This window comes from Gasterosteus aculeatus, chromosome 9 (genome assembly GCF_964276395.1).
Source record: "Gasterosteus aculeatus chromosome 9, fGasAcu3.hap1.1, whole genome shotgun sequence".
In the NCBI taxonomy this organism is placed as follows: Eukaryota; Metazoa; Chordata; class Actinopteri; order Perciformes; family Gasterosteidae; genus Gasterosteus; species Gasterosteus aculeatus.
Window position 1 is genome coordinate 13,022,312 of NC_135696.1, and position 101,835 is coordinate 13,124,146.

General features: G+C 42.9%; 5 protein-coding genes across 11 annotated transcripts; 3 read left to right on the plus strand and 2 right to left on the minus strand.

Moving 5' to 3' along the window:
• Positions 1–3,465: 3,465 nt before the first annotated feature.
• LOC120825817 (perforin-1-like) lies at positions 3,466–6,282 on the minus strand. 2 transcript variants are annotated; one of them, XM_078108924.1, is made up of 3 exons: positions 6,147–6,282; positions 5,264–5,805; positions 3,466–4,857 (listed from the first exon to the last, which is right to left on the minus strand). In XM_078108924.1, the coding sequence occupies exons 1-3, from the start codon at positions 6,252–6,254 to the stop codon at positions 3,651–3,653; spliced, it is 1,857 nt and encodes a 618-aa protein (XP_077965050.1). In that variant the 5' UTR covers positions 6,255–6,282; the 3' UTR covers positions 3,466–3,650. The 2 variants fall into 2 exon arrangements, with proteins under 2 accessions (XP_077965050.1, XP_077965049.1); XM_078108923.1 differs by having other exon boundaries at positions 6,069–6,176.
• A 4,357-nt stretch (positions 6,283–10,639) lies between these two features.
• Positions 10,640–12,918, minus strand: LOC144411593 (perforin-1-like). Its single transcript, XM_078108925.1, has 3 exons — positions 12,830–12,918; positions 12,194–12,735; positions 10,640–12,028 (listed from the first exon to the last, which is right to left on the minus strand). The coding sequence occupies exons 2-3, from the start codon at positions 12,733–12,735 to the stop codon at positions 10,822–10,824; spliced, it is 1,749 nt and encodes a 582-aa protein (XP_077965051.1). The 5' UTR covers positions 12,830–12,918; the 3' UTR covers positions 10,640–10,821.
• Positions 12,919–24,963: 12,045 nt separating this feature from the next.
• LOC120824938 (testis-expressed protein 2) lies at positions 24,964–48,515 on the plus strand. Of its 4 annotated transcripts, none has more exons than XM_040186117.2 (13): positions 24,964–25,231; positions 25,744–25,835; positions 35,043–36,583; positions 37,148–37,348; positions 37,518–37,845; positions 38,012–38,241; positions 38,472–38,648; positions 39,189–39,288; positions 43,287–43,413; positions 44,313–44,426; positions 44,730–44,939; positions 45,978–46,098; positions 46,576–48,515. In XM_040186117.2, exons 3-13 carry the CDS (start codon positions 35,066–35,068, stop codon positions 46,705–46,707), a joined length of 3,258 nt encoding a protein of 1,085 aa, XP_040042051.2. In that variant the 5' UTR covers positions 24,964–25,231; positions 25,744–25,835; positions 35,043–35,065; the 3' UTR covers positions 46,708–48,515. The 4 variants fall into 4 exon arrangements, with proteins under 4 accessions (XP_040042051.2, XP_040042052.2, XP_040042054.2 ...); XM_040186118.2 differs by having other exon boundaries at positions 24,964–25,130; XM_040186120.2 differs by having other exon boundaries at positions 25,076–25,231; positions 44,319–44,426.
• Positions 48,516–49,140: 625 nt separating this feature from the next.
• ccdc40 (coiled-coil domain 40 molecular ruler complex subunit) lies at positions 49,141–58,026 on the plus strand. 2 transcript variants are annotated; one of them, XM_040186121.2, is made up of 19 exons: positions 49,141–49,213; positions 49,651–49,712; positions 49,822–49,933; positions 50,941–51,089; positions 51,195–51,278; positions 51,618–51,837; positions 52,299–52,456; positions 52,609–52,731; positions 53,636–53,757; positions 54,073–54,316; positions 54,640–54,822; positions 55,190–55,435; positions 55,546–55,759; positions 55,963–56,132; positions 56,216–56,307; positions 56,543–56,663; positions 56,892–57,080; positions 57,222–57,380; positions 57,590–58,026. In XM_040186121.2, the coding sequence occupies exons 1-19, from the start codon at positions 49,141–49,143 to the stop codon at positions 57,878–57,880; spliced, it is 3,012 nt and encodes a 1,003-aa protein (XP_040042055.2). In that variant the 3' UTR covers positions 57,881–58,026. The 2 variants fall into 2 exon arrangements, with proteins under 2 accessions (XP_040042055.2, XP_040042056.2); XM_040186122.2 differs by having other exon boundaries at positions 49,150–49,312.
• Positions 58,027–60,532: 2,506 nt separating this feature from the next.
• Positions 60,533–72,678, plus strand: card14 (caspase recruitment domain family, member 14). 2 transcript variants are annotated; one of them, XM_078108927.1, is made up of 21 exons: positions 60,533–60,668; positions 61,127–61,438; positions 62,506–62,643; positions 62,735–63,060; positions 63,333–63,482; positions 63,615–63,734; positions 64,027–64,152; positions 65,421–65,576; positions 65,663–65,800; positions 66,290–66,381; positions 66,979–67,034; positions 67,209–67,266; positions 68,042–68,294; positions 68,377–68,503; positions 69,572–69,812; positions 69,937–70,000; positions 70,086–70,209; positions 70,354–70,518; positions 70,896–71,014; positions 71,375–71,490; positions 71,889–72,678. In XM_078108927.1, exons 2-21 carry the CDS (start codon positions 61,222–61,224, stop codon positions 72,094–72,096), a joined length of 2,994 nt encoding a protein of 997 aa, XP_077965053.1. In that variant the 5' UTR covers positions 60,533–60,668; positions 61,127–61,221; the 3' UTR covers positions 72,097–72,678. The 2 variants fall into 2 exon arrangements, with proteins under 2 accessions (XP_077965053.1, XP_040042058.2); XM_040186124.2 differs by having other exon boundaries at positions 68,078–68,294.
• The last annotated feature ends 29,157 nt before the right edge of the window (positions 72,679–101,835 follow it).

The following is a 101,835-nucleotide window of genomic DNA, read 5'->3' on the forward strand; positions in this document are numbered from 1 at the left end:
ATTCTGTGACGGCCCTTTGGTTTTAAGCAGGGCCTTTGTTGATATTTGTTGATAATAAAGTACACATGCCATCTGCAACCATGTGTCTCTCCATTTCTGTCATGGCCCATGAGCCGGGTCGTGACAATTCTCATTTGTGGTGTTGGCCTTAAGTTAACGATAACCATCGACATGGTTATTGTGACTTCAATTGAGGGCTGTGTGGTCGATGTTTGTTTTAATAGTTTGTCTATTTCATTAAAACCATCTCAATCATTCATTCACATCGCTCAAGACGTCCACCTTAATTGTCCAGTTGCGAAAGCTCGCATTGCCTGAAAACGATCATTTGTGGGATTTCCGGTCTAATACCATAGATGGTAACGCTTAAACACTTGAACATGTTGTTAAAATACTGGGGACATCCCCAGACACGCACACAAACTTCACAAAACAACATGTTCTAATGCAGAGTTGGGGCTGCAAGCTTGAAGATGAATCCCACTTTAAAACACTATAAATAGACAAATCCTTAAATCTATATTTTGCCTAAAATGGTATATGCAATCATGAACCGTTACCGTTAAAAGCATCAAAAGATGATAAATTTGTTAGATAGAATTGTGTGTATCTTAATAATGGTCATTTAATGTTTCACCATCACAGAGGAAACGTGTATCATGTTTCAATAGAACTTCGAACCACAATGTCTCACCTTTGGTGTTAGTTCAGTTGTGTTCGTCAGACACATTTATCACAGTCTTTAGTGAGTGAATTAATCAAATGTGTAAGCTGCGGTAAAAGTAGCTTTGTCCTATATGGGGGATTTTATACCAATAAAAGTAGCACCATAGTGGCAGCTATTCAGAGAAGTCCAATAAATTAGTGTAAAGAATCATACTATCTTTGCAGGTTGAACTCGTAACTACAAACTATGTACACTTGAATATATTGTGTGTGGGGCATTGGACCTTCAATCTCTTGCTTATTTGGGACATCAAAAGAAAAGAGCACCATCAGTCATGATTGTGTGTGGAACATTAGTGCTATTTCACATTCATGGCGGCACACAGTCTGCAGAGAGTTACTGCTAATTTTTGTTCGGCTTTTGTTAGATTTCTTGTGATTTTAATAGTTGTTTGTGTTTTTTGGCTCTTTACATACTGATTTTATTTTAAAGCTCTTTGTAACTTGTTTTTAAAGGGTGCTATACATCTTAATCTATTCTCATTTTTTGTATAGGCGAGTGACATTTTAGATACAAAACAAAATCCAACTGTCTTTTTTAGAAAAACTAACTTTAAATTGTTAATGAATTTCAAAATGTGAAATGAATTACTTCATTGGTTTTAATCTGTTGACAGTTCTACTTTAGATATGTGGTGGTTGAATAAATGTAACTGAATAGTGCATTTAGCAAGGAGCGTAAAAATCGAAGTTGTAACTTTAAACAGTCACAGTCATCTCGAGAGAAGAATACAACACTTCCTGTGTCACTCAACGACTCCGTGCTCTCTGTCAGGGCTGCAAGTTTGCAGATGCATCACACCCGAAAACACATAAAGGAATCTCAAACTATACAATGGCTGATGTGTGAAATCATCACAAACTATTGTTTAACAAAGTTTGTGGACTGCTTTATGTAGGAATAATCAAAGACGTATAACCTTACTTAGAAGACAATTCCCACAGAACGCTAGCAGCCCTTCAATACCACAGGAACTAAAAGGTCAAACCTTGCCTGCCTCTCCCCCCTATTTGACACCTTTTCTCGTGGGGTTGCAGTAATGTAACTGCAATGAGGAAGCACAGTCGGTAAATGGAATTTTAGGTGGGTTCAAGTAGCACTCAACACCCACAACTGATTGTAAAAAACTTTTTATTACACCTCGAACATCTCAGCAATGACAACAAAACGACAGCAGCCTGAAAAAAAGAGAATTCCTGCATTTTTTTCTCTATAATGGATGCATTAATTTGTAAATATATTGGATTTTAGCTCTGACAAAGGTGGAGCTAAATGTCATTTGTTTTTGTACAGCTGACTTGTGATATTCTCCCCACTAATAATGTTATGTAACCTAACGACACATCATAATAAATGACTTGATTACAGATTGTATTAATAATCTTCATCTGTAACGTATACTTGATGATAGTGTAGAGGTTATAATATTCCCCTCTGCACTGTAGGGGAGTCGTGGTATGAGTAAATAGCATATACAGGAAATTAAGCACAAAAACAGTCCCTCAGAACAGTTCTTAGGCACTTGAGTTGATGTATTCACTGACTTTCCATCACTTTATATAACGTACAACTACACACTAAGTATCCATATGCACCTGCTTAATGATGAGGATTATTGTGAGGATTGGAGGGTTGTCACATTGTTTTCTGATAGAGGTCCAGTTAGTACAGACTTGGTTTCCTTGTTAAGATGAAGAAGTTCACCCTCTGCTGCTGCTCATCCAGCACTACAGGCAGCCTCCCATCTCCACTCTGATAATCTGAAATCTATATTGTTACCACAGAGGGGCACTAGTTCCATGAAGAAATGACTAGAAATGGGACAAGGCTGAACTTCAAAGCAAATCTTCAATCTTATAAAAAACAACGGAAACCTTCTGTGTTTCTCTTTGAAATAATTATACAATCTATGTTGGTAAATGAAAATAATGAAGCAGTAAGTAACATTATCATAAGGAATCTGTTTTATGGTGGATTATTTATATAAAATGAGTCTTGAGTCCATAAACTGATGAGGTGACATCAAAACATGTATAAGCCAGTGTTTATCAGTGATGGTCTCTCCTTGAGCAGTATGTCTTCTCCCTTCTGTCTAAACACACGTTTCTGAACTAGAGCTGAGTGACACGAGGGAATTGATGTATCCTCCGTCTATTTTTAACACAGAGCGCAGGTGTGCCGATACACACAGCAAAATGATTGGTTGTGATCTTCATAGGACTCTTTGTGCTTGTGTACACACACACACACACACACACACACACACACACACACACACACACACACAAAGAAGACGATACAGATGCAAACATGAAAACAAACACACATATATTGATCTATATGGATTTTCTTGCAGCGTAGTTGCACACTGCACATGCATATGTAGCCTATAGCCTAATAAATGAGTCCATGAAACAAGCAAAAATGGACGTGACTTGAGAAAAGCACTAATGAATTTTCATTTGATTTGATTTATTAAAAACCATATTTAATTAAAACAGTTGACATGACAAAAACATGGACATGTCCGTTCATCATTCACACTACAAAACTGTCATGAACGTTGGAGTAACATATATCAGTGATTACGGCAAAGTTTTATATGTATGTTTATTTATTTGTGAGAAGCGGAAACGTTTGGACTCCGTCGTAGCTTCTGTATTTATAAGTATGCATTTCAATGTTACATGTAAACCACAAAATCAACATTAAAGATGAGAATAAAATGGACACTGGGGTTTGTCTTTGTTGATGCTTTATTAATATAATTTGTCATTAAAAAGAAAGAAGCAGAAGAAATTGTGGATTGTAAAACACAATCTGCACATGCATTTTTTGATTAAATGTACGTTTTGCAAATGCAAACAAAGATAGAGCAACAGAGTGAAAGATACTACTAACTACTTTCAGGATCATAATCAAATCAGAGAGTGGCCCTCTCACCACTCTCAATGTCAGCTGCTGAACCTGATGGACCGACTGGCTTGGCGTACTTCCCCGTCCCGAGAAGGACCCCGTTTCTGGTGTGGAAGACCTTGGCCAGAGAGGAACTCATGGGGGACGGTATGTAGTCCTGACATTCGTCACCGCTGAGACTTGGTGCACACTCAACTTCGTACGAAAAGAAGAAGGTGCCGTAATCAAACATGCAAGAGTCCCTATGTTTCCCCTTATGCAAACCAAATGAGCACTTGCCTAAAAGATCACTATTCCAGTAGGAGTCCTCATCATAAACAGTGAACTGAAGTTTGTTTTTCATGTTGATGTGAATGCTTGCAAACTGAAAAGTCTCGGTCCATCTAGGATAGTCATTGTTACTAATGATGGCGGTGCGTTTAGTCTGATCTCCATATCTCACTTCCACTGAACCATCTGTCTGAGTCCACTTATCACCACACAGCCCATCTGCATAGAGCTTGAAGACCTTCAATGTTGCCAAACCTTTCCCAGCAGGACAGCAGTTATGCTTGATATTTGAATTACTGTCGCAAACACATGCACAAGGATCCCTTTTGCTGGATCTGTGACCAATCTGACAGGATCCTGAGCATTGTTTTAACACTGCGTTATCCACGATGTACTTCTCCACCTCCTGTTTCAGTCCAGCTCTGGCAGAATGATCAATTGGCAGTAAGGTGTGCAGGGGGTCTATGCTGTATTTCACCACATCAGGTAAGGTCTGCAGTGATTGTTGCCCTTCTCTATAGACAGAGGGGCTAGATAGACCATTAAAGAGAATGTCCCCCCTAATGTCTCCACCGATGACGTCTGCACTGCGCTCGTGAAATGTGCCGCTGAAACTTTGACCGAAGCCCAACTTCTTCTTCTTTGACTTACAGTGTTGGTACCTTGCATCGATGCTGGCTATGTTTCCAAAGCCAACAGAAGCCTCAACGAACAAACAGTTAGCGACCTCTGTGGACGACAGTCCTTGCATGCTTGCCTGACAGGTCTTGACAGAAGTGATTGCTTTTATTTGCCCACCTAGAGACACTTGTGTTATGAAATGTGTACCATATGTGTCAATCAGACTGCGATAGTTTGATATTGCGTTATGCGAATACGGTGGGAGGGAGTTCACAGCAGATTTGAAGTCTTGACTCAGTGGAGGACTTGTTGTCATTCTGTAGCTGTGGAGCACAGGAAGTAAATTAATCAGCAACAGTTCATCAAAGTCCCATTATACATAACATTACATTTAGCTGATGCTTTTATTCAAAGCGACCATCATTGCATTTAACCCATCCCACACAGTGAGAGCTGTGTGCTGCCCGGGGAGCAGTCAGGGGTTGGATGTCTTGGTCAGGGACACTTCGACATGGGACATGAAGCAGCCAGGGTTCGAATCGCCAACCCTGCGGTACCCGGCGCACCCTATCTACTCCATGCGCTAAGGTTGCACCATTTTATTAACTGATATTGTTGTTTGCAAAATTGTTGTCTATCCAGGACACTATGAAACAAACAATTTCTGTCAAATGACCAAATAAATGCATACTTGAGGCCAAAAAGACAAAAATCTGTCCATGTACTTACTTATACAAGGTACAGTCGACGGAATGGCGAACAAAGGTGTAGCGGTCTTCTTTTGACTTTTGCATGGCAAAGGTGGACTCTTTGGAGTGGGAACCTCCGAATCCGACGCCGAGAGTAACAGTAAGAGAAGGGTCTACAGGAAATTTGAGGCCGATCTTCCAATCGTTGGACACAGCTGAGGTGGAGTCATTGACTAGAGTTTCAGCCGAATTGTAGACCAGACTGGAGACCTTCAAACTGCACTTCGGGAGGACTCTCCAGTCCAGCACGGCGGCTGGGACCTTCTGACTCGCTCCGTTCATGAAGTTGTTGTTATACATTCTGCAAGTGCCGTTGCCGAGATTCCATGTTTCCGTGTCGATGACATAGGCGCCTTTCCGCTCCATTTTGACGATGTCGAAGCCTTCTCCTCCCAGGTTGTAACCCGGGACAAAGCGAGCCTTCTCACACTGCTGCGGAGTACCAATGAAGGGCACACTGACTGACAGACACAGAGGGCTCCACGCCCAGCTGAGGAGCATGACATGCCACAGCCTCGCCATCTGTGTGGAGGAAAAATCAGAATAACACAGAATAAGTTGATCAATGTTGATTTCAGTGTGCTAGATAACTCAAATCAAGTCCCGGCTGCCCCATGTCCCATGTTGAAGTGTCCCTGAGAAAAGACACCTAACCCCTAATTGCTCCCCAGGCAAAAATGTAAAATGCCATGGGTTAAAATGTAATGTAAGTCGCTTTGGATAAAAGCGTCAGCTAAATGACCTGTAATGTAATGTAATGTAAAATCTAAACTTAGGGGTCTCACCGGGACTGTTGACAGCAATGTAAAAGTGTACAAATGTAACCAGTGTAAAAATGTAAAATCTAAACTTAGGGGTCTCACCGGGACTGTTGACAGCAAGCTCTGTTCTATGACCCACAATATCTGAACCCATTTATACTGTCGACGTGGAGGCGGAGTGTTGATTACCTGCGCATGGGATTTACACATATCTTCTCTTTTTAACCATCTGCATGTGTTTGCGGTTGAGCAATGTTTTTTGGCCTGTGGGTGGTTGTGAAAGATTGGGTGACAACGCACCTTTTCAAGTGTTGTTTGTCCTACTTTGATACATTTGTGTCAAACATTTGACCACATCATAGTTTATTTTTATCTTACCTGCATGTGTTCTAACTCTACTCTCATTTCAGATCCTCCCACATCCCCCCAACAGCTCATTACCCTCCCCTGGTTCTTCTTGCCCTCCTCCACTTATCATTTAAGCATGTCACATTCTGTTGTTTTCTGATAGATTGTCTTGTGTGTTTTCCAGCATTTTCTCAGTTAGCCTGATATACTTCTGTTCTGACCTTGCCTGTCTTTCGACCACCAGTTCCCTGTGTGCTCCTCCTCGGATTTACAGTAATTGCCTGCCTTATTGCCATCCTGGTTTCGACTGCGTGTTCTCGTCTACGGATTCCCCGCCTGCACCTCTGGTTTTGTTCGCCTGCTGACCGATCTCACGGTTCTGACCTTGCCTGAACTAATCGTTGTCTGAGTCGTGCTTTTGGGTTCCATTGTGCACCAGTACCAGTAAGCGCTCTAATTTGTTGTTTGAATGAAAAACAATACTCATACAAATTAAGCCACAGAGACTGCTCATTGATATCAAATGATTCAACTAAAACACGACACCGTTTGAAGTAGTAGAGCAAACTGCTTTTTATTGGTGGAATGTGGGATACGGTATTACCAAATGTAACTCCACCCTTTCTTGTTAAAGTATAAGCTGCTGGATGAAAAAGATGCACTGTGTACGGTAGCAAAAAGTTGTGCAAAATATAATGCTCCTCCATTTACATTATTTTAAATGTGTTAAAAAAGCCACCAGCTAAATTCCAACAATTGGCAGACACTGTCAAAGTAACACTGCTTCTGTTTATTCTGTGACGGCCCTTTGGTTTTAAGCAGGGCCTTTGTTGATATTTGTTGATAATAAAGTACACATGCCATCTGCAACCATGTGTCTCTCCATTTCTGTCATGGCCCATGAGCCGGGTCGTGACAATTCTCATTTGTGGTGTTGGCCTTAAGTTAACGATAACCATCGACATGGTTATTGTGACTTCAATTGAGGGCTGTGTGGTCGATGTTTGTTTTAATAGTTTGTCTATTTCATTAAAACCATCTCAATCATTCATTCACATCGCTCAAGACGTCCACCTTAATTGTCCAGTTGCGAAAGCTCGCATTGCCTGAAAACGATCATTTGTGGGATTTCCGGTCTAATACCATAGATGGTAACGCTTAAACACTTGAACATGTTGTTAAAATACTGGGGACATCCCCAGACACGCACACAAACTTCACAAAACAACATGTTCTAATGCAGAGTTGGGGCTGCAAGCTTGAAGATGAATCCCACTTTAAAACACTATAAATAGACAAATCCTTAAATCTATATTTTGCCTAAAATGGTATATGCAATCATGAACCGTTACCGTTAAAAGCATCAAAAGATGATAAATTTGTTAGATAGAATTGTGTGTATCTTAATAATGGTCATTTAATGTTTCACCATCACAGAGGAAACGTGTATCATGTTTCAATAGAACTTCGAACCACAATGTCTCACCTTTGGTGTTAGTTCAGTTGTGTTCGTCAGACACATTTATCACAGTCTTTAGTGAGTGAATTAATCAAATGTGTAAGCTGCGGTAAAAGTAGCTTTGTCCTATATGGGGGATTTTATACCAATAAAAGTAGCACCATAGTGGCAGCTATTCAGAGAAGTCCAATAAATTAGTGTAAAGAATCATACTATTTTTGCAGGTTGAACTCGTAACTACAAACTATGTACACTTGAATATATTGTGTGTGGGGCATTGGACCTTCAATCTCTTGCTTATTTGGGACATCAAAAGAAAAGAGCACCATCAGTCATGATTGTGTGTGGAACATTAGTGCTATTTCACATTCATGGCGGCACACAGTCTGCAGAGAGTTACTGCTAATTTTTGTTCGGCTTTTGTTAGATTTCTTGTGATTTTAATAGTTGTTTGTGTTTTTTGGCTCTTTACATACTGATTTTATTTTAAAGCTCTTTGTAACTTGTTTTTAAAGGGTGCTATACATCTTAATCTATTCTCATTTTTTGTATAGGCGAGTGACATTTTAGATACAAAACAAAATCCAACTGTCTTTTTTAGAAAAACTAACTTTAAATTGTTAATGAATTTCAAAATGTGAAATGAATTACTTCATTGGTTTTAATCTGTTGACAGTTCTACTTTAGATATGTGGTGGTTGAATAAATGTAACTGAATAGTGCATTTAGCAAGGAGCGTAAAAATCGAAGTTGTAACTTTAAACAGTCACAGTCATCTCGAGAGAAGAATACAACACTTCCTGTGTCACTCAACGACTCCGTGCTCTCTGTCAGGGCTGCAAGTTTGCAGATGCATCACACCCGAAAACACATAAAGGAATCTCAAACTATACAATGGCTGATGTGTGAAATCATCACAAACTATTGTTTAACAAAGTTTGTGGACTGCTTTATGTAGGAATAATCAAAGACGTATAACCTTACTTAGAAGACAATTCCCACAGAACGCTAGCAGCCCTTCAATACCACAGGAACTAAAAGGTCAAACCTTGCCTGCCTCTCCCCCCTATTTGACACCTTTTCTCGTGGGGTTGCAGTAATGTAACTGCAATGAGGAAGCACAGTCGGTAAATGGAATTTTAGGTGGGTTCAAGTAGCACTCAACACCCACAACTGATTGTAAAAAACTTTTTATTACACCTCGAACATCTCAGCAATGACAACAAAACGACAGCAGCCTGAAAAAAAGAGAATTCCTGCATTTTTTTCTCTATAATGGATGCATTAATTTGTAAATATATTTGATTTTAGCTCTGACAAAGGTGGAGCTAAATGTCATTTGTTTTTGTACAGCTGACTTGTGATATTCTCCCCACTAATAATGTTATGTAACCTAACGACACATCATAATAAATGACTTGATTACAGATTGTATTAATAATCTTCATCTGTAACGTATACTTGATGATAGTGTAGAGGTTATAATATTCCCCTCTGCACTGTAGGGGAGTCGTGGTATGAGTAAATAGCATATACAGGAAATTAAGCACAAAAACAGTCCCTCAGAACAGTTCTTAGGCACTTGAGTTGATGTATTCACTGACTTTCCATCACTTTATATAACGTACAACTACACACTAAGTATCCATATGCACCTGCTTAATGATGAGGATTATTGTGAGGATTGGAGGGTTGTCACATTGTTTTCTGATAGAGGTCCAGTTAGTACAGACTTGGTTTCCTTGTTAAGATGAAGAAGTTCACCCTCTGCTGCTGCTCATCCAGCACTACAGGCAGCCTCCCATCTCCACTCTGATAATCTGAAATCTATATTGTTACCACAGAGGGGCACTAGTTCCATGAAGAAATGACTAGAAATGGGACAAGGCTGAACTTCAAAGCAAATCTTCAATCTTATAAAAAACAACGGAAACCTTCTGTGTTTCTCTTTGAAATAATTATACAATCTATGTTGGTAAATGAAAATAATGAAGCAGTAAGTAACATTATCATAAGGAATCTGTTTTATGGTGGATTATTTATATAAAATGAGTCTTGAGTCCATAAACTGATGAGGTGACATCAAAACATGTATAAGCCAGTGTTTATCAGTGATGGTCTCTCCTTGAGCAGTATGTCTTCTACCTTCTGTCTAAACACACGTTTCTGAACTAGAGCTGAGTGACACGAGGGAATTGATGTATCCTCCGTCTATTTTTAACACAGAGCGCAGGTGTGCCGATACACACAGCAAAATGATTGGTTGTGATCTTCATAGGACTCTTTGTGCTGTACACACACACACACACACACACACACACACACACACACACACACAAAGAAGACGATACAGATGCAAACATGAAAACAAACACACATATATTGATCTATATGGATTTTCTTGCAGCGTAGTTGCACACTGCACATGCATATGTAGCCTATAGCCTAATAAATGAGTCCATGAAACAAGCAAAAATGGACGTGACTTGAGAAAAGCACCAATGAATTTTCATTTGATTTGATTTATTAAAAACCATATTTAATTAAAACAGCTGACATGACAAAAACATGGACATGTCCGTTCATCATTCACACTACAAAACTGTCATGAACGTTGGAGTAACATATATCAGTGATTACGGCAAAGTTTTATATGTATGTTTATTTATTTGTGAGAAGCGGAAACGTTTGGACTCCGTCGTAGCTTCTGTATTTATAAGTATGCATTTCAACGTTGCAAACCACAAAATCAACATTAAAGATGAGAATAAAATGGACACTGGGGTTTGTCTTTGTTGATGCTTTATTAGTATAATTTGTCATTAAAAAGAAAGAAGCAGAAGAAATTGTGGATTGTAAAACACAATCTGCACATGCATTTTTTGATTAAATGTACGTTTTGCAAATGCAAACAAAGATAGAGCAACAGAGTGAAAGATACTATTAACTACTTTCAGGATCATAATCAAATCAGAGAGTGGCCCTCTCACCACTCTCAATGTCAGCTGCTGAACCTGATGGACCGACTGGCTTGGCGTACTTCCCCGTCCCGAGAAGGACCCCGTTTCTGGTGTGGAAGACCTTGGCCAGAGAGGAACTCATGGGGGACGGTATGTAGTCCTGACATTCGTCACCGCTGAGACTTGGTGCACACTCAACTTCGTACGAAAAGAAGAAGGTGCCGTAATCAAACATGCAAGAGTCCCTATGTTTCCCCTTGCGCAAACCAAATGAGCACTCGCCTAAAAGATCACTATTCCAGTAGGAGTCCTCATCATAAACAGTGAACTGAAGTTTGTTTTTCATGTTGATGTGAATGCTTGCAAACTGAAAAGTCTCGGTCCATCTAGGATAGTCATTGTTACTAATGATGGCGGTGCGTTTAGTCTGATCTCCATATCTCACTTCCACTGAACCATCTGTCTGAGTCCACTTATCACCATACAGCCCATCTGCATAGAGCTTGAAGACCTTCAATGTTGCCAAACCTTTCCCAGCAGGACAGCAGTTATGCTGGATATTTGAATTACTGTCGCAAACACATGCACAAGGATCCCTTTTGCTGGATCTGTGACCAATCTGACAGGATCCTGAGCATTGTTTTAACACTGCGTTATCCACGATGTACTTCTCCACCTCCTGTTTCAGTCCAGCTCTGGCAGAATGATCAATTGGCAGTAAGGTGTGCAGGGGGTCTATGCTGTATTTCACCACATCAGGTAAGGTCTGCAGTGATTGTTGCCATTCTCTATAGACAGAGGGGCTAAATAGACCATTAAAGAGAATGTCCCCCCTAATGTCTCCACCGATGACGTCTGCACTGCGCTCGTGAAATGTGCCGCTGAAACTTTGACCGAAGCCCAACTTCTGCTTCTTTGACTTACAGTGTTGGTACCTTGCATCGATGCTGGCTATGTTTCCAAAGCCAACAGAAGCCTCAACGAACAAACAGTTAGCGACCTCTGTGGACGACAGTCCCTGCATGCTTGCCTGACAGGTCTTGACAGAAGTGATTGCTTTTATTTGCCCACCTAGAGACACTTGTGTTATGAAATGTGTACCATATGTGTCAATCAGACTGCGATAGTTTGATATTGCGTTATGCGAATACGGTGGGAGGGAGTTCACAGCAGATTTGAAGTCTTGACTCAGTGGAGGACTTGATGTCATTCTGTAGCTGTGGAGCACAGGAAGTAAAATAATCAGCAACTGATAACGTTGTTCGCAAAATTACTGTCTATCCAGGACACTATGAAACAAACAATTTCTGTCAATTGGCATTGGCATTGTCAATACATGCATACTTGAGGCCAAAAAGACAAAAATCTGTTCATGTACTTACTTATACAAGGTACAGTCGACGGAATGGCGAACAAAGGTGTAGCGGTCTTCTTTTGACTTTTGCATGGCAAAGGTGGACTCTTTGGAGTGGGAACCTCCGAATCCGACGCCGAGAGTAACAGTAAGAGAAGGGTCTACAGGAAATTTGAGGCCGATCTTCCAATCGTTGGACACAGCTGAGGTGGAGTCATTGACTAGAGTTTCAGCCGAATTGTAGACCAGACTGGAGACCTTCAAACTGCACTTCGGGAGGACTCTCCAGTCCAGCACGGCGGCTGGGACCTTCTGACTCGCTCCGTTCATGAAGTTGTTGTTATACATTCTGCAAGTGCCGTTGCCGAGATTCCATGTTTCCGTGTCGATGACATAGGCGCCTTTCCACTCCATTTTGACGATGTCGAAGCCTTCTCCTCCCAGGTTGTAACCCGGGACAAAGCGAGCCTTCTCACACTGCTGCGGAGTACCAATGAAGGGCACACTGACTGACAGACACAGAGGGCTCCACGCCCAGCTGAGGAGCATGACATGCCACAGCCTCGCCATCTGTGTGGAGGAAAAATCAGAATAACACAGAATAAGTTGATCAATGTTGATTTCAGTGTGCTAGATAACTCAAATCAAAATTCTGGGGTCTCACCGGGACTGTTGACAGCAAGCTCTGTTCTATGACCTACGATATCTGACCCCAGTTATAGTGTCGATGTGGAGGTGGAGCGTCGATTACCTGCGCATGTGATTGACACATATCGTCTTCTTTTTTAACCATCTGCATGTGTTTCCATATGTGTTTTTTTTGGACTGTGGGAGGTTGCAAGTGTTGTTTGTTCTGCTTTTGATACATTTGCTTCTCATCTGATCTTTAATGCACTTTAGGGCTCCTTCTATTGACCTGTAATGAAAAACAGTATACACATACAAATCTAAGTTCAAGACACATAGACTGCTCATTGATATAGAATGATTAAACTAAGAAAAAAACACAATTTGAACCATTTGAAGTAGTACAGCAAAATGTACTTTTTTATTGAAGGACTGTGGTACAACATGGAAAATTCCACCAGTTGGCAGACACCTGGTCAAAGTAACTGCGTGTTCTCATTTGTGGTGTTGGCCTTTATTTAACGTTAGCCATCGTCATGTTCATTGTGACTTCAATTGAGGGCTGTATGCTCCATGTTTGTTTTAATAGTTTATCTATTTGCTTAAAACCAGAAAGAGGAAAAAAACGTTCTTTTAAATTTATCCTCCGTGCCATTAGAGTAGATTTCTGCAGGAGAGCATGCAGCAGCTCTTTTCTGTAGCTACTGTAGATACATTGGTATTTGCGTACCGTGCACTGAACAGATCAGGTCCAGTCTACATCCAAAACCCAGTTAAACCCTACGCCCCTGCACGCTCGCCTTGTTCTGTTTCTTGCCCTAGTGTTCTGGAGTCCCGACCCCCCGCCTGCTTGCTCTCTGATGTCATTACCCCCCACCAGACTCAACCCTGTCCTGTGCACCTTTTTGCGTGAATATATCATTTACCCTCAACCGTGACTCCTGTGTGCTGCGCTTTGGTCCACGTTCATTCACCTGGTCATAACAATTTTATCCCAATAGATATATACCCGATATTAGATGAAAATGGTTAACCTCTTGAACATGCCGTTAAAATACTGGAGACATCCCCAGACACGCATACAAGCAAGCTTGAAGATGAATCACACTTTAAAACACTAAGAAACTACACAAATACAAAAATCTATATTTTGAATGAATCGGCACAATCATCAACCGCGGTTAGAAAAAGCATCAAAAGATGATACATTTGGTAGCTAAACACAATTCTATCTTCTTTAATGTTTTATCATCACAGAGGAAATGTGTGTCCTGTTCCCCTACAACTTACAAACCACAATGTCACACATTTGGTGTTAGTTCAGTTTTGTTTATCTGACACATTTATCATTGTCAATAAAATGTGGAAGCTGTGGGGAAAAGTATCTTGAAATCTGAATAAAGTGGAACCTAGTGGCAGCTATTCAGAGAAGTCCACCAAGTTAGTGTAAAGAATGATACTATCTTTGCAGGTTTAACTCGTAACTACAAACTATGTACACTTAAACATATTTTGTGTGGGGTATTAGATATTAGACATTTGACCTCTTGCTTAGTTGGGACATCAAAAGAACATAACATGTGGAACATAAGAATCAATAATTCATTGATTTATGTTCATTATTATTTTTTATAAGTATTACTTATTTGGATAAATTAAATGAGATTAGCTTTTCTTTGGGGAGTCTCTTTCTGTTAATAGTAATTATATCCACTGATTGTGAGTGTAGAACAATTAAACTTGCAACTGGGAGCATATTTATTTCTTCATCCTGGCTTTTAACATGAAGGTTGTAAAAGTGCTAAAAGGTGCAACAAATAGCAACAGTGCTGTCGGATGGAGAGCACTAGATAAAGCCTGCCAAGTTTTCAGCGGTATGTTAACTCCCCCACACATAACAATAAAACTCTGGACTCTTTTCAACAGGTCTCAGCCTTCATGTGTGTCCTCCACCCACCTCATTTCCCAAGCACCTCTAATGCCTTGAGTCCCCCCCATCTGTCCTCCCCGGTGAGCTTCATGGGCACACAGATAGATAGATAGATAGATAGATACTTTATTGATCTCTCAAGGGGGAAATTTTGGTATCACAACAGCATGTATAGGGAAGAAAATATAATAAAAAGATACACATTATATACAATATAATAAGATAGAAATATTAAATTAAATTAAATAAACTAAAACTGAAACAAAAGAATAACCTTCTAAAAGAGAAAATAATAATAATTTGTAAAAGGAGAAGAGGAAGAGGAAAGAGCAGCAACATCACAGCAGTACAGGGTTGTTATTGTCATTATTTAGCCAGGGATGATTTATTCTAGAGTGTTATTGCACTGGGCAGGAATGATCTCCTGTATCGGCCCTTGAAGCTGAAGGAGCTCCTTGAGCTGAAGGAGTCTGTTGGAGAACGTGCTCCGCTGTCCCTGTAGCAGGTGGTGGAGGGGTTGGTCAGGATTATCCAATATGGATAACAGTTTCTTCAGTGACCTCCCCTCCAACACCTTTTCCAAGCTGTCCTGTTTGCAGCCAATGATGGAGCCGGCCTTCTTAACAAGTCTGTTGGTGTCACCGGCTCCAATGCTGCTTCCCCAGCAGACCACGGCGAAGTACAAAGCACTGGCCACAACAGACTGATAGAACATCTCCAACATCTTGCTGCACACATGGAAGGATCGAAGCTTCCTCAGGAAAAAGAGTCGACTCATCCCCTTCCTGTAGACGGCGTTGATGTTGGTCTTCCAGTTCAGTTTGTTGTCGATGGAGACACCCAGGTACTTGTAGTCCTCGACCATGGCCACCTCCTCTCCCAGAACCCTCAGCGGTAGCGGAGTCGTCGTCTTCCTCCCGAAGTCGACCACCATCTCTCTGGTATTGGCCATGTTCAGGAGCAGGTGATTTCTGCCCGCCCACACACCAGTCCTCCACTACTGCCCTGTACTCCTCCTCCCGTCCATCCCTTATACACCCTACCACTGCAGAGTCATCAGAGAATTTCTGCAGATGGCAGGCCTCTGAGTTATACTGGAAGTCAGTGGTATATAAGGTGAACAGGAAGGGAGACAGAACAGTTCCCTGTGGAGCTCCAGTACCACTGACCACCGTATCAGACAGCACGCTGCCCAGTCGGACAGACTGTGGCCTGCCTGTCAGGTAGTCAGTGATCCAGGAGACAGTGGACGAGTCCACCCCCACCACCCGCAACATCTCACTCAGCAGCAGTGGTTGGATGGTGTTGAAGGCACTGGAGAAATCAAAGAAAGTTATTCTCACAGAGCCACCCTTTCCATCCAGGTGCGACTGGGCTCGTTGCAGCAGGTAGATGATGGCATCATCCACTCCCACACGAGGCTGGTATGCAAACTGCAGCGGGTCAAGTGAAGATTTCACCTGCGGCCAGAGGCGGGCCAAGACCAGCCTCTCCAGCACCTTCATCACATGGGATGTGAGGGCAACCGGTCGATAGTCATTAAGGCCAGATGGAGTCGTCTTCTCGGGAACCGGAACCAGGCACGACGTCTTCCACAGCACCGGGACCTTCTGCTGCTTCAGGCTCAGGTTGAAGAGGGGTTGAAGGACCTCAGCCAGCTGGAAAGCACAGGTCTTCAGGACCCTGGGGCTGATGCCATCAGGTCCTGCAGCCTTGCGTTGGTGGAGTCTCCTCAACTGTCTCCGAACCTGGTCAGTCGTTACTGAGAGGGGGGTGGGGGGTCACGGCGTCAGTTGGTGAAGGGCCCTTTGAAGTGGCCTCACAGTCCATGCCGCTCACCAGGGGAGATAGAGGGGGTAGGTAGGAAGGCAGCAGAGGTGTGGGGGGGTGGAAGTTGGGGGCTCTGTGTCCATGCAGCTCACCAGAGGGGACCGGGGGGAGGGGGGAAGTCAGCTGAGGTGTTTGGGAGATGAGGTGTGAGGGGGAGCCTTCAACTTTGAAGGGCTCTTCCATCAGACGCCATGATCACCCTTTCCCAGCATCTCTGTGACAACTGGCCAAGTGAGGAGACGGCTGGAGGGATTCCACTAGTCCGAAGATTGCAGGACTTGGCGGAATCAGCCCCAGAGTCCTGAAGTCCTGCGCCATCCAGCCGTGTGAAGACCTGCAACACATCTTCACTTCCTGCAGGAAGTCGCGGTGCTGTGGAAGACGGCGTGCTTGGTTTCTCTTTCAGAGAAGTCGACTACATCAGGTCTCAATGACTATCGTCCTGTTAACCGCACATCTCCTGTGATGAAGGTGCGGAAGGCATCGTACTCTCCCACATATCTGCTCCGTTGCACCTGGACGGATACGGTGGCTCTTTGAGCTCTCCACTGCATTCCACGCCATCCAGCCACTGATGCACAGGGAGGAGCAGCAGGGGGTGGGGGGTTGGACACATCCACAGTCTCCTGGATCACTGATACCAGACATGTCAGCCGTATGGACCCTCCTTAAATGTGGAATGCCCAGGACACAAGAGATGTACAAAACACTTTTATTTTTTATTAAAACATTAAAGATAATTTAGATTTTAAATAAGTGAAATGTCCACCAGGGCGGCACGGTGGCATGGTGGTTAGCACTGTTGCCTCACAGCAAGAAGGTCCTGGGTTCGACTCCGCCCAGTGGCCTTTCTGTGTGTGCATGTTCTCCAGGTGTCTGTGTGGGTTCTCTCCAGGTTCTCCGGCTTCCTCCCACAGTCCAAAGACATGCTCTGGGGACTCAGGTTAATTGGGGACTTTATATTGCCCGTAGGTGTGTAAATGTGAGTGTGAATGGTTGTGTGTCTCTGTGCGATTGGCGATCAATCTAGGATGTACCCTGTCTCTCGCCCGAAGTTGGCTGGGATAGACTCCAGCCCCCCCCGCGACCCTGTGTGCAGGATAAGCAGTTTGACGATGGATGGATGGATGGAAATGTCCACCAGGAAAGTCAGTCACGGCCTCCCGGGAACAGTCCGCCACAACTCAGTCAGTCTAATGTACAAAGCGATAGGATTTGGGTAGATAATTCACTTTCGTTCATGCTGCATATTGTGAGTGTAATAATCCCTGTTGGCTTCTCGTGGTACCGATGGATGTCAGTGTACGTTCCAATCCGGAAATGGTAATGGTAATCAGCAACCGTCACTTAACTCAGATTATCCAAAAACTGCAGCTCTCTGTGACAATGGCTTCCATCTGTCGCCGGCCCGTTTGGTTCGCCTGCCACCAGTCTCATTGTCCCTGCCATGTTCCCCGAAGTCAGCAGCTTCCTCTTTTTTATACTCCTCCTCTTTGCCCCTCGATCCCGTGGATAGGTTGATTAATAATTGTCCATGTAATTAGTCCAGGTGAAAGCGATAGAGTGATTTGCTAGCCCAATGGGAAGCCTGTGTGGGATGTAGTAGTCCTTGCAACTCACACGGTGCACACTACGGTATAAGATCACGCAATGCACAGTGAACATACAAGATCACAGCAATCAATAAATGTCACAGCACACTAGTCACCGACAGTTTGGTTTAAGTAGATGTTATTTCCTGAACTCTAGTGGATTTTGGGGTGGTATGCTAAATATGTGCAATACCTGAACTCATTCTGATTTATGTTCATCTGATCATGACTTGTAGGGCCTTGAGCTGAACATTCAACCAGAAAACTACTGTTGTGCCTCAATGACTGCATATGTCTATGTACCACAATATAGCCTAATTAATAGACCTGTGTTTGAGATTTGACCAAGATACGTTGATTACTTGATTACTTGGTTTGATTACTATGGCATTCAACCAATTGTTAACTGAAACCTAACCTACATTGTTAATAATTGTATTCTCAAGAGCACTTAACTGATTTATGTTCAGCAAAAACACAAGATTAGTTAGGGAGTAATATTTTTCATTATTTCAAATCCTCCCACCACACGTTCCATCAAACAAAGAAGTGCAACAAATAAAGTGCTTATAGTGCTTAAACAGTAGCATTTTTAAGCAATACAACGTATCAACACATGACAAACACAACTAAAAATGAGGTATCAGATGCAGATTAGAAGCTGGTTGGGAGCAAGGTGCTCTCTTGCTGCTCGTTATGACAGCTGAGTTTACATTCACCACACAAAATCAAGTTCACACGCACAAACACAAACGAATAATTGCCTTCAGGATTTAAAGTTAACGAGAGTGAGTTCTTAATTGGACCATATTTTATGATCTCTGCTCAGATCGGAGATGGGGATTTTCTTCAGCGATAGATTATCTTCCCGAGTTTCTCGGTTGTCTGTCTTTGTAAACCTCTTTCGGCCACGTCTCCGCCCAAAATCAGATTTTTTTTTTTGCGTGAGAAATTGGATGTGTGGTGTGAAACCATAAAAAAACGTTGAAAAAACTGTCACACGACAAAACTGTGAGAGTTGGCAGCTATGCAATCAACCACAGACTGAACTGGAAGATAACATCAATGCTGTGTTCAAGAAAGGGATGAATAAACTCTTTTTCTTGAAACGTAGATCCTTCAGTGTCTGCAGCAACATTTAGGAGATTTTCTACCAGTCTGTCGTTGCCAGTTCACTTTAGTTCTCTCTAGTCTGCTGATGTAGCAGCATTAGAACAACTGACTTAATAAACTGCTTAAAAAGGCCGTCATTATTGGTGAAATTTACAATTGCAAGTGCAGTTCAGTTTTACAATTAGGGCTGTCAAAGTTAACGTGTTTATCTATGTGATTATTGTGGCCGAGACTAACGTCATCAAATTTCGTAACCCACTCAACGCAACTATGTTTTCTTCCAGTGTGCGTTGACCCCTGACCCCTGAAACCGCCACGTGCTGCAGTCTGTTGGATCGGAGAGACCGAGACGCTTGGCGACAGAGAAAGCTTTTTGCATTCGTGGTAAAAGTAACAGAGGCGCGATATACAGCGGAGGACTGTGCAGAGGGATTCCTCGACGTGCCAAACAGAATGGGGACCACTTTACGCACCGCTAGACACAAAGAGTTCTACGGTGGAATTCTGCCTTCGAAATGTGTGTAGTTTTGTGTTTAAAAGCAAATACAATTAAATTTCAGTGCCTGAAATGCCGTCTTTCTAAAGTTGGTGCTTGGAGATTTAGTCTTTTGAAAAAAAATAACTTTTAATCGCAATTAATGAATTTCAAAATGTAAAAGAGAATTACTTCATTTGTTTTAATCTGTTAACAGCTCTACTTTATATATGTGGCAGTTGAATAAATGTAACTGAATAGTGCATTTAGCGATGAGAGTACAAATCGAAGTTGTACCTTTAAACAGTCACCTCGAGAGAAGAATACAACACTTCCTGTGTCACTCAACGACTCCGTGCTCTCTGTCAGGGCTGCAAGTTTGCAGATGCATCACACCCGAAAACACATAAAAGAATCTCAAACTATACAATGGCTGATGTGTGAAATCATCACAAACTATTGTTTAACAACATTTGTGGACTGGACGTGTAACCTTACTTAGAAGACAATTCCCACAGAACGCTAGCAGCCCTTCTATACCACATAAACCAAAATGTCAAAGCTTGCCTGCTTCTCCCCCCTATTTGATACCTTTTCTCGTGGGGTTGCAGTAATGTAACTGCAATGAGGAAGTACAGTCTGTAAGTGGAATTTTAGGTGGGTTTAAGTCGCACCCAAGCCACAACTGATGATGATAAACTTGATTATTATTAGACCATGAACATCTCAGCAATGACGACGAAATGACAGCAGCCTGAAAAAAAGGGAAATACTGCATTTTTTTTGCTGTTTTTGTTAGATTTCTCTAACTTCTTCTTTGGCTTTGTGCATCTACTGATTTTATTTTGTGACTTGTTTTTAAAGGGCGCTATACAACTAAATCACATCTAATTTTTAGTAGGAATGTGACATTTTAAAAACAAAAACGAAATCAAACAGACATTATTTTGCAATTAACAAATATATTTGTTAAGTACAGTAATTGAATGTGGTTCTGTGGACCAATATTTAAAGCACATATAATGTAGCCCTTTTAATACACTTTTATTTTTGGGAGGATTGCACCTCCAGCTGCTGTTTATTATTTATTATAATAATTACAAAAACGTCTGACAGATTAATCAAAGATACAATGGCAACATTATGGTTGGGCTTATTTTGAATCCAAAAACTGCTTTTTGTCATGTAAGGTCTTGATACTGCAAGCCTTTAAAATCAACACTAGTGCCTGGGGGACTAATATTTTTGTCTAGTTTTAGTTGTTCCAATATATATATAAGGATGTGATTGTCAAGTCAGCAACAATATCTACAACCAGTTGTTGAATCAGTACTCACATAATTAATATAAGGAAATGAACTGAAGCATATAAGTACTCCAAATGTTTTACTTAAAGTACGAACATCAAAATATACTTGAAGCACAAAAATGAAAAGTACTCATTATGCAGAAAGCTTCTTTCTTAATATTTTTGTATCATCATAAGCGATGCATTGATGGTTTAATATATTTGCTTTTACCTCTGATAAATGTGAAGCTAAATTTAACTAGTTTCTGTACAGCTGACTTGTGATATTCTCCCCACTAATAATGTTATGTAACCTAACGACACATCATAATAAATGACTTGATTACAGATTGTATTAATAATCTTCATCTGTAACGTATACTTGATGATAGTGTAGAGGTTATAATATTCCCCTCTGCACTGTAGGGGAGTCGTGGTATGAGTAAATAGCATATACAGGAAATTAAGCACAAAAACAGTCCCTCAGAACAGTTCTTAGGCACTTGAGTTCAGGAATCAGGAATCAGGAAACATTTGATGTATTCACTGACTTTCCATCGCTTTATATAACGTATTGTCACAATTGTCACATTGTTTTCTGATAGAGGTCCAGTTAGTACAGACTTGGTTTCCTTGTTAAGATGAAGAAGTTCACCCTCTGCTGCTGCTCATCCAGCACTACAGGCAGGCTCCCATCTCCACTCTGATAATCTGAAATCTATATTGTTACCACAGAGGGGCACTAGTTTCATGAAGAAATGACTAGAAATGGGACAAGGCTGAACTTCAAAGCAAATCTTCAATCTTATAAAAAATAACAGAAACCTTCTGTGTTTCTCTTTGAAATAATTATACAATCTATGTTGGTAAATGAAAATAATGAAGCAGTAAAGTAACATTATCATAAGGAATCTGTTTTATGGTGGATTATTCATATAAAATGAGTCTTAACCGTCAACTGATGAGGTGACATCAAAACATTGATAAAGCATCAAAACATTTATGAAGCATTCAACAAATCAATATGAATACACACACCCAGGATTCTGTGGTTAGAAGTGTTTATCAGTGATGGTCTCTCCTTGAGCAGTATGTCTTCTACCTTCTGTCTAAACACACGTTTCTGAACTAGAGCTGAGTGACACGAGGGAATTGATGTATCCTCCGTCTATTTTTAACACAGAGCGCAGGTGTGCCGATACACACAGCAAAGTGATTGGTTGTGATCTTCATGGGACTTCATGTGTACACACACACACACACACACACACACACACACACACACACACACACACACACACCCACCCATGCCCTTATGTTGCCTATTTAAGAGAAAGGCGTTCCCATGCATGCATATGTTTAGATACTAAAAGATTTACATCTTCCTGCTGCCACACCTCACAGACATCTAAACACTAATTTCCAGCCAGGCAACTAAAACATGTTTCCATGTGTTGTGAAATGAAAAGGTGCTCTTCACAATAAAACTTCACAATGCTTCTTTTCTCTGGGGGATGAAGCAGATCCAAAACCAGAACAAAATCCAACATTCACTCAAATGAACCACAGCACCCAACATTTCAATTCCCTTTAACTTAATACAAATGCTCTTACAGACACAATGCAAACAATTATTATGCACCTCTGACCAGATTTTATGCCTCCAACAGTTATGCCAAAGTGTTGGCAGATTAATGCCTATCAAGCCAGGAGAACTGGGTATTTTCGAAAAAGGGGAACTACATTTTATGAGAATCGAGAGTGGGAGGAAGATAACCTTGTTTGCGTATGTTTTTTTTATTGTGGTCATTTGCACCTACCTGCAGTAAGACTGAAAGCGCTACAGAAACCTCAAAAAGGAAGTAGGCTAGGCGTGTTTTCACAGATGCAGTACTGCAATATATGTTCCAAGACATTATTTTGAAGTTTCAGTTGCTTTGTAAAAGGATGAGGCACAGATGAACAGAACACAAAGAAGTCATAGGTCAAATTTTTTCTCTGGCACCTTACGGCTCAAGTGAAGATTTTTTGGAAGGGACTGTTTCAACGGAATATATTGAACTATTCTTCAGTTGTTTTGGGAATTCAATTAGCTTGTTGACGAAGCTTTTGCATTAGACGATTTTTCTTTTAAGCTCAATCTTGGGGAACTGAAACTAAGGTATCATTTGACACGCTCCTTGGAAATCTTGTCACTTGGATACAAGATTACTCATTCAACATTTTTGCAATGCCTGTGATTGTACTGGAGACGAGAGACTTTACCAGTTCCCTTTTCTTAGTGCGAACATGGGAAGTCTTATCCGGCGGCACCACCTTCAGCCTTGTGGCCTCGCTGGAACCTGCAGAGACAAATTCGTCCAACCACCAACACTTCCACACATTGAGGATTTTCTGCATGTTTTCCTGGTGCTTCTTCTTCACACTTACACTCCTTATCCACCTTCTCAGCGTCATCCAGTTTCATAGCCTTATCCCAATATCCTGGAAAAACCTGACTGTGACCGTGGCAGTTTTAGGGGCACTGATGTGTCTTAGTGCCTCCGTGGTGTTCCCTTGGTTCGTCATGGATCATCAACCTATAACGCCGCACCTGGTGGTGGCTGTTGTGGCCTCCTGTATCACCTTCTTTGGCTACACCTTAGAGTCCTACGTTCTTCGCACCCAATCCCAAGAACAAAGAGGCTACATGGCCAGCATGGCCGGCCTTCTCAAGATACTCCAAGTCTGGGGAGGCTGTCATGTCATACCCCTATTTGTGGAGGCTTTCCGTGGGGTCCCTAATTTTGCATCAGGGTGGCAGCTATGGGTCTCCGGCTTGTCATACAGTGTGTGTGTTCTCATGTCTCTAGTCACACTCGTGATAATTCTAGGAGACTTTGCTGGGCGCTGCTTTCTCCCTCTTGACAAATTATTGTTCGGCTTCAGTCTGATTGGGATGTTGCTCTACATGGTGGCCACAGTTATTTGTTTTATCAAGATACTGCAGCTGAAAGACCATGGACAAATAATGCCCAAGAAAAGTGAAGAACTGGTTATAATGGAAACAGTGGTTGCTACTGTTACACTGTTGGCTTATACAGTGGACTTTGCCTTTTCCGTCAAACTGTTGTGTGGCCGGAATCACACATGAATTAACACATTAAATGTATTAAATGTGAAGTTGATCATATATAGTCTTGAAATATTAAGGAGGAACTTGTGTCTTTGGTAATTGTGTGTAAAAAAAGTGTTTTAGTTTTAATCATCACGGTGTACCCAAATTATCCTAAGTCAATGTTATATGTTATTTACGGTGTAGTTCACAATGCCACCTATTCTACACCCACTAAGCCGGGGGTTACGTAACAGGTGCACTAATTCAGAACAACAAACTTTATTGATGGCTTGTGAACATCTGTCTGCATTGATAAAGATTAAAATAAAAGTTGATGCCTGTGAAAACTTTTTTTTTGTTCTTTAAAACTAAAAAATGTTACCGGAGGGCGCAAATGGGAGAGATTAGAGACATGTTAAATCCAGCTTTACATTCGCCTCAATTGAATGAGAGCAGTTTTAAATAACTAACACTGGGTGGCAACATTCTATTAGCATGTAGGCCAATTTAAATCTCAGGGCTGGATTTAGAGAATAGTATGTTGCACGTTTTTCTACGGTGCAAATGCATTGGTCTCAACAATGTTTTCATTGTGAGGGTTTTTAATCAGCGATGCATTGATTTGACAATACGCATTAAAAAAATCTTAATTTAAACCTATTAATCTCGTTTAATTATTACATTCTTGGAATATTTAAAATTGCAATTAAAAACTGTCGTAAGGTTCTTGTTTCCTGCATAGATACGACAAAAAAACAAGCAACATTGCAATCATTTGTTTACATTTCACCCAATTTACCTTCACATATCTGCCTCATCCGCTCTAGGCCTGGGTAGACACTCCGTCGACCAATCGATCGGCCACCGAGCCGCACATCAAGCCAGACATCCACTCCCACTGCTCCGGCTCGATTACTCTGGCCTCCATGAACTGCTGCGTGTTTCCTTTAAGGAACTGAGTGCAGTCAGTTGTCAACAGGCTGAGCGAGAAAACGAGCCGTTGATACAACTCGGTAGGTGGAGTTGAGACGTTAACGTGACCGTGTTGAGAAGAGCGTTCGTTTGGTCCGGTGTTGCCAGATAAAAAAATAAAACATGAAGTCCCGTCGACGCGGTAAGCTGTCTGACTTCGGTTTTTAAGGGCGAGTTATGTGAGAGGACCTCGGGCAAAAGGGACTTTTAAACTATTCCTGCATACATTTAATATAAAGCTAGCTTTACATAAGCTCAATATGAAGTCACATTAAAGCTAATATAAGCAGGGTAAGTGTTTAAATTGTCGTTAGCGTGTTATCTTAGACCGCTTTATTAGTCGTCGTCATGTTTGCTATTAAAGCTCGACGCGTTTCCAATTGGACCACGTTCGCGTGCGTATACGCCGAATTAACGTCTTCCAGCAACACCCATGTGCCACTTGGAGTGATATTTATTGTCTGCCACTGCCACATGATTATTTCCCAAGTATACAAACATACACAAGGCTACGTACACAAAAGGCTAGAAATGTAACTTCTCCCTCACGAAGAAGCATCAGGACGCACTGTGTCTTGCCGGTCGTCATGTTCGTGTTTCTGACCCGCGTCTTTAATGATAATTCATTCCTCTTGGTGATGATGTGTTTTTCAGAAGCCCCCTGAGAACCAGCCACATGTGAAACTCGACTCCGCATTAGGCAGATGCGAGTCCCAGTCTGGATTGAATGGCACCGAGGAGACAAGGTAAGCACTTTGCCAGTAAATTTGAACTCCTTATCGATCGTTTTTCTTGCGCTACAAACGACCTCAGTGAGGGCAAAGTCTAGATAGACAGACAGAGGGGGAGAACAAACGTAGGACACGATTAGAAGTGCACTCAAATCTGTGAAATGTATGTTACGTCCAGGGGTCGAAGTAGAGATTCACTGAAACTTGATGTTGTGCCAATAACTGAAATAGCTGGATTGGGTGTTTGTGACAATGGGGACAATGGTATTGGATACTTCCAATAACAGTTTGTTTTTTTACATTTTCTTACACATGGCTATCTTGACTTTGTGTAAGTTAAGCTTGATGGTGCCTTTACACGAGTTACAGCCTGTTCCTTAAACACCGGTATTGGATCAGCGCAGAGTATCAGCTAACACCGCCCAGGTTATAATATATAATGGAGTGATGCATTAAGCCATCCCTAATATCAAAGTTAACTTTTGGGAAATACAATGTCCTTATCAAGTGAACTTACTAACCCGAAGCGACACCGAGATGGTGAAGTTAGTAAAATATTGTGTTCGTTGTTTGAATAATAACTCCAAAGATCAGGTCTGTCATCTTTAGGTTGCCATCTATACTAAAATATATATATATATATATATATATATATATATATATGTGTATGTATGTATGTGTATGTTCAGGACCTACCACTCAAGGCCCTGAAAATATGGAACGTTAAGTCAATAGCAGCATGGTCTCTTACAGGTTTCTTTGCCCTCTAGTTATACTAAAAATGTTAAGTAACTTGCTATTCAAGGTTTCTATCCATAACAACCGCCTCGCATTTAGCCAGTTTACCAACTGAAGGTGACCTCTCTAGTTCCGTTTTAGCTCTCTCAGCTTTGGCATGTGGGTGCTGCTCCTCCATAGAAAAACAACAAAAAAAGTGGTATGCTGGTTGGAGTCCAGTGTCTCCTGAGGGAATTCCAACATGTCACATCAGTGTTACAGGTGACAAGACGAAAAACTGCTGCCCCTCGAATGATCATATTGAGCTTTTGTTTGTTTGGACGCGTGTTAAGGATTGCTAATTTATTCCTCACCAAGTCTGGTGAAGAGCTCTTTCTGCAAACATGCCTCCAGGCCACGGCCCAGCCCTACACAAGACCATGCTTTTCGGATGCCATTTCATCTGTCGCCAGTGTATTGCCAAACTTGTCTGATACTGACCCTTGTACACTTTTAAAAAATCTTTTTTTTTTAGTGTCTTTCAATTTCCCCTAAATTCTTGTTTAGGGATGTTTTTTTCTAACAGGATTGTAAAGTCTCTCTTTGTTCACCGTCCCTCCATACTCTTGTCTAACTATTTTACTGGGATTGTGGGTGGATCAATATCAAAGAGAAGAGACAATAGATAGTAGAGCACTTAATTTGTTGTATTGCTATTTCAAACATTTATGTCTGAAAAGGTTTGCTCTGCGAATGCCTTTGTCCATGAACACTGGCCCGGTTTCACTCGGTTAACCATCTTAACCCTACAATTGTTTTAAACGAGCGAAGCTAAGCTATTAATATCTATAAATTAACAAAATTATTTCTGTTCAGCACAGGGACAAAATAAATAAAAAAATAAACAATCAATATGCTAACACTTGAAGATATTAAGACTTACTTAAAACTCCAACATAGCATTACATATAGCATTATTATAATTTGTACATGTTTGCCCAACTTTATTGCATAATCGTTCTTTAAATATCTTATGAAATAATTGATTGTTTGTACGGTTTTAATTAAATGCTAAAAAATTTGATTAATTCTTAGATTTATAAAATATAACATCTGAATCTTTAAAATTGACATATTTGTGTATGTGACAGTGAAAAACTGTTGTCAGCATACATAGTAAGACCTGAATACAGCAGGAAGGTATGGTTGACTGCATTGGGTCATTTTAAATCCTTGTTAACTTTATTATATAATGTTTTACCCAAACCAAGAAATGCCATTTTTAAAAGATAAAAACCCAAGAATTAGCCGATCTACAAACTAATACGGCTCTATGGCTTTACAATCCACACCAAATACCTGCATGAGTGCATTTTATTCCCCTTTTTTTCAAATCTTTGTTCATTGTACTGCTGCAGTACAAAACAAAGTCGAACTCGCATCATTAAAATGCTGTGATACATCATTGTGTGTTAACTGGTTTGGTAGGGTTTTTTGTTGTATTTTTTTTTTAACCACAAGTTACTTACTTGCTACTTTTGGACCTGTCTTTTTTGCTGTAAAGAGGGTAACCCCATTAATCAGTGAGAGTTGGACATCAGCTCATTGTTTTTTTATAATGGTGTTTGCACAAAAATATATTTCTATGGCAGGGAAGAATGAACTGCGTTGGACATATGTTGATAAATAAATAATAACAATAAAAACCAAGTAATGCCAACGTTCTGTTTCCTGACATCTGTCACAGACCAGCACGCCGTGTGTGCGCTTAGCTGCCACGTTAGAGAGAAAGGCGCCGGTCCGAGAAAGGGACAAACAACGGCCGTGTTCTTACACCTGTGAGAAACCGGAGGAGCCCCCCCCCCCACCCCCTCAATGGAGTGTGCCATATTCATCTTCCACACTGAGCCGTGGAACATGTGCTGCTTATCATTGACTGCGTACAGGAACTGGGCCACACCCCTGTTGACTGTGCACCTGCTCATAGCTTTGACTCGTGTCGTGTCCTTCCAGGTCTCACCTATTCTTGACCTGAACTTGTTCTTGTTCTGGTCCGGCCTCAGTCAAAGCATTACCTGCTCAATATATATATATATATTAGTATTAAGCTAAAGCAAATTGATACAAGCTCTTAGGATCATGACCATTGGACTACTGTGTCCTTTTTTTAGGGTATGTTCACATCTTTGGTAAAAATGTATCTCCTCCCTTCATAATGTAATAGTGCTTAGCATGAAGTTTATTGGCACACTATGGTTTAAATTCACTACGTGAGCCCATCTGTTACGTGGACACAAGAAGACTTGTAAATATGGCTCAGGTCTTAGAGGTTATGTGTCTAGACTCTGCTTCCTTCATGCAGGTGCTTCTCTGTAACCTTTCTAACAAGTGAATTAATGACCATCGCTGAGACATCAGGGGAATGTGTCAGCCAGCAACGATCCAGGTGCTGCCTCCAATGTACGCTGACAGTACCATTCATCACGCTGCCGTCATTATAATCACTTTTTACCAGAGGAAAGAGGCGACATGGGGAGATGTATAAATATAGCCTGTCTATAAATACTGCTTCACCAAGCTGCAGTACTTTCACAGGATTTTTTTTTTCATTTTGGTGTTCAAGCAAAAGGATCAGAAAGAAATCGATGTCTGAGCATCGGTGAATTCATTTTCTGGTTTAGGTTGCAGCGCTGAGGAATAATGCAGCTGTCTTTTTAATAAGATTAAGAGCCACTCCTATTAGAATTTTAAGCAATTAATCACTATAATCTACAGATTAATCAGTAACACGTTGACATCGCACAGACCTTTTCAGGCTGTATGAGCTGCGCTCGGTGACAATGTTGTCTATTGTCATTACAGTTGGGCTGACAAAGGTTCCCTATTTTACTTTTATTAACGATTGCTTTTTTTTTTCTTCTTCTAACATTTAGAAGAAGTTATGATTCATGGGGGGGGGGGGGGTGTGTCTGGCCATTTGCTTTCATTCTGTATTTTGGAGATGATTGACTCTAGTGTGTGACAGAGCATGAACCGGGAGCTGTTCAGGGAATCCGAATAATCTTTGTGGTTACAAGGCAGGAAGTAGGTCCAGTCCTTTTACCCAGCTGGCTACTTCCTGTGGAAGACTGCTGCCCCAGAGGCCTGGATGCAGACTGCGGCTCGGCTTACGGCACCCTTCCCATGTCTGCTGGAAGACTCTATTGCTGTGACTTTTGGATGAATATTGGTCGGTAACAATAAACCCGTTAGGCTGACAGACACTTAAAAAATGTTTTTAAACATTCTCAACTTGTGCTCTAGCTACGTGCATAACTAAATGTTTTATGCCATAATTACTGTTTTCTCAGAAATATAAACCATGACTAAACCGTAGTCTGAGGCGTCAGAGCACTGCTTTGTCTTGATAGCATGTCTGCAAAACAGGATTACACGGTTTCACTGATTTTTGACTCTGAAGTCCTTTAATTAACTAGTGTCTTGGTTTTAATGAGCGACTCGACACATGTGACTGGCTGACTGTTATGGAATTGCAGTTGATGTGAAAGACTAACAGGCTTACAGTTTAAAAACGCCGGAACGTTCTTATTAACTGAACCACATGAGCCAAAATGTCTCCTTTTTGAAAACGAGTGCTGTTCTAAAAGAATCAATACATTTAGTTTCAAAATGAAAAGGGTTCCCTCTCATGGGTGCACACCTTCATGGCCCACTGAGGCAGTATCGGTAACCGGAGGCACGGATTTGGATGTGCTTTAACTGTGGCACTGTTTTGTCACCACTGCAGCCAAAGAGTTCATTATAAAGTAATGAGGGCTTGTTGACGAGGTTAAGCAGTTAAGTGGGGATTGAATTATTTAACGCGAACAGCACCTGGGTCAGTGAACAGACATGGTTGGAATCTGAGTATTAAATGCATATTAGTATCTGTAAAAGAAAGTAATGCTGTGTAGTCTCGGTAGGTCACTTATGAAAGTCTCGTCTTATGGTCTCCTAATTCTCTCACTTTATTTCCTAATATAAAGATCATATCTTGACTTGCGTCTGGACACTACAGCGTGTCCTTATTGTTATGATCCAATAGCTTGAGCGTCGTTGGCAGCAATTGAGCAAGACCGCTGTCCTGATGGCCATTTCAGAACATGTGATAAGCAGTTTCCTAATCTGCCATAGCAACCATTTCATGTTTGAACATCTCCAAGAAGAGGACACAACTTGAATCCAACAAGTACCTTTTTTGTTCGCCCAACTAATACTTTTTTTTTTTTTTTTTTTTCAACAATTATAGGCTAACTGCACTTTCGTCTGTCCCAGAATATTGACTTTAAATGTTGGACTCGTCATCTAATTATAACAAAGCGGGTGGGCTAAAAGTTTAGTAAGTCATAGAAAGGCTTACAAAAATAATTTCTCAGGAATTTAGGAATGTGTTTTTTTTTTTTTTTTAAGAAATTCATGGACATAGGAACTTTTGCAACCATTCACTGCATCTATTCATTAGTTTGGGGGTCAACTCTGTCTGAGCAGGACAGAAGTGGTACATTGACTTTCCAAAAGCAGACATCGTCATGTTTTATCTTGTGTATCTACACTGTTATTGTTTTTTGACCCTGTGTTTCAATGAAAAAAATGAATGTGCTTTAGTTGGCAGAGGTAGGCGGAGAGACGAAGCGTTCTCACTGCCCAACATTTCATTTCAGTGCCTTCCTGTCTCACCAGTTTGTCTGCATTCTTAAGAATAGTTTCAGTTCTGTTGAGCTGCTTTTGTTTATTTGTCTCCAGAATGTGAAATGTATTAACCACTTTACCTCTGCCTCTTAGTCACTTGGCTACGCAAACATACCAGGGAACACACCTTTTGTCTGAACTGGCATAGTTAGCCACATTAAGCGCTAACAATCTGCTCTGCTTACTCATTGGTCCACACTTTTTATATTTCTATAGTTTCAGAAACAGACTTTCATCAACACAACTGATGATGGTTATTGCCCCCTCTGTTCAGAATCCAGTTCAACCTCATTAGAAACCATGTCCACATATTGAGTCTTGCGTAATGTTAAGCTTTCTTCCACCTCAACTTTTGCTTTTGAATGGAAAAACAAACAATGGCTTCTATAATCCATCCAGCTATCTGTGAATTGCCTACAGGGAAGCTAGCTGTTAGCCACTGGAGCTGCAATGTTGGCAATAGCATTAATAGGAGCACTGGGCTGTGAGGCACTATGCAAGTCATTAGATAAACTGACCGTGTAAGCACAGGGGAAAACATTACTACTGCAAATAAACAGCAGGATTAGAAGTGGGACTTCTTCTAATCCCCTCCTAGGCAACCTGGATAAAGCAGTGATCTGGGATTTCATTAAGTCTTTTATGGGGAAATGTGTGTGCATGTTTTCAACTCTCTTCACGGTCTTTTTTTCCCCCTCTTGTAGATTTAGTCTCTGTTCCTGATGCAGTGGTGTATGACATTTGAGATTCAAAGGGAGCCGGCATGTGTTGGTGTATCGGCCGAAAGCAACGGGCAGGAAGACGTGCAAAAATACCCCTTGCAGTGCGTTTACTGAGCTTCACACTGGAAACAGTCAGTTTATATTCTGCCGATATTTTAGTCCCACGTGCATTTAGGAGATGGGGACATTAATTCAGGGAGGTTCAAGAGCAAAATGTCCAGTCAGGAGACACTGTTGTAAATTCCTGTTTCTTCTTTTGGTGGTCTCACTTTTCCTCATCTGACTACTTTTAGCCATTTTCACTGCAGATGGCAACTTCCTCAATTTCCTATTACTACATTATGAAAATAACAGTGGTGCTGCTTACCGAGGCAACACATCTTGTGACTATTTTATAATATAGCACTGACTACATTGGTTATTTTATAATGTGGCATTGTCAAGAAATGTTTTTCTCATTATTGAACTTTTTCTCAAGCTATAAACAAATTAAAGCATGTAAGGTAATTTATCAAGTCTTTCAGTTTTATCCCACAACAAATTGCTGACCCTTTTTTTTTGTAATGTATTAGACAATATGAGATGAGAACTGTTTGTCACATCATTATTGAGAATGTTGATGAAACCTCTTTTTGCATTTCTTCAGCTATTTACTTTGGGCAAGAATGTAGGTTACCTGTAGTTTGTCCTTACACTGAGTGGTCCTATCTCTTAACCTTAGTAATTATCTAAAGGATACTGAGAGAACCAGAGGTCAGCAGATCAAGCCTGTCTGTGTGCACTCGCGGCAACTCCTTAGTTGCAACATGACAGTTGGAAAACCCATCTGGACTATTGGTTCAGATCCTGCCCTTGAGTTATAAAGACTCCAACCCGTAATCTGAATCTGATACCCTTTTATTTATTTTTTTTATTGACACGTTTACTAATAATGTTCCTTTCAAATACAAACGCTATCTTTTCACCTGACCAGCATTCAATTTTCTTGTGTGTGTGTGTGTGTGTGTGTGTGTGTGTGTGTGTGTGTGTGATATATTACTCTAATAACACAAGGGTTAGAGAGGCTGTCCTCAATCTGTAAATGGCTTCATCAATAACAACATGTGGCCCTTCACTGTCCTCTCATTGGTTCAGGGAAAGGCACCAGGACCACAAGAGACATTCAGTCTTCTTTGTTAATGTGTACATGCAGACGTAGTCTACACGCCCAATCTTTCGCTCTGTTGGTGTTTCCCATAGTGTTAAATTGGGAGATAGAACCCGCTGCGAGAGCACGCACATACATACATTAACCAACTTAATGACTAATCCAAATATGCTGCCCGGCCCTTTTGAGTCCTGCATGTTGAAATGAAATCCATGTCCGACTGGGGATCCATTAGAATGGCCTCATTGTTTTGCTGCTAACTAGGGACAGAGGTGGCTGGCAGACTGCCTGGCTGAGTAACGAGCTCACTCGTGACCAATGTAACAACGAGTGACTAAGTTCAGTCTGTTCATGAGTGAGGCAGCATGATCTCAGGCCACCTTTTTTGTTGTCTGGACAGACACGAGAAAGCTATTGCCAAATAGCAATAAAATCATAATTCTGTTTTCACTATAAAAGCATGTAATAAACATGCAAATGAAAGCAGTAGTTTGATGTTGTTCTAGATATCCTGGCTTGATTCTCCGAATACTAAAAAGTCACTTTGCCTTTTGTCTAAATGTCATGCCAAACTTACACACATACACCCACAATAGTTTTTGTTTGTTTGTTTAATAATGTCCTCACCATCTGGTTGTATGCCAACTCTTGAGTATGATGTATTTTAGGCAATGAAAAGAACCGTTTATGGATGAATTCATCTCCTTGCTCTGCATCACACCGGGAAGCTAGGAAGCACACTATAGCTAAATGTATCTAAGTTTGGAGATCTTTAAGGTGTGAATCATTCGCAAACCACTTCTGTATGACAATGCTAGAATACAATTACTGCTCTTACATTCTTCTGTATGAAATGGCCTTTTTTCTTGTCATCTTGTACAGTATTGACCTTGGTAAAGTCCGAAATACTCCACAAAAGCCTGCCATCCACTGAGATGATTTTGTTTCTTAAAGAGCATCATATAAAGCTATTTCAAGATGTTTCCAGTGGTTGGCTGGTAAACTGGCTCAGTATGATGAAGCTGTAACCACAGTGAAGCAATTAGCTTGTAGGATAAACTGAGTATTGGAACCTTTTTTCTATTCTGTTTTGCAAACTCCAGTTGGATCAACTAATGCACTTCAGGCATCGTGTTGTGGCATCAAACAGAACAGCGTGTTTGTGATGATTTAAGATTCCTGATTGTTACCAAACAGACTTTTTACTACCCACATAGAAAAATGCACATTTTTGTCAGGAAATTCACATACTTAATTGGCGTCTGAATTGGTAATGTCTTATCAAAGGTTATCTTTCAAGAATGATGCTTTATCTGTTTTTTTAATTTTTTTTTATTTGAATCCTTTCAATAATTGTTCTTGTAGTACTTTTTTCTCGCAGTAATTTACTTATACTACATGTTGTTGCCAGCAACGTTGTATTTGGGCCTTTTATGCCTTTAGTAAAATATTATGGAAATTGAAGGCTGGAATTTGCTCTTGGCCTCGCTACTGAGGGAATTTGAGTCAGTCTGGACTGCATCCAAACCCCTCCGCTATCGGGTCATCTTGGTGCCCACATTTTAAGGTTTAGAAATTACAAATTAAACCAACATTTAAGCCTAAATCGAGCAACAGATTTCCTATATAATTTTAGAATGAGAAACCATTTGAAGGGATTTCACTTTCTTCTGAACAGTCAAAACATTTTGCTTGGATAGTTGATCATGCAGCCTGCTGTTGGTCCCAATCAACGGAAGGCACTTTTGTACTGATGAGAGAATTTTGGGTTAATGCTCTGATTGTAAGATCCAAATAATTCCTCTATTCACAACTTCAAACGCTTAACTAGATATTTGAATAACAAAATAGTTAGTTTTTACATTTACTACAATCAATTAATGAATATTCTGTCTTTCCTTCTTGCAGACTGACTCATTGGGAGTACTGCAATGACTAGCCATGCAGATAACGCTCAATCGACGGAAAAAACTACACCCGCCTCGTCCCCCAAGCTCCATGTCCAGCGATCGTCATCCAAGGTCACCATCCACTTCTCAGCTCTTGGGAAGGAGGAAGAGGAGGAGGAGGGGGAGGAAGAAGATCTGTACAGGGCTAGTGGCCCCACTACCTCAGCGGATCAGGATGACTCTAACATTGTGACAGCCCTGGAAGCCAGTGAGGAGATGTTTGACGACGGGTCCTTGACATCTTTGCTATCTGACAAGGTTGCAGTTGTGACGGAATCGTCCAGACCTTCTGTGGATTCTACGCATCCCTCCAACAGTTCTCCCACACGGACTTTGTCATCTCATAACGCTGAGCAAAAAGGCTCAACCTCTAACTCGTCTCCCACTAAATCTATGAGCTTTCCCATCAGTGATAAACCCTTCCTCAGCTTGCTGAAGTCTTTCTCCTCTGACATTGAGCCACGTGACGGGATCCCTCCTGTTGCTGCTCCAACAGTAAAGCACAGGCACCTGATGAAGAGTCTTGTCAAATCGCGATCTTCGGATACGTCCCATGACTCGTCCGCATCCTACCGGCTTCCAGAATCCCGCCTTAACCTGCAACTCTTCAAGCAATTCACACAGTCCAAGATGCCGTCCGCTGCCACGTCGTCGACCGGTAATTCCAAAACTGCCCCTTCCTCTCCATTGACCTCGCAGGATACCCGCAGCTTCTTCAAAGTTGCAGAAGTTGAGGCAAGGATCGAAGACACTAAGCGGCGCTTCTCTGAGGCCATCTCTGAGCCGCTCCAACTGCTGAGTAAGATGATCGATGAAAAGAGTGCCAGCAGTATCTACCGGCCCAAGGCCCTCTCTGCAAGTGCCTCGGAACTATCCAACATTTCTTCTATCAATGGTCACCAGGAGAGCAACAACAATTACTGCATCAAGGAGGAAGAGGGAGCTGACCTGGAGTCTGAGAGCCCCGGCAGCAGGGCTTCTGGTTCAGCTGAATCACCCTCTGTCCCCACTGTTGACACTAAGAGTCCCAGCAAATCTTTACTTTCCATGACAATGGACAAGTGCTCCATGTCTGCTCTCGCCAAACTGGAGTATGAAGACTTTTGCATCCTGAGCAGCGATGACTTTGAGACTTCTGCCGACACCGACGGGGATGGTGGCAATAGAACGGACGATACTGGGAGTCAAAGTAAAGTGCCACTAAGTGGGACCACTGAACCATTCAGTGACGATGAATCTGAAAGCACACAGCCAGCACCCAGCGTTCCACACTATACTCTAATCATCCTCACTGTGCTGGTCTACGGGTATTTTGTATTACCTTTACCGAGTTATGTAGGAGGATTGCTGCTTGGGGTTGGACTGGGATTTCTTTTAGCCATTGGTGTTGTGTGGCTGACGGGACCAAAACCTTCTGGCAGCACTTTTAGACAGTCCAGACAACACGGGAAGCTGTGGAATCCGACCAGGTTGGACATTAAGGAACCGGATATCTATAAGGTGGGTGAACCTTTCAAACTTTTGAATTTGTTTTGTGATGTTGCAATGAAATTGGAACACATTTGCCATCAACTGACTTTGGTTTTTATTAGCCAAGAAATTGTGAACTGGCTTCTTGGCCAAAAGGGTTAAATATACTTTTATATGTTTTTTAATTGGTGCAATTTTAAGATCGTTTTTTGCATTAAAGTGTAAATTAAAAAATATGGACCCTGGGCTGGATTTAGCCAGATGAACTTTAAAGTCCAACACAGAAAGCCGATGACAACAAACTGTTCATGACAGCGATTACAAGCAACTTTCATCAGTGTGATGTTCATAGAGCCATGGGTGCAGATATTTACAGCGTCCCCGTTTTCCAGGCACATTTTTGATCATTTTAAGTCAGCAGAAAAGCATTCACATCATGTACGAATAACATTCTTGAAGACAAACTCGTCTTTATAGGACAACCTTTCTTTCTTTTATTTTTTTTTATCCCAGATTGAAACGGTTTTCCAGTGCGACTGTTTTGGAAGTCAAATGAGCAGAATGTAATCCGCATGTATATTTTCTTCCCTCCAGGGCTGGATGAATGAGATATTGAACTACGACCCGGAGACGTACCACGCTACACTGACACACTCAGTGTTTGTTCGGTTGGAGGGCTCCATCATTCGTTTGAGTAAACCCAACCATAATGTTGCTCGCCGTGCAACACATAACGAATCAAAACCCGAGGTCACCTACATCAGTCAGAAGATCTATGACCTCACCAACAGCAAAGTATGTTCAACTTTAGTTACCTGTTCTAGCCTTCTGTACAGGATGCTATAAGGGTTAGGACAAATGGTACATGAAAATTGTCTTTTATTTTTTAAAACTGACCGTTTACTAGAGGTGTTGAAACCTAACCTTGTTTGACTCCGGTCTGTCTTCTGTAACCCTCCCCCAGGTATACTTAGCGCCTCGCAGCTTGGCCAGGAAACGTGTATGGAATAAAAAGTACCCCATATGCCTCGAACTTGGCCAACAGGACGACTTCATGTCAAAGGCCGAGGAGGACCAGGGCGAGGCCAGCGAGAGCTTTAACACCAAGGACAGAGGAGAGGTGGCAGGAGGAGGACCGGAACAAGGGGGGTCGTCGTCGTCTAGTAGAGACCTGACCCTCTATCTGTTTGGAAGGACTGGCAGGGAGAAGGAGGAATGGTTCCAGCGCTTTCTATCAGCTTCCAAGCCAAAGACTGACTTGAAAGTTTCAAGTTTTGCTTGGACTAAGAGTGGTGAGCAGACTTGTCTTTTTTTTTTTTGGGGGGGATGTATATATTTATGCACTACACAGATGCCTTTTTTCATCTTGAATTTGACTTGTTTGAAGACAAACAAACCAAAAAAAAGTCCTAAATTCTAACCCTAACCCGATTTTCTCATATTTGTCGTGGCCCACAGCTCCGAGGTCCCACAGTCGCAGCAGCAGCCGTGGCAGTCTGGATGAGGCACTGACGTCTCAGCCCAGGTCAAAGGACGCCTCAGTGCCAGCAGGCGGTGCCAGAACCAAACCCCTATTGGACTACAACGTATACATGGCCTCCTTACTGCCAAAAGAGGCGGTCGTCAGCCCCGCTGCTCCCAGTCCTGCTCTTCAGAGTCCTCAGAGCAGCCCTGGGGCTGATAAGAAGGTAGCACACACATTTATCTTCCAATTATACTATTGACACCTTTCCTAGGGGACAAACGTACGATGCTAATTACAATTTAACCGTAACGTTTTACAAGATTGGTCATTACAATCTCACATTATGGCTTACTCTCGTAGGAGGAGTGGATAGTAGAAGGTTCCAGGTTTTAAAGTCTGATACAGTGATTAATGTTTCTCTTTCTGTTGTTAACTCGCTTGATGTGTTTTTAGCTACAGAGCACAACTTCAGCTCCGGTACAACCCGGGGATGAGGAGGAAGAGAAGGAGGCTGATGCTGTTGCCTGGGTTAATGCCACTCTTGGCCGGGTCTTCTGGGACTTCTTGGGCGAGCCCTACTGGGCTGAACTGGTCTCACAGAAGATTCAGATGAAGCTCAGCAAGATACGGGTGAGCGGAGCAAGGCCAGCACTGATGAGCTAAAACCTTAAAATTCAAACCGAGTTGACGTAAGAAAAAAAATCATGGTAAAATAGTGAGTCATGCTAGAAGTCTTGATGATAACAACATGACACCTACACAGCCTAGACGTATACAACTAGTTATCTAATAGTGTGGTTTCAGTGTTGAAAAAGGACTGAGCATAGTTCAGTCCACAAGGGGCTGGATCTGTTGCGTGATTGGCCACCGCAGCGCGATGTTGCATTGCGTTTTTTTTTTTTTAATTTGCCACACGCCGCTGCCTTTTATTTTCAGCACCCATGCGTCCTCACAGAATCATCACCACACTACATGTAAATGAGTGCGAGGACTAGGATTTTTTGCAACCAAAGTTTGTCTGCCTGAGTGTGTTCATTTATCCTTATTTCCTTTTTTAGCTGATATCCTATAAACATTATATATGCTTATAAACTACTGTTTTCACAATCGGCAAATGAGTTGTTCATGTACAGTGTGCTCAGCTCAGTTGCATGCTTTTATCTTTTTCAGTTGCCTTACTTCATGAATGAGCTAACCCTGACCGAACTGGACATGGGCTCGGCCACTCCCAGAATCCTTGGGGCATCCAAACCTTCCATTGACTACAGAGGCAAGAGAGAAATCCATGTCAAGCACTCACCTTCAGTTGTTTCTTTTAGGAGGCACACTGAGCTCTAAAGGCTGTACTCCATGATGCTTCATGCGTTGTAGAGACTAGTGTTGAGTGGGCAACTGTTTAGTCTTATAAGGACTAATTAACTAATAAATATATATGGATGTTTGGCAATGTAATCAATTATATTTAACATTTTACACAATATAATATTATTAATCTTTTTTTCTTACCACCAAGCTCTGTTGTTGTCACTGTTCAATTTTGGGACTAGAGATCCTAGAGATTTCATTCTAGGTTTGTTTGATGACATTGTGATAACAGCTAATGTAATTGAACTATAGCGGTGCTAGAATGTTTCCACCAGACAAAACAAACCATTTAATTATGGGAGTCAGGCCTTTTTCTATCATCCGGTGTCATCCATAAACTTATTTTATGCTACACACGTCATGAAAGTTATGACACTCTGTAATGTCTGCAGCTCTTCATTTAAGCTCTTCATTGCAATCTGCACTGCAATCTTTTAAAGTGATCCGCTTTAAAAAAAACAAAGAAGGAAACCATCCAAAGATTTTGAGAAGGTACAAAAAGTGGGGACTAACGGCAGCTTGACTTGAGCTTCCATTGAATGAAACATTACACGGTACTAGTGGAGCTATCAAGCCCCCAAGAAGAGGGATGCAAACTTTTCCAGAGTGGCAAAAGAGTTACAATTTTGGTTCCATCCCGCAACAATATGAGACCCAAAAATACTTTGTACCATTGACTAACGTTGGGACAGAGTTGTCTGTAACTCAGCAGATAACATTGTTTTTTTTATGCAAATCTGCTTCCAATTACGCAAACCACCGTACAAACAACCCGTACTCCCAACGGTAAAAATATATGCACTGAAAAAACACTGGATTTGTTTATATCGCTCAGTTCATGTGACTGAGCCAGTACCCCTCGCTGGGCCGGGGGCTGGGAGGAGAGCTTAAAGGAAACGCTAGTATGCCTGCTCCTGTGGATTTGGAAGATCGCCAAATGATTTGGGAATGTTGATCTCAATTTCACAGAAATCAAACTGTGCCGCAGATCACAGTAAAACGAACGTGTACGCTGTATCTATTCCTCGTCAGACATCCATGCTAGCAATCCCCAGTTATGAAAGCCTATCAATTGAAGTTTATTGCAGCTTGTATCCTAACCAGCGAGCGCTGAAACGACCGTAACCTGTGGTAAGCGGAATGCATCATGTCCTGTGCCGTGTTGCTGTTTTCCAGCACAAGTAGCTTGTACTTGCTTCAGAGCGGGCGGTGCGCAGGGCGGGTAGAGTACAAACCTTTCCTCTGCTTTACAGCTGCTGCCAGATGGTCTGACCTGCGGGAACACTGCTCAGAGTTCAATAGGATATTGTTGTTTACTGGAAAAATGTGTTACAAAAAGGCATGTGTACTCGAATAACGTTAAGAAATCTGGTGTTATGTGTTGTAGATCCTGGGAAAGGCTTTAGGAGTAGAATTGCATTGGTTTGTGACGTCTACAGCAGATTGAGGCCCGAAGCACCTTAGCCGGACTGGTACGATCATCCGAGGATCATATAAATGGGGCCTTGATTCTGCGAGGCCTTAACTCTATGAGGGACCTACAGTGCTGGCATGTTGGTTAAAGAGGCCCTGCAGTTGTGGATGACTTCTTGTTTTCTAGCTTGGATCAGTGGAGCTGTGAGGTTTTTTTTCCAGACAGCTTGAGTTTTCGATGACTTTGTCCCACAGTGCCTCTCATCTTCTTTTACATTCAGTGACTACACGTTCTCTTTGGCTGTTTCACATGTTCAAACTCCAAATATTTCTCTTCCTCTTGTATTCCACTTCATTTCTCTTTTTGGCCTTATTCACACCTACGTATCACTTTCTCTCCTCCCTGTCGTTAGTCACTGCCTCATTTTTATCCCTGCAGTGCATTAAAACTGCATCTTAAACATAAAAGCACTGTTTATAGTGAATTAAAGGAAAGGTATTTGATTCTGAGCCTTGTGCATGTCAAATCTCAACAGAAAGGCAACGTTTTATTGCTCTTTTCCGCTGTGTTTGCATGATCGATAACCTTTTACGTATCTTTCGCTTCCCTTCTGAGATGTCCACGGAGGTTGCAGTGGCTGTATCCCCTTTTTTTCTCTCGTCTGACCCGGCTCCTTCCACGCTTAGTGCATCAGGGTCAATGAACCTTTCCACCTGTGTACGTGCACATATCGCCACAAGAGTTTGTCTCTGCATGCCTGTGCGGTTATGTTTATGTTCAATGCGGATTACTGTTGCCGCTCACTCTGCTTTGAAGGCCATTTGTGGCATTATGTGTAAGACGCACTCTTGGCTCTTCGCCTTATGGCTTTACTTTTAAGGAAGCACTCCCTGGTGTCAAGCAGCTTGCACTGTGGCTCTCCTCCCCTATCGCCAAACTAACAAACCACACTGCCCTGCATGAACCCAGAACCAGCCAGACGTGGTCTGATTATCCATCACACCGCCAAAGACGGGCGGGTGAGGCCTACTGGATTCAGCCGACTCAGCCGGTTCACCCTGAATGCCTGACTGTTTTTTCCTCCCAGAGTGCTTCATCAAACCTTCTTCGACCGTCTTTCAGGTCCTTTTTTCTGCTTTGATTCCCACCCTTTGTTTCTGAGTGACTCACTCACTCTGAATGTTTTTATTTCTGGAACAACCGGCTCATTGCGTTATCACATAATTTGGCTCAACTAGCTGGTGTTTGGACTTGAGCACTGAGGAAATGACACCCACCCTCCCAGTATTGTATTTCTTGATCCAAATCTGATCAAAGGAACTGAAAGTCATGCACAAAATGTTGCACCATGTATTTGTGTTTTTGTTTAGAATGGCTGTCATTCCTCACCCCAATGTTCATGCTTTGCTGCCTCCCACTGGTGCAAAGAGAAACCACACCAAAGTCCATGATAAGATGTGGCTTTTAGTACACAGGAACATGTGATCATTTGTTAGGGAGCGAGAGAGCGAGAGACTTTCAGTGTCTTTCTCATTAAGGCATAGGGATCAAGAAAATAATCTATTGAAGTCTTCATGCGTGGGGGGAGGAGTGGTGCCACTGATCGGTCTTGGAGGATGGGGAGTAAAGGCTGGCGCATGCTTCTGCGTCGACGCACTCGTTTCAATTCATGGTTCTAAAGTCTTGCGTGTGTTGCAGAGCAATTCACCGCCAGAACAACAGGTGGAGTAACGTGTTTTTGTGAAAGACGACCTAGAGAGTCACGTCTTTGTGTGTGGAAGTTGTTGGTTTGTTTATTTATTTATCAAACTTTATTGCCCTGCTGCTTTTCATCGCGGACACATTTGTCCCGTATTTTCCTCCACAACTTTGTGCACCTCTCGACCGGCGATCTCCCTCCATGAATCCGACCCGCTTATACAACCCGCCAATGACAGCTTGTATAAGCGGTCATATTTACGCATTTCTTCCGACAAAAGCTCTTCAATCTGATCCGTTCTCTAGTAAATATTCTTTGTTTTAATAATGGCGGTATTGTGCTATGAAAGCGGAAATGTGAGACTGCGTAAAGGATGTAGTTAGCAGACCAGTCGCAGCCTTGTGCGCTGCGGGAGGAAAAGGGTGTGAAAAGGCACGCAAGGGACACGGAAGGGGGTCTTGCGTCTGCGTCGCTCTGAAAACGCAGAAGCATAAACTAGGCTTAAAGGAAAGATGGAGAAATTGAATAGGCCGGGAGAAGGACTGTGATCTGTGTTGCGCCAACTGGGTTTAAAACCAACCTTGATTTTAAAGTATTGCTCAGGCTTTGAGAACACACCATAGAACATGAGATCAAAAAAGATAATTGTTAACAGATACTTCTTTGCTAATGTATCATGACAATGATTGTGCAAATCTATAGTAACGTGACTGTAATCTATTTTACTGTTATCCAATATTCAGCTTTAGAGTTTCACTTCAAATTTCTAATTACCCTTTTGTTCTTTTAGGTCTGTGGTTTGACCTGGAGATCTCTTACAGTGGCTCCTTTCTAATGACCCTGGAAACCAAGATGAACCTCATTCGTCTAGGCAAGGAGGAAGAAAGTGTTCGCTTCGGGGAATTTGGCAAAGAAGGGTGAGACCGATAAATACAGATTTAAGAAAAGGTTCAAGAAACTTGACAGTAGGTCCCTGTCCGGTGTCCGCCACATTCTGTATCTGTATTCTCTCACTCGGTATCCAATCACTTTTTACTGTTTTTTTATATCTAATTTCTTTTTTTTCTGCTGCTCTCTCTACCTTCTGGATCCCACCTTTTGTGCTGCTATTAATCGAATGGGTTTCTGGTCTTGGTGAGTGCTGCTTGACTGTCAACAATTGCTTCTGTTCAACTCATTTTCTACTTTAGTTTTCATCTTCTTAGTGTGTTCTGTGCCTTCATCTGTCTTTCTGACTATGTACAACCCCCCCCCATCCCCAAATCCCTTCTAAGGAACAAACTAAATGTCAGGGTTAATTTACAAGATGCAGCATTCAAACTTTTCAACCTGCTATGAATATCTATCTAGCCCATTGGTGCATACATAAAATTCACTTTGCATGCATGTGGAATATTTTCATCTCTAGAGGTTCGACTGATTGCCAGTAAATGAGAACTGAGCTCATTTTTTTCACACTATCCACACACGTGTTAAGTTTCAGTTTCACATGAAATGGCACTGGAAAGTTACAAAACCAAACCGTGGAAATACTGCAGAATATGAAATCTTCTGCAGAAGCCCTAGTGGAAAGGACATGCACTAAATATACTTTATCTGTGAAGGTTGACCTACACAATTATTTCTCAAACTGTTTTGTTTTTCCTGAGATTTCGGCTTGTGCACACAAGCAGTCATGTACTCTAATGTCACCTTGTATGTTCATTGTCTACAATCACAGTGAGACACAGCAAATGCATGTTTTGCCGCACACATGCAGATGTGTGTGCTTGTCTTCTCATTCTAATCCACTTTCGATGGTTTTATGTGTTTCCAGATACAGGCCACGGACTTACTGCCTGGCTGATAGTGATGAAGAGTCTTCCAGCGCAGGCTCATCCGATGAGGAAGATTCCTCAGATCTCACAAATGACTCTGCTGGAGCAGAGGGGTAAGGATGCGATTATATACGCTCACTTAATCCAATTCCATAATAATCACAAGATTTTATAACTAGTACGTAATACTCTTGTAAGGAGAACGTGGAGAGATTTCTTGTTATGAACTTGAGGGAGGTAACAGTGAAAAATTGTGACTAAGAATTACTTTAACTGGGACAAAATACTATCCTCCAACAATGTTGCTTGGCATGTCTAGTAATTTAAAAGATCAGTTGGTGATGAGAAATGTATCATTGACGCCAAGCCATACTAAATGATCTATTCATTTGACCGTAACCTTTTATTGAATGCAGTTTGGTTGGAGGCCACAAACCCAGCAAGATCATGCGCTTTGTGGACAAGATCACCAAGTCCAAATACTTCCAGAAGGCCACGGAAACAGAGTTCATTAAAAAGAAGATGGAGGAAGTGTCCAACACACCTCTCCTGCTTACAGTGGAACTGCAGGAACTCAAAGGAATGCTTGCTGTCAACATACCGCCTCCACCCACTGACAGGATATGGTACGTGGAGGAAGGGAGGTTTTTCTACAAAGTTACTTGTGGAATCAATTTCCATGTTTGTCAAATAATCACATCTTCTGCAAAGATGGTACATCCCAGCAGAAGGAAGCCATTTCCCTCCTTTATGTCAACCATTGCATACCTATATTTGTAAATAATAGCAATCCATGTAGCACTTTGTTTGAAACATCAACGCCCTCTGCTGGTGCAAGCAAACAATTGCATCAATCGACTTTTTCAAAGGAGTCATTTTGACTAGTCATGACCGGCCACGGTGAAACAAATGTCATGAATAATGACCCATCTCCATCCAGTATCCCAGTAAGTAAATTGGGGCTGTCAACATAAACTCATTAATCTATGCGTTTCTAATCTAAACCGGAAGTTTAGCGCGGAAACAAAACGGTCGCTAGCTGCAGTCAGTTACATAAAGTTAAAGCCGTTAAATTATGGAGAGTTGAGAGCGAAGTGCACGAGGACCGCAGGAAGAGTCGCTAGTTCAGCATGTTCCACCCGGTGGAATTCTGTCTCAAAGATGATCAAATGTGTAGAGTTTTGAGTTTAAAATAACATTAAGAATTAAACCACAGTCTAAAATACATGCTTTCTAAAGTAATTACTCATTACTTCTAAGATTAGTCTTTAGAAGAAAAACAACATTGTAACAACAACAACATTAATTAATTGGCATTATACTCTAAACACAAGCTAGCGATTGAGACCATAAACCTGTGTTTATGATGTTTACCCAAGGAACAAATTGACAAAGTGAGAAGGGAGTTTCTTATATACGTCGAATGACTCACCCTCCCTGCTAGTCATAAGGAGGAGATCAGCTTCAACGCACTTTCACATTGGCTTCACTTTTTCAGCCCCTGACCAGGAAACCTGGATCGAGCTCACCTGATGGAATGCAGTGATTTGAAATGTTATCAATTACACATGTGCCTTTCCTGCAAGCCAAAATGTGTGCTGTGAAAACTTTCTATTTGTCAAATGTTATGAGCATTTCTAAGTTAATGCTTCATTTTGTTGCAGGTATGGCTTCAGGAAACCGCCTCACCTGGCACTGAAGGCGCGACCCAAACTGGGGGAAAGAGAAGTGACTCTGGCTCACGTTACTGACTGGATAGAGAAAAAACTGGACCAAGAATTCCAGGTATTGATAACAACTACATTTGAATACATGTGCATGGTAAGATAAATGTGAAAGTTTATCTTGGTTGAAAACGCCACGTGATGCACTGCAGCCATTCCATTGAAATGCTGTTACCTTGCAGTCATATTTAATTAATTATATTCAACTCTTAAATCATTTACCCAAAGATCTCCGCCATACAACTACAACAGCTTTACTGTATGAGATAACTGATCCTGGAATGATCCTTTTAAGTAACTTAAACAGTGTTTGTATCATTTGGGAAATCTTTTATCAGAAATGGGATGTGATATTTAGAGTTTAGTGTAACATCGCCACTTAATGCTGCCAAATTCTACACACTGTCCCTTTTTCTAAAGCCGTTTAAACAAAAAGTTGCAGATGACGTATTAATTATGTGCTAACTAATATTGGTTAAAATGAATTTGTATCACCAATAGTGAAAATGCTTTCCATTATGATGTTCTCTTGTTTTAGAAAATCTTTGTAATGCCAAACATGGACGACGTATGGTTGACCATCATGCATTCTGCCATGGACCCACGCACAGCTGGCACGGCTGGCACAGCGGACCCAGAGCCGGCCCCGTCCGACAAGGACAGCACATAGCCAACCATGAGGCTTGTTTACAGTATTTCCTAGTGATTGTGAAGTCTGGGACTCGAGCCATATTCAAAAGATCAGACACTAACGCAAATCCATTCCCGTAGTGGAGGCGTAATTGATTGAAGAGGAACAGGGTATACTCGACCCAGGAAACACTAAAGACAAACTGTTGCTTGCTGCCAGAAGAAGAGCTGATTTGACTTTGAAGGATTCATCAGCCGTAGGTGACTCTGTTGAATAGGGACTGATATGTGAAGAGAGGCACGTTTGGCTCAGAATTTGGGTTGGTAAGTTAATAAGGGGAATATAGAGGGATACATAAGTATACAAATGTAATATGAATATTTTGATGTGAACGCAATTACCGTGTAACTAATAGCTTGCAGATGAGACGTTTTTGCTAAGGTTTTTGGGTGAGATGGAGCTTGGGAGCTCTTTTTTTATTATAGAAATGCACAAGGAGTTCTACAATATGACCATATATTTAAATTAGAGGAGTTTCATTTTGAACCATCGGTGTGTGAGATGGAGTTTTCATTTCCGTTGATGATATTGACCAGTTTATTGGAAAGGCTTAAATTCTGGATGTAAGCTCTGTTTACCATATAAACATTAAAATTATAAGTGGCTTTATGGCAGCAGTTTTTCACCAGGTGTTGACAGTTAATAGTATTAATTTGTGCTGTGAACACACCCCGAACACCTCCCTTAATTTGCCAAGATGCCATTTTATTTTTATTTTTTATATGCCAATGATGCCGTTATCCATGTCTACATGGAAATAATGCTGAAGAGCAGCACGTGTACATTTAGGAGAAGTGTCAAACTTAAATTCCATACTACAAATACACAATAAGTGCAATGATAAAATTGCTAACTTGTAGAGTGTAACTGTTATATAAAAGCATTGTCTGAAGTTCGAGACCTCTAACATGCCTATTGAATGTATATGTGGCTACTTTTGGTTCCTATTGTTATTGTATGACAATAGTTTTTACCCAGTCACGTTTGGCTGTGGTTTGCAAATTATTGCACAAAATCTTTTTGTCTTATGATAAACACTATATTATCTTTTCCAGATGGGTCGTTCAATCCTATAAAGTACCAAGTGGTGTATTTATTTATACATCATTTCTCCTTAATTGTGTTTATGTGAATGACTATAATGTTGTTCGAAGTTCATTTAAATGACCAATTTTGATATGTAACCGTGCTTTAAAAAGCCTCTACTAGCTATACTGTATGTACAATTTTATGAAGTTATGGTACGTACTGTATAGTAGAGCATCTATTGCCAAGAATGTAGCCTTATCTGCAGGTTCCCTTTCTGAAAAAACCCTTTTTAACAGTGTCATATTTGTAACTAAACCAAAGTCCTTGGATTAGGCCTCAAGTGCCAGATTTATGTCTGCTCAAAGGTACAAATTCTGTATTGATAAAATATTGAGGTAATATTTACAAATGTGCTACAATACCTGCATTGGCATTGTTTACAGAAAGTCTTACCATATGTTGCTCTCAAAGGATACAAAAGCACTGTAACACAAGATGGATTTTCTTTCTGTATGATTGTCTTTTCCTCTTTTGCTTAAGTATTTGTTTTTGAATGACTACAGGGTTATGGTGGCATATTTGGTCTATATATTTGGAATAAACAGACTTAATTTTTGAGGATATATGAAGCTAATACCAGGATTTGTATCTGAATAATTGACAACTTTTTAAGATAAGTTTTTATGGCCAAAATCAGTGATTAGCCACAGTGTATCTGCCTTATTTATAGAGTAAAAATAAAAACAAAAGTTGATAAACCTTTTTGTTTTTTTTATCTGAAATGTATTGAGATGAGAATCTTACTTTCTATACTACAGAGTCAAAGGCCTTTGCTAGTGTGTAAAAAGGAAAACAAGTTTGACAGCAGAATGATTCCCGTCAAATGACACCAGAGAGTTACAAAACCACCGTGGAAATACTGCAGAATGCAAAATCTTCTGCAGAAGGTGGAGGAGGCATGTATACACGTATACATACATACATACATACCTTATTTGTTTAAGGTCACGCTGTGATGCAATATGTATTTTGATCTCTTATGCAATGAAACTGTTCACTGGCTTATAAATGAAAACTTCAGTTAACAACACATCAAATACAGCAAACTCATGATATGTTTTCCTCCAGATTTAGATTTACAATTTATAATAATCCTTCGTACCATTTTCTAAATAACACATGGTTACATCTAGTGTAGCTAGACACTATGTCAAATAGTGTGCTATTTGCATGTACTTAATGGAGTAAAATATATAAAACTCTTGCCTTCCAGTTTTGTTCTAAATGCTTTTGGAGTAAAGCGAATCCCCAAATTACTAAAAAAAAATATATATTGACATCAAAGACACCCAGCGAACCAAGCTGCTTCTACTCCTCCTGCGGATGTTTACCGTTGCCAAGCAACGGTTGTACAACGGTTGTTCAGCGCGCCGGTTCGTCCAGGACGTATACGGTGGTAGGCATTGTCAAAATTATAATACAGATTTAATTCAGAGACACGCTGTATTTCCTTCATTTTTTTGAAGGAGCAAAGCTTTACTGTCGACTACCTATTGTAAGTTATCGTTAATGTTTTCCTCCATGTCTAATTAACCGACGTCAGTGACCTTGGTTCAAGGTTTAGCTAACGTCACAAGTTACCGTTAAGCTTTATCTTTAGTTAGTTCATCTAATCCGTGTTGTTTGCTTTGATGCCTTTGTTTGGTATTTTCCGTACAACAAAAGCGGAAAACAAACACCAGCACTCGTCAATCGACCTTAAGTCGCGTTACGTTTTCAGAGATGAATAAACTGCTAAATTAACCCGATTAGTACAAACGTCTAACGTTAGCGATACACGTTTAAACCGTGTGCTAACGAAGCCGTGTTCAGACCTCCACTTCATCTTCGCAGGTCCAATGCAGAGCGCTGGAGCGGAGGATGGAGGGGACCGAGCGGCGGAGGGCCGCGAGGAGGTATGCTCTTCATTATTTAACAGACTTCACGTGTAAACATTGCTGTGTTGGTTTGGTCTTTTGTCGGTGTGACGATGTTGCACTGGTGTTCTTTGATTCTGTGTTCCAGTGTGGCTCACTGAATGAGCCAGGAACGGATCCGGATGAGTCCCCCCAGCTTCACCCTGACCGCGGTGCTGCAGATGACTCCTCACCTGCGTCCACCAGTACAAGGGAACTAGGTGTGACACTGCAGAGTACAGAATACAATATAGTGTGTCGTCCTGAGGGTGATTCATCTGTCAAGTTAAGCAAATGAATATGAAACATTTTCGTACAGTAAGTAACACCGCTGGATTCGGCTAGATTTAGTGTAAGATACAGCGCCTTCATTAACTTCATTATTCCTAAAGATATTTGGAGATAAAATAATAAGTGCATGGGTGAGTACTACAAAAATAGTATTTAGAAGAATATGTTTTCATATTTTATTTTTCAAATGGTTAAAGCAGTGATCTTAACGATTTTCATTAAAATAAGTGTCTGTTAAGTCTATTCGCAGGATAAGGTAAACCGATAGGTTTGATTTAATGGCCTAGTGATGGATGTACATTTGCAGTACAGCTTTACAAACTGGATGTCTGTTCCCATGAAAAATCACAGGACATCGAAAATCATGAATTGAGAATTCTGGGGTCGGTAGTCCTGACTTCCAATCTAAATGTGTCCCTGTTCATCTGATTGAGAAAACGTGGATTGCCAAAGCAAACAGTACCCTCGTTGAATCAACAACTACCGAACCCGATTGCAAAATATTCCTGAAAATGCTATTTAAAACACTTCAAGGATCCACAGAAATCATCTTAAAGGAGTATGCTAATAAAAAGAAGCTCAAATCTACTAAATGGGACATAATGGTTGCTGCAAACTTTTTAGAATTTACATTTCATTGCACTTTTCGGTGTCAGAGGTATTTTGTTTTGTACCAGGCTACAAACATGTGTATTACATCTGCTGGTAGGTTGTGCATGTTGCCATGGAGACTGACTTGCTTTTGGAGCCATCCTCCAGTGGCCAATAGAAGAACTGCAGTTTTTGGTGCCTCCGCTAGATTTTATTTGTCAGCACCAGCTGTTGCCACCACCATCTCTCTAGTGAAAGGCAGAAGCAAATCATTTTACAGGCCAAGGACAACGAATCAAAAGATATTTGAGATTGAACTTTAAACAATGCATTGTTTGTGTTTTAGTGCAGGAAAACGCAGCTCAAGCTCCGTTAACGCTTCACCTCTCAAACCTGAACATGTCAGACGACATGGTGGATCAGCGGACGCTGCCAGAGGGGGAAGAGGAGGAAGAGCAGGACGACAACGAGTTAATTGTTCTCGACCCTGAACATGTCTGTTGGTTCTCCTTCAATATTTATTCAAAGACTATTTATTGAGTATATAATATGCGGAGCCCACTGTCGTGTCATTGATGCCATCTTGGATCTTCTTGGCAGCCCCTGGTCAGAAGGCAACAAGCTGCTCTGAGCAGCCTGCTCAGCAAGCAGCTGGAAAGGATCAACCTGAGACTCGAGGAGAAGGTTGGCTATACTTTTCTGTCAATACTTCCTAACCCCCATTACCGCCGGCCCAGGGGTCAGACCACACCCATCTTCAAGCTCAGCCTTCATTTGGATCCCAATTACATCCGTGTAAAAGTTATGACTGCATCTTGCACCGCTGTGATGCTATCTTATTTAATATTCATCATAACAATGATGAAGATAAAATCATCAAATATCAATGACTGTAGTAAAATATCTTTAACCGGGAGTGTGTGCATGACTAAAGGAATCCGAGTGAAATAGAAACCATCTGAAGGTCTGATCGTATGATAGAATTGATGATTCCTGCCCGCGCTCTCTCTCCCACTGCTCCAGCTGGCCATAGAGAAGGAAGATGCCAACCACTTACAGGAGATAGATGTTGAGATGTTCAGGGTTCAGAAGCAACTGGCCAGACTCCAGACCAGACTGCATGACCATCATCACACCAAGGCACAGGCTAAAGCCAAACATCAACAGGCACAAGATCAGCTGAAGACAATGAAGGGCCGGTGTGCCAGGACAACCAGCCAAAACGCCAAAGCCAAAGCCAATGGTGAGAAAGCAATACACATTTGTCTGTGCAGCATTGTTCAGGCAAAGAAGTATAAACACTCAATCTTTGAAAAGTGATTCAGCTGCAGAAATTGATTCGTCTCTGTAGAAGCCTTTTGGCCTAAAACAAATGGGTCTGGATTTTTATCCATAATAAGACTTTCACTCACTTCAAATTGCAGTATTGACCTTTCTTAAATGGTTAAACCATAAACCTTATAGTATTTTATTAGTATAACATTTCTTTTGCGACAGATTCAGCAGTTAAACCTAATGTTATTAGTATTTAGGCTTCATCCTTGTTTAACAAAATTCTTAAAGATACATCCGCTATTTGAAAGTGTTAGAGGTAGTAGTTTGGTCCATTTGATGTACGTCGTTATTTCACTAAGAGCAAGACAGCCTCACTCTCGGCCCATGTTTCCAATGTGTGTGGTTGACTCCTGTGTATCTTCACCGTAGTGTCCCAGTTACAGGCGGAGATGGAGGACCAGATGCTGCATCTCACCTTCACACAAAGAGTCAGCGAAGATCTGCGCTCAAATGTCAAAGTCTTGAAGAATGCCAGAAGCAAAGCAAGAGCTGAGAAGAACCAGGCCGAAGATCAGAAATTTAAGCAGGTAACAAACGTATACAGAACAAAAAACACTGCATGCAATTTGCAAAGGCCTCACCTTGCAGGTCAGCTCCAGCTGATCTTTCAAAATCTTGAATCCGCCAGTAACATTGATGCATTCACTGTTGGTGATTTAAAACACTCCTGTGTCACCAGGATTTGTATGTGGAGCGTCTGACGAAGGACTTGGAGGGGCTGACCCAGCAGATAGGCATGTACGAGGTGCAGACCGTTGCCCAAGCTGAGGAGACAAAGGCAGCCCGAGAGGCTCACTCTGAGGTAACTCATATCATGGCATAAGGTCAAACTAAATCACAGCACTGTAATGCAACACACCCATGCCGCTGTTAATATTGACGTTGGTTTCCAATAAATATTTGGTTTGTCAAAAAGCCATCCGCTGTTTTACATCTTGCAGGGCCAATCTTTGAGATATTGTCAACTGTTTTGGCCCAATCTACGTCATGAAATACAGGAATGCTAATGCCTTCTTATCAACCCTCCCTACTCGCCTTTAACACACAGTGTCTATTGTTTTCCTTCGTACACCAATAATTGCTACTCTGCATACCCCGTGCAGGAGAACTCTTATGAGGTTCACAGGTGGCCTCGTCCGGATTACAAACAACAAGAACTCCCGCCCAGAGGAAATCAGAGAACAACACACCGCTCAGCGTCAGTAAAACAAAGAGACGGATTGTTGATTTTAGATAACAGGTAGTGGGAGCAAGTTAGCAGCTTTGACTTCCTGGCAATCAACGCCTCAAACAAACCCGGTCGTCATACATTTACATGCTGGTGAAAACAAACTCATAAACAGGCTTATTTGTTGAAGAAAAGGAAGGCAATATTGTGCCTAGAGTACACAAACCTGGACCCCATTGCGGGAGAGGAGACATTTGCTTCATTAGAACTCCTTCCGAATTGAAGGTTCCCTCTTACACTTGTTAACTCGCCATACAACTCACTTCATTCAAACCGACAAAGAGAAATGAAGTCATCGTGTCACGGTTAGTCTCGTTAAAATGAATCCTTTATTCGCAGAGTGTAATGTGAAAATATGACGCCTCTACACGCTTTACCCCTCCACCCGCCTCGTATCTCTCTGTTAATGCTAACCACTAGCTTTGTTTGCTGTTTGATGCTGGGAACATGTGCACTCAAAGTTTGTGTTTGCGTGCAGGCTGAGATGGAAATGGAGTCCCTGGTTATGGCCCGTAAACAGCTGTTGCAGCAGTGGAGCAGCAGCCTGGTGGGCATGAGGAGACAAGATGAGGCCTTCAGCGCGATGCAAGAGGCCGTGCGGTGAGAATGAGGGCCAAGAAAGCCTGAGTGTGAATAGGTCACTGATATAATTCAAATGTCCTATAAAAAATATATGCAACTCTTACTTGTCTTTGTAAGTTTGCTATTTTAAAGTGTTCTATTACCTAAGAGAAGAGCGCAAGATTAGAAAACATTGATGGATTCTAGAAATCAATGGAATACGAACCAAGAAAGAACAAATCGTGGATCCGAATAAAAATGAGAGGTTATGTATTCTCACATCACTTCCTGCATGAGGCTGAATATCTGCAGGACTCCCAGAATTAACCTGAGTTGTTTCCTTGTTTCCGTCAGCACCGTGGAGCCCCAGGTGATTTTGCTGGACAGAGAGATTGAAGGTTACAAGAGATCCATCGCCGAAGAGCAGGAGCAGAATGCGACACTAACTGTGCAGCTAAACCGGTCCCAGATGGACGGGGCCACGTCCAAAAAGCTGATCAGTCAGATGCAGGCCAAGCAAGAGGCTCTCCAGGCCCACTACAGTACCTGCGTCCGCACTCTGAGGGAGACAGAGAGCAACCTCGCCAGGCTCTCCGAGGTACACACCTGCAAACAAGTCGCTTGGTGATGACGTAATCCTTGCAATGAAACATCTTTGATGTGACGTGTCGAGTCTTGGCCAATCAGTTTTGAGATGTCTACAGCTTTAATTTGTCAACCTTTCACTCCAAATTGAAGTTACCGCCAAAACTGGATTATTACTATTATTAATTAGTGATCTGATTAATCAGATCAATTTCTCAAAGTCTTCTATTTTGACAGCTATGCACCGGATTTGTCCAGAAAGAGGTGTCTCTTCACAGCGTCTTCCTACCTTCTGTTTCCCTCTAAAAACATGGGCATTTATTTCCCTGCGTCAAGGACCTCAGCGGCCACCATGTTGAAGTAAATGATCAGAGGAAGCAGTTGGAGAAAGAGAGTGATTTGCGTCTGGAGTTGGAGGACAGCATCATGACCTACATCCAGCAGAAGCCCACCCACAACATGGCAGCCAAGTACTCCAAGCAGCTCACCGCCAGTATAGCCACCCTCAGGAGACAGAAGGTGAAGATGAATTTGCACATTTGAACTGAAAATGGCACATTATATCAAAAAGGTTGCAGACCCGTGGGAGGCCTATTTAGAAGGTTGACGATCATTCAGTCCAAGGGTGCAGGTTCTTAACACACTGACTGTGAAGATCTTTCCAACAACGGAAAAAGAGAAACTCTATTAAAGTCTCTATTAAACAGGGCCTGTCTTTGTTAAAGGACGCGCCCAGCGTTTAATTGATGCATTTCTATACAGTTAGTACAGCGTGAAGAAGAGGCTAAAAAATCCCCCAAAGTATAACGTGCTGAAGATACAGTTTCATTAAATATGCTAAGAATAAAACGTATAACATATTTGATGTGCTTTCCCTACCTTCTAGCTCTCTCAGTTGCGGCAGTTGGAGAATAAGGTTGCGGCGGTGGGACTCGAGAGCAGTGAGGTCAGCCAACATCTGGATAGCCTGACCCTCATCCAGAGCGCCCTCGACGAGGAGGTCGCAAAGCACAACAAGTTACTGACATCCTACCAGACTAAGTCGTCTTCCTCTGGTAAACTCATCGATCAGAAGCACGCTGTCATCTTCGAGTGTGAGGAAAAGATTAAAGAAATTGCAGCCAGAACCGGGGTGAGAGGGAACCACTAATACCTGACTTGCCTTTTGTTTACGCGAAATATAAGACAATCACAAATGAAAATAACTTGGTGCCTTTGTGATCTGTGTGTCCCCTCTCCCAGAGTGAAGACATGAGTCCCTTAGAAATCAAGATTGAAGATTTAAGGGCTCAGATCCAGGAGCTGGCAACGAATATCAAGGGTGACCAGCAGCTCTGGATGAAACGGCAGAGGACTCTAGTGGGACTGAGCCAGGAGATAGACGCCAACAGCAAGAACATGCTCAAACTGCAGATCGAGTTCACTTCCAAGCAGGAGTTGAAAATATGCTTGGAAAGTATGTAATATAGTTAGAAATAAGCACATAAATAGTGACACTAAGTAGAATTCACTTGTTAGAAATAATGTAAATATGTGTACATTTTCCTCTGCATAACAACGTTAGTCCTTTTTATATAAAAACAATCCACAGTGTTTGTTTCAACCTTCATTGTGCACCAGTAGTCGAGCCAATACTAAACAAAGTCCAACGCCCACCAGGTAAGATTAAAGTGGAGCACCGTGAGGAGATGGAGCTGGATAAGAATGTGAAGATACTGAAACGAGACCTGCTGAAGCTCAACGCCCTGCTGAGCAAGAACGGAGAGCTCAGCCAGGAGCTGGAGCAGAAGCACGCGTCGATGGAGTCTGACTTCCTCCACAGACTAAAGGCACGGCACTGATTGTTGATGTGGTCTTTTTTTTTAAATGTTGTATTAGTAAATTATAATCAAGCAGGATACCATGTGTTTAGGAGGCAGAGCGAGAGGCCATCAACCTGCATGTGAAACACGAGAACACCCAGGAGGATAAAGAGAGACTCCTCAAAAGTCTTGTGGAGGCTGAGTCAGTCACGTATTCATTTTGTGTTTGTTAAAGATGAGCTTACATTTTTTACATTTGGCAGGAAGATAAATATCTGCTGCATCAATCGATAAAAAAACCCACTAACCTCCAGGGTATTTCAGTATATTCCTAAATATCAAGACAATTGTTTTCTAATAATAAGTGTGTGTGTGTGTGTGTGTGTGTGTGTGTGTGTGTGTGTGTGTGTGTGTGTGTGTGTGTGGGGGGGGGGCAGGCGGCAGATCGTGCTGTGGGAGAAGAAGACCCAGGATATGAAGGAGATTCGTTCAGTCGTGGACTCTAAGGTGGTCCAGGGAGACATTCAGATGATGAAGGCTGAGATACACCGTATGGAGGTGAACACATTGCACACAATATGATTATTCAAAGAGAACAGAAGGTAAACGAAAACATTGAGCTGTCATCTGCTGATTGCTATTGTGTGTACGTTAGTGCAGTACAATTGGACGGCTAACCTTTTCACTGGTACTATAAATGCTGCCATTTATGCTTTCACAGCTGGTTAATACCCAGGGACTCAATCAGTTATCTGTGTGTGTGTGTGTGTGTGTGTGTCCGCGCAGGTGCGACTCAACCAGCTGATGAAGCAGCAGAATCGACTGGTGAGAGAGAGTGTAGCAACCGTAGAGCGCAGGGAGACCATCGTCCGGCGCAAAGAGTCCCTCGAGCACAGCTCCCACAGACAAACTACCAAGGACAAGTCAACCCTCATCACACAGCGCCAGCAGCGCAAGATCCAGGCCACACACAAGGTTGGGAGTGAATCTTTTTCCAAATCTGCATGCGTGTAGGCCTCAAGCCTGTTGCCCTGTTCTCTTAAATTCAATTGAACTTATTTTGTACAGCCCGAAACCACAAATCTGAGGTCTTGATAATAGTTTGCATTTCTTTAGCAAGTTGTAAAGTGTGAGGAGGAGTTCAGGAAGCTGCAGAAGGACCAGGAGAGTCTGAGCAACATGCTCACACAGCAGAAGCAGCTGCTGTCAGAGCTCTGTGGTACCAGTTACAGCCTGGATTCTGACATTGGAAATCTCCAGGACACTAAAGACAGGGTAAGCAGCACATACTGGACGGAATACTGCCTGACAACACATGAAGACATTCTCCAGTGAATGCACTATGGGAAACCACAAACAAAGCATGCAATAAGTGCACGTGGGTTTTCCCACATTCTGTTCTCAGAGTTGTAAATCTTTCCATATGAGAAAAAAAGTACAAAAAACAAATCCACAAAACCAATTGTATCCTTCCTTCCCTCCAGAACTTTGCCCACCTAGTGGCTCTACAGAGCCGCAACAAGAAGCTTCAGGGCGTGTGCGCGGGCAGCTACAGAGCCGCGTCTACCAGGGAATCGGTTGGCGGCGCTCTGCAGGGCCAGATGGAGCGCGTGCACGCTGTCAGCACCATCTTGTACAAAGTGTGCGAGGAGTTCCCCCAGCACCACGAGGCGCTGCACAGGTTGTCGTTAACGCTGGAGGCGCGCGCACACCCCATGCCAGGAGACGCCCCGAAGGGAGGAGGTGGGGGGGAAAGGGTATGTAAAGGTATTTAAGATAAGAGAGAAAGGTTTGATAAGTTGACGACTACAGCTTGTTTTGTTTTAATGGTTGCATTCGTTTGTTCTTTGAATGTCATACAATAATAATCAACTGTAAAACAATGATATAAAATAAAGACTTAAGTAACAGTAAAATAAAAGTTGCTTTGTTTGATTTGGGTTGGGTCATGGGGGCAAAAGCGCCAGCAGGGGAACCCAAACTTCCCTTTCCCGGGCTTCATCTATGGTTACCAGCTCTGACTGGGGGATCCCAAGGCCATCACTTTCCTGCTGGGAACCATAGGCTCATATTTTAAGGTGTTGATCCTCCCGACCGCTCAAGTGAGAGTTGGAGGTCAAAGACCGAAGACGCCATCAGGGCCACATTAACTGCCAAAAGCAGCAATGATATCCGCAGCCGCCAAACTGTAAACCCTCCTCACCAGTAGAGAGCTGCTTCGTTGTTCCACGCCCAGGAAGAAGTCTTCATTGTTCCTTTGCATTCTGCAGTCTGACTATCAGGTTTTCTGGATTGCTTTGTTGTTAAAATAGACTTGCTTTGCCAACCAGAGACAACAAGTCGCCTCAGCTGGCTCCCCGTCTTAGTCATGGCTTCTTTTGTTATTTGACTTTTTCTTTTGAAAAATGTTTTATTTTGAAAATTGACTGGATTTTCACGTGCGCTCTTGAAATATTTCCAAAGCGTCACCAAGCGATTTGGTTGTTTCTTCATATTTACAACTGTCCACTCCTCGCTGCGCACGGCAGTCCCGCCCACCAGTGGACAGAGAGCGTCATTGTATCGTGTTTACTGGCAATATTACCGCCAAATATTGTCTTACATGAAAACGATCCGTAAGGCAAAAAAACGTTGGGATGCCACTGATTCCAGGCATGCAACTTGAGCAGGAAGGGCAATATGATTCATTTTGCAGAAATAACTAAGTAATCTGTCATGTTTTATTTCGTCATACCGTGGGGTTGTTTATTGACACAGCACCTGCCCATTTTTCCAACGTTTTTTTTCTCTGCTATTGAAATAAACCAACCACACCCGTCCTAGTTGACAATGGCAGCTAGGTCTGTTCCCAATAGACCAGCAGTGTGTGACCAGCATGTCACACCTTTCTGTTTGAGCTCACTCTTCCAGTGAGCTGCAGGCCGTCCTTAAAATAAGTTCTATGAGACTACGCCGAGTAAAGTCAGCGCTTACAAATGTGACCGCGAAAGTTCCTGGTAGGCCTCATCTGTGCAATGCTGTGGATCCAGTTCCTCGATCGCATGCTCTCTGTGAGCATGTCTGGAAGGAATTTCAACAGTACTTGCACCATAGCAACCTGTTGGTAGAGGCATCGTGGGCGAGCAAGCTTAAACTACAATCTACTGTCTTCTAAAACTGGCCTGAAAATCTTTTTATTCCAGAAGGAAATTTTTACTCCATCTTAATTTTTTTTCTTCCCTTATGTTTTTACTATCTTCTACTTTATTTTTTTGCCATGTTTAAAAAAAATCTCAGTTACCCCAGTACAATATGAGATGACTCTTGAATGCAGAACTTATGTATTTATGTAACATATGTATTTATCACTTTAAAGGAGTTTTTGCATGTCATGTCGCACATTTTGCGACTAGTTTAAAACTTCACTCTCAGTGTATTTTATGCTTTTTGCATGTAGTTTAATTCCATTCTCATTCCCAACACGTCACACGCAGATCCACAGTCATGGCTTTTAACGAATTGTGAGTTTAAACCGTGTTTAGTCAACATCACGGTTTGGCTGCCAACATTTGTTGCAGAAAGGAATTTACCAAAAAGGAAGCGAAGCAGTCAATTGTAAAGCGATCAAAGGTCACGAATAGCTGTCTTCTCAGGGAAAGTCATGCGTTGGACTGACCCCTCCTCCTGTCCACTTCCCTCCTGGCCTTTGATATTATGTCACGAGTTCTTGCTTTAAGTGTCCTTATGCATGAAATTACAAGTGAGTACAAAATGAGTGAGTTTTAATCAGTTTGTGGGTCTGATGAAAGGAAGTTCTATGCCGTTTATATGCGTCAATGAAAGCAGTTTATATCAATCTAGTTCAGTTTAGTGCACGTGGATGTTTTTGAGAGTTGCAGTCGAGGGAACCTTTTATCTTCATGGCCAAAAGGAAGGCAAGTAGACCCACAGTTGCATCTGATTTGACCTTTTGGGATCTGTACTCCTCTACCAACGCCTTTGCATCCAAGTGCGTTTATATAATTCTCCCCCCACATGCTGCCTCTGTTAGTTGATTTGCCGCGTGTGGGTGTGTGTCACCGTCACGGTGGAGATGACTATCTCGTGCCTTTCCGTCTCGTCTCCCTTTCTGCTAAAGTATCATGGGGAAAAGGATTATGTTCTTTTAATCTTCTTTGTTGTCGGTAACAATTTGGGTGGGACCTGCACTTGTACTTGAGAGCTGAGCTGTTTGTTGACTTTATGAATTGATAATCTGTTCACGTTTCAGTTCAGCTCAAGTATTGTTCATTCAGCATTATATGAGTTACACATTTCCCTAAAGCAGTTTACCAACACTTGCACCTTAATCACACATCGTCGGCTGGTAATACCCTACAGGAACATCTCTGTGACAACGAAAGTATTTTTGTGTCCATAGATTCTTCAAGCTCCAAACCACTTTTTAACTGTATACTCTAGCTAATAGCATTAGAAAACCTCCTACCTTGCACGGACAACCCATGCCAGTCACGCCCCGACCTTATTTCCTTCTATAACGGAGGACTTTGCACTTCACAGTCCACTGTTCTTTTCATCGGCAAGGTATGTGTGTTTACTTTACTGTGATTACAAATGATTACTCTCATGCCATCTAATGGATGTGAGTTGGCGAGAGGCTTTGCTCTTTGACGTTGCAGGCCGGGGCTCAGCTGTCTTCAGCAGACAAATCTGTCTTTGTTTATAGAGTAAATGAGGCGGAGGTTTATTAGCTGTTAAAAGCAAACAAACCTGAGAAAAGCCCCAGTAGAGTGAATGGAATAGACAGCTCACGGCTCACTACTGTTTGTTTGTGTCTGAAACGTGAACGTGCGTTTGAATATTTTTTTATTTTCAACGCTCAGTCAGTCCCTTGACGCATTGCATCACAGAGGTCTCGTCTTACAGGTTTTCCCACACGCACACACAAATTATTTGACATAACAAATGGGCGTGGAGAGTCTGTCCCTATTTATGATGCTCAAGCGCACTTCCAGTCACACTGCCGCTCCGTGTGCTTCCAGGGGATGAGTCAGTGGCGAGTGTCTGTCGCTCGCTGTGCTTCAGCCGCGTGACCGTCTCCCCTTCAGACGAGGGAGGAAGGAACAACGCACTCAGGATGGCAGGCGTGGAGTGTGTTCCCGAGAGTCACGACCTCGGACAGATGGGCGACGAGGAATTGTGGGAGCTGATAAACGACAACCGCCACCGGATCTCCTTGGGGGTGCGGCCATGCATCCTGATCCCCTACCTGAGGCAGGCCAGGGTGCTCACCGAGATGGACGAGGACGAGATCCTCTCCTGCCACAACCTCACCAACCGCAGCATGAGAACCAGTGAGATCTCTGACATGACTTCTTTCTTCTAGAATGTTGCTTGGTGTTGTGGAGGATTTGGTCTGCCTCCTCTTTTACTGCAACGGATTTATTTACGCTGATGTTTGAGTGTATCAGCAAGAGGCAGAGGAAGTTCCAGCGGTACTAAAAACTAATATTCTTTAGTAAAACCAAGATATTATGCTACCTAAAATAGTTTTAACGTGTACTTCTATATGTGTATATATATATATATATATATGTATATGTATATATGTATATGTGTGTATATATATATATATATATATATATATATATATATATATATAACCACTTTTATATACACATATAGAAGTACACGTCTAACTATTAACATTTATCATTTCTTAACTATTTATCAGCATTCTAAGATTTTTTCTTCATGAATTCTTTGAATGATTCTACATAGGGCTGCACGCTACACCGGTATTCAAACAGTATGCCCGAGTTACTCACGTACCGTTCATACCGGCGTTATGCCATAATTACTGACTTTGCTCTTTGACAGGCAGCAGAATTTATTTGCACAAGTCATTGAGGAGCGCTTAGCGATCTGAGTTATTTCTCTTATGTGTGCGATTATGTCATGGTTATAACTTTATAAAAACAATGAGTAACCCTCAAAAATCTCTATTTAACAGGGTAAATCACCAGCTTGTGACATATAAACAATTTCTAACACTAATAATTGTACAATTATTAAAATGACCCCGCAGTAACTCTGTTGCTGCATGAAAACACGGAAAAGAGCGATACAGGAGGAACAACGAGAGACCAGAGATGCACCAACGCAACTTCTGCCCAAGAGAGCAGCCGTGTCTGTTTGGAGGGTTTATGGTTTTGGAAAATCCGACACAAGTAACGTTAGATCAGAAAACGGTTCATTGCAACGTCTGTCGAGCCTCTGGTGGCGACACTAGCAGCCACAACGCGCTAACGGGTCACATACCGGGATACCGTCAGAATCTTTCTAAATACCGTGATATAGATTTTTTGCCCCAATTCGACGGTTCACGACAGCACGACATTGAATCCTCCTCCATTTACAGGCCACATGCTGGATCTGCTGAGGACCCAGGGGAAGAATGGGGCCGTGGCCCTGGTGGAGAGCCTGATGATCCACTACCCGGCCCTGTACACCCAGGTCACGGGGCGCAAACCCAGCACCGAGCCGTCCAGATTCAGTGGTCAGTGGCTTCAACGGCGCGTTTTTTTAAGCGCACAGCTGCCTGTTTGCATCTCGCTTTTCACGTTGTACTGGCGTCGCTCTCTCTGCAGGCCTGATAAAGTACTCGGAGCTGACGGAGTATCTGGTCAGAGCAGTAACGGGGATGCAGAAAGAGCTCCAGGCGGCGCGTGACGAAGCCAGCAAAAAGAGCGCCCGCTGCGCCTCTCTGCAGTCCGAGATTCAGCAGATGAAGGAGCTGTCGGAGAGGTCCAGATGTCTTCAGTCTGAAAATCAACACATGCGGAGACTCTTGGGTTCTTTGCAACATGACATCACGAGGCTGAAGGATGAAAAGTGTGACCTGTACATGCGCTACACAGGAGCCGTCGAGGAGAAATCCTCTGTGAACCTGCGGCTCCATGACCTCAACCTGCAGGTCAGTGGAATGAAAAAGAAAAAGAAATACACAGAATAAGTGAATAATTGCCTCTCAGATTTAAGACGGAATCGCATCTATGAACAAGTCAGATTTAGTCATCAAGCATGTTGTAATTATATTACCTTAGAGGATTAAGGGATTGTTGGTGAGGCAATCCACTTTATTATCTTTGGTTTCGTTCACAATTTGTTTTGACTGTACTTTTATGCTGATTCATTCATAAAAGAAGAAGTTCACATATCAACGTCGTTGTTCTTGTGCGGTGGCAGCTGTACCAGCTGCAGACCGAGCTGCAGAAGGCTCAGGCGGACAGCGAGTTCCAGAAGCGGCAATCTCTCAGGTGCGCTGAGACGCCGCAACTGCAAGACAAGGCCAGGAAACTGCAATTCCAGCTGGTGAAGGAGGAAAAACTGGACCCGGTAAGAATAATCGCTTAATCATTCAGCGGCCTTGGCTAACAGCCTTAACACATAATCGCACGTAAATGTTGAAAGACTTCATTCTCAGTTGTGTCTTCCTCTAATCTACTGTGGCTGCTTCGTCTCCGTCAGGCTCGACGGGACATCTTGGCACAGGACCTGGCCGAGGCCATTGACAGCCAGGTGGAGCTTGCAGAGCAGCTCAGGTGTTACAGAGAGGAGAACGAACAGCTGGTGGGAGAGAAGCGAGTGGTATGTCCGTTTGTTTGCGTGTGTATTTGTTTTATCCATGGATCACGGAATGTCATGCAAATACAGGGAACATCTACAGGATAATGAAAAAGTGACAGTTTAACCCGCTGCTACAAATAACTCACGACAAGCTCTAGTTAAGTAACACAAATGTGTCAGTCAAATAAACAGTTATACATGAGAAATACAATACATCACCTAATGTATTTCTACATAATACACATATTTCAATGTACATTCTATTCTGTGTCCCTAAATCATTTGAAACCTCATTTGTGTATTTTACATTCAGCTCTTGGAGCAAAAAGAGTGCCTGAGCCTCCAGGTGCAGCAGCTGACCCTGGACTGTAACATGCACCAGAAGAAGATCACTGTGATCCAGAACCAGATGAAAGAGCTGCAGGCAGAGAGAGACCAAGTAAGGAACATGTAGCCCGTCAAAGCTTCCTTTATTCCCTAAATCATGCATTCGGTTTACCAATACATTATATTTCTATGGCTTGTTTGCAACTTATCTTATTATCTTCGGTCATGCGTCTTTTTATTTCCTGTTGAAATTCAACCAGCTCTTATTGTCTGTCACTCCCGTGTGTAGGTGTGTCATTATTTTTCATCCATCATGGGACAATGGGTGCGCTGTCTTCTACTCAAATTGGATTAAACAACTTTTACACTGACATCGACCTATTGGTTTTTCTACATTTCCCCTCTCGATGATACCATGCAGCAATGATTCATCCTAAAGTTTAAAGGCTTTCCCTCTGAGAGGAGCGGGATTAGCGACCCTCCCACAGCCTAAACAACCGTCGGCCCGTCACACAGCTGCCAGCCGCTCCGCCACAGTAACCAACAACAAGGCGTTTCTTCACCTCTATGAGACGTGACAGTATTCTTGGGGACAGAAGCTTTTTACATTTATTCACTCGTCCCTTTATTCCTGATCCTTTCTTCTGAATTATAGAGTTTATTGAGTTACATTTTTATTTAACGATAGATCAAATCACTTTTTACCAGTAGGCTACTGTCCTCCTCGGGGGAGCTGGGCTCTATCAGCTCCCACGGGTCGCCTCCACATCAAAAAGAGAGAATCTTCATGATTGAAGGAGATGAAAGAGACAATAAAACCTTACATTAGTTCCTGGAGTCACTGTGCTGTTCCTGTTGCTGCCTGATCCTGAACGTCGGTTTATCCCAAAACACTACGTGTCAGTTCAAACGGTCACAAACTGTGTCAACCAAAGGAAAACATTATTTGAGTTTGAGAACAGCAGCGCAGGTTTGGGTACAAACCCTTTTTCCCCCTGATTGGAGTTTTTTTTCATTAGACTAAAGGCTTTTTTCGGGCTGCCTGTTTGCAATTGTATTTAAGCTTTTGTAGCAACCATCTGGAAATGTATTAAGAACTAAAATTCCCTTTTACCAAACGATGACGTTGTGGTTTCAGGTTTGTAAGATTTATTTGGCTCCATTGGCAGAAATGAGATATAATAGTCAAAACTCATCATTTAGTTAGTCGTTAGTGTATAATCACCTGAAAGACTCTTAGGGAGCTTTTCCTCTCTGCCCCGTCTGCCGCGTTGCGCCTCCATGTTCCTACATCCGCCAACAGACAAACCAAAACACTCGCTCCTTGATGGCACACAAAACATGTACGTATGTAACCCAGAACAATCTCCGCGCTTCTAGGCGTACCTGTCCAGAGACGAGGCCCAGACCATGATTGCCCGTATCCTGGCTGAGAAGGACACCCTGCGCTCTCAGCTGGTCGAGCTCCAGGAGCAGGTCTGCAGCATGCAGGCCCAACGCTGCCCCAGCAAACATCTACGGAGGAGGTCAGATTCGGTGAGAGACGCACAAGCGACATATCAGCGCACACGTGAACACAACAGGTACAGAAATAATGATGCTGTTTTGTGTTTTTGCCAAAGACTACGGAGTGGGACTGGGAGAGCCTGAGATCCAGCTTTGAAAATGGCCCAACGTCTCCACCCAGGATCTCCAACCGACGAAGACTTTGTCGCATGGATGCAGTCAATCCCCATTCCATCAGTTCCTTCACTTCAGAGGTGTGTGTGTGTGTGTGTGTAGGTCTGCACAATTGAGATCAGTTTATTCATTAGAGCTGCACAACAAGTGCTTTTGTTTTTATTCCTGTTGAAGATCAATTGCAACCACGATCAGGTCTTTTACCAAATGTAATTAATCAAGATCAAAATTAACCGTAGGTGCCAATGAGCAACAAGCAGAGTGTAGAGGTTCCTCACTATAGAGCGGCCATTTGGTCTTTTGTGAGTTTGGTGAGGATAAGGACAATAGGGAATAAATCCTCCCTAATCCTTTAAAGCAAGTAACATATTACAAAAGTTGAACATATTTAGAAAGAGGAAAAATAAATAAGTATGGCATTGAAACTTTTGGTGCATATATGTACTTTTTGGTTCATATATTGTTGCCTTTATTAAACATTTTTATCAGCTTTTGACAATTAGCACCTTAATTTGACTTGGTTCAGAATAAATGTCACCTCTTCCATGTGTATCAATCTGTATGTGCAGTGTGAAGATGCAGGTAGTGTCCGATCCCGAAACGTGGAGCCCCCCTGTCCAGAGTCTCTCCGCAGAAGGGAGGAGGCTTTGTATGCAGACAGGTGTGTGTGCTCATCATATGTTTGTCTTACTCTGGTTGGGTTTTTAAATCAATGGTTTCAGGAAGAAAAACATTCAACGTGTCATTGACTCCTAAATTCCTCCATGTTAATGTGAAGTTAACCAGCTTCGAGTGGATTATCTATTAACAGGAATGGAAGAGGCTTAACTAGCTACCAAGAAATACTGTATACATGTGATCAAAAGTAAATGATCACAACTAAATATGGAGGCAGAGGGTGTTGGGAGAAAAGTCAGAGCACAATGTGAATAGAATTTATTGTTTTTGTTACATCATTATTTTATCATTATTATTAATCGTCATTATTATTTTTCTGCTGAAGATAACTTTGTTTTTACAAAGTGCTGCCAAAACATTCAGACCTGTGATCACCAGACTTTGATTATTTCGAATTATTCTTATTAATCAATCTACATGCACCGTCTCTGGGTCGCAGCATGGCACAACATTAGCATTTTAGGGAGCTCAAAATGCAGCACAGAATTCAGCATTATCAGTGTGCACATGGCTGCGTGAGAAAGACAGAAATCTGAGAGTGGGGTTCATGTATCCTTTGTCTTGTTTTCTTCTCTTGCAGCCCGGAAGCAGTGCAGAGTGAATTTCTATTGGAAGACTTTGTGTTTATCCCCACAGGTGCGAATACAAACTAAACAAGGTGTCTGTGCGTTTGCTGTAGTTTGGCTGGATATTTGTGTTAGCAATTGTTGAGCGTTGAACCAATGCCTGGGCTGTAAGGTGATATATTAACTCAGACACCAACACAATTCTGATGCCAAATCATTAAACAGCTTTTCTTCTGTTGGGCAGAAATTGAAGACGGGAACAAGTCCAGATTTTCCTCTTGTAAGGCCTCCTGCAGTGATGGGTGAGGAAACCTCCAATACTTAACCTTTTGTGTAGAACGGATCTACCTGATTATAATTCAGATTCGGTCAATTGAACCCCTTTAACCGGGATGCTGTCAGAGCTATAGTGCATATGCTGTATTTACTTTTTTTGTATGCTGTCTAATTCAGCACACTAGATTTAAAAACTACTGTATTAAATAAGTGAATGTAATCACCAGGATATTACCTATTGGTGTGTCAATAACAATGTAGCCCGGCCTAAAGCACACTGAGGTAATGCATCAAGTGAGGAGTAGAGGTACTTGCTCATTAACTTCATTAACTCATTAAGTTCAAGGGCAAATTCCCCAAAGAGTTACACATTACATTTACAAGCAGCATTGGTAAAAACTCCTAAAACTCCCTATAAAATCCTAAAAATAAGTGCCTAAAGCTCCACTGCATGTGATAATAAATCACACGTATTCCACATAATGCAACACTTATTATAGACACACTTCTCATTTCCTCTTGCTGGGATTTCAAATGTCTAAAAGAAGTATGAGAACATAACAATTATGTTCCTAATTTATGATGGAATGAATTGAGAAATTAGATGAACCTAAGCCTGACACCTGCCTTTCTGCTGTACACAGATTGATTACTCAATCTGTGTCAATCTGTGTCAATCATTTCCAAACAAATGTTTCCAAAGAGACACAAAAACAAAAAACCTCCACTCATCTGCAATAGTGTCGGTTGCCGGATCGCAACTGTTGCTGACGTGAGGAATCCGCTATCTGTGCCAACCAGAGGAATCTTTCCTTCCTTTCCTCATTCCTCTCGCAGCCTGTGCAGAACCTCGGTGCCTCCCTTCCTGATGCGCTCGCGTCAGAAAGCGATCCGGGTCAACGGCCGCGTCCTGAGCATCTCGCTCCAGGGGGAGGCGCTGCTCCAACAGCTGGCAGTGGTGGGAGGCAACAAGACAGGAGTGTTTGTGCACCAGGTGACCGAAGGCACCGCTGCCCACACCGTCGGCATTGGCCCCGGGGCGCAAATAGTGGAGGTGGGCTGAAGTGTTCCTCTACACTCATTCTGATCCTTCTGCCGACTGTGAGGGCTTCTCTCATGACGCCGTTGGTATGCAGGTGAAGTACGAGCAGAACCAGAAGGCTCTGAGAATGGTGCTGGAGGATTCCACTTTGGAGGAGGCCATGTGGGCTCTTGGCCAGGTCACGGGCCTCTGTCACCTCTCCCTCCGGCCGCGGCAAGATGGTAGGTACCACAGCGGGCACATACAACGCGTTCAGCCCCTGGTCGTCATGAGTGACTGCCGGAGTGGTACTTTGTTTAGACTACATTTCCCAAAGCTTCCCAGTACCCAAGACAAATCCATGTTATTCTCAATAATCAGAATCGGCATTATGCCAGGATGATAAAAAAAATGTAACAATGGAAAAGTAAAACAGCAACTACAGAATGAAGTTCTTCACTTTCAACTTTTCATTTTTCGATTTGATAATGAGCTTTTGCACACGCACGATCGTACATAAACAAGCACTGAGACGAAAGGGCTGTTTTATAACAAATCTCATAAGTGCATCTTGGGATCAACTGGAAGCAAAAATGTATCACTTCAGCTGTTATGAGGTTTTCAGGAAGTAGATTGTGTCTTTTATCAAAGAGCTGGCCAGCCGCCATATCAAGCAGCTCATGTATCGCTGACTTGTTGAAATTCTACATTGTTGAAAGTACACAAAATGTGTTACTGATAACAAATTAAATTAAATTAAAGTACAAATTGTTTTTTGTTATTATTATTATGTTATTATTCATTTTTTTCTCTGATTTGCCCTCTGGGTTAAAGACAAGGTTTGCTACCAAGGAACGTATAAAGTAAGGACGTCTCACTGAGTGTTGTATTCTTCATCAATCTGATTGTGTAGTTAGAATTATAATTAAATCTTTGCTATCAAAAACTAACCAACTATCAATTTGTCACCGATGTTTAATATTACTCAGCTCTCTCAATAATGTGTCCTCTTGTTGGTCGGGAGATGCCGATGAATACATAATGATCCGGGCCCTTGGTTTCCACTGTACGGTTACTGCTGCCATATTATGGAGCACTGAAGTGTCCTGTATGATGCATCAAAATCAATATTGACATTTACACGGCCTAGATTCTGAAAAAAACACACCCCTCGTTTTTAGTATACAGAAAAATAATTAATATCACTACATTTAAAGTGATAGTTACCATCCAGTGAAGTCTTCATATTACATAACAGGTCAATGCTGTATACAATATGCAGCGGCTTTAGTCGTGTTGCTTCCTCTCAGACTACGAGGCGCTGCTGCAGCAGCTGCGGAGCAACGAGACGTCCTCTGGAGACTCCTTCTACGTACGGGTCAACTTGTCTCTCCCTGCTGGGCCCAACTGGACCCTGGCTGTGTCCTGCAACGACATCCTTCATGTGACCAACACGCGACCCGCTGGCACCAAGGACTCCTGGTACGCCAGCCAGGTTCACCCCTGTCAGCTACTGGACCTCCAGAGCGGCAGCTTACCCAACTATTACAGGTCGGTACGCTGATGTGCAATACAGCACTGAGGGGTTTGAGTTACCGGGTTAGATCCCTTTCTCGTCTGTCAACATTTAGAGAATTCAGAATACTTAAATTGTAATGATCTTCTGTCGGCACAGGGCACAGCGACTTCTGATTAGAGCCATTGAAGACATGACTTTTCAAACAAAGAGCTCTCAAAAGGTAAGGAAAAGGTTAAACACTGAAAGCCAGCCTTGTGCAAAAAGTCCTCATGCTTACCTTTGGGAATATTCCTCTCACTCACCAGGCTGCGCGTTTCGGGGCGGGGAATAAGCAGAAGGTTGTGAGGATTGTCGGCACCGGGCGCCAGGGCAGGAAGCCACTTTGGGTCAGTGTGGAGGGAGAAAACAGCGTGCAGAGTCCAGAATCAGGTACAGGAGCCTCCAGGAGCTGCCAACACACGATAACACAAGATCTTGCTGAATTGCTTCTTGAATATTCTGTCTGCTGTGCAATTGTTTTAATGTTTTAAATTGAGAAATGCAATATTTTCCTTTATATCCTTTCATATCAAGGTGATACTTCTGCACCCAGGAGTTGTCTGACCCTCATGCCCTACAGCCTGGTCACGCCACACTTCCCACCCGTCTGCAGGCCGGTCCTGCTGCTGCCCACCATCCTGGGACACATCCTGAGCAAGAAGATGGCAGACTGGCAGGGCTTCCGGCTCTGTGAGCCTGGTAAGAGATCCGGTGTTGTCATGTTGTTGTACATATGCAGAAACCTGCATGTTCATGCTACACTCTTGTTGTTGGAGATTGAAGGTACAGAGGAGCGAGGCTCCTCCCGGAGCCGACAGATGGCACGTTCTGTCTGTCTCCAATAACCAGGAAGGAATTAAACGGTGCGAATAAATTGTAATAAGAATGACAGAGGCTATGGAGACAGTAAACGTTTGCCACTGTTCCCTGCAATGAAGAGGTGATCATTGTGGGAAGGTTTGAATCATTACAAGACACCATTCAGATATTTTACAGTATGAATTAAAGGTAATGTCTCTAATAAAGGTAAAGATGTCATGTCACTTCATGCCTTACCTTTTGTCTCTGCTTTACAGAGGTGCTGAGCTCCAGCGAGCATGCAGCCCGGCTGCAGAGGTCCGAGATCCTGGAGGACTGCGATGAGGGACGAAGCTGCTGCTACACCCTGCAGAGTGTCGAGAAAGTCATGAAGACGGTCAGAACATTCAACACACAAAAGAGATGTTGTACTTGGGATGGTTTCATGGGACTCTGCTCCCTGAAAAGTGGAGAATAGGGTTTGACGAGGAGTTCAGTCTTCGTCGCCGGTTTAGTCCAGGCTTTAATCCATCGACAAAAACGAAAAAGGGGCGAATCCCGTTAGCATTTAGTGGACAGAGCGCAGACCACGTTGTCCACTGAGTCCATGTGAGTGAAAAAGTAAAGACCAGGATTTTCGTCTCCACGTGTTATGCATTCAAACATATTCCACATAACAACACTACCGTTGAATCATGCTCATTTGAAAATGCTCTTTTGTCAACACCCTGTTGCATGTGCTCCCCCCCCCCTGCAGGGGACTCACTGTGTGCTGCCGTTGGGGCTGGACTGTGTGCGTCGGCTGCACCGCGCCAATATCTTCCCCATCATCATCTTCATCGGCCAGTCGGCACGTAGTGCAAAGAAACTGAAGTAAACCACCCTTGGTTCTTTTCTTCTTATTATTCCTGGTCAAATGCTGAGAAAGCTCACCTCATATCACATTCAGATAATGACTAGAAGCACGTGTCCTTTGTTGAAGTAATGGGCTCGGGCTCCTGGAAATACTGGTATTTCTTCTCTTCTATTTGGAATTCTCATTCTTGGAAACTATGTTGAAAAAACGAAAACCGGTTCCATCTGATTCACAGCGAGTGACATCATGAACCTAAACGATAAATGTTGTTGTTTTGGAGAAGAATTTAACAAAATTCCAGCTGGAAAGACAAATATTGACATGTCACATTGGCCACATACTGGCTACCAAACGATAAATGGACGTCCCATCTTTATGTGTTTATCATGTGATATCTCATCTCTATGACGGTCAGGTCCAAGCTGCAGCGTCACAGCCAGTCGGAGGAGCAGCTGTTGGCGTGTTCGAGGAGCGAGGAGCCGCTGCTGGACAAGCTGCCCTGCCTGTATCACAGCGTGGCGCAGGACTCCTGGTGTGACCAGAACTCGCTGCTGACCCACCTGCGCACCATCATTTGGGAGGAGCAGAAGAAGATCGTCTGGGCGGAGCCTGACCTGTGGTAAAACAGAGGAGAGATTAAAATAAATGGAAAGTGCTGAAAGACCTTTTTCATAACATGACCTTGAGAATAGATTCAGCTTACAATTCATATTTTTGTAAACATGCGTTTATGCGTGTATGTGTATGCGTTTATGCGTGTATGTATCTATGATACTTATAAGGAACTGGGTGACGGGAGTCTCAGAAAGTGCTATGTATTGTACTTTCAAAGTGTATGGCGCTGTGGCACTATTTACTTTAACCTAACATGAAAACATGTTCTTCTCTTTGTTGCCTCACTTTTTGAGGCCTTTGTTTAAGGCGAACGCCAGCTTGAGGTGTCCCCTAAAAACACAAGCATATATGGGTTCAAACCACAATTTATTGTAGATCATTTCCCAATATGAGGGAGCTCCGGATCTGTCATCTCGAGTGCTTAATCGGAATGTTTTGGTTTTGTTTTGTTTGTCAGTTAAGGGATTAGATATTTTTTGCGTGCATGGGGTTAATGAAAGAGTTTGTGCTCATAATGTCCTTCATTGTGCCGCCAAATATTCGGTCTGTCTTTATTGTCGACTTTTAATAAACTGTGCTAACCCTCTGAATTTCTGTAGATGATTTGTTAGCAGATTATGTAACAATTGTGTGTCTCATTGTATTGGATTTATCTTCATTCAAGTGGGACATCCACTTGATATTTCTAGTTCTTATTTTAAGGTGAACTTAATGGAGTAAAGTCTTTGGGGTTTATAATAAAAACAGTACAAACTACAATGAAGATGTAGTTACTATCAAATGTAGCCAAAGGTGACCGGTCCCATCACTGTGTATAAGGCCATTTCTATTCTGTCTATACCGGGGTTTGGTTTGTCCTTTCACAACATTATTATGTTATCACGCAAAAACACGGTGACGCTCTCGGGGGGGTTTCTCCCGCCCACAGCAGCACCTGGAGCTTCGTGGCCCAAGAAATAGCGACGGATAAAAGGTACGTCAGTGGCTGCGGCTGCTAGCCTACGTCGTGTGTTTGTTTTGTAAACCGGCTGGACGTGTTTCAAGTGGCTTTGTAATAAAAGAAACAAATGAACAGTGTAAGATGACAATAACCGGGTGCACGTGAAACCTCCGTTCAGCCCACAGCTCTACGGGTGATTGACATTTCATCCTCAGGCCTCAGCAAACACATCTGCAATGCAATGCGATGCAATTCTTGTGCACACAAACTAGATTCCTAAAAGTCTGCCAGTGATAAATAGCAACAGCGAGTCTTTACTAAACAAATAGACCCTGTGACTCGTGGAGTACATCATTGGTCTTTGTAGATTTGTTATGGTTCAGTTTACTGGTTGGGAATCATTTAACGGCTGTTGGAGCTGCTGTGGCCCTCAGTGACCACAGGGGCGAGCCAGAGAGAAACGAATGAGCTTTGGTTGGGAGGAAAACATGGTTCCCACTAGGAGAGTGAAGAGCAGGGTGGGAGGAGAGGGGACTCTTAAACATAAAGCACCACTGTCTTTAATCACACCGTCGTGCTGGTTTTTAGGGGGGCTTTTTTTTACCAGCTTTTTATTTAAATGCCTGTGTGTACTGGCCAGCAGAGTGAAAGGATAATCAATGCTACCCCCCAACCTCCCACACGCTGTCTTCCCCTTTTTATCTGGTGGTAATTATTGACTGGATTCGAAGGATTTTCTTCTTTTGTCTTTTTTTTTAAGCATCCACTGAATCCATTTCCTCTCCTGGAAGACTTTCGGGTTCCAAAACCGCAAATCCTCCCTCCTGTTGCTGGGAAACCAGTGATGGGTGTGTTGTCAGAGCACATTACAGACGCTGACTGAGAGGGAGAAACCGCGGCGAGAGAGCGGAGGAATGAAGGGGTGATGGTTAAAGAATAAAAATTACAACATGCACATCAACTGTGGTTCTCTTTTGTTTCCTTGTACTGTCTCACTCAAACAGTTGCACGCAGACACACACACACACACACACACACACACACACGAATGCAGACAGCCCTCTGGGGCTCGATTAACATGCTTTGATTCCCCTGTCTCTCGTTCTCTCTCCCTCCTTGCTGGCATTTTGACTGGGTTGAGTTTCAGATTTTTTGGGATGAAAGGAATGAAGAATGTGTTCTGGAGAATATTTGATGTTTAATTGATGGAGGTTGGATGTCTGAGTAGAAGAGTGTTATTTGCAATTACCCTAAATCTGTGTGTGTGTGTGTGTGTGTGTGTGTGTGTGTGTGTGTGTGTGTGTGTGTGTGTGTGTTTTTCTTCGTTGGAAGTGTGAATAATTTCTTTCTACGGTCAGAAGCGCATTTTGTTGCCAAGTTCCTCCCTGATGTGAGAGTAAAACTGTCACATTAATTAAAAACAACAGAGCTCTACAGTGTAGTACTTGGGGGATATTGAAAATGTAAATGTACATTTTGTAATGTGAATACAGTTTTCTTCTAGAATTGTACATTTACAGTATTATAAATAAAAGATGCTTCTTCCCTAAGTAACTATCCGTGCTGGGTGATGCTAATCCATTTGTACCAATGACGGCTGAATATTAGAAACACCTCTAAAAATAACAGAACCCAGTTCCACACCAGTTACACTCCTTACAACCTTTTCATCAGAAATGGAACATGTTACCCGTAATAAGCCTGCAATAGAGTTAATGTGCTGCGATTATACGGTGGAAGTAATTGGAATTAAAAACACACCAGAAAGTCAAGCTACGCAGGTGTTTTCACTTATTGAGCCTAATTCGGTGCAGACTAAGCGGGAGAGACATGTCCCGGGCTTTGCTCCTGTCCCTCCATATTTCTCCCTCATTCCCACAACAAACAGTGTCTATGACTTAATAAGTTAATAATCACAAGGTACAAGGTCATATATCGTCACGTTCTGATCCCCATCTAGGGTAAGAAACATTTTATTTTTATTATGCTCTGTTTTGGTCAAATATCTGTCTCTTTACTTTCCCCTTTACTTTGTCCATTTATCGTTGTAAGTTACAGAGTTTTCTATGAGATGTGTCATTGAAAGCACTGTTGATGACTGAGGGGTCATAAGCTGATTCAAAACAGTTGTATTATTTTACGTTTTTTTGTCCACTAACAGACACACTTCAACACAAAATAACTTCCTATTCATTCAAAGTCAATTCAAAGTATGAATCAGTGCAGTTTTGTTGAAAAAAGGCCAATGGCAGCTGATATTTAATGTTGATTTTATATCTTCTAACTTGGTGGTCACCAACATAAATTGTATCAAACTCAAATTTTGCAGTTGATGTTGTTGAGGACGATTGAAACATAAATGTATTTTTCTCTCTCGTTGACCCTCTGATGACCCAACAGAACACACCGCAGAGCAGAAGCTGCAAACCCACGTGTGAGTCTGTCCAGTCATGTGTCTCCCACACACTCAGAGTCTCTACCTTGAGGGCAGTGCTTTCTCTGTGTGTACCAGCATGGATTCAAGTTCTCACGGGAACTTGTCTAAGTCAACAGCTTGACGGGTCCTTCGGCTCGCCTGCAGAATCTACAGCCATCGACCCATGCGGGCCCAGCCTGTCCTCTCTCCGCATATATGAGAATAATATGATACATGATCGCAAAGTGAAATGGGATAAATCAAGAATAAATAACTGACTTCAAAACGTGATTTGAATCCAGTGTAAATCGTCCCAAGCCTCACGATTCGATTATAATTTACCGGTCAAAGATTTGAATGTCCATTGAATGTCTATTCTTTGGGCATCTCAGTACAATGTATTATATCTTCCATCTTTAACATAAAGTTAATCAAACAGTCTCACATAATATACAGTTCCATCTGACATACCAGTGTGTGTCTGTGTGACTCACCTCAGCACATTAACATCACAAAATGAAAACATCAACCCTTCTGCAGGGCGTTACATGTAATCTACAGAAATGAGGTTTTCCTGAGTCGCATCTCGAGTGCCTGTGTTATTTTACACCAAATGCATTAGCCAAGAAGCTAGCAGACTCCCAACTCATATTCTCACTTCATCACTCGACAGAACCAATACCGCGGTACAAATTCAGCCCACATGCACATTCTTTCAGCCAGCGTTGATGAAACCGAGCAGCTAATACTGGAACGAGAGAAGCAAGTAATTGGAGTGCAGATCCTGTGAACAACGAACACTGTAGCCAGTGTGTTAGGAACACAGTCTCATGCATGTTTAACAGGAATACGTCTCAATGACTGTGGTGGCGTCAAAACAAGTCGAGTGAAAAGCATAAACATGCTGCATACGTCAGGGCCTTTGGGATATAAAGTGATTATTGTATCATTTCTGTAGCAGAATAAAATCAAAGCAAGGGTTGCAGATTTAAAAAAAACAAAATATGAAACAGACACAATTTGCCTTGAAAATGTGAAGAAATTACTGTGAAAAATATATATTTAATAGCATTAAAATGAGTTGTGAAAGTTCAGCATGAGGTTGTCAAGGTTTACAGCGGAGGCTGGAACAGCCGACGTTCAGCATCTTTTGAACATTACGGTAAATATGATGGAAATTATACACAAGAACTTCTACCTCTGACCCTTGTTGACCTTTTCATAAATGTCCACATAAACGCCCGGGTACACGCCCTCAGTCCTTCCTCCCATCCTGTGGCTGACAGTGAGCGCTGAGGCCGGCCGGGAGGCAGTGAGTGGAGCCATTGTTCCCAGAGGTCAGAGAGAGTCGGAGAAACTCAATGCCAAGGGTCAGCGTCACTGCGGTGATAATGGCCAGCGCTCTACGACAAACACAGTTTAGAGAGAGGAGGTGCAGAAAGGATTTGTGAAAAGGGTTTAAAATAATGTGTGTAGGAGTGAAATATTATAATGGAGAAGAAATGCGTCATCTGCTTCTGCAGCACACATGCGGGATGTAAAAATGTCTGTGTTTGACTGCGAAATGTTGTTTTTGATTGGATTAAATCCAAACAGATGTATTGGCCGCATGGTTTGTGTGTGGTTTGTACAATGTGTCAGCGCGTGGATGAGTGTGTCTTTGTTGGCGAGCACACGCAAGCTGTGGTAGTTCCACAAACACCTGGATTGAATTGAGCTCTGTGATGCAGACAAAGCTGTTGCGAGTTCTTCAGGAAAAGGGATTTTTCATAAACAGGGGACACAGTGTCCCGTTCAATAAACACGTCTTATAGGTTACTGCACCTCCGCCGAAGCGCTGATGTGTTGGTCTTGAGCTGCGTCCATAAACGTGACCTCGGCTGGAAAAACCGCCATCTATCAGCTGACCTGCTGTCTTCCAGCCAGCGCACAATCAATACCCTCTGATCATGATGTCATTTACTCACAGTAAACCTCATATGATGACGAGACTTCTCCTCCTGCTATCATTACCTCATTACCTCATTTCACGGGTTTGTCTCAAAGCAGGAATCAACTGCTACACAAAGCCTCTCATGAACTGGAGGAACCTTTCTGACAAAGACACGCGTGTGTGTGGCAGATCGAATCCCTTTATTGATCAGTGTTGATGAATTCATTGATGTAATATCAGTCAAATATCTCTGGCGATGGGGATTACTCGATTATTCTATTTAATGTTTGTAAACTATATACATTATATGCTGGGATTTATTCTTAATAATGATGTATGTCCTTTTTCACATCAACACTAGCAATTCACAAATAAATAAATCAAATTTTTTGAAAGAATAAAAGAAACAAATTGAGGGGGATGTGGTGACTTTGAACACGTACATTCGAGAGGTACGTTTTACACACAAAAAAACACTATCGTTGGCATCATTCAAACGGTGAATTGTAAAAGTGATTCATTTGCAATTATCTATTGTAAAGTTAGTAAAGCAACATTAAAGACAAGCCTGATGTTTGTTGCAACGACATGGGAGTGGTTTCAAAAGAATTAGCACAGTATATAGTGGGATTATTATCAGTCCATCACTTCCCACACATATATCGATTTAATGCAAATTTAATGCAAAATGAGGCTGCCAGTTCTGTGTGAAATTTGAAAAAAAGAAAAGAAAATAATTCTATATATATTAAAGTGAGTGGTAAATTAAGAACAAAACTCCAATCTTCCAATCATATTCCTTCTTTTTCACTTCTGATTTTTGGGGAAATTTGACTCAGCGTTCATGATATCTAAATACATAATAACCTCATTACGATTCTATTGAAAGATTATAGAATCAATGAGCTCTATTGCAGCTCCACATGTAACAATATTTAACATCCGCTCTTCCCTTTGCTGCTGTAAGAGACGGATGCCGTCGGTCTGACTTTGAGTGCTTGTTCACACACCCAGTGAACGTCTGCCGGAATACGTGTCCGTGTGCAGGTGTGTGTGTGTGTTGTAAATTCATGCCGAGGTGAGGTCTGAGCTTCGGGCTGATACACGGTCGATTTGACAAGAAGCACAGGCAGCCGGAATCTGCCCCCAGCCAACTGCCCCCCCCCAAACACACACACACACTTTCTCTTTTATACGCACACGTTCACCTCTGCTCCCTGGTTGACGATACATCCTCAGCCTCCTCCGCCTGCCCCCTCCATCCGCCCCCTCCCCTTCCCCTGCCTCCAGGATTGGGGGTAAAAGCAGTCACGCTGAAGTGCTGAAGTGGATGTCGGGGGGAATTAGACGCTGGCAGACAATTTGATTTCTTCGTCTTCGAGGCTTCCTACTCAGCCACAGACACAGGAAGCAAAGAGGGTTTGATGCTCCCCGATTGCAGACCAGCAATTGTAAGAGGAGAAGCAGACACGGACAGAAACAGACAGTGAGGGAAACGGATGAAGGTAGAGAGTGATAAAGACCATGGAATTGGTGGTGCCAGACAGAGGAGGAATTAAAGAGCCCGGTTTGATGCACATGAGAAATAAAGGGGCAGGTAATTAAGATTGACGCAAAAAAAGAAGTAACAATGAAAAGAAGAAACCAGAAAGGAAAGAAAGCTGAGCGGGGTAGAGGTTGAGCGTGTCAGTGGGAGAGAAAAAGGAGGGAGACAATAAGAGAGCCACTTAATAGTCCTCCCACTCGCTGCTGTCCAAATGGGCCGATCGACGCCTGTTAGCTGCTTTAAGAGCTCCTATAATGGACCCCAGTTTAGGTGATCGGTTCTGCTCTCCTGTTTCAGCCTCTTTCAGCACATCAGGGGCGGAGAACAGATCCTGTGCTGTGATCACGTACACAGACAGACACAGCGGCCCACAGAGGACTGTGGCAAGGTGAACTACGGCGAGAGGGGCCGACCTTGGCGCGACATCACGTCAGGTTGCGTTTTGTGTCTGTGGATGTTTTGGATCATGATGACCACGTACTGGAGATGCGTCTTTTGACTGTTTGTGCGTGTGTTCATGTGGCTTTGTTTATGTCTGCCTTTGTGAAGGTCCATGTGTGTTTGTGTGCAGTGTGCACGTAATGCTGTGGGTCCATTTGTATGTGTGTGTGTGCTTTGATACAGCGGAATAGATAAATGCATGTTAATCTGTGATTGTTTTATCTCTCCCCGTTCACTGTGATGAATACAATACAGCGCCACCATCATCGGCGTGATGTAGCTGCCGATGAAGAGTTTTCCTACGAGCTGGAGGCAGGATGAAGTTTGAATATTTATGAAAATAATATTTCATGTAATATTTGGGAATCTTATTAAGTCTACTCTGCCACCAGTCTAATTTATGTAATTAAATGCACACACTGAAACCTTGAACTCCTACAAACATGTGTACTGCAGCCAAACATCATTCAAACCCGCAAAGAATTAGGAAAAATAGGGACATATTCAAGCACAAACCATTTCCATTAGAAGATGGATGGTTTGTTTTTTGTATGGTGGAAAGTGCCTCCCAAAAGAAAATCACTGGCTAATCAATCCGTTATTATACTCCTTTGGTTAAAGTCTGTTTGATTTCCCGCTTTCAAACATCCTGGTTGTTGTGAGCATCGACTGACTGATAGGAGCTGGGAGCCACCTTCCAAGGTCTCCCGGCACCCGGCTTTGTACTACAGCTTCTCTCTGTCACCCTGACCCGGTTGTCTGTGTGATGCCTTTCTCCGTGGCGCCGTGTTGGTGAGGAATGATAACAGCGAGCAAACCTGAGCGCAGAGCTCATGTCACCCAGCTTGTGATACTGTGACTGCGGAGGCTTTCATCAGTGGGCCAAGGCTCATTCCCCATTCCGTCGCATCATTCGCCGATAAACAGCGACTTATCGAGGGCTGCGATGAAGTACACCCGACATTCAGAACGTGGACACTGGGATTTAAAATCAATTCATCAATTCAATAAGGGAAAATGGAAACCTGAATATGACTTCCTTAACATTACAGTTATTAAGAAAGATTTTTAAAATTTAAGTGAGGTGCATCCTCAATGATATGTGTTACCCTGGAAAGAATATAGATTTAAAAATAAACTTTTATTGAAAGTGTAGTGAAACGGTGTACAAAATCATGAAGGGAAAAACATTAATCAGTGATCAAAAATATGCAATTGTCAAGAAAATGGATGTTGCAAATGTAATGCAGTCAATAAAGTGCTGGAGCTGTTTTTATGGGCCTAGTCTGGAATTTAGCATCGCACTGGTAAGCTAATGGATAATTTTCCATTGGATTTTGGATAATTGCAGGAAAGATATTTGGTGAGCAACTTTTTATGACAAAGAGAGAACTTCTCATATGAATACCTCTTTTGGGATTTTTGAAGCCTAAATGTATAAACTAACCACAGTATACCGTGATCATGCGAGAAACCAGGCTGTGAATCCCAACAATGCCATTCAAATTTATCCAATATCAGCCATTTGGTATCAATCATTGTTTTCATACTCTCCATCAGTCATAACATTTCGTTATTGTCGTCAGTGTACGATATTACCGACAAGAAAGCGTTTGAACATTTGAAACGGTGAAACACACAATATACACACAACCCCCCTCTCCTGTGCACGTCCTGCACAGAGCCTGAACACACAACCACAACGCGGCGGACTGCCTCCTCCCTGCAGCAGCAATCCATGTTGTGTTCATCTGAACCATTTTCTTTCCATCTCGGGGTTTGCAGAGTTCCCTCCTCGGCTGCAGGCGGTGCTGTTCCCTCAGCTGAACCGTCACCGGGACCGCAGCGAAACTCTGCTCCAGTTGTGACTCTGAACACCCCCAGAGCGAGTCAGAGAGCCCCTCCAGCCCAGCAGCTCGTTAACCCCACCTTCCCAACCCCCCCCCCTCCCCTCCCTGGGCGTAGGTTGCCAGGGCCTCGGTCCCCATCGGATGCAGGTTGCCAGCTCGCAGTGAGCCCACGCGGTGCGGAGGGGCTCTGGGATTCTGACTGTGGCCCGGTGCCACACTGGGCCTGGTTATTATCTCCAGATGACATCAGCATGAGCAGCAGATGCCTTTTTGGCCAGAGGGGCTGAAAAGAGAGAGAGAGAGTGTGTGTGTGTGTGTGTGTGGGGGGGGGGGGCCTGCATGGTGTTCCTCGGCAGGATTGAGCTATTTATTACCTCCCCACTTATCAGGCCATGTTCCCCGATCGACTGGGAAGGAGTGTCTGTTTCATTCCAAAACGACCTTTCCTCCTCGTGATGATAATGTAATCAGGCAAAGAAACTTGCATACACACACACATACACACACACACACACACACACACACACACATAGGGACATGAACCGTCTAATAATAGTAATCGTTATCTATTTACTGCGGCAGTGATGCTTACGTACAAAAAGTGACTGAATGAATGAATACGGTGATACTAATAATGATGATGCTAATTGATTTTAATCTTCACACTAATGGCAATGATGTCACACTGGAAAGGAGGACAATCGTCTCGTCGACAGTGTGAACAATCTTTTTAATTACAGCGAAGCAAAAAACGAGACAATGCAGAAGTTAATGATGGTGATCAGGATTGTTATGTAGGTCACCTGGTATGTGTGTGTGTGTGTGTGGCCAACTGCGTGTATGTGTGTGTCTTCTCGCTGAAAGCTGCTGGTTTATTTATGCCTGTGTTTTCTTTGAGGGACAGGCTGAAGAGGCAAGAGATTAAACTCATGGAAGCAAATCAAAGCAGAGGCAGACGATTTTAGATTAAAGCGCCTGCACCTCGCCAGGTTTAGCAAGTGCGTAGCGTAGATGTGTGTGTGTGTGTGTGTGTGTGTGTGTTTGCCAGCCCGTGTGAGGCAGCATGCACTGCAGCAGTCCTCCGTCCATCACCTCAGTTATTTTACAGTCCTCTTTCCCTGCAGCTTATTATATACACTCGTTCCCTGCTCTGCTCCGACCAATTTAATAGAGAGAAAAAGACGGGCGTCAGGAAATGATATTTCTAATCAGACAACAGCAGAGGGCCCCTTTTTATTAAAGTGGGGGTGCTCTTTCTTTCTGCCTCAGCCTGTGTGGGGAGCAGTCTAGAAGGCTGATAATGGCCCCGGTCGGTCTGGTGTCATTATATTAGAGCCTAGAATGATCCCACGCACTCATTCCCTCTCCGACCAATTCCCTCATATTCTTTCTGCTTTGCTCTTTTCTAGTGAAAATGGACACTTTTGTTGTCCTTTCTCTTATTGCTCGATACCGCCGTGTATTATGCCTTTGGAAAAATATTGAATTCCCCAGAGTTCTCAAGGCCAAGCCATCGCACATCATAAGAGCAGCTGTGGATTTGTAAAGCGGTAATGTGTTGGTGATGTCGTGCACTGTGGCAGGTGGATGATGTGGCCGAGCAAACAGTGGGTACGCCTGCGCACTATGCCGATTGAAACGGAATTGAATTGACTTTTTTTGTATGGTATTTCTTTTTACTGTTTTATTTTTTGAGGAAAAAGTAGTCAGACCTTTTCGATAAATAGTCATAATAATTGAGGTTGTGGGTTTTATTTGTGTGATCGTTTTTTGTCCCGATGCATGGTGCTATGACAAAGGCAAAATGTTTAAATCCATATCTTTTACATTTAATATGACCAAATGCTTTGTTTTCAGAAAAAAAACCTTTCCATCCTTTTGTTGTTAAATAAACAACGTTCCTCTGATCTCTAGAAGCTGTTTCTGATAACAAAGAGCTGTGGATACTTTTGGCACTCGGTCTCTGTGGACTCTACACAGTAAATCATATCTGAAAGTGATTAAAATACCAACCTTTGAAGGTCAGGAGTCTTCATAGAAAAGGGGGATTTGTTAGATGAGAAACATTTTGTCTCAGGCCACGGAAGTGTCTGGCTTTTAGCAAAACCTCCTTAAACTGCTTAAGCTGTTGCTGCTTTGGGGGAAAGGATTTAATCCAACAAGAACTTTGTAATTATTTTGAACTTCAAATGTGTGTTTAATATTTATGCTAACCTTTAAATGCACTAATTACTGGCTCTAACTCTGTATTGCAGAAATCCTCTTTGCTACAAATGAATAGACAATTATTCTTCAGGACAATCAAACAAAATTCAGCTTACGCCCACAGGGCAGTTTAATGGCCGCTGTCCGAAATGTGGCATTGTTTATCCAAGTATGTGGAAATGCCTTGTTTGTTTGGAAGCTTGTAATACAACTGGGATGTCCAGAAATATATTTTATAATATAATATAATATATTTTACCCATGCTTGCCTCTTTTCTTTTCCTTTGTGGTGGTTGTCAATGAAAAAGCGTGGCTTGAAATTGGACTCACGTAATTACTTCACTTATTAAAAACAATCAGTGAGATCAGCTAACGTTGAGTTGTTGTGATTTCAATGAGCATTTACAATTGTTATTTGTAGGTTGCCAAAGACGCGCCATCGTATGCTTCTTTAAAACCAGAAAAGGGCTTTGGTGTGTATGTGTGCACACACGTCAGAGATGCAGATGTTGTCTGAATTGTGAAAGACTAAACAGTTGCTTTGAGTTGCATCAGTTGTGTTTCTGAAACTCCGCACCACGATATCACGGTGGAGCTTAATGAAACTTAAGTCCTAATTAGAGGCCACAGAAGGCTACGAGGGCGTTGTTCTTCACTTGAGACCCGGGAATCTAGTTTAACCGGAGGAGAGAGACTTCACGGACGGTACGTTAATGTCATACATTCAACTAACGTTGAGTCCTCGGTGTAGTCGGTGTTAAAGTACGTGTGCTTAAGCGCGAGGCGGTCCCTTTACCGGGCTAGCTAGCTCGCGTGCTAGATGCTAGCAAACAGCGTCACGGGAATCGCTACGTTTCGCCCAGTATGTGCTAAAACATCATCAGTGTTAAAGTTGGCTTGCATTGGAAATATCAGTACTCAAACTGAATAATACATATTATGATAATAATTTGTTTGTTAATTTGCATGTTCATTCTTGCAATAATCAATATTGACAACTGTTTTTTGACTTCATAAAAAATAGAATGATAAAGTATTCGGTTTGTAATAATTAAATTGAATTTTTGAATTAATTTTAGTTTGAATAGCCCAAATTTGCCTCAGGGGGCTTTACACTCTGTACACTGACGACATCCGCTGTCCCGAAACCCTCACGTCAGCACAGGAAAAACTCTCCAATGAAATAAAAAAGGTTTGATGGGGGAAAAAGGGGAGAAACCTGAGGGAGAACGTCGGAGGAAGGAGCCCTCTCCTGGGATGTGTACACAATGAACAACGTAAAAGATGTACAATACGTTCATTTGACAGAAATGGTTCCAATAGTTGCCAAATAAAGGAGCTGAAATTTTAAAGACGCTATTTTGTGTTGCGTAAACCTTAAGTTAAGACAATTGTAAATAAACTTGACTTACGATTTCTTGAATAAAAATCAGATTTGTGAGTGTTTGAATTGTTTTTTGTTTTTTTAAACTCCGCAAGCAAATGGCACAAATTGTTTTCAGAAGGCTTAAAAGATTGTTTGCATAACAAGTTTACTTACTAGTAAAAACTGTTAACCTAAGTATTTCTGAGTGCAAATTGTTATCTCACCGATTGATTTGTTCAGTGCAGGTAACAAAGCTTATCTTGTTGGATGTTGTTGACCTTTCCTCGTGTTTCGTTCCGTTGGTATTTGTCTTTGTTGCAATAAAGAGTTCCTGTTTTACAGGATCTACTAATGACGTCTGTCTCTCTCCCGTCGGTGTGTTTGACTCGTGACTACAGGTGATGCCACATCTCTGAGAAACCACCCGATGTTCACCTCCAGACTTGAGCCCAAGGTAAACACAAGTGTCTCCAGAACACACGCACAAAGCACACTCGCACCCGCATGCATGTACAAGTATTTGGCACAACGTCCTACCCAGTGGGTCTGCCAAATGAAGCTCAAGTCATTTGACAAAGAACTTCAAATGCACAAATACATGTATAAAGCCACAAAGTAATGTTTGTTAACACACACCCACGCACACCCACAACAGTTCATAGTCACTGCCGAATACTTTGTCACTCTATCTCAATCCCGCTGGTGTTTCCAGCATGTGACGTCACAGTGCGTTCAGGCAGGATTCAAAGGCCTGGTTCTTCTTTTTCTCATAAGCTTGCAATCTCCTCCTTGCTTACGATTGCAATACTGATTTGCGCGTGTGTGAGGTTGTCGTTGTTAGTCCACCGGTTTTCGCTACATGAATGTCAACACGACTGTGTCAACCTCACGAAAATGAAAACGCCAACGGAAAGATTGAGGGCCACAAGGATGATGCTTGGATGGACTCTTATGTAAAACGTGGAGGAGTATGTTGCATCTCGTAAACCTGCAAAACATAAAATATTGTTTTTATTCTCAGTCTGTGTCTCCGAGGATTAGAATAATTCTGTCTGAATGAATGGAGATTAATGCAAGTTTAGGACCTGAGCAGGTACCGCTGCACCTTCATCTATTCTCTGCTCTCTTTCTTTCGTCACAACATCAAGCTGATTCCAATGAGTCAAAGCGCTCGAGCAGCCACAGCTGAGGCGGCCATTTTAATAGGTATTGACTGCAGGCTTCATCCGTGTTCTCCCACCTCGCTTAAAAGCCCATGTTCTACTGATTAGCCAATTAAAACCTAGAGGGAGGGCTATTGATCCACAGGAGGGGCGGCGGGGAGGCATCTGTCCCTCAGCTGGACGTGGCCCTGGCACCACCCTCCGCAACACGCAAGCAGACACACACGCCCTCCGCCAGGGCCTAAAAGCGCTGCCAAGGCCGTCTACACTTCATAAGATCTCTATATATCGGCTTTGAGTGGACGTTATCACTTCTGTTTTCAGAATGTTTTCTAGTGTTTTAGAGGGTGATGTTTTTGTGCGTGTAGATAGTGTGTGCGCGTGTGCGTGTGTGTAGGAAGGGCTCCAGCCTGTTCGATCGCTCTCAGTAATGGCGGGTATTTACACGTAGAGCAATTGGACACCTGATTACAGGCTCGATGGGGGGAACGGCAGCTACGGAGGTGACTCTTACAGAGTCAAGACTCCTTCCTCATCACGGCGGTTTAGCCAACGCCATGATATCACCGGCGGGGTGCGAGGGTAAGAGACGAAATGAAATCGATACAGTGCGACGCGTTAAAGGTATGCTAAGACGGATGGAAAATAACAAACAGTTGCTGTCACACTCTGGGAAAGATTCTACCACAGAATAGAGGACGGTTAGTGAATAACAGCAAACTCCGGTACGGAAGAAATAACACAAATGTAAGAAAAATTTAAAAAACAATAGATCTGTTTTGATCCTTTGGTCTTGTATTCTTAAGTGAATCCAATAGGACCATGTTGTATCTATTCAACGGAAAAAAGAACAGCTTTTTTTACATCATCATGATGCAATGAGGTTGGGTGCAGGATTTATGCAATTTACGTCATTAGACACTTTTGATAAATATTTTGTAATCGAAGCAGGACAAACCAAATAGAGTGTAATGGTGGACAGTGTGTGTTTAAGCTCCTGCCTGTGTAACAGCACGAGGTCAGCGGGGGTTTGGGGTTAGTGAATGTTTCATTAGCACAGTTATGCAACACACACACACACACACACACACACCTGTGTGGTAAGTAGGCCATGTTAGTTCCATAATCACACTCTTTCATGATTAGACTTATCTAACAGCTGATTCTGTCTTTGTGTGTGTGTGTGTGTGTGTGTGTGTGTGCTCATGGAAGCGTTTTCCCTCACATCTCATTGAATATTCATACTGCCAACAGTTGAGCGGAACCAAATACTGGGAGAGGGAGAGTGTATGCGTTGATGCGTCCATCCACACAGTGTGTGTGTGTGTGTGTAAAGACTGCGTGTGTTTGATGGCACGGAGCGAGCGGTGCCTCGCAGACTCACATTTCCTCCTCTGTATTCATTAGCCTACAGCGCGTCTCTCCTGGGATGGAGGATTAGCCCGAGAAGGGAAATGAACGCTTTCTGGGGTAGACGGCGTTCTCTCCGCCTGCAGCAGGAGGTCCATTGTCTGGTTTGATATCCGCGCAGGACACGGGACATCTGATCTGGCAGGCCCGGCACACATGACTCAGATGTTGGAACGGGGAGGGCGGAGAGGAAGCCGCGCCGCGTTGACAAGGGCCGCTTCGGTTCCGGGACTCCTGTTTGATCGGAGGAGTAAAATGCGCTCGTGTTTAACCTTACCTGCTGTAAAATCGGGGGACTGTAATGAATGAGCTAATTGGCTAAATATTGGACAAGTGGGGACGCGTCACCAGGGAGTTGATTCAAGCCGGTCAGGAATTAATCAGACTGTGTAGAAGGAGGAGAGTCCTTACTTAAGCCTTCATTGGGGAGCCGGTCGGAGGGCGAAGAACAGGAAATGGAGCTTTCCTCCTAAACGTGCTGGAGGAGAATGATCCTGAAGGGGGATTGACATTTTGATGCAATCAATGGCAAAGAGGTTTTCATAATGCATTTGCAGCTTCTTGTATCAATTAGCTTGATTTACCTAATGGTGCTACATTAGAAGTTCCTCCCCGAATGGGAGCATAAAGAGGAGAGAGCGCGTCTCTCACCGCGCTGCCCCCTTCCTCCCTTTCCTCTGTCCACAAAACCCATCAAGGGAATTTAAGTAGCTGTTAATTACTTTCCCGTCCCTGTTGAAAAGAGAGAGCGGGAGAGAAATAAGGCGAGAGGGGAAAAAAACAGACTTTAAAAAGAGCGTTGAAGCCGCGGTTCAAATCCCCTCTCTGCCAAAACCAAACCAAATCAATCTCCACCCCGTCAGCCCATCACAGACCGCTCCCCTCTCACACATGCACGTGCACAGGAAGATGATCCTGTAAATCTGTGCTCTCCAGGGGCAGTTTGAGTGCTACTTCAGGGTTTTTTTGGGAGGGTGGAGGACCATAGGGGGTTGGCGGATTGAAGGCAAGGCGTAAATATCCCCAAATTGCAGCTAAAATGTAACATTAGGATTGGTAAGCCCCACTCTCGCCCTGTAATCTTCCCCAGCACTAAACCAATGCACTAAATGACCTCCATTACAGGGCCTGAACCCATTAAGTCAATACAGGAGAGATTACCTGTGAAATAGAAGCAACTAGCTGGCCCGCTATCACGGACCGAGACACCCCCCCCCCAAAAAAATACGCCCGGGGCAAAATTCGATTTGGGACGTCGCGTGGCTTGTGCCTGTCGGCTAGAATAAGAGGGAGAAGCGTCGACATCCGCTCGCTTGTTAGGAAGGAATGTGCACGGGGGCTCGAGGGTTGATCACAGTGCAAATGGGCCGTGGGATTGAAAATCCTGAAAGCTGAAGTACAACCGCACAGTGGTCAGGACGTCCTGCATACAAGACAAACGTGTAACATGCTGGAGTCCGTGTTGTGCTTCACCCCGTTGAAGAGCGTTTGTTGTAGGTTATTCATTATTGTTATAAAGTTCTAACCATGACTCAATCTCAGCACACGTAACGCAAGTAGCTCAGACCGACCAGCTGAAACGGTTTACCACCTAGCCCTGATGTATATATTTGATGAATATATATATATATACATATATATCTATATATACATATAGATATATATTATTCAGCGATGTGTGTGAGGACTTCAAGTGAAGGGTTTGTGTGTGTGAGGAGTTTGTTGCCATAGCAGACGTCCCACAGGGAGCGGATAGTGGTGAAGATGGAGGGAGGACGTTTTTTTTAAGCACTTCAAAGTGGCCTCATTCCACACAGCTGAGCTCAGAGGTGTGCTTGTGTCTTTGTGTGTGTGTGTGTGTGTGTGTGTGTGTGTGTGTGTGTGTGTGTGTGTGTGTGTGTGTGTTTCTTCTCGGTCAACCTCATGTGTTTATCCGTCAGTATATCTGTTTGATGTAAATTAATATATGTAAATGCAGTGTACTGTGTGTGTGTGTGTGTGTGTGTGTGTGTGTGTGTGTGTGTGTGTGTGTGTGTGCTTAAGATGGACTGATGTACCTGGCTTTGTTTATGTTCTCTTCCAATCGCAGCTCCTCCTGGGATTGACCTGCAGAAAGCACTGCAGAGCTTTGGGCCTCTTTTTGAGGTGTGTGTGTGCGTGTGTGTGTGTGTGTGTGCGTGCGTGTGTGTGTCCCTGTATGTGTTGGAAGCCGCTTCAAGTGTGTATTGAAGCGCCGTGTCTCAGGAAGAGCGAGGGGGGAAATGGGGACCGGGAAAAGACAGAAGGCGTCACAGCGACTGATTTGTATTTTCGGGTTCAGCCTTGGAGTGAAATCCACTGGCTGTTGCTTTGTCTCTTCTTTTCCCGCAAGAGAAAATGGAAATAGCCGCCATCGAACCGGCACAGTCGATACCGTTCTCCGGAAAAAGGGGGCTGAGAGGGATACTCACCGCCGCAGAGCTGATGGCCTGATGAGGAGGGAGGAGTGGGCGAGTGTGTCGGGTCTCATCTGTCCCGAGTGACACGCGGCGCGCTGACAGCTCTGCTGCACTCGATCTCGTCTCAAAACCATCTATCCTGTGCTCACACACACACGCACACACGCACACGCGTGTAGTCTTTCCCCCCGTTGTCCCCTTTCTATTCTCATGAACACACTCTTTGGCCTCTCTTGTCTTTCCCTGGCTTTCCAGTTCTCACTCTTATCTTTATCTCTCGCCCCTTCCGGGCTGCCATTTTGCAGCATGTGTTGTCTCCCACACAAGTGATCACACACTCTCTGCTCGTACAGACTCGCACGCTGCTCCCTTCTACTGTTTATTTGCTCCGTGTGTCTGTATTAAAATAGCGCCGAGCCAAGTCATCTGCATTTAAATGAGGTTGTTGTGGAAAAGTGACAATATGGAGAGCAGGGGGGGGATTTTCATGTCTGTCTTCTGACGATTGCACTGACCTTTTGATTGGCTGACAGGTCCGTCAGTCAGGCATCCATCAGCTGTCAGTCCCGTCTTCTTCATTAGGCTTGTCTACGTTCGCTGCCCATTTTTTACTCAGTGTGGCATTCGGCTTGTGGCATTGCAATTTAATTAAACCATTGAATCCAGAAAACATCTGGAGCTGACATGTGTGAATACAGAATTTCATGAGGTATAGTAGGTTCTGTAATTGTTGGACAAACTTTATTTATACATTGTATGATAAATACCGGTATAACAGTATGAATACACTTAAATACGTATGAACTGTATTAAACAAGTGCAGCAATTACAGTAGGCAGTATATAAAAAAGTCAAGTACAAGAAAAAGACTAAGAAATTGTACAGAATCAACAGCTGGAGGTGTGATGAGAATACAGTGCGCCTTACAAGCTGCTCGGCCACGTTTTATACAGCCGTTCACACCAGACACCTAGAAAATGCAAAGGCCCTGCATTATAATAATGCAATTATGGCCTCATAATCTGGGCTATTGCAGTGCACCTTTGTCCCTTTGCAATATTTTTAAGAAAGTCATCAGCAGGGAAAGTGATGGGATATTAAAGGTACCGTTTGTATTAAATAAGAATTCATCTTATTTCTAATATTGCATTGTTTTTATCACACTGTGTATTTGTCAGGTGTCTATTCGCTTCTTACTTTGATGATGAATATGATGTGATTTGTCGAAACATTACATTTTACTGCACCTGCATCTAAAAGCCATTTACCAATAATCTATTTTTCTCTGTGTTGTGGCCACAAGAAGAAAATGTCCCTGCTGACTGATGTGTCAAGATAGGATTATTTGTTCTTCACAAAAATATCCACAATAGAGAACACAATCAAAAACATAAGGGCTGCACGGTGATATGTGTGATATGGATCTGCACTAAAGATCCATATTGAGGAAGACAGTATCCCGGTATATGTGGCGGTATTGCTTTTTCAAGTAAACCCATTCGTTTGAACCGGTACACCGTGCAGCCCTGCATGAAATGTGTTTTATTTAGCAGACGTGCACTGCAGAGGATGTCACCTGTTTTCTACCACACACACACACACACACACTCTACCGAATCATTAATTCTCTCTCTAATCAGTGGAAGCTGTGCCTCGTTCTTTCTTTCAGTAATTACATCCCACGTACCGCATCAGACGGCAGATTGAATCCTCATAACTCGCTAAACGAGTTTCAAGAGGAGAGATGGAGAGCGAGACATTGAGGGAGAGACCTCATCCTCTCTAATGAATTCTGTCTGTCTCTCATTTCTTCTTCTCTGTCACTGTGTGTGTGTGTGTGTGTGTGTGTGTGGTGTGTGTGTGTGTGTGTGTGTGTGTGTGTGTGTGTGTGACAGAATGGGGTTCCTATATGACGGCTTGATCAAACAAACACACACAAACACTCACACCCAGACAGCCAATATTCAGTGTTTTTGATCGCCGCGTTGCCGCTCGTGTGTTCTCATTACCTTTGACGCAAATCCAGCTTCAATGTTTTGTTGTGTCCAGAATGAAAGCGAGCAGCGCTTTGATTGGTAGGAGGTATTTGTAGGCTCATGAAATATGCTGACTAACGACATGTTAATTAGCTGCTCGCAGGCACTGCCAGGGGAGGAGAATAGTCCCCATTCATAATCAATAGAGCGGAGGCCTCGCATTGATCTGCCTGCACTGCTAATTTAACATTGTTGCTTTGTTGTTGTTGTTTTTTCTCCTACGGTTCTGCTCCTCTGCGCGCTCCTTCTTGCTCCTCCTCCTCTTGTGTTTGTGTGATCATGGGTTTGGTTGTGGCACCGGCGGGTGCGAATGCATTTAATCATGTAAACAAACAGTTTGAGAAAGAGACATACTTCCCTGTGTCTGTGTTCCTTTTAATGTGTACATACAATCTGTGTCGTGTGTGTGTGTGTGTGTGTGTGTGTGTGTGTGTGTGTCTTTGGTCTCAGGCGCTCCTGCGGTGAGATTGCATTGACCGCTGTGTTATTGGTATTTAATTATCAATTACTAAGGCCCCCCCATCCCGGCAGAGAGGGGGTGGGGGGGCGGAGGTGATAATGAATACAGAGCTGCCATTAGGACAGTAACCGGGCTCTCCGTCTGGGGCTGTGGATCCAGCAAGGGGGAGGAGGGGGAGGAGAGGTAGGGGGAGAGCTGCTGTGCTAATGAAACAGGCTGCAGCTCGAGACAAAAGAAAAAGCCTCCGTCCCTCCGTCTCCTTTTCTCTCTTCCCTTTTTCTCCATCGCATCTTGATCTACATATTATTTTTTCATTTCTTTTTTCTCTCTCTGATGTATTTTCCAGCCAACTTTGCATCGCACGCTTTCAAACTATAGACGTGCCGTCCTCAACGGGCACATTCAAACACACTCACGAGGGACTGCGGTTTGGCGAGTGGGTCAGACCTGTGAAGCCACCAAATAATCATACCTGCAAAAATGTCACATCTTTTTTTTTTGTTTTTGCTGTGCTGTTCTTTTTGTTTGCACTGCTCTGTCAGAATGTAGTTAGGTCAAAGATGGAAAAGAAATATTCAAATATACACATGAAATCTCCAAACCAGGAAAAACAAAACATCTGAATAATAAAAATCTTTTAAATATCTTATTTTAAGATTCGAATGTGCTGCCTCTCAAGGGAATTGTGAATAAATGCCTGTGTCTATGAAGAGATGCTACATGACATTATGTCACCAGCGCCCGCATGTAAATCGCCCGTTTATTTGGCTGACATGTAAATGGCATCACAGCAGCGGTGTAAAGCACAATGGGGCAGATAGAGCTGGGCTTCCCTTTGTCCTTTCACTGCATGACAGATGAGAGCTGCTCCTAAAATGCAGCCGGCAGTCAAATCCTATTTTTCCATTTTCTTTAAGAGATGAGCCACATTAAATGTCTCCCGGGGGGGCAAATGCGAAAAATAAACAGAAAAAAGCGTGTCCTCTGCGGCAGCAGCGTACCAATAATTTACTGGATTATGATGAGCTGATGGCTCGTTGTCATGTGGAGGCACATTATCAGGGTGACACCATCCCAGAAGTAATGAGCAGACAAGATGAAGTTTGCTTCCTCTGTCGGGCGCAAATTGAAACGTGACCGAGAGACGGGGCCTCCGTGCGCCGTGCCGTCAGCCCGGCCCGGGATCCGTGCCGTGCCGAGACGAGCCGCTCCACCCGTGGGAAAAAAAACGGTTATCCAGTCGTGCAGCAATGCAGTGGCAGATAAAGAGGCAGGTGAACCCTTCACCTCCCGTACGGAAGCCCGGCTGACGGTGCCGCGGCCTAAAGACAGGGCGGCTCGCATTCCGATATGTGCTTCATGCACATCACAGGTCCTTGAGGCCGAGAAGGAAGTGGCGCCGTTTGGCTCATGAAGTGACAAAAGCCTTCCCCGAAAGTCAGCCAGAGAATAGATTATCTCTGTGGGTAAACTGGGTTAAGGTGGTTTTACCCTTCATCGTAAATTAATGAATCATTAATTTGTCAGTTTGATATTCAGAACGATGCTTCCTCCTGAAAGCTTTTTGCGATTCATTTCCCCACAACCTCAGACTTCATTTGGTGCACACGCACACAAAAAAGGGGCCCGTCCATGACTTTACATCTATTCAAGCTTTATGGAGCTCCGGTTGGTGTTTAGATTGAAGACCACTTGAGGCATCGGGAAATAGAAGGCTTATTAATTTACATCACCCTTTGTGACCTTTCCACTTCTATTACAATTTCCAACACAATCGTACATTTTCTTATGTTTATATTTTAAGAGGAAGCGCGGCTCACCTTTTTAATTCACGTTCTTTTATGTTGTATTTAAAGGACTTCAAGTGTGTAAATTGCATCTAATGTCCTTGAACCCTGTTAAAGGGTAGCACAAGTATTTCAACAAACATCTTTTCTTGTTTGAGCGAAATGTCTTATTCTGTACTGAAGTTCAGAATTATTTGTTCTCTTCCTGTTCAGACCTGTTTCTCTCATCAACAGAAGTAACTATGCCATAATGTACTCAGAATCACGGTTGGTTATTGTTATTTATATGTATATGTGTATATATATATATATATATAATTTACAAAGGACAAAGAAGAAACATCCTCATATATGGGACAATAATACAGCCCCTTGTGCCATTTTTGGGCTTCCCATATTAGCCTAGAAAAATAGAAACTCTTCTGGCGTCTACTGGGCTTTCAGTCTGTGTTCCGGAGAGCAGCAGGAAAGGATGCAGACACGGATGAGGATTTATTCTAAAAAGATCTGTCCCATGTTTTATTTAGAAGAATCTTCAAATGAAAGAGTCAAGTCACTGGTAATACAAGAGAGACAAACATTTTTCTTCCTGCCAGTGGGGAGCACCTGAGTTAATTTCTTCTCCCTCAACCTTTTCGTCCGACCCGCAGTCCAGAAAAAAACAAAACCACAACCACATTTAGACTCCTGGTAGACCACACGCAGTATGTCTGAGCTCATGTCCCACCACCACCCAGATGTGAGGAGGAGAGGACAGCGGGGCTCATGGACACGGAGCCCAGTTGTGCAGAGGGAGGGAAAAGAGACCCCCCCCCCCCCCCCCGTCCCATGTCCCATGTCCCATCTGTCAGTATTCCTGCATCTCCGTCTCTGCTCTGCTCCCCGTGTGTCTTTTCAATGCAGATTGACGAGCTGTTTACGTCTCTTTCTCCTTTAAAAACGCCCACCCGCCACAATCTCACACACACACACACACACACACACACAATTCAACATTGCTTTATTGTCCACCACCCTCCCTCTATACTTCTCTCTGTTTCCTCTATTCACCCCTACTCCTCCCTCCCTCTAACACCATGGGCAGACAAAAACTCCCCGCCACCAGCTCATCTCCACCCCACAGCCCCCTCTTATCCGAGGAAAATAGGCTGGACGCTTGCCAGCGTGCCGGCGGTCAGCGTGTTTATAGGCCGGCAGAAGAGGGGAAAAACACCAATTAGGTCCATTTGTCTTGTTTGAGGAAGTTGCGTTTTAAAGGGCGTTAGGTCTTTCTTTCCCTCAAGTAAGGGGCGAAACCTTTGTTTGTTTGTTTGGGAATGTGTGTGTGTGTGTGTGTGTGTGTGTGTGTGTACATGTTTGCATTACCGTGCATTCCAGTTTTCTGTTCACTGTTTTGAGGGCCTGTGGAAGAGCGAGTTGCACTGCTTTGAAAAGATAAAATCGCCGTTTCTAATACCGAGGAGATGTTACGGATACTCGGCGCACGGTTCCCACGCCATCGTTTGGTCGCTACAACCTGTCCGGATGGTGCTTAAAGACGTAATTCCCCTTATGTGAGGCATTTGTAACGCTGCCGGGTCGAGTGGGCCGCCGGGGTCGCTCCACTCTGACGGGCCTCTGCCACCCTCGTCAAACTCGCCGCCACCCATCACCACACATGATCGGGCACCAGGGCACAGGCCTGAATCATGTGTTTGTGAGTCATCTCATTGTCACTGTGGACAGCACTCTTTTTGTCCTCCCACAATCCACAGCGACGTATGTATAAACGGAAAAGTGCTCGCTCCTGTTCTCTTGTTTAGTGGCCTCAGAGGGGAGTTTTCACAGCATTTCTTAGCCAACGTTAAGCTGTGTATGTCTTTTCTCATTTCTAACAAAACCAGAATCATTCGCGTCTAAGGAGACTCATTGTGTCTCTTCGCTGTGTGAATAAGACTCAGGCCTTTTATTTGCAACCCCGTCTCTGACCGGCACTGAGCTCACTCGCGTCGTTCACATTTCTCAGGCACGATTTGTCTGCCGCTCGGTCCTAAGAGACGCGGCCTGGAGCGCTTCTGACATTCAGCTGCAATGAAAGCAGCCAAACAACCGTCAAGCTGTTGTTGGCTCATCGTCTCCATTAGATCTGGTTTTTCGTCTCCTCCCAGGAATGAACAAGGGCCAGAAAGAGATGCAGCTGTGAAGGGAGGGGACCCTCAAAAACACACAAGCAGTAATCAGATTGCCACCATGGCGTTACCGACAAGCAGGAACGTTCCCCAGCCTGCTGGTGCATACTTTGCTTTTGTTTACCGCGGCCACATCAGCTGCACTTCCTCTCCCTCGCTGCAATAAATGCCAGCAGTCAGGAATTCACAGCACCAGCCTCGGTATTTTCCACCCCCCTGTCAAAAGCCGTATGCAGCCTCGTGCACCTCCTCGTTGACTCTGCTGCTTTATCCTTCTTCCTTGACGTGCACGTGCAGCCCTGACATCAGCGAAGACAAACACAGAACCGTGTAGCAGCACAGTTGTACGAAATACTAACGCCACCTTTTATATACTGAGCTCAACCTCTTTTACAACAATGGCAATTTTTGCAATAGTCGACCTGATAATATTTAATAACATTTTGGTCATCAATCAAAAAAAGACAGTTTTGTAGATGAAAGTTTGAACAAGCAGTAACTAACAAATTTGAATTTATCTTCAAAAACCAATGGAATGTTTTTTTTTTTTTGTTGCTTCTATCAGGCCAAAGGAAGACAAAACGATCCGCTCCTGTCGTCTCAGCCGTCTGTTCTGCCTCTTCCCCAAAGGAAATTAACTGACAAATTCCTCCTGACAGACAGCTGTTCCTCCCACAGCGGTTCTTCTTCATAACCCGCACCCTCCCCACGACACGCACACACACACACACAGCAATGAGTTACTGCCTCCCAGGAGAATAAATCTGCAATCAACTGGGCCTATAAATAGCTGTGGCACACTTCACTGCTGCTGAGGCCCCCTGCCCTTCCGAAGGAGCTGCTCGCACACACACACACACACGCACACACACACACACACACACAGACAGACACACAACCCTCTAACGCACTCTCACACCCTCTTAGGCTCTCCACCCCTAATCCGAAGCAGGGCACCCAGCCTTTCTTTGCGACTCTGCTTCTCTACCCACCGATGTTATGTGCTAATATTTCTGCGAGCAAACACATTAAACAGAGGCTAATTAAAGTAATTTGTAGCTCACATATCTGCACATTAGTTCTAATAGCTCTCAGGCAATTAAAAGCACAAACCAGCAGCCACATTAGCCATTCTGTCTGAATCGCAATGCTTGAACCCTTTGAGAGACGCTACGCTAGGCTAGCGCTGGTTATTGGTAGCCAGGGCTAATCAGCTCATTAGTCAGCAGGCTTAACGAGATGTGTTACTTAAGTAGATACTGTATCAGGCGGGGGGGGATGAGAGAGGGAGGGAGGGAGGGAGAAATATCAATCAATCAATCAATCTCTCACAGGCGTCCACACAATCATTACATGAAAAAGAACTAGAGAACTAGGTTTTATAATGGACACTTTTCAAACCTGTACATGTGAAGTGTGAAAGACGTTCATGTTGAATCAACAGAAAGCTCCACCAGGAGTCAGAAGCAAAAATAACAAAACACTTGCCAGATGCAAAAGGCACACGTTTGAGTGGTAATCATCAATATTTCATTCGTTTATCTGATTCAACAACCTTTTGCACACTGCTGGTGTGTGATTTGTTTTTCTGATGGGGAATGATATCCAGGTTTTACACACCTGTCCAGTCCATCCGTCTCCTTTCGTTCTCCACAGCTTCATGCACGCAAGGGATTTCCACCACTAAGGAGAATTATTTCTGGGCTTTTATTAGGACCACGCTGTCGTGGTGCACCTTCCCCTTAAAGACAGTCTGGAGTCACGGCCCTCTTTTGTGTCTCTCATTTATTGCCATTAAATTGAATTTAGATCAGATTTCCTGAAAAGGGAATACTTCTCAAAAACATGTTGTGTGGTTCAAAATGCTCTGCACAGAGACAAACGCATGACACTGTTACAAACTGAAATCAAAACCTTTACCCAAATTGTATATGACAAAATGTAAATTTCAATATCGGTTAGAGTAATGTTACTTTCGGTCATTCCATACCCCAAGATTTTCTCTTCCACCGTCTTGCGTAACAAGATCTAAAAGAGCTGCTAACACAATGGAAATGTACTGCTACCACATATCAATGAAACCCATTCAGTTGTTACTTTCTTGTAATTGCGCCTCTTGGTTTGTTTATATTTCCTGAGCATGAAGGTAAGACGTGTCAAACAGATCCCAGAAGATAAATGAATACATCTGCTGAATATTAAATTAAACGGGATCTTTGCCAAAAAATAGGATGTTACATTTCTTCGGGTGGTGCAGGAGGATCATTTCTGGCCACCGTGACACACAGAGTACTTTCAGACAAATAGATGCTCCTTTGCCCTGAAAGTAGTTTGTACCACATGAGAGGCTTGACATTTATCTATTGAGTCCAGACTTTAAACTAGGGCTCATGATTATATCATTATTATTATATTAGTATAAGACACTTAACACCCTGTTTATTAATGTAATGTGTAGTTTTCAAAAGAGGTCAGAGTTTATCATATGAGGTTCAGAAACTACATCCAAAACAAACTAGAAATGCTTTCAGAAGGTCAGATTGACTTATTGATGAACCGTAGGTAAGATGAGGGCTCCTTCATTGATCGGTTAAGACCGAGCAGAGATAATCGTTTATGTCTGCAGGTGCTTTGTGTGAGCAGGTAGTGAGTGACATTCGGTGTTGGTGTGTGTGTTTGTTAGTGTGTGTCTGTGGTTACTGCGGAGCTACCAGACCCCTGACCTTTCCATGTCCTGATAGCGTCCCTGGGGAGAGAGGGATAGAGCGAGAGGCTGAGGGAGGGGAGGAGAGAGGAGGGGGGAGGCCTTTGTTTTTCTAGCCGCAGCATTGATGGAGCCGACAATCTGTTTTTGTGACCCCCAGCTTGGAATCGTACATTTATGACGGACATAAAACTGAATATCGCTGCGGATTCGCGACCCACATGTCGGTATTGTTTCATATTTAATATTATTTCGAGTCTCCAATGTCTTTTGTTCTTTTATTTAAGACTCGTACCCAAAGTTGAAGCTACCAAACAAAGGCTTGTCTTTCTTTGGGCTCCTCCGTCGGGAGAGGAGAAGCGTCACGTGATCACACAGCCCAGTGTGTTGATGCCAGATTGAATTGTCGGGAGTGTAAACCGCGCGGCTCACAGACAAGAAGCGCTAGTGTTGCCAGTGTGTTAATGTCGACGCAGGGAGGCGAGGTTTGTGGTAAGTGTGTGGGGCGGGGGGGTGTCTGGTGCTTCCGACCCACGAATCACATCAGCGCCTCCCTTCCTCCGCGGCCTCGCTTCCCCATCAGGCGCCCACCGTCGGCTCATCCATCACCATCGGCCCGCGCGCTGTCCTCTCCCCTCCGTCTTCCGTCGCTCCACCCGGCCAATTTAGTCCTCACTCATCTTTCCCCTCTTCTGCAGAGCGCCGTGCTTTTGTCCTCCGTCAGGACCTCTTTCACTCCTTTCACCCCCCCCTCCCCTAAACCTGTTACTCTCTCCACACACACACACACACACACACAAGCACACACACGCCACACACATGCTGCCGTTCGGCCATTTTCCAGGAGTTTCTCTGCATCCAGAATTAAAGAGCATTACTGGCGCAGCATCCTGGCCTCAACCTATCATGTTTGCACCGGTCGTCATCCGTCCTCCCCCACCAGCACCACCACCCAGTGCCCCGTGGTCCCCAGGCTCTCTTTGCCTCTCATTAACCCTGTCACGTTTACGGTATGAATTAAATGATTCCAGTGATGCATCCCCACGCAGCGAGGGAGCCACAGCCAGACCCCGACCCCCCCCTCCAGGCCGGAGGGACGGCCCGAGGCGCCGCTCTCCACCCTCATTATTACCGGCATGGTGGTCGCTCGCTGCCACGCTGTTGTTTTAGCGTGTGTGTGTGTATGTCTAGTGTGCGCCTGTCGTCCTTTGGATATTTAGCTTGTTGTCTGAAAGGACATTGAAACAAGCTAAATGCTTGTTGTTTTAATACATGAAATGATGTAAATGAGTAAATGTTGCACTGAGTGGAGTTTTTGCTAAAGTAGATGTTTAATATCATGGTTCCTAATTCAAGCGAGTTCTGAAATTAGATATATTTGGGATCTGTCAGTGTGCAAGAATTAACGTAGGTCAATTTAAGCATTTCTAACATGGCCATTTAAATTTACAACAGTTTATTATGCAAGGCATATTTTATGTCAACTATTGTCGGAGGAGGATCAACTGTACTGTAGTGACACTATTAGTGAGGACGCAGCAGTGATAGAGGTGAACACTTTATAGGAAAACTCATTCAGATGATCAACATTTTGCTATCTTTGCTTTGAGCTTGTTTAAGTTGAGCAACCATTTCCAAATGTTAAGTAAAGTCATTTCAATGTCTGAAATGACAGAAATGCACAATATTTGTTTTGGGTGAAGGTCAGAGACTAAACTTTAACGTTTAGACTTTAGTCAAGAAAGTTCATGGGGTAGGAAGTCACATTGATCACGCAAAGTCAAGATTAAATCAAAATTCAAGTTTGAGTTTGATTATCTCAGGCAGTAATATGTTAGATGAGTATTTAAGTTAAAAGCTGTGACGAACCGTCTCATAATTTGAGAATCAAATAGTATTTTCTATCCTTCATAAACTTTTATAGATTTATTATATTAATATTTGTTTATATATACTTGTTTTTTCATGTTTTGTCACGCCTTCAAATCAACCTGCCTCTCTGTCGCATTGACAACGCAAAGGAGTTAATTATGTCTACTGCATTTGACAGATGGAGCTGCAGTCACTCACCATGCTACATATATCACATAGTACAAAATACACTTTATCGCACAGATGTTACAAAAAACTAAACCAAGTCCTGACTGAGCAACGACAACCCAAAAACATACGGTTACACCAGTCCAATGTTATGCGGCGCCTGGTTCTCTCACTAATTCAGATGCTCGGTTACAGTGTGTTTTAAATGTGACTGCTGAACCCGGACAGAAAGCTGTTGGAAATAGCAAAACCTTTCCTGCAACACTGTTGGCCTTTTTACAACCAAACTGCAATCGATCCAAATAAAAACGCCAGTCGCCTTCTTTTTCATTATCTCTCACCCACTGCTGCGGTGTGTATGTGCGTGTGTGTGTCTGTGTTTATGTGTAAGTGCAGTCAAATGTGACTCATGCCTCCTTAGGAAAGCAGCGCCTTGACACGTGTTTGGGTAATGGCGCTAATATGCTCATGAATCCAAATAAGCCCGGGAGTGTCAAATAAAAGAGAGGGAGGGGTGTGTCTGTGTGTGTGTGTGTGTGTGTGTGTGTGTGTGTGTGTGTGTGTGTGTGCGTGTGCATGCATGCGTGTGTGCGTGCATGCATGCATGCATGTGTGTTCTTAAAGTTGCTGCCAACAGTCCAACGAGGCGTATCAATGGAATCACGGTGTCTTTCCGTGGCTTTAAAGCGAACACATACACCACCACCGTGATGTCCCTGATAAGACACTGTTGTTTGCTCGTGCGCGTCTGCGTGTGTGCGCGCGCACCTGAAGGACGTGTCACCTACACTCATTGAGACAGCTCGGTGCTGTTAACCTGTGTGTCCTCCTCATTACGGCCCAC

Bases quoted from the DNA above. Each gene is read 5' to 3' on its own strand.
- ccdc40 (XM_040186121.2), top strand. From the start codon at position 49,141: ATGTTTACCGTTGCCAAGCAACGGTTGTACAACGGTTGTTCAGCGCGC. The intron at 55,436-55,545 runs GTGAGAGGGAAC...CCCCTCTCCCAG, and splicing joins AAATTGCAGCCAGAACCGGG to AGTGAAGACATGAGTCCCTT. The intron at 57,081-57,221 runs GTTGGGAGTGAA...GCATTTCTTTAG, and splicing joins AGATCCAGGCCACACACAAG to CAAGTTGTAAAGTGTGAGGA.
- card14 (XM_078108927.1), top strand. From the start codon at position 61,222: ATGGCAGGCGTGGAGTGTGTTCCCGAGAGTCACGACCTCGGACAGATG. The intron at 68,295-68,376 runs GTGGGCTGAAGT...GTTGGTATGCAG, and splicing joins CCGGGGCGCAAATAGTGGAG to GTGAAGTACGAGCAGAACCA. The intron at 70,210-70,353 runs GTACAGGAGCCT...TTTCATATCAAG, and splicing joins CGTGCAGAGTCCAGAATCAG to GTGATACTTCTGCACCCAGG.
- LOC144411593 (XM_078108925.1), bottom strand. From the start codon at position 12,735: ATGGCGAGGCTGTGGCATGTCATGCTCCTCAGCTGGGCGTGGAGCCCT. The intron at 12,029-12,193 runs GTAAGTACATGA...TGTGCTCCACAG, and splicing joins GTCGACTGTACCTTGTATAA to CTACAGAATGACATCAAGTC.
- LOC120824938 (XM_040186117.2), top strand. From the start codon at position 35,066: ATGACTAGCCATGCAGATAACGCTCAATCGACGGAAAAAACTACACCC. The intron at 37,846-38,011 runs GTGAGCAGACTT...CGTGGCCCACAG, and splicing joins TTTTGCTTGGACTAAGAGTG to CTCCGAGGTCCCACAGTCGC. The intron at 38,649-39,188 runs GTGAGCGGAGCA...TATCTTTTTCAG, and splicing joins TGAAGCTCAGCAAGATACGG to TTGCCTTACTTCATGAATGA.
- LOC120825817 (XM_078108924.1), bottom strand. From the start codon at position 6,254: ATGTGTAAATCCCATGCGCAGGTAATCAACACTCCGCCTCCACGTCGA. The intron at 5,806-6,146 runs GTGAGACCCCTA...TCCTCCACACAG, and splicing joins GCTTGCTGTCAACAGTCCCG to ATGGCGAGGCTGTGGCATGT. The intron at 4,858-5,263 runs GTAAGTACATGG...TGTGCTCCACAG, and splicing joins GTCGACTGTACCTTGTATAA to CTACAGAATGACAACAAGTC.